We start from the raw sequence: 141,971 nt of genomic DNA, 5'->3' as shown, positions 1-141,971 counted from the left end.
CTGGAGAAAAAAGCCAGCCTCGTGTTTCTGCGGGGAAACATTAACTGGGTGACCTGGTGGCAAAGCCCTGCAGTGTGACTGCTGGAACTGCGGTGCAAGGGAATCATGTTTGTCCTTGCAAATATGAACATACCTAGGACAGTCCTAATATTGCATCTGCTTCACTAAGTGATCCTTTAGCATTTTATAATACCTGAGAAATGATAATACTGTAGTGCTACGTGTACAAGTCTTGCACAGTGTATTGGAAACTGTTTCCTGTGGAGCTTAACCAGAACTTATTCCTGGAAAGAGACCTTGATTCAGAGAAGCAATTAAAGAAATGCTCAGATTACATCAAGGAGTGCCCACGTGGACTTGTTGCACCAAAACTGACATGTAAAATGGGATTTTTAAGTGCTAGAATTAACTTCCAACATGTAGTCAAAGCAGCACTTAAAGACTGCAATGAGAATGAGAAAACACCAGCTCATAAAAGAATTTGAAGAGCGGACATACAAAAGCAAACCAAGTTTAAAGCCTATATCATCAGTGTGGGTTTTTTGGGGGGTGGTGGGGTGGGTTATGGGGTTTTTTTGTCTCTTTGTTTAGATTTGGGGTTTTTTTAACATAGAAGAGCAGATTAAACAAGTTAATGGAAAAGAAATGCACTGAGATTTAGTGAAGAGACTTGAATGACAAGCGGCATTTGTAGATCCAGAAGACAGTGCTTGTCTGTGCTGGATGCTTATTAGGATGCTCTTTCTTGGGATAGGAGTCATCTTCCTGCAGTCTGTTAGAAAGAGATGGGAAGGGGGAGGGATTTCCAAGGCTGCTCCTGTATCTGCTGGGGTTTTTCAGAGCTGTTGCAGTGCTGCTGGTGAGCAGACTAGTTTTGTCTGGCACCATGATGGTTGGTGCTTGGTTGCCCTCCTAGGCAAGGTGGAGACTGAGAAGATATAGGCAGTGCAGGTTCCTGGCTCTGGTGTTGCCTCATCTCATCCCACCCAAATCCTGGACATCCCATGCAGAGGTGGATGTTCAGAGGTAGCAGAAAACATCTTAATTTCCACTGTATTTTTTACTGTAAGTCTTTTGTTTTCAGGATTACAGGTTACATGAACATTCAGCAGAAGGTCTTACAGTTTCTGACCAAACCAGATTGATAGCAGTTTCTAAAACCGTACTTTTGCAAAGACCAACTCAATCACTGGAGACGTTTATTGTATTGTAGCTTTTACTTATATGAAGTGACTCTCTTTGTGGAAAGTCCCACTACAAGGGCTGAAATCAGACCTGGTTCTGCTCTCCCATTGCTCTGGCCCTACGTGCTTCAGTGTCTGGCTGCTTTGCCCCTTTGGAGGGGGACAAAGGAGTCTGAGCACCCGGCTGTCGGCCTCACTGCTCGGTTACCTGTGTGTGTCCATACCAGAGGCCGCCTGCCAGGGTCCTGTCTTGGGGACCCGTGAGGCTGGGTCTAGCAAACAGGCCCATGCCTGGGAGCGTCACCGCAGCCGTATTGCACAGAGCTTGCTGTTCTGCAGCCCTTCTGGCAAAGTGACCAAGCTTCACCTAGAAACAGGACTCGGAAAAGGATCAAGCTGGGCACTCTGTTTGCATCTGGCTTGGTATAAACAATTCCACAGAGTTACGAGCGTGGCCAAATAATATATGGGAGATGCTGCGCTTCAATACAGATGCCTTAATAACCAGCGAAAGGCTTTGCAAGAAGCGTGGCAGAGAAAATTGTGACTGTAAACATCTGGAGTACAGGTTGTATGGTGACTTGCCTGGAAACATCCAGTCAGGTAAAACAGAGTTGTGAGTCAATATTGCCTTAGACTAATTAAACCCAGAGTTATTGGTTTGCTCCTGATCTCTGCACCTCGGTGGTTATTGTAACTGCTGTAATATTTGGCTTGCTCCACCAATGTAAATGACAGCTGGGACTGGGTACGGTTATGAAGCTCTGTTATGGGCAAGTTGGACTTTGAGATGAACCGTAACCCTGGGCATTTTGGAGCAGAGAGATCTAAGCCTGCATCTCTCATTGGGGTCTGGGGACTGTTGGATAGGTAAGGTTTTGTTTTCATTTATTTTTGAAGCAGGGGCAGGGGGAAGCAGTGTGTCAAACAAAATTTTAATAGCAATGTTTTGGCTGCAATGGAGCTGGCCAGGCCCAGGGGAGCCAAAGGAGAGGCTGAGACCTCTGGGATTCGGAGCCTCACTGGAGGTATGGGGGTGCAAGCTCAAATCCCTGGTCTGAAGTGGGTGCGCTGGGATTCCTGATGCCCCCGATTCATGGAATAACCCAAGGACTCTTCTTATTGCCTGTGGCTCTTGGATCCAGGTTTGGAGAAGGGACAAAGAGGAAAAGAAATTGTTTTCCTTGTAATTCAGACATGCACATGAAACAAAGAAGGACTAGCTCACTTGTTCACAAGTCAGTGAGTCAGACAGTAATGTCGAGACTAGCCTGTCTTTTATTGTATTTTTGGAACTGCAGTTGATGCTGTTGGGTTTGTATGGACACCTTGTTATGGGGTCTCCCTGTGACCCTGCTGTCCCAGAGCAGGGGGTGACTTGTCCTGTGCTCACAGCTGGAGCCAGGAGAAGTGTTTTTATTTCTGTGGAATATTTTATGATATTCCTCTTGAGTTTACCTACACCTGAATTATTAGTTGCTGTTTTAATTTCCTTTCTAATAAAAGAAGAGCAAACATCTCATTTTCCTTAGACTGGCTTTAGATAAAGAGTGGGCAGTTTCATTTGTTGAGATTGTTCTGGCTACAATATGACAATTAGCATTAAAATGCTGGAATGCAGCATATTTAGAGGCTGTTCAAGTCTTCTCTATGGAGTGAGCCAACCGTGGGTTAGCTGGTGTTCTCCATCCCTGCAGTGTCACAAACCCACTTCGCTTTCAGGAGAGGGTCCGGGAGCACTGTGGCGGATGGCTGCTGCTGCACTGTTTGTGGTTCCAGCTGGCTGTGGAGGGGCTGGGGTCCAGGTGGGAGAGTCCTTTGGGATCTGCAGACAACAGCATAGGAGACCTGTCGAGAGTTTTGGGGTTCTCTGCATTGGAGCTGTCCTACAGATAGATGCCAGCCATGTCCATTTATGGGCAAATGTAAGATTGTTTTGTTTGAAAACTTTCTCGGTATAACTTGTTTTCTGTTACGAGACTGTATCTATCTGTCTGGCTCCTACCTATTGGGGCTTTGTAGTTGTTGTATAGCTGCTCCGGTTCTGCTCTAGCGCTTCATGTCGGGTGAGTGCCCTTGTTGTAATGCCCTTTCCACTTCTGTTTCTTTAGATATCTTTGATTTATTTTGTTTAGTGTGATAACCTCAGTCAATACAGTGTTGGTTTTTTTTTTTTTTCTTGTAATGAGTAATTTTCCACTAAACTGCGTCTCTTGGAAGGTTTTTTTTGTGTGCCTTGAGAGTGCAGGTTGTTTGTGCTGTATTGGCACCAAGATGCCCAGTCAGAGCTGGAGTCCCACTGTGCTGGTTGCTCCACAGGCACTGGATAAGCAGATGGTCCGTGCCCCACAGAAGGCAGTCCTGCGGTAGGTGTGACTGCAGGCGTTGCATCAGAGCAGTGAGATGACGGCTTGCATGAAAGGTGTCTGACAAACATTTGAATATACTGCTTAAATTTGAATACGTTCCTAATTTAATCAGAAGCTGGTAACTATGTAGCTATGTGCATTGATGCTCAAATGTATTTTGAGGGGATTAAAATAGGGGCAATACCAGTGTTGCCATGAGAGTACATTTTATATCTGTGTGTTCATTGTTTTTTAGTAGATTAGTTGGATATGTGAGAGGGAAGTGCCCATGACCCGCTGACGGAGGAAGCTCAGCCTGGCCAGGTGAGGGCCATAAGCCATTTGGATGAAGACAACTCAACCTGCTGGGAGAGCCTAATTTTGGGGAATCCCTGAGGGCCCCAAGGCATGCATTGCTGGACCTTTCTGCCAGGGCTGCGACAAGGGCCTGATTGGTGATGGTTCTTGGGCTGATCAGGGTTTCAAAAGCAGGGATTGGCATGTTTTTGTTGGACATTTGTAATGTCAGGTGGACGAAAAGGAGGAACTCTGTTTTGGTGTGCACCTGGGCACTGGTTGCTGCTGGACAATAAGTGTGTGCCGTTTCCCATCTCTAATTCACCACTGCAGCCCGGGTCAAGGGATAAGTCTCTCTATAATGCAGCAAATGGAAGAGGGTGACTCCTTTCCTGTTGCTGGGACTTGCTCTGTTTCTGTTTCACAGTGGTCCTTCTGTTGTTAAAGTTTAAAATAAAACACTGCTGGAGCCGTGAAGCCTGAGGATTGCAGCTGCCCCCTTCTGTGGTGCTCAGCATGTGGCAACAGTACAAGGGGTAAAACTATGCCTGGGGTGTAATGAAATGAAGGGTTTGCTAACCTCACCTGGCTTGCCTTGCAGGAAGGTGCCCTGATAGGGGACAGCTGCAGTTTTGGGCCACTTGCCACAATAAGCACTGAGGTAGAGGAGGGAGATTTTTTTTGTGGGTCTCTGGAAGTGGAGACCTCTGTGCCTGGGGTGTTCAGCAGCTGGAGTTGCTGCTCTGAGCGAAGAGTTGGGATGTAGGAGCTGCAGGAGCTGTATCGTGCTGTGCCAAGGTGAATTTCCAGCACTCTGAGCCACCTCCAGTCCCAAGATCCATCTTGGTGATGTTCCGTGCTGTGAGTTCCTGACTCATTGTCAGCTCATCTGAGTGCTGGGATACAGGTGAAATCACTGTGCAAGTCTTGCTCCCGCCGAATTCACAAGCAGGCTCTGTTAATCACCCAGCACGTTGGAGCAGAGCAGCACTGGAAGCTGACCTGATTGTTTTGACATGCAGAGATGTTTTTGGCTTTAGATATGACTTTTTTTGTTAATCCATATTTGTAAAAGGATTTCCTTTATTGAGCTGCTGTCAGCTGTGCCTGAATGACCTTGATTAAATCTTTCAAAGGAGTTTAATTCCCCAAATGATGCCATTAAAGGTCTTTTATACATATAAGGTTTGCTTGGTCAAGTCTTGACCTGCTGTTTTTTCCTCCTCCCGGTGCCTTTAGAGAGAACATCTTGATAAGCAGAGCCTCTCTTACACCCACATCTCTGCACTCTGAACCCTTTCCCCTGCGTTTTCTGAAACTAAAGAGTGAAAAGCAAGATGTTATAGAGGCACTAGAAGATGAGATCCAGGCATGCTGGCAGCTCTGCATTTAAAAAGAACAGTTAGGAACTGAACATTTAAGGGCCAAACATTCACCTGGAGTTTTGCTGATTTCGGCAGGATTAGGGAGGGTGACAGCTGGGGATGGAAGTCACCGGTGCTCCAAGCACGATAGGGCAGCCTGGCTGTAAAAGGCATGGCACCTTGAGAGCAGGACAGGTGGGGTCTGCCTGAAAAGGCTGCAGTGTTGACACCAGGGCTGTGGGGTGATGGGGGGACAGGCAGAGGGATGGCAGATCCTATGGTCTGCTGGTATGAGCTGGCAGAGCTTTGCCAGCGAGGCTGTGGTGGGCATGGTGTCGAGGAAGCAGTGTGGCTGGAGGATGGCAGCTGGCAGAGCTATGGTGGTTCATGGGGCCATCAGTCTAGGGCTGCCTACTTCATTAATAACACCTACTTCTCCAGCACTTTCTGAGCAAGGCTCAAACCTCCCTGAGCACTAAACTCCACATCTCTTGTGTGCAGCTCCTGCATCCTACAGAGGTGTGGGGGCAAATGGAGATGATGTTGCTTCTGAGTCGAGGCAGCTCTCAGCTGCTCTGCATTCCCTGCTCTGCCCTGATTGCAGGACCATATTCCCCCACATAATCCAGCTTTAAGGGCATTTCATGCAGAATCCCACCCTGAAAGTCAGAGCACCCTGAGCAGTATTCCCCCAACTTGTGGGCACTGGGAGAAGTCATCTCTGTTGAGTACAGTAACTGAACCATTACTGTTTAGCAGCGGCATGTGTTCAGATGCTCCTTTCACCGTCCTCCTTGTAGACAATAACTGAGTTCAGCACATCAGCAAGGTAGCTCGCAGGAGCGCTGGGAGACACGGCGGGAGGACAGCATACTTCCAACAGGAGACATTCAGCAAGGCGTGGGACAGTCTGCTGGCAACCTGTGTTGGAAATAGGAAATAGGCAGTCAAGGCACTTAAAAAAAATCCTCTCCTTTGATAAGCGACTCAAGTTTGCAACCTGCAGTTGTTGCTGTGTAGGGTTGGAACAAAGTTCAGCCTAGCCCAGTTTTCTAGCTCCAAAATACCAAGCAAACAACGCAGTCTGCATGGGAAAGTGGGCTGGAGAGCTGAGAGCTGGCTCAGGTACATCTGTTGAGGCTGCAGGCACTGTGGGCAATGCTCTGTGTCCAAAGGGTGAGGGCGAGCCCTGCAGTATAAATCCTGTTCTGTCTGAGCTGCTAAAGCTGAGCCATGGGGAACCAGTCTCATAGCAGCGTGTTGTACCTGCTGGCTCTGAGGGCATGTGTAACAGACAGCTTTAATGCACAATGAGTTCATTAGCACTTCTTTACAGGGTGACCCTACCATATCTCCGAAACAGGTCTGAGGGGTCTGTATGCTACAAAATGGATGCTCTCGGTGGGAGAGGGAAAGCTGGGCCGTGTCAGTGCTGGCAGCGACAGGTACTAGTGGAAGAGCAGCAGTGCTTGGGGTACTTGGATTTCTTGCTCTGGTAGTCCTTGACTCCTCAGGCTCCTCTGAGCTACTGCTGTGGAGTAGCTAGGCAGTCCTGGGAGCTTCTCCAAAGCTGGAATCTGTTCTCTGCAGCCTGCTTACCTGGCAGGTCTGACCTCCCATCTTGTGTATGCAAAAATTATGCTCCTAATTTATGTGGGTTCCTATTTATTTTCTTCCCCTAATCGTGCCCCTGATGTACAACCTATACGACAGCTTCCTTTTGATTAATTGCACTGAAATGAGTGCCAGAAATGTGTCATGAGCAGTACAGACTCAGTCACTTGGAGGGCAGGACTGATTGCATTGCTATGCAAATAGCATTCCTGGGCACATTTGGTGCCAGGTGTTCATTGACTTCTTTGGCATCCACAGATAGCTACAGTCATTTGGGACAGCTATGTCACATGAAATTTGTCAAATCCCCAGAAAATGAAAGAACATAACAATACTGTAAAAGCACTGAATATGAGATTTGGTTACCTTTATTAAGATGTCTTTTATCTAAATGATGCTTGATTCCCGCAATTAATTCTCTGCTCATAGTTTTTCTTACTTTGAAGTTTCTCAAAAACAAAACAACCCTTTTTTTTTTTTATATCTGACTTTTTTAAATAGCTGGTGATGCTCAACAAGCAAAGATGCAGTGATACTCTGTGAGACCTGTTGAGCTGTTTGAGGCAGTTAGAGAACTTGGAGAGCAGAAGAGGTTTCCTTATAGACACGAAGCAAGCAGAGCACCTCATGCCGACTCACCGCGGGTTTCCTCACTCTGGTCTATGGTTGAAATTCAACATTTTCTCTAACTAGACCTCTGTTCAACAGGTGAAGCAGATCATGGAGGAGGCAGTGACGAGGAAGTTTGTGCATGAGGACAGCAGCCACATCATCTCCTTCTGTGGTGAGTCTCTGGTGGCGACATGTTGACATGAATTGGGGGGCTGGAGCATCCTCTTCATGTTCACCCTTCCCTGCCCAGTGCAGGGACTGTGGTAGGCACGCTCCAGCTCTGGGGCTGGGGAGGTGGTTAGTGCCTGAGGATGAGTTGTTCTGGCAGCGGTCTGAGTCCCTGAGGCCTTTGCTCTGGGCTTGAAATATATTGAGGTGTGTCAAAAGAGGGAGGGATGTTGGCAGTGTATAGAGTCACTTAAGAAATACTAGAAATAATCTCTTAATTCCCTTGAGAATTGATGCAACAGAAAGTCTGTCAAGTCCAAATATTTCTTTGCTATTATGGAATAGGAATTTATGGAAGGGAGTCTTCAGTCTGCCTGAGTGCAGGAGCAGAGAGGCTGAAGGCTGCTAAAGAATTTTAAATGGAGTTTGTGGAAGATCTGCTGTGATATTGTGCTGGTTTCCAGCTTGTTTTCTGGCAGCTGTGCTTTTCACTTAACCTGCTTTTTTCACCTCTTTTTTTTCTACTGGTGTGACAATTTTGTAAACGTGGAAGTGTTTCAGAATGGACCCATCAAAATCTTGGCAAAGCTTTTTTTAAAAACCTCCCTGAAGAGCTGTTGGACTGTGTGTGCCATACATGCTGGGGCGACTCTGGGCGAGAACTGTGGAGCAGGAAAGGACGAGTGTTTGTATCTCAGAGGTAGTGTGGAGCAGGAGAGAGCAACCTTGTGACACGTGCCACCAGGAACGAGTTTGAGGTCAGGTCTCAGCACCCTGCCTGGTGCAGAGCTCGGCAGGCCAGCGCATCCCGGGAGGAGCATTCAGGGCAGCCCGCCAGCTCCCGTGGAGCAGCACGGTTTGTGGCAGCCCAAACTGTGACTGTGATGCAGTAACGTGCGGTGTGGCTGGCAGGCTTGTTTGGCAGCAGTGCCCAGGCTCCTCTCAGAAGCTGCACTGCACGAGAGAAGGTTTCTGGGGGCTGGACCAGCCCGCAGAGCGATGCTAATGGCCCAACATGTTGGCTCGCCACCTCTTCTCTGACAGATGAAAACAGAATTTTGCCCTTTAATAGGATCACTGCTGATCATCGGGGGAGACTTTGCAATCAAGGTGGTAAAATGAGATTATTTCTATTCTTTTGGCCCTTCTGTGCAGCTTTGGTCACCTGTCCAAGCTGGAGAATAAGTGTCTGCCTGGACAATGCCCGGGTAAAACAGCTTTTTCAGTAGTTTCAGCTGTCCAGTCCGCCAAGTGCTATCAGGGTCAGTGTTTGCAAAAGTACGGAGACCTGGCTGGTGGACTGGGGGGTGTTTGATGAATTTCAAACCTAGGCAGAAACCAATTACTCTTATTCTGTTGATAACGGGGCAAGCACTTCAGGCTGTCGGATCAGTGAGGTGGTTGTAGCCCTGGCTGTGGAACAGGCCCTTTGTGCTAGGTGCTGCATGGATAAGAAAATTCCTTGGCCCCTTGGGGGTGCAGGTGGGATGGAGCTGGAGCCAGATGGGGGCTTCAAGGAAACAAAGGGACAGCATTAATCAGAGATGTGAGCTGTGATTTCCGTGCCCTGGCAGCCCTGTCAGTCTCAAGTGTTTACCCACTCACCCAGAGCTCGAGAGCATGCTTTGGCAAGGCGCCTGGTGCCCTCCATCTGCCTCTATCTCCTCACTAGCAACTGTCTGAGAGTAGGATACTGGTTTGGGGAGACACCAGTGACCGCTACGGAAGAAAAGCAAGTCCCTTGCTGTCCTGCAGCTTGGTAGTAGGCTTGCACAATGGTGGTTTTCCCAGGTGCCTTAGTTTTTGAATCTGTTTATAGCCCCTTCCCTTGGCAGTGTTATATAGAGCAGCAGTCAGCTTTGCAATGGACCGTTCTGCCAGACGCAGTGATTCTCCTGCCAGGTACTGCTCTCAGGTTGATGTGGATGCAAAAGCTGTTGCTGCTGGTCACTGACAGCACTGCGCAAATGATGGAGGTAGTTTGCTGAAGGTGGCTTGCTGCGGGCTAGTGATTCTGCTGTGTCTTACCCTGTTGTGCCTCTCCTCTTGCACGTGTGAGATGAAGCTCCATCCACCAAAATCAGTGGAATTTCCCTCCTTGGGATGGTCCTTGAATTTTGCAAGAAAAGGTTCCTACACTGGACTCCTGATGGAAGTGATTGGAGTTCCCTCTGCCCACTGACACCCAGGGCAGGATGTCTTGTCCTACAGCACAGCATCTGTCCCTGCCTGGAAGGGACTTTTGGGGAGTGCGGCATGCGTGCTTGTGCCCCTGGCATGGGTAGAGGTTCCATCTGCAAGGTGGGTGCTGCCCTTTCTCCTGGCTCAGTCTGATCTCACACACTCACTGGCCGTGCACCGCTGCGGAGGAAGCTGTGCCTCCCCTGTGGTTTAGCAGGCTGCGGTGCTTGCCCGCTGCCCTCTCCGTTTCACACATTTCTACTGAGAAGACAGACGGGAGGCATCATCGTAGCTCTGCTGGAAGAAGCTGTGCTCCCTCTCTGCCCACTCACCAATTTTGCAGCCCTGGTGCCTGTGCTATCCCCCACGTGCCGGCTCTCCCTGCTCTTCGCTGCCGTGGTAGTGTCTATGGTAACATGCGGAGCGAAGGCTGAGCAGGCAGGCTGCAACGCTGGTGGCTGCAGAGCCGGAGACTGGGCCCAGCGATGCCGTGTTGTGGGCTCCCTTGGCCTGAGCCTTCCTAATAGCCACGGCCTTCCTGCTCGTCGTGGTCCTGGAGGTCTGTGTGGAATCCCTGGGGACACCGCTGTGCAGAGCTTGGCCTCTGCAACATGCCAGGCTGGTCCTGGAGCAGGTCTCGGGCACCTCCTTGTCCCTTGCTGCCATGCAGTGGTGAACCCCTGAGACCAGGGGCCTTCCCAGGCCAGCAGTTGCCTCTGCAGAGCACTTAGATGGCAGAAGCAACCTGTACTCCTTTCTGCAGGGCACAGAGCTGCTGACAAACCTTCCCTGCTTTCTACAGAGAAGCTGTGTTAAGGGGAGGAGGCTGGCTGTCCCCTGCAAGCAGTTTCTTTAAAGGGCAAACCAAGAAACTTCCCTGTCATTCTGTGGCTCAGCCGTGGGACTGAAGGTGCCAGGGAACCTCTCTGCTGCTCTGCTCTGACACCACGAGCCCTGGCTTCCAGGTAAGGGGGGTGGCAGCCTGTTCCCGTTTGCAGCCTGATCTGCTTGCTGTGCCTGTCGCTCTCAGCAGAGATGTTTGCTGAGTTACAGTCAGCTGCGCTTCCAGCATGCCCAGGCTGGGGCCATGTGGCTGCTGCTGAGCAAATGCAGCAGACAGCGTGTGGAGGGGGAGCGGTATTCCTCAATTTACAGATAGCTGAAGGGCAGCTTGCTAATTTGGAGGCTGGGAAGAAAATGACAGAAGTAGGTAAAAACTAGCTTTTGAAGAAGTTGCTCCAAGAAGGCTCGTGCAGTGCTGTCGCCACTGAATAAGGCTGTAGCATCCACAGATACAGGCACAAAAAAGAAAGAGAAGGGAGCTGTGAGGAGGTCTCCTTTTCTGCTTTGGAGAGCAAAGAGGCTGCCTTCTTCCTTTTCTCCTGGGCCCTCGTATAAAAGACATGCAGATGCTTGTTTCAGGCCTGTGTGCCTTTATACGCTGTCGACCGAATGGCATCGAAAGAGCAGAACAGACTTCAAGGTGTGACTCATTCTCTGCTTTTCTGTGCAGCACGAGGCTTCGCAGCCTGGAATTATTTATAGCCTCCTGCGACACAGAGCTGAGGCATCCAGGCACGAAGGGCTTGTTGGTTCCTTCTGTCTTCTTAATGATGCTGCTGCACTTTCACTGGCTTCTGGTGTCTACACCTTCTGGTCTGTCTGCTGTTGCGCTCTCATTTGAATGATATGAGCACCTTCCTCAGTGTTGTGACTATCCATGAGCCGGGTGAGCTCATAAATAACCTCTTTTCCTGACAAGCAGAGCATGCTGCTGCAAGCCTGGCTCTGGCTAGGCAGAGCTGCCCTTTTCTCTGGGGAGAGCTGCCTTCCTTGCAGAGCCTTCCTCATTGAGCCCTCCTCATCCTCTGCGTAGCCAGCGTACCGCAAACCCCTTCTGATGAAACCAGTGGTCTGGCAGGAAAGGGCTGCTGCTCCCAGCTGCCCTGTTTTGCCTGCAAGGGAAGGGTTTGAAGCAGACAAACGCGAGTTGGCATCTGTCACGTTCATGCTGCCCTGGGAGGCTGATGGAGAGCTGGCGGCAGGGCTGGGGGCCTGCATGAGCCAAGAGGCTTGTCCACTTCAGTGCCGAGACTGCCTTCGTTCTCAACCCCTGAGTGGTTTGAATTGTGCCAGGCCAGAGCACTCTCAGGATCTCAGAAATATCTTTAGTCTTTTGCGAGGAATCAAAACTCCCACCTTACCTGGGTGTAGCTGCACGGAGACCCTGCACCGTGTGTCTCTGCTATAGATTATATCCTTAGGGATGGGGAGAGTCTCTTTGCAGCATCTGTTTGCAGTGGTGACAGTAGGCAAGTTATGATCTGGGCTTAAAAAATCATAAGGTTAAAAAAGAAACTACCATTACCCCTGCATTTAGTGTAGACAAGGTGCTCTTAGTTTGTGTGCTCAAGCCTCTGAGCCCTTGGGAGAGCACAGGGAGAGTTTTTCCTATGGAGACTGCACATTTGGGTGTGGTTTTGCCAGCAGGAGTAGTGTTTTGGAGAGGTTCAAGCTACAGTTTTGAGGACAGATGCTGATGACTGCTCCATCTTGCTGGAGCATGCTGGGAGGCTTTTCAGCAGTCTGTGTTTTCTCCCGTGTGCTGCTCCCTAGCTGGCAGGGAGGTGTGATGCACTGGCCGTGACGTGAGCAAAGCGATCTGCTGCTCTTCTGCGCGAGCATGAGTGCTCTCACTCATCTGCTGGAAATTCAGAGTGGAACCGATGGCACATCGAGCATCTGGTGCCCAACAGAAGTTGTCTGTCGGGGTGCTGTGAGCTGCGGTGGCCCCTCAGCTGGGCTGCTTCACACAGCCCTGTGCTTGCCCGGGTGGGGTGTCATCTCCTGGCTCAGTACCGTCTGGCAGTCCAGGGCCCAGCAGAGGAAGAGGGTGCCTTGTTTGCTAAGGCGTGTTGGTGGGCAGCAGAGGCAGACCTCATCTGCCTGCCCCAGGCTTGCTTGCGTGACTTGTCTCTCTGGCGTGTGAGGGTGGGTGTGAGTCACAGAGGGGCTTTTTGGGCTCGTTGTCTTCCTGGCCTCCTGCTACCATGTGCAGGAAAACTGGGCCCTGATAAGTTGCTGTTGGCCAGCATGCATTGATTTGACAGCTGATGGCCTGGCAGAACTGGGAGTGCCACAAATCCAGCGCTGCTCTTGCACCGTGTCCAGCAGCTCCAGTGCCCAGCTGTACCAGGTGAGCGTTGGAGCCCAGCCAGGCTAGCTCTTGCTGCAACGAGCTGGAGATGGCTGCTTGAGAACAGTGAAATCCCCAAAAATACAAGTTGGAGGAGAGGGCGATGGTGCCCTGCCTAGTGCTGGCAGCAGACACTGGGGCTGAAGTCCAGCTCCATCGGTAGAGTGCTGGCATGGGCAGTGTGGTCCCACAGAGATCTCTCCCTCGGTTCAGTCTCAGTGGAGAGGGAGTACTTGTCCCCAGGTTTTGAAGGTGCTGCTGTGATTTCTTGTTCAGCTGTATGTTGGCATAACCTTACATTCCCAAAACAAAGCTGTGGCTTTTCTGCTTGCAATTCCACTCCAGCTAGCTCCTGGCCTCACTTGACTGGGGTTGACTCCACTGTGGGAGGTTAGCAGCGGAGATCTGCCTGAGCTTTTGGGATATGCCTGCTCCATGGCTGGACACTCTAAAATGGGCATGACTGGATGCAGTCTCAGGCAGGTAGGGTTGTTTGTGTCTGTCACTTGTATTTCAGCCTTGGAGCACAGAACAGATGAATGAAGGGATGTGGGGTGGGATGAGTTGAGTGTGTGAGGGAGGGGTGGGTCTTCTTGCATTTGGTCCCAAAGCCATGAAGCAGTCTGGTCTTACTTTGCAGCTGCAAATAATCCTCTGGGACAGGTAGGAAGAGCCATCGTGCATGGGCCATGCTATTTGCAGCATGTCTGGGCTTCAGGAGGGTTTGTGTAGGGCTTTGTTTAAAAACTAGGTATCCATCCAGTGGCTCTGAATGGCTGGTATTGGGTGAGCAGGACTCGGCTAGCCCAAATGTGTTGCTTTTCTGCTGTTAGCACAGGACATGTCTCGCAGCACCTCAGATGCTGCACACCCACCCTGCCTGCTTGGTGGTGAACTTGGGCATAGCACTAAGAAGGGCAGAGCTAATGAGAGTCTCTCTCAGCCCTGGGAGTTGATGTTGATGGGTCTGCACGAAATATCTTTTAAAATGTCTCCATAGAGTTGTTCAGCTGTAGGAAAAAAAATGCCTTTCCAAGCGAGAGGCGAATCAGCATCTGCTGGGCCGCTGCAGGGAAGGCTCAGCACGGCTGGCTCTGCAGCACCGGGTTCCTGGGGAAGGAGGGGTGCCAGTGTGCCAGAAAGCTTGTTGTCAGACCCAGATCAATAGCCTGCAGAACTGTGGGTCCGTGTAATTTTCCAGTGCTTTGATCAGCCTGTTTAATAAGTCTGTGTTTGACACTAGACATCCATCCTAAGCCCTCCCTCCCAGGGGACTCTGGCAAACAGATTGCCAGTGGAGCCTGTACGTGTGCACATCTTTCTGTCTCCCATCGTCAGCAGAGCTGGCTCCCCGCTTGCTGCGTGCCTGGGCAGGGAGCCTGGCAGGAGAGGGCAGGCGGCTGGTGCTTTCTGGGCACTCGCTGTGGTTTGGCGAGTGCCTGACGCTGCCTTTTGGCAGAGCCCAGTGCAGGGAGTTAGGTGAAGCCTTGCACGGGGACTTAACTGCTGAGTACCAGCTGCCAGGAGCCAACTGAGTCACCACCGAGCTGGGAGGGTCTCCGAAGCCAGACTGAGCTGCTGGCATTGCCTGTGGTTTATCCCCAGGTTCTCTGTTGCATTTAGGTTTTTCAGGAAAACGTTTGCGTGGACAGTGAGATTTTTTGTGAAAAAATTGCGCCGTTTCCTCTGCTGCTTTAGAAGTCCTCAGTGTACCTGCCTCTCACTCCTGAGCTTTCTCCTTCTCGCTTGTACCATCCCAGCACAGGGGGCCAGGGGGCAAAATCGCCTGTTCCATCCCTCAGACTGGGCCGAAGGGAAAACTTCAGGGAGTTGTTTGGTTTCTCTGTGATCTGCAAGAAACCTGCGAGGAGAATGTCAGCCTGTTTATCTGCATAGCCAAGCAATTATCCTACCTGGAGAAGATGCAGCACACTTGCTTGTTAGTTGTTGCATGTCTGATGAGGACATTTTCCTGAAGGCCAGGTGGGGATGTTCTCTGTCTTAAAATATATTGTCTGAGAAGTTTTACATCCCATCCTTCCATCTAGCCCATTGGTTAATGATGGTGGCTGGACTGATCAGCACACTGGAGAGAAAGGAGAGGGACTCGTGTGCTGAGCTTGCAGAGGGATCCCAGGTCTGGTGTGCTGTTGGCAGTGCCCTCCCCAATGACACTGCAGAAGCCTGCTCTCTGTCCCAGGCTTGTCTGGGGCTGCTGGCCCCGTAGACAGTCTGGTCACCTGAAATGGTTTCAGGCCCCTTTAACCAAGGGAGCAGAGCCAGATGCATCACTGTGCGGTGTACAGCCACACTTAGCTCCAAGCTGTTAAACTACAGATAAACTGCTTACTCCCACAGGCTTAACCTGAGTGACTCTGTATGAGCAGGCTGTTGGCAGCTCCTGATCCATACGATTACTGCCACGCCATGAGCTGGTCACTACTCTGCTGGGAAAATCACCGCTCTGCTAACAGCGATCGTGCTGGCACAGACCTGGAAGCAGGATGCAACCTCCATGCATGCTGAGATTTCCCTGCGTTAGCATCGATTTGTTTGCATTCAGGGTATCATGTAGTGGAGCTGGATCCTGGCACTTTCAGAACAAAGGGCTGTGAGCAAAGAGGTCCAAGTCCTTTCTCCCGCTCTGTTTTTATGAATGAGCAAAGCGCCCTGATAAATCCTAATCCAGGCTGCTAGCTTGGCACGTCAGCGCAGACTGCTCATTGTTGGTGGCACAGAGGTACCATCTCTGTGGTCCGAAAGCTGCATGTTCCCATTTTATCACCAGTCTAGTAATGTCTCTTTAGGCTGTCAGTTGTTCAGAGAAGTCAGTCCAAGACAATTTAGTCTCCCTGACCGGTCCCTCTCAGGTGATTTCAGGGAGACCCTGGATCTACTTAGCAGGCTCAAGTTAACTTTCCTTTGAAGTTCTTACATCTTGGCACACCCACAGTTCATGTTTACTTCCATCAAGCTAGTCGTTTTGTTCAGATTAGCTGAACTTCTAATAGACTTCACCAGCCTCAGTTTTTCTTCTGTTTTGCAAAACTAATATTGTACCTCTATACAGTCAGCAGAACTGATGACTCTGCAGTCAGAAAAGCTGTACCACTGTCTGCTGCTTTGGGTCAAAAGACATCTCTGTTCCCTAATCTCTCTGCCTAGGCAGAAGTAGAACATGGCGCTGGTTTCCTCTTGGGAAGCATTTCTGATGTGGAGTCAGGCCATGGATGCAGCAGAAGACCGTCTGTTGTGATGTGAGCTCCGAGTTCGCCTGCTGCTTCAGTAACAGCTTTGCTTTGTTGCAGCTGCTGTGGAAGCCTGTGTGTTGTACGGTTTGAAGCGGAGGGCAGCAGGATTCTTGCGCAGCAACAAGATAGCAGCTCTGTTTATGAAGGTGGGAAAGAGCTTTCCTCTGGCAGAGGAGCTTTGCAAGAAAGTGCAAGACCTGGAGCAGCTCATTGAGAATGCGTAAGGCACCAGCATTGCTATTATCTCACAGGTCACTCATGTTTTGGTGTGGGTCTGTAGTTTGGGTATGGCTGTGGATCGCAATGCCCAGCTTGAGCCTCTACAGAAGGAATTGCTTTTTCAGTGGAGCAGAGTCCTGTCCTGGGATTTTGATATCTTGACTGAACTGGTTGCTTTTCTAGGAGACTGTGAGTCGCAATTGTGGTTTAAGCTAGGATGGACAAGTTCTTACTTCCTCTGCCCCTTGTCTCATGCTTCAGGGACAGCTAAGCATGTTTGCTCCTGAACTGTCACAGTTTATGGACCAGTGCACTAAGCCGACTGGAACCAAACTTGGTCTGCCTCAATGTGCAGGGCTTGAACCTGCATTAATTCAATGCCCGTTTGAGAGTGGCTTACTCATCCTTGGAGAGGAACCAGGGAGATGGATGGAGCAGCTACCTGGGGGCAGGAATCTTTATGTTGTCCTAAGATAAGCTGCTTTGCTTGTGAACTGCTGTCCTCAGGCACCAGTGGAAAAGGTGTGTGGGTTGGAGGACTGCTGAGGCAGAGGCTTGTTTTAGGGTGCCTTTACAGTGGGAAACTGATTTAGTGAATTAATTTTTCAAATGTAAATGTGTGCCTTCTGGAGTAGGGGATGGAACACACGAAGGCAGCAGTCTCCAGAGCCCTGCCCCCATGCGGTTCCCTGTGCATTCCCCAGCCACCAGTCAGCACCACTGAAACCCTGGCCTCATGGCCCCACAAGGTGCCATGAGTGCCCTAGGCTCCTGCAGTGCTCAGTGATGAGGCAGTGATGTTGTTGTTGTCTTTTGCCTTGTACCTCTAAAGACGAAATCAAGTCCAGGGCATCCCGGAGAATGTGCGTAAGATGCCGAAGCTGCCCAACCTGTCTCCTCAAGCCATCAAGCACCTCTGGATCCGCACAGCCCTCTTTGAAAAGGTCTTGGATAAAATCGTGCATTACTTGGTAGAAAACAGCAGGTGAGTGCTGGCACAGGCCAACCATTTGCCTGTCCCAACTCACTGCCAGCATCTGCCCCTTTCGAAGGTGCTGGAGGTGTTCCTAGCTGAGCTGTGTCCAAGTGGGCCAGAGAAGTCCCTGCATGGGACAGGCCAGCTATGTCACTCTGTGCCTATCACAGGGACTCTGACTGATTCCCTGCTGCTGGTGGCCACCATACACTCCCTAAAATAAAGACAGGCCACACTTGCTCTGCTGACGGCTGGGTTGTCAGGGACTGCATTGTCCTTGCCCTTGACTTCTGGAAACCGCATGCTGAGGTGTCCTGTCCTGGTAAGGTGTCATCTACAGTCCTGGGGATGCTTTGTTAGGAGATGGTGATGCTTGCAGTGTGCTGCAGGAGGGCATCAATTCCCCAGGAATTTCACGACTAGCAGAAACAGCCTGTTAAGGGCTTCTTGCCCTTTCACCATCAAGGAGCGATAGAGAAGGGCATTACAGTGATTTAAAATACTGTCTCTATCATTTTGTAGTCCCAAGGGATTGAAATGCTACAGCATTCTGCTTTCTTTTATTTTTTTTCTAGTAAGTACTATGAGAAAGAAGCTCTCCTGATGGATCCTGTGGATGGGCCAATTCTTGCATCCTTATTGGGTAACACTTTCCTCTTACCCTACTTTGATAGCTTGCTTTCCAAACCTGTGTTCCCAGTTCTGTGATCCGGGATGTGAAGTGCAGTTGTTTCCTAGTAAGAACTTCAGAAAACTTAATAATCCTGGACAGGTAGCCCTGTGGCTGCTGAGCAGTGCATACAGGTGGACAGTTGCAAGGCTGAGCTTGAGGGTTTCCTTTCCTTGCACAGGCTTCAATAATGCTGATGGGCATAAACCAGGGCTGAAGCCAGGATCTGGGAAGCAGTGCAGTGCTGCAACGCAGGGCTCGGTATGGACGTGACCACGCAGGCAGTGTGTTATCGCTCACTGCCAGGGCCAGCTGACCCCTCTGAATTATTTGCTGCTGTTACACAATGCAGCAATACGTGGTGAGCCTGGTGCTTGCTGCCTGCTGTCCTACCACCCCTGCTCTGAGGTGCTGGGCTCTGGGGATCTGAGAGGTGACTACAGTCATTGGAACAACTCCGATGACTTCCTTGTGTTTACGATTTTCTTCTCTGCGCAGTGGGGCCCTGTGCACTAGAATACACAAAGATGAAGACTGCTGACCACTTCTGGACAGACCCCTCAGCTGACGAGCTCGTTCAGAGGCACCGGATCCACAGCTCGCACTGTCGCCAGGACTCGCCCACCAAGCGCCCGGCGCTCTGCGTGAGTAGGGGGACGACCAGGCTGGGAGTGTGACAGCCCCTCACAGTGCTCCTCCTGGGGCGCACAGGCAGCGCTCACCAGGGCTTGAGGCTCCATCTGCTTGAAAAGTGCAGTTACTTGAAGTCTTCAAGCCAGAAATGCTGGGAACAAGGGCTGGGGAGACTGCTGGACCAGTGCGGCACTGCGTCGTGGGGTCTCTGCCTTTTGAGAACTTTATGTGTGAAAGAAAAGCAAAGGCAGCTGAAGTCTGCCCTGTTTATTGCAAACAAAGCACACTCCTGGGACTTTTCTAAGTACAGAATCGAGCTTGGCCAGAGCCAGGAATCCTCTTAGAGAGCACAGGGGGAAAGATTTCTAGTAGTGACTTTCTTAAGTGTATAAGTGAGGAGGGAATGAGCTTTCAAGAGAAGCTTTTTGAAAGCAAGAGGCATCTGTGCTCACCTCACGTTTGTAGGTGGATCTCTTCCAGATTCAGAAAAGGCATTCAAGTGGGAGTATGGATGACCGGCCATCGCTGTCTGCCAGGGACTACGTGGAGTCGCTGCACCAGAATTCCAGAGCCACGCTCCTCTATGGCAAGAACAATGTCCTGGTGCAGCCAGTAAGTACCTGCTGGGGCATCTGGGCTTTAAAATGCAGCTCTGCTCCCTGCTGGGTAATTCTGTCCCAGGTTGCTCTTTGATGGAGAAAAGCACAGGCTCATTTTTAATCTGGGAAGGCAGTGACTGGTGGTATGGATCCTCCCAGTGGAATGGAAGAGCTCTGCTTCTGCCTGAGTAGAAACAGGCTCCTCTCCCTGCCCTCTCTTGACCAGAGGCCACAAAACGCCTCCTTCTGTCCCTTCCTGCTTACTGTAGTCAAATAAATGAAGCGCAAACTGCTTAGGTGGAGCTGTTAAGTTTGCCTCAGCTGGGCAGCTGCTCTCTGCCCTTCTCCAAGCTGGTGAGGTGTCCTGTTGTCTCTGCTGGGAGGTTTTGCAGGGCTACTGTGGGTTTCTCACCGTTGTTGAGTGGATGGGCTCAGGGGCAGCAGGCAGGGCTGTGTTACGGTCCGGGACTGTGCTCCAGGGCATGGCTCAGCCTCGGGTAGCCTGAGGTGGTGCTTCATGCTTCTGGTGTCTTCCAGCCTGCTCTCACCATCTCTCTCTCTCTCTGTGTTTCTCTTCTCAAGCGAGATGACATGGAGGCGATCCCGGGATATCTGTCCCTTCACCAGACTGCTGACATCATGGCACTGAAGTGGACTCCCAACCAGCTGATGAACGGCTCTGTGGGCGATCTGGACTACGAGAGGAGGTGACTGGCTCCGAGTGTGCCCTAGCATGGGGCAGAGGGGAGGCAAATGTTCCTCTTGTTCAGAGTTTGGATCTGGTGTCCAAGGCCATCAGCAAGTGACTGCAGAGCAAAACAATCATCCTGGAGTCAGTAACAGGGGAAGGGTTGGGGAAGGAGGCCTGAGGTGGTGGGAGAGGTGGGCTGCAGGAGATGGTGTGAGATGCTGTGCTATTGCCCATCTCTGCTGGGAAGTGTTCAGCAAAGGAACTGGGGGGGTGCTTGTTCTGAAAGATGCAGAGTGGTTTCATTTATTGCCCTCAGGGATTTTCTCAGGAGAATGCCCTCTCTACACCCTACACAGTGCTTTCAGGTTTATTGTGATTATTTTAATCTGGGGAACTGAGAAGCTCATAAACACGGGAAGAGTATTGGCAGAGAGGGGAAACATGAGCAGTTCCCAGATAATCATACCTGTATAACAGAGTGTGTGCCATTTTGTAGTGCTGTTTCGGTGCAGTCTGCAGCTGACCTTGCACGCAGGTATTCAAAGTCCCTTGGATTTAACAGAGTCCCTGGAGCTTGTTCCTCTAGGCGGCCTGAAGTCTGCTTAGTTTGCTTGACAAGGTGTATTGCCATGCCCTTTTGCCTGGGATTGCCTTATGGACTGCTGGCATTTCTCTTGATAGCTGCAATCCTTTTAACAAACTACAGAATCATGCCAGGTCCCAATTTGCCTGAGAAATTAAACAAAGCAAACAAAATCCTTTTCCACCAGCTAACGCTTCAGGAAAGCTGGAGTGTTTAGGACACTGATTTTTTGACCTAGGGTAAAGATCTTCTTCAGCAAAACTTGTTCTCAGTTTTGTTTATTTGCAGTTGTAGTTTTTGGGGGTTTGTTCACCTGTTTTCTTTTTATCTCCTTTCTTCTTGGCCCTTGGGCCATTCCATTATGCCTGATACCCTCCCCCTAAAATGCTATTTTCATCTCTACACTACTTTTCTGAGTTCTTGACTTGGGCATCAGCCTAAGCTCTAAAACTTCCCAGTGTCAAGATGTGACCAAGGAAGAGAGGAGTCAGATGGCAAAATAAGTATGAATCTTCAAGGAATGACTCTCACGCACCCCTTCCCGTCCTTAACTGTCTTCGTGAGCCATTTTATCAGGCCTTTATTTTAAGTGCTATTTTTGTGAAGTGGCAGATAATGCTGCTCAAAATCTGGAAATTCACTTTGTTGAAAAGAAGTAGGATGTTATTAAATGCTGACAACCTCAGAGAGCAGTGCTTTTGCTAGGCTCTCCACAGAAAGGAAACCCTGCGTGAGACCACATGTCTCCTGGAGACACCCCCTTCCCTGACTTCCTCCTGGCATCTCTCTGGCCTTCTGCCCTGCCTGGTGACCAGAAGCTCTCCAGCATTTTCTAGATTTGCTCAGTCACCTTGAGGTGCTGTTGCTAAGGGAGCACAGTTCTCAAACAGAAGCAACTGAGACTAAATCTATTTTCAGCTTTGAAAAAACCCACAAGTTACGAGGGTTTATTTCCCCCTCCCTTGGGGACAGGAGCTCGGCAGAGCAGCAGCCCAGGCTTGGACTGCACTGTGTGTTCCCTTGGAGCTCCGGGGCTGCTCCTACCAGGTTCATGGTGTTCTCCTAGCACTGCAGCAGGGCAGGGAGTCCTTTCCATGGTGCCCAGAGGCGAGTGCTCAGCTCTGCAGGGCTCCACATCCCTGGCAATTGCCAGGATCCATGGGCACATTGTCCGTATCTGGGAACAATGTGAGGACAGAGAAACAGCCCGGGGCAGGTGGGACTGGACTTGCCCTGATTGAGCTGTAGTGGCTGGGACAGTTACTGGTTCTGGAGGGATGTTGTCACTTGCTTAGGCCGGCTTCATGGCAGTTGCACTGCTGCTGGGACCTCATCCTTTCTGTAGCTTCCCCTGGTGCCAGGATAGCTGGAGGCAGGATCTGGAGCTGATGTGAATAGAAGCAGAGCCTTTTGCATCCCTGAAGCTCATGACTTCCTCTCTTTCTCTGTTCCAGTGTGTACTGGGACTATGCCATGACTATTCGCCTGGAGGAGATCGTGTATTTGCACTGTCACCAGCAAGGTAAGGCCAGAGTGGGAGGCTGCTGGAGGGTGTTATCACCCTGACGTTTGCTTCATTACATCTTTGGGGAGTGTCCCTATGGGGATGTTCTGATTCAGCTCTAGGGCAGATGTCCAGAGCTCTGGGTGGTCACTACTATGTAAGTCCTTCTAGGAAAACCTTTAAACCAACTCCTGGCTGTAGTGCTTGGCTGGGGAGTGCTCCCTGCAGAGCAATGCTCTGTGGTTTTCAAGGGTGTGATCTCCCAGGCAAACCTTCTCCAGAGCCCCAGACTTGTAATGGACTTAGAGAAGAACCCAAACAAGGAAAAAAGTTTTTTTTTTTTTTTCTATACCAGAAAGACAATTCCCTGAGTTTCCTTTCCTGCCCTCTGCATTTTTGACTGGTAATGTTTCCCACGTTCATGTCTGTGTCTTGTCTCTGTTGTCACTATTGCTAATAGTAGACAGTGGTGGAACTGTTGTCTTGGTGAGCCAGGATGGGATTCAGAGACCCCCGCTGCGGTTCCCCAGAGGAGGGCACTTACTCCAGTTCCTGTCCTGCCTGGAGAATGGCCTCCTGCCCCATGGGCAGCTGGATCCACCCCTCTGGTCTCAGCGGGGAAAGGTAAGCACCTCAAGCTTGGGCTTGTTCCTGAGCCCACAGCACTGTGGGTTCTTGCAGGTGTTCCCTTGTGGAGTATCTCAGAGCAGAGCCGATGGGGAGGACTCTTCTGCCTGACGTTAGTGGATGCTGTATTTTAAACAATCCTCCTCCCTAAACTAACAACCAAGATGGGCTTGAAACATGGCAGCTTGGTTTAGCTTGTGGCCTTGACCAGCTAAACAGACCATTCTGGCCAAATCAGGAGGGAGGTGGTATGGGAGTGCTGGCCATGAGGCAGGTTTGGTTCTCATGGACCTGGCTGTGCTGCATGGGTTATACATACCCTGTGCACAAACAGGGTTATATATTCACCACGTAATTGAAAGCTTAATCCAACGGCTGCTCCAGCACAGGGAACGTGCAAACGTCTTCTGGGCTGAGGAAGCGCCTGTTCTTGTTAGGCAGGAGTTTGGCAAGCGAGGCAGCGACCACGCTGGCCTGTGTGGTCAGGCGTGGGGTGGCTTGTGAAGAGCAGGTTTTGTTCACCTAGGGGAAGGTGTTTCCCAAGCTGAGGAAGCGAAGTCCCCAGGGCTCCTCCGAGTCTGCATCCGACAAGGAAGATGATGAAGCCACAGATTACGTTTTCAGAATAATCTACCCAGGGACGCAATCTGAATTTGGTGAGTGCGTTGGCAGAGAGTGTTTCAGGTGGGTTATCACGGGGTGTATGAGCAGCCAGGGACATAGCCTTGACAGGGATATGGCAATTCGCACCGGGAAATGGTTCCAGAGAAATGGGCTTTGCTTGTAACAGTACTGCCTTTTATTCAATGTCATGTGTGGGTTGGAGTTTTTTGTTTTGTTTAACCTTTCACTAGCTACTGAGTCCTTCATTTCTGCAGCTGCACAACAGGCCACGACTGCCTTAATGGTTGGAAAAAAAATTCTTGTGCATAATTTCAGTAGTAAGGTTCACTTTGGTCGCATTCCTTAGGGGTCACTTCTCACCATCACAAGCTTCCAGGACTGATTCTTCTCTTGCTGTCACCAGGCCAACTCAGCAAGTGCTGCATTAAATCCAGCTATGTTCCTTCAGCATTGCTTCTGCAGCACAAAGAAGAGGTTACTGCACCCTTCTTTGTGTACTGCCAGGCTTGACCCATGTGTCTTTGCTCCCTAGCTCACAGGGCAAAGGAGAGGATGCTGATGGATTCACCAAACCAGAAATCTCTCTTAATGCCTGGTTGTGAATTCTCTGAACAATGTGCTTGGCTGAAGTCACTGTATGTTTGTCCTCACTCTTCTGTGGGATACTAAGAACAATTTTTTTGACATCTGGGAACATTGTAGATGACCTGGAGTACTGTGTTTGGCTCTGGGGCCCCCAACATAAGAAAGACATGGACCTGCTCGAGCAGCTTCAGGGGAGGGCCACGAAGATGATCAGAGGGCTGGAGCACCTCTCCCGTGAAGACAGACTGAGAGAGTTGGGGTTGTTCAGCCTGGAGAAGAGAAGGCTCCGGGCAGACCTTAGAGCAGCCTTCCAGTACTTAAAGGGGGCCTACAGGAAGGCCAGAGAGGGACTTTTTATAACAGCATGTAGTGATAGGACAAGGGGTAATGGTTCTAAACTGAAAGAGGGTAGATTTCGATAAGATATTAGGAAAAAATTCCTTACTGTGAGGGTGGTGAGGCACTGGAACAGGTTGCCCAGAGAGGATGTGGATGCCCCATCCCTGGAAGTATTCAAGGCCAGGTTGGATGGGGCTTTGAGCAACCTGGTCTAGTAGAAGGTGTCCCTGCCCATGACAGGGGGGTTGGAACTAGATGATCTTTAAGGCCCCTTCCAACCCACACCATTGTATGATTCTATGATAAGGGGGAAACCCAAGGGTGTAATAGAAGACTCATGGAGTGCTTTTAAAAAGCTATGAAATTTGATCAAACTTGTTCCTATATTCTTGAGGCTAGAAGGGGGCAATCACATCTCCTGTGACTCCTTCATAACATCCGTTAAGATTATACTTAGTTCTTCCTGCCTTTAGCTGACTAACACAATTCAGTGAGTCAGATAAAAATCTGATTGAGGCTAAAACAGCAGGTAGAGATGCTCCTTTCTGTAGCTTCCTTTTGATCTACCCCTTAAAATTCCATGCTGGGGGCCAAATTTTCTGTGAAATGAATTGCTGCAATCTCCTCAGCTGGCATCATCAAAGTCTGTGCGGTTCCTGTGGACCTGCCCAGAGGGGGGCTGAACTGCGTCAGTTCTTTCTTCTCTACAGATTCTTTCTTTCTCCCTTTTCATTTGTGCCCTTGTCCTCTCTCTGTGTCTCTAGTTACCATTAACAGTAATTTTCATCCATTCCTTGTGTCTGTGATCTCCATCACTGCTATGAGAGGGAAGATCGTGAGGACTCCAGCTGCAAGCAAGATGGTGGTGATTCCTAAATGGTTTCCGAGCCTCCCCATCACGTCCCGACCTCCCCTTGCCGCTCTGGGGGCCACTCAGCATCGGTGTAATGCAGCTGTCGTTTGTGTCTGGTTCTGCTGCTTGCCTGTGTTGTCACTTGACAATTCCTGCAGAGGTGTCCCCTGTCACTGCTGACTGTCACTGACCCGTCAGCACCTGCTCAATATGAGGGAAATAGGAATATTTCAACATTTTTCTTGCTAGTATCAATATCACAAGCAGGGAGAGTCAGTGAGACCAAGGGCAAGTGAGGAAGCCTGCTCCCAGCTGGAAGCTTGAATTTCTACTACGATTTAATTTCCAGGGAGGAGCAGATAGAATTATTCTCCATTAATCTTTTTCTGTATCCCGCAGTTCACCTTCATCATCATGGCCTTTTCCTAGGGATGTCCAAGACTGAAGGGCAGGGGCCATTCCAGGCCAGGCAGCAGCCAAGCTGCTCAGCGTGGGGGCTGCTCGGCTCTCGGGGCTGCACATTCCCCTTGCACTGGCCCTGCGCCTGGCCAGTTTGCGGGGCGGCACCTGAGCAGGATCTGAGGCCGTTGCAGTAACACTTCCGAGTTTAAGCAGGGATTTAGCAAGTGACAACATGAAGAGCTACTTGCTCCTGCTGTCCCTCTCAATCTTTTCATCAGTCTTTATCTCCTGTCTTGTGATTTGGATGCTCCCTTCTTTCCCTGAATCTTGGCTGGGATCCTTATGTTGGAGAGATGGGGGCTTTTTCCTTCCGGTGATCCACTCTTCCTGGAGCAACGGTTGATTTCAGTCATGTTTTTTCTCATCTGTCTGACAGTCTGCTGCAGCCCCTTTTCTCGAGTCTCTCTGGATTGGGCTTTTGTTTTCTGCATTGGTTGGCACGCAGCAGTTGAAGATTAGCTTGCTGAAGGCACCGTAGTTAATTAGCAGATGGTTTTCTTTCACTCTCTCTCATCAATGCTCTTTTGTTTCCTTTCCTTTCTTCTGAGCTCACCAGTGCTGGTGCTGTGATTACCTGGTGTGGGTCCTCCCTGGTTGCTGGAGTCTCCTTGGGAAGAATGTGGGATGCTGCATTTGCTAATCAAAGCTCTCATCTCTGTTGAGTCCAGGGGCAGTGCCAGACAGTAGCTGATGCTCCTCTCTCTGCCCTCTTACAGTGCCCCAGGACCTGATGGACACACCGGGTGCTGGTCTGCCTCCCATGTGGCAACCCAGCACTCGCAAGTCCTCCTGCTCCTCCTGCTCTCAGAGTGGCTCCTCTGACGGTGGGCCATCCAATGGCTGCAGCCACGAAAGGTATGACGGCTCTACTGCTGCTTGCTTTGAGAAACACAGGTAAAATAAAACAAAGGTTACAAGTGAAAGTCCAGCTGAATGGTTCAGCTAGAGCAATTATGGTGCAAGTGATGTCTCCAGCCTCACACTCAGCTCGGTTGTCTAAGGACCATTTGCAGGTGCCAGTGGGATGTGTTCAGGCTGAAGTGAGGCTTGTCCCCTCATCTGGGACATCTCAGCTGCTCTGTGGCCACGTCCTGGCAGCAAGAATTGCTGCTCTTAAGCTGAGCAGAGGTCCCATGGTGCACCTCTGAAGGCAAAGCTGGCACAGTCACATCAAAGCAGGGGCTGAGGGAATGCGTTGGAGCATTTCCTCTCCTCACATCCAATATGTTTTTATTGGCAGAGCTCCGCTGAAGCTACTGTGTGACAATATGAAGTACCAAATCCTCTCCCGGGCCTTCTATGGCTGTGAGTACTTGTCACATCCGTGATGCCTTGAGATGTGTGATGGGCAAGGGATAAGGTTCTGGGCTCTGGGCTAGGAGTGGTGCTGAGGCAGTAGGGCAGTGGCCAAGGGTACTGGGACCAGTCTGTTGCATGCAGGGCCCTATTTACACGTGCTCAGGATTGGGAGCAAACATCTGAACTCTGATCCTTGGACTTCAAGCCCAGCGAGCAGCAGTGCTGGTGGTACAACAGGATGAGATACTGACCTGTCGTCCCAGTAGACTCCCTGCTTTGCTGCTTAGGCTGGATGTGGCTTCAGAGGGTCTCCTTCAGGGACCAGATTCACCAGAGCTTTCTCCCGCACTTCATCCTCATGGCTCCCTGAGTTCCTTGGCTGAATGTTTGCTTCTGCCTGATGCAGGGCTGGCCTATTGCAGACACCTCTCCACGGTGCGAACCCACCTGTCTGCACTGGTTCACCACAACATCGTGTCTCCTGATGTGCCCTGCAATGCCAGCTCAGGACTGACTGTGGACATATGGCAGAGATACCTGCAGGACAGCACGGTAGGGCCAAGACCCTTCGGTTATGCCAGTTGTGGTGGGCTTGAGATGTCCAGGGCAGCGTCACTTAAGTGGTCATAGCATGGTAAGGTAAAGCAAATTGAAAAGTTCACTGAGAAGTCACACAGCCTGCCCCAGGCTGCACATAGCCTGGGGCTCCTAATCCTTGACATGTGGAAGCTGGGGAATGAAGGCTGCTCCTTTTAGCACGCTTCTGTTCAGAGCCTGACTGCAGCAGTGTCTGTCACCCTGAGTACTGTGGTCTTGAGGGGGGTCCCAGCATGCTGTTACAGCAGAATAGCTGGAGAGCTGTGACCACTGAGTGCTGTAGTCCTGACGTGCTGCCAGGGCTCAGAGGCACAGCAGTGACCTTGAGTGACTTTGGGCCAATTTCTGGCTGTGGTGAGCCAGTGTTTCCCAAAATGTCCATCCGCAGGGGCCTCTGGCTGCGCTTAAGCCCAAGTGGAGATCTGAGAGAGCATCTGCAATGAATAGGCAGCGAGTTTGAGGGTGGTCAGCATCTGGGCAGCACTCTGGGTGCTGAAAGGCAGCATGGCTGAGCTGGGGTTGCCCTTGCATCTGCCAGCTGATGGGCTGTGGTCCTGGCTGCGTCTGTGTGCTGACTTAGAGCTATTCCCACAGAGTTACGAGGACCAGGAGCTGCTGCGGCTGATCTACTACGGTGGGATCCAGCACGAGATCAGGAAGACTGTCTGGCCCTTCCTTTTGGGCCATTATCAGTTTGGGATGACGGAGGCAGAAAGGAAGGAGGTTGGTATGGACATGCTGCCAGCTCAGCAGCCTGCTGTATTGCATTGATGTGCCCTGGATATTTCACAGCTTAAAGTGTCTATGCCAGCCGGAGTCCACCCCGTGAACCCTACTGGGTGTTGTGTCCCCTTTGTACTGCGGCTGTAGATAGGAGGTGGGAGAAAGACTCAGATAAGCAGGAATTGATAGGACCAAGCTCAATGCTCCCCTGTGCAGCTGCTGGCTGCTTATGTTCAGTGCCCTGCACACCTCTGCAAGGCAGGCAGGAGATGGATGGTCATTTTTATGTCCTAATTTTTGCAAGGTTTTGTGAGTCAGGCTCTGGCTGGCACTGTGTAGGAGATGGGTGACTTTATGTCCCATCTAGCCAGAGTTAATACGAGCATGCATTTCTCTGTGCAGGGCTGTTTGGGGGATGCAGGACGTGCTGGTTTCTGGGCTCTTCAGGGGACAGCCGTTCAAAGACCCTCTGTCTCTTAAACGCTGCAGGCTGACGACCAGATCCGCACCTGCTATGAGCACACCATGGCGGAGTGGCTGGGCTGCGAGGCCATCGTCCGGCAGCGGGAGAAGGAGTCACACGCAGCAGCTCTGGCCAAATGCTCCTCCGGGGCCAGTCTGGATTCCCACATTCAGAGAATGATGCACAGGGACTCGACGATCAGCAGTGAGGTGAGGGTGGGGGGTTTCGGGGAGGGCTATGCCCAGCTCGACTCCGTGTTGGCCTGTGCTACAGGGAGGGATGGAGACACAGCTCTTGCTCACCCTCCTTCCCTGACGTCTGCCTGCCTCTGTGCCTCGTTGCTCACTGTAATCTGTGCAAGTTAGGACTGGAGCTTTCTTACCTGTTTTCTTTTGTCTGGTCTTCCAGAATGTTTAGAAATTGGGAGCAGGCATCTCCTGCAGTACAACCCCAGTTTCCATACTGTGTGGTACTGCACTGACCGAGAGGTTTTGGTCTGCAGCCTGAGTGATGTATTGGAGGTCTAACAAACTGGCTTTGGTTCTTGCAGCCACAGTATCCGCAGTGGCACTGAACAGCTCTGCATCTCTGACCCCGGGTAGGGGTGCTGGGCACAGAGGGCCTGAAAGCTAGGGGCAGCTGGGAGAGGGCAGGGGGTCCTGGCAGAGGGCAGTGGGTCAGCCAGGATGCCAGAATTCATTTGTGGAGCTGTGTGTCCAAACCAAGGCGCTCTCACCAGTCTTGTGAAATTTTCCTTGTGGGTATTTCTGGAGAACAAGAAATATTCGCTTCCTGGTTTGCACTCAGGTACAAACTGGTGCACATCAGGATTAGCTCCATGGAAGTCAGTGTTGAAGTAGGGGGAGGGAGGAGGACCATGTTTCTGGCACTGAGGGGCTGTGAAACAGGTCAGTTGGTGGCTTGGCTCCCTCTTCCATCAGCTGCTCAGCACAGAAGCAGCCTGGGCCGCTGCCTGTGGGCAGGAGGAGCGGGGTGGCTCTAGGACTGGCTGTGAAGGAGCCTCCAGGGCTCGGGGCAGCCTCGGTACACCGTACCGTCGTGGGACAGATCTGGGACAGAGCTGGGCCCTGGCACACAGCTCCACAGGACTGGCTTTTAGCAGTGCAGTGAGGAGTTAGATCCACAGCCCAAACCAAAGGGTGTGGAGGGAAAAGCCTGGTAAAGGAAAGGCAGTCCTGGGAACAGAGTTCAGGGAGTGTTTCTGTGTGGGTTTTGTCCTTGGAGAACAGCACGGCAGAGCGAGCGGTGCTGGGTTATCTGACCTCATGCTGCCGCACCAGTGGTGAACAGAGGCCAAACCGAAAAGAGCTGGTAGGTGCAGCACTGGAGACTTCATCTGGTTTCCTCTGGGGAATTTGTGTGGGTGCTTTTGGAAAGAGATGAGCTCAGCCCCAACTATGCAGGCTACGTGTGTGTACAGAGAGGGAGAGAGGCAGGGAAGGCAAGTCTGAACCGGGGTCTGTGTGAAAGAGCTGGATGACAGAGGTCTTGCAGGGGATGAGTGGAGGTGGGCTGCATGGTCGGTGTTGCTGAAGCCCCAGGAATCATTCCACATCTTCGCTGTGGTTCTTTTGTATCCATGCCTGCCTGTTCTGGGAACATGCCCTGGGAGGGGAGCTGACAGAGTCAATACATGCAAAGGTTTACCCTTTTCCCATCTCATCCTGAAATTTCCTGTTGTAAAATGCTTCCATGGTAATGGAGGAAAACTGTCGCCCTTCCTCTATCCATCAGAGCCCTGCCCAACAAACTCCCACAATACTAGGGTGGGGACAACTCCTGCTGCTGTTCTGAAAGTGCTGTGTTTTCTTAAAACCCTATTGTTTGTGTGTGATGTCATTGCAATGCTCTGTACATCCCAACTTGGGTGCAGTGTGAGCAGCTGCAGGCTCCTGTGCTACAACAAGCCTGGCACAGGGGCGACTCAGATAACACGGAGAACTTGCTCTTTAGTGAAGACTCGTTGTTCAGAGGGAATCCACAAGGCAGAGCTCTGAACTGGTTGCTGCAAAGCCCGATGCTTCCTTCTGTGCTTGAACTGGAAGCCAGAAAAAGGTGCTGTTGACTTTTAGAGGGGCTGCCTTGACTGCATCTGGCTTGAAACATCAATATTTGTCCTTTAAGAAAAGGAAAAAAAACATTAATATGCTTGGAGGGATTGTTTTATAGCCTGTGACTTCATCGTTTATGTAAACTAAGATGGGGTGAGCTGCATTGCTGCCAAATTAGGACAGAGATTTGTAGAAATTTGCACTCCAAGGAGACAGCGTGACCTCTCTGAAGGCCAGAAGAGAGCAGTTTCTTTCAGACCCAAACATACCGTGTTTGAACAACTGGATTGGCCTGGGACTTTGTTTTTTGTCATCGTCTCCTGCAGTAAATGTCAGTGGCAGGCTGAGGCAGGGTGCTATGCTGTGTGACAAATCTGCACGACAGAGTTGATGTGATGTGAACATCTTTCATGGGTCAAATATGAGAATTTATTGGATGCCTTTTCTGCTTGTTCTTTACATGCAGATGTGTCCACCTCTGATAGTGTGGCATGAGCCTCCCCCCCACTCCAGACACCATGCTCTTTGCCTTTTCACTGGCCGTTTCCTTCTCTCTTGCAGTCTTCGCAGAGCTGCAGCTCTGGCCAACAGAATCATGCCCGGCTGCAGAGCGACTCCAGCTCCAGCACGCAGGTGAGCAGCAGCGCTTTGTCCCCTCTTGCTCGTTCAGACACCAGCCGCCCAACAGCATACGGCTCCCTGCCCTGGCTTGGGCTGATCACTAGTCAATAACCGTAATGATTTCTGGCAAACAGAAGCAGTAGCTGGAGGAGGTAAATGACTCGCAAACCTGCCTCTGGAGCCACTAAGGTCAGAACTGTGCACTGCTTGGCGGTGTTTAATATTCACCAGCCTGCTCTGCCCAGGCTCAAAGGACCAACCCCTGTGTGGCCTTCACACTTGAGGGCCCTTGGCTGCTCCGTATGTTAGTAACCATGTGTTTAACCAACCTGTTTAAATGACATTCTGCCCAATATATTATGCTATGTAAAGCGTAGTCCTTTGGAGCAGGGACTGTGGGCTCCGAGTTGCGCAAATAACTGAGCACTGACCTGCCAAATCCAGGCAGGGGAACCTAAAGGCTGAGGACTGTGCCCAGAAATTCCTCCAAGAGTCTAGTTAAAATGGGACAGAGAGCTAGATGCTCAGGCTGAAGTCGTCTCTGGCTATAACGAAGATGTGGAGCCACAGCCAGGCAGAGCACTAGTAAGTTAAAATGCCCTCAAGTCCTCTGAGCTTTCTTCCACTGGTTGCTTGTATAAGCCCTGCACATATAGACCAGATCTTCCTCCCTCCCCACTGTTGGGAACATGGGCATTATGTCCCTAAGAGCTGCAGTTAAACCGCTGAATGCAGCTCTTGGGGACATAAGGCCTGTGTTCCCAACAGTTTGCTGAATGCAGGGGGTTTGCTCGCTCTCACACGGCGCTCGTGCGTTGCAGGTGTTTGAATCTGTTGATGAAGTGGAACAGACTGAAGCAGATGCTCAGCTGGAAGATGGCAAACAAAGCAAGATCCCCAACGGGACGGTTCCCAACGGCATGTGTTCCCCTGATTCTGGCCACCCCTCTTCCCAGAACTTCTCCATCGCCTCGGGATTCTCAGAGCGCAGCTTCAGCAATGAGGACAGTGCCCTGGAAACCAACAAATCCTCAGCCAGCTCTCAGGGAAAGGTTGGTGGGTCTGACATGCCAGGTCCACAGGACCTGGATGGTGCCCAGCAGGAGGAGAAGCTGCAGGGCCAAGACAGCCTGGAAGGTGAATTTCCCACTGGTGGAAGCGTGGACTTTGTTCCTGTGGGTGAGAGCTCGGCAAGGGCCCTGCGTGATCGTGACGTTGTGGCCTTGACTGTGGTAGAGAGCTGGGCAGACAGCGAAGCTGAAAAGCAAAGCTTGGTGGAGAGTGAAGATAATCTCTCCGAGGAGCCAGAGATGGAGAGTTTGTACCCACAGCTGGATTCTCTGGCTGTAGCTGATCTGGCCAACAGTGAAGCGTCTGCTGTCTCCTCGACCGGTGTCACCTACTCTGTAAGTATGGACTTGTTCACCGAATGGGTTTCTTCCTGGGTGCCTCACTACTTACCTGCATTTGCCCTGTGCTAATCCTGCAGTTGGGTGTACAGGGGCTCTCCACCTTTCACCCAAACTCTGCCCTGTCGCTCTGTTGCCCTTGCAACTTTCTTTTTGGTTTCTATTTAAAAACAAATCGGCTTTGCTTTTGTTTTGGGCAGCCAGAGCTACTGGACATGTACACGGTGAACCTGCACCGCATTGAGAAGGACGTGCAGCGGTGTGATCGCAACTACTGGTACTTCACCCCTGCCAACCTGGAGAAACTCCGCAACATCATGTGCAGGTGGGAGCTGTGGGGGTCAGGGTGGGGGCCTGCCAGCCCTCTGTGTGATGGGAGCAGGCTCCTGACGCTGGTGGCTGGTTTTCCTGAATTCACCTCGAGGCTGCAGCCTCAAACTTTGTTCTGGTTACTGAGTTTTGCCTCCTTGATTTCCTCCCCCAAATCCCCTCATCGTCCCAGAACTGGGGCCACAGGTCCAAGGACCTCACGGTTACCAGACTGAGGAGTCCAGCCATCCTGCCTTGTGCTGCTCTGCCCCGTGACTGCCGTGTGTCTGGGTTGTTGGCCAACGCAGAGGGCTCCCTGGGGCGGCCCAGGCATGCTGCCCCGTGGTCTGAACTCAGCGCAGCCCACCTGCTCTCTGGAATATGTCTGGAAAATGTTTTAATGAGGATCAGCCTGCAGAGCTGTAGTGCTAATGAGGAAGTGCCTGAAGCGACCGAGTGGTTAATGCCTACCCAAGAACCCAGGAGACAGCAATACCTGGGTGCGTTTCTGATTCTCTTTGCTTAGTCCCTGTGACTAAGAGGTTGCTGTGTGACATTCATGGACTCAAATGAGCTCCAGCTCAGCAGCTGCGGCTGCTTCAGGGCAGCGAAGGCTAAAATATTATTACTCATCTTGCAAATATGAGGAGAAGGTGCTATTTCATTAGAGCTGTCACTTTATCTAACAGCCAGAGTTGGAGATCTCTGCTGAGATGAGACCTACAATACAGCAGATTTTGGAAAACTAGTGGGCAGGATGGAAAAGATTATTCCCTTGTGCCAGCAGTGGATCTGAGTCCTCTCTGAACACATTTTGACTCGCTACCAAATATGGGAAGATATCTCTGCAGGGCTGGTTGCTTCCTGGGAGACTGGGTCCAGTGAGGCGAAGCAGGCAATATCATGCAGAGAGCACTAAGAGGATGAATTGAGGGGGAAGGGTGAGAATGAGAGATAAATTGACAAACTCTATCAGTCTCTGCCCTTTGACCAACCACCTTCCCCTTGCTGTGCAAAAGTAAAAATTATTTCACTTTTCCTTGCACTGATTTCCATGCAATGGCCATGGCATAGCCCTGGATCAACATTGCAGGGTGTTGATCCAGGGCTGTGCCATGCATGGCTTACCTGCAAGTCACCACGGGAGCTTAATTGTTTACAGGCAGGCTGCAGAGGAATGGAGCACAGGTGTAACAGAATAAACAGGTCTGATTTGCCCTGCCTGCTGCCGAGCATTGGTGGCAGCATGTAGGAAACACTAGCATCCCAGGAACAGAGGGAGGCAGGCCAAGCGAGGTGGCAGGCTGTGGCACTCATGTGTGGCACAGGAAAGGCTCACGGGCCACCTTTCTTGCTCTCTCACGCAGCTACATCTGGCAGCACATTGAGATTGGATATGTGCAGGGGATGTGTGACCTGCTAGCCCCTCTCCTGGTCATCCTGGATGATGGTGAGTGGGTGCTCTGCTGCGCTGTCCCCACACTTTTGTGGGAGTGTATGGGGGGATCTGCTGGGCTGGTGGTAGCCCTTTGCAGTGGGAGGGTCCCGCGCTCAGAGATGCGGAGCAGCTGGTGGCAGGATCGCATTTGTACTTGATGGTCTCTGACTCCTGGGAGCTCAACCTGGGGACAGCGTGTACTTTTTCCCTGCTGTGTGCCCCTGACACTGTGTGCGGAGCAGGGAGGGATATTCCTGCTGTGGGTGGATGGCGGGGTGTGGTGATGCAGGTGCAGATGCAGCAGTGTCTGTGCAACCAAGCAGTGGCTGTCTCTATTCCCTGCACAGAGGCTCTGGCTTTCAGCTGTTTCACCGAGCTTATGAAGAGGATGAATCAGAACTTCCCCCATGGAGGAGCCATGGACACCCACTTTGCCAACATGAGATCTCTGATCCAGGTGGGGGAGTCCTGGCACAGGCTCGGCAGCCTCTCAAACCAGAAGGGTAAAGCTGTTCTTGGGATGGGTGTCTCAGAGGGGCTGAGAGGAGCTTTCAGTGGTGGGAAGCAGGAGGGAGAGCAGGGGGCTGTAAAGACAGCCTGGGAGTAACGTGTGCCAGGATTGCAAAGGAGGAAGAAGCTGGGAGGAAGATGGTGCGGTAGGAGAGCAGTGGGAATGGAGGAAGGCAGAGAGAGGAATGGCTGGTGCCTCTGGCGTGCGCTGCTGAGTTTCCTTTTGCTTTTCTTGGCAGATTCTGGACTCTGAGCTCTTTGAGCTGATGCACCAGAATGGTGATTACACTCATTTCTACTTCTGCTACCGATGGTTTCTCCTGGACTTCAAGAGAGGTATGTGCTGGGAGGGAGGCAGCTGAGACCAGAAAATGGGGAGAGAAGGCAAGGTCTGCCAAACTTCCATGCTTCTCAACACACTCTGCAACTTCAGTTGTTTGAACTTAACTTTTTATCATGTGTTCCTGTTTTGCTTTTCCCTGGTAGATTTGTGGCTGACTTTTCTGTCTCAATACAGAACCTGTTGTTCCAGAGCTGCTGGTGAGCCTCCACTGGGTTTGTGTCCTGAAGTCTCTGCCACCTGCTGCAGGCCAGAATATTTGTCTCTACTTACTTATTGCTTCCAACTGGAACAGGTTCTTGTGAGAAGAAACTACCCAGCGTGTCTTCCCAGTGCTACCGTGAACTCTGTGAGTCAGGATGATTGTAAACTCGTGGCTGGTGTAGTAACTGCTGGGCTTTTTCCTCTGTTAACAGAGCTGGTGTATGATGACGTGTTTGCCGTCTGGGAGACCATCTGGGCAGCTGCGCATGTTTCCTCTGCACACTATGTGCTCTTCATAGCCCTGGCTTTGGTGGAAATGTACCGGGACATAATCTTGGAGAACAACATGGATTTTACAGACATCATCAAGTTTTTCAATGGTACAGCTTGTGTTCTCTTGGGCTGAATTTGTGGCAGCTGCTCAGATGTAGGCAGCACATGTCTGTCTGACTAGAGAGAGTCATATCTGGGCTATACTGGTAAATGTTTAAAATAAACAGAGCAGTGTATGGTTGTGCCATGCTGATACTTGGAACGCGATGGTAGAGACCCCTTGCCCCTGAACAGTCAGGCTCTGAGGGGGTCTGGTGTGGTGCCTGGGGGAAGCCACCCTGCCACCCTGGCAACAGCCCACCTTGCTGTGCTTGAAGGGAGCTGTGAGCGTAGGTTGTGCTTCCCGCTGGCTGTAATCATCCCAAGATGAGTTGGTTAATGATGGCTCTTCAGAGTAAGGTGTCTCTGTGATGGATAGTACTTGGGAACTTGGGCAGGAGTTTGCAGCTTCAGCTCCCGCCTAGAGCTCGGCTGAGAAGCACAGAGCTGTGAGGCTGGGGTTTCTCCTCGAGATGCCAAACTGGTCGGGTCTAGCCTCTTTGTTGGGTTCCTTCTGTCTATGTTCCAGAAATGGCTGAGCGGCACAACACCAAGCAGATCCTGAAGCTGGCTCGGGACCTTGTCTATAAAGTCCAGACTCTGATCGAGAACAAATGAAGGACACGGGGAAGACGAGGCATCCAGACAAAGAGTCAGGACTCCCCTTCAATGCTTCCTCCCCTTCTCCTTTTTCTCGAAGTGCCACACCTGTGAAAATAAGGTAGTTGGACACATGCTGCTGTCTAAACTGGAAGTACCCTTAGCTCTCCAAGTGCTGTGTTCAGTGTTAGGTCCAGGGGCCCCGGCTCAGATCTTCGCAGCCTTCTTCAGTGACTTAACCAAAGATCTGTACAATTGCATTTTATTGCTAAGGACTTGCTTTGGAAGCAGGACTCAGGCAGTCGCTTCCTCACCTTGCTGCAGCAGAAGGTCAGCGAGTGTGGTTACCACCACAACTGCCGAGGCAGTTGCCAGCATCCCAGGTCAGAACTCGGGGTCTGGGAGGGCAGAGCTGCCAGCCCTCCTCGGGGCTGACTCAGGCTCAACAGCCTTTGTTGCAAGGAAATAAAGCTGCTTCCTTGGACAGCTGTTACCCTGTGGCACGGGGAAGCCAGCCAGCCCTGCAAGCCTGGGCAATACAGGGATGCTGCTAGTACTCAGTTTCTTACTAACATTATGAGGTTCTGCCAGTAACAGAGAGGGACTTTGATCACAGAAATTCCTCTTCTTTTGATCTTGTCCCTTGATGCATAGCATCCCCTTTAGTATTTTTTTAGGGCTCTGTTCTCTCCCTGGGATTTTGACATTGTTTGTTACTACAATATCTGAGCACACGAGAGTTTCAGCTCTGGATGGATTTTCAGAAGAGCTCCAAATTCAGCATTGGGTTTTTCTTTCAAAATCCATCTTCTGTAATGCTCTCTGAACACTGGAAAATCTGGTCCTAACCTCCTCTGGGAACTCTAGACTTGAGGTTTTCTTACCTGCCTTACTCTAGCTGCTTGTGTTAGGAGTCTGGTCTCCCTGTCGTTCCTCTGTTACCCTGTTAGGGGAGAGCTCCTCGGAAGGCAAGTCAGAGCTCCCGACTTCGGTGACTGTCCTGACTTTCCCTCTGAAGGTGCCTTCCTCTATTAATTAAAAGACCAGCTGCTCAAAGCTAGACAGTGCAAACAATCCCCTTGGTGCCTGCAGGTTTTCTGTGTGCTTCTGGGGCTGGCTGCAAAGCCCCCTAAGTCCACTGAAATTCTCCAGTTAGGTCTTGGTGGGCTTCTTTCACATGCCTGTGAAGAGGAAAATAACCCAAGGTCCCTGAGTGGTCTTTGCTTTTGGAAGATGCACTTCTGTGGCCACTTTTCCTGCAGTGGCTCTCCAGTGTTGCAGCCCCTGGAGCACACTGCATGAAGTGCCTCTCCAGCACTACCAGCGTGAGAGCTGAGCTGCTGTGTCATGCTAAGGCTGTGCTACAGAGGGTTTGGATTCATTTTTCAACTCAGGTAAAAACAATAAAGGAAAAGGAGAGGTATAGGTTATTGGTAGGTCTAGTTCAGCCAGGGAGGGCTTTGTCATGGCCACAGAAGGCTGCCTTGAATGTGTGCTTTCAGCAGCCAGGAAGACGCTGGCTTGTAGCTCTCTATAAGGGTACTTTCTCTCAAGTTTTGCTGCAAAAATTTGTGTTCCCCCTCCATGCAATGTGTGATGTGTGTGTGCTCTCCTCCTCCCCTCTGCAAGATAAGGCCCTGCTCTTCTCTTGCTGTCGGAGTGCTGCTCACCAGAAGGGAAAAGGGGCCCTTCCCTTCTTCTGTGGAACATCTGTCTGTGCTGACTGTGTTTTGTATTTACTTGTGGCATGTGTCAGATGTTGCTTGCAGAAAAAAGACAGATGTAAATCAGCAGAAGAGAAGACTGCTGCTTCAGAAAAGTTCTGCAGAGCATGGTGAAGTGGTTTGCAGTTTCTGAGCAAATCAGCTAGTCTTTCTGCAGTACTGGGACATGGAGGTTGCAGCTAGAAAAACAAGGGAACAGTAGTGCATCCCAAACCCTTTGGGGAAGAGGACTGCAGCAGGGGGTGAGAGCAATGGGGAGCCTTTCATTTCTCATAATCCCAACAAGCAAATGTGTACCACCAATCTAGGAAATTCTTTGAAGCAATTTTCTGTATTAAATCTCCAAAGAGTGCTTGGTCTATAGTAGCACAGGAAACAAAGGCATTTGAGCTTCAAATCTGCCAGTACTGTGTGAATCTTTCCTCTTTCCCCAAAGCAGAACGAAAAGCTTGTGCACTCCCTACCAGGCTGTTCCTGTTCCCTCTAGGTCCTAGGACAGGTAATAGTCTGCCTGCATCACATTCTCCAAAGGGGAAGTGCTCTCTCCTCCCCTTTCTGAAGGACAAGAACCAACAGGTCAACTTAAATACAGTCTTATCAAGCAATGTCGCTGACACTTTATCTTTCTTTCAAGCTTCTGTTTTTCTTTCCTTGGTTTTTAAGCAAAAACAGCCAAGAAATTCTGCACAATATTTGCTGTCTGTATTAACTGAGAGTGTCTTTGGGCCGCTCAATAGCAGTGTTTTTTGAATAACTTCTGGGGGAAAAAGGTATTTATTTATTGATTGTACATTACTGTGTGTCCTTGTATACTGAAGTATGTGAGTGTGCATTGTTATGCAAATGGAGATATATCTTTTCAATGTTCTTTACAATATCTTGTAAATGTTTACCAGAAAATTGTGTCTATATATAATATATATATATACAGTATAGAGAGAATATATGTGAATTAAGTGAGTTATTTTTTGAGAGGTGGGGAGAAGAAATCTTTTGCTTCTAAGAACTGTGTGGTTTCTATAGCACCTATTCCATGATGTGCCAATCTGTCGCTGTCCCTGTACTGTGAGAATTGTTCTGGTATGGCAACAGGAAGCTCAGAGCAGAACCACCATCATGACCTCAGCTTGGCTTGATTTTAGTTCAGCCTTTAAAACTGGAAAAGAAGAAAAAAAGGAGGAAAAAACCATAATAATAAAAAAAAGCTTTGTCCAGCTATGGCACTGAGTAGAGTCCACAGGAGCAGACCCCTGCTCGAGCTGTGTGGGGTTTTGTGCCTGCCCTGGGATTGGCTTGGGTAAGAACAGTTGCAGAGTTGAGGATCGGTGTGGGTTGCAAAGAAATGGGATAGTCCAAAGAATATGGTATGTCATTTAAATTAGGACTAAAGTCATTCTCCTTTGCAGCTGGTCGTACCGTTTTGTTAGGAAGGGAGTAGCACATGACCCGTACAGAGTACTTGCGGAGCTGATCCGCTCTCCTAACTAGTGCTCATCCAGACTAGCTCTGCTGCAAAAGCCAGGGAAGACCATCTGCTCCCAAATACTCCTGTGAGACCTCGAGTCTGAAATTGGAGGTCCAGCTTTGTGTTCCCATGCAGATCTGAGACAGGACACGTGAACAGTTTCCAGGCCCTGCGCTGGTGGACGGCGCTGTTCCCTGGCTGCCCATCCTGCCAGACCCTCGCCGTGCTGCCAGCACGGGAGCGGGCAGGACAGCAGCTGCGGGAGGTCAGGAAAAGGCTGTGTGCGATAGTCCCTGGGCTCTGCCCTTCCACAGCCCCTGTCCACATGTGGTCCCAGCTCAGTTTTGAGCATCTCATCAGAAGCTGGAGTGAGTAGCAGCCGTGCTCCTTGCTGATCCCTCCGGGGCAGCTGCTGTATGACCGGCAGGTTTATGTGCTTGTGGAGACCCAGAGCAAACCACCACCAGGAGTCTGGGGCTCAAGATCTATTTGATGGTTCAAAGCTACTAAAATTTAAGCAAAACTTTTTGTTGTGCTGTTGTTCATAGGCCTTCTCCTGCCTCAGTCTCTCCTGCCCGGTTCTGCTCCCTTTGCTAGATTGCCCTGAGATAAAAGCATTATTCTGAGTTTCCAACAGCGTGAATCCTTGTGGCCCCGCGAGATGGCACAGATCTTTCCCAGCTGTGCAGCCAGAGGATCGCCTGTTTACTGTGGAGGGAGAAGCCTGTTGCAGGGGAATGCTTGCCCATATACAGTAATCTTGTCTGGCTCCTTTGGGGAGAGGAATGTCTCATCCCAGCAGCTCTGTGCAGCTGAAATCCACCCTGTGCAATGGCATTACAAGCCAGGGACTATCTTTAGCCTGCTGCTGTTCGCTCTGGGGGTCAGGGGCTCGAGCTGCTGTGCCTTCTGACTTGAGACTGCTGCATCCTTCCTCTGGGTGCAGTGAGGTTTGCATCCCACTTGCCCCCAGATGGCTTTCCCTGCTCCCAAGTCGCTCCAGAGCTGAGCCTGAGTGAAGGACGGACTCCCTGGGCTGAGCTGTTCAACGCGTGTTGCACCCGCACTGAGCATCCGCAGAGGTGTGGGGTTTTCGCTTTATCTTTTGTTAAAGCTGCTCAGCTTGCAGATAATCTCGGTATGTTTAAATACAGTGAATGTTTGTGTCCTGGCCCCGTGTTCCCCCAAGGGAGTTACTAATGGATTCTCTTTCTGCATTTGAGCTTTCTGATTTTTTTCTTTGCTGATGCAACCTACCAAATAACACTTGGTTCCTATCCGTTTTAGTGTTACTCATGTAAACACTTTAGAAGTTGTCTTTGTTCCTAAATGTATGATTTTTATAGGAGTTTTTTTCATACTGTGTTGAGTCCCTGAATTGCTTTGCTATTAACATTTTTCAGGAAGACTGAGAGGGTTTTTTGCATGGGAGCTTCTTGTTGCCACCCTGTTCTGCGCTCATCCAGCCTCTTACATTTTGAACATCCCTTAAACTATCCAAATAAACCTTTTATTGTAACTAGAACCTGCAGTAGAAATGCAGGTATCCGCAACCGTCGTCACTGATAAGTAAAAAACAGATCAAGAGAAGTGACTAATTCGTGATGTGGTAGCTTGGAATCGTGCTTCTGCTGGGAATCCATCCATGGGCAAGCTGAGCCCATCCCTAAATCCCACCTTGGAAACACAGGCCTTCTGGCAGGCTGGTGGCAAAGAACAATTTATGGGATGAGATTCTTCTTATTCTTTCTTCTTTATTTATTTGTTTACTTATTTTAATCTGGCTGGCTAGTTTTCCTCCTTTCCCCATTCATTTTGAGTAGCTGGCTAATTCTCTGCACTGGGAGCCACTGTGGCAAACAGTCCTCAAAATAGGTATAGGACCAGTTTCAGGATTCTCATCGCATAAGGTTGCTTTTAAAAATACCTTGTACTATCTTGAATTGCTGCTCTCTACTGTGTCATTGCTGTTCAGCTAGTGGTAGCCTCTGAGCCCATTCATCTGTGGGGCCAAAATGATTGTCATTTCATCAAAACATCTGTCAAATATTTTTCACTCAGTTTGGGAATTTTCACAAGTACCAAACAGTTCTGGGCACATTTTCAGCATTTTACTCTCTCATGAGCACAAATTGATAGTGAAAGAGCACAACTTACAGATGAAGTGACAATTTTTTAGCAATATGGAAGGGTTGTAACTTTCACCAGAACCAGTTTTCAGAAATTATTACAAAAGTCTTCAGATACCCTGAAGTAGATAAAATGCCACTTACTATTGCCTACTATTTCAGGCACTCTGATGGTCTTCAGTCAAGGTCATTATCCTCGTTCCCTGCCCTGAAGTAAACACGTATTGCTGATTAAGGCACCTGAAGTCTTTGTGGTCCCCAGTCACACCACGTTTATGTTTTATGATGGCAGCGTGGGCCAAAGTTAAGGCTGTTTTGGTGCCATAGCTGTGTGTTTCTACAGCTTAGAGTGTTTGGATTTCTTCTAAACTTTGTCGGAATCCTGAATTTCCTGGAGAATGTATGTTGTTGGAATAGCCATAGCAGTCTTTTAATATGTGTCTAATTTTAGATTAGTGACAAGCATATTCAACCTTAAATTCCCATTTTGTAGTTTAATAACTTCCTTTTTTAAATTGATTTTGGACACGGAGACTGAGCACAGAGCCCAGAGATGGAGCTGCAGGTGACAGCCTCTGGTCCATGGCTGGGCACGATGGCTCCTTGAGCTGCTGGTACACGGAGGGTCTGTGGCCCTATCGGCTCTGGGGCCAGTCCAGCACACAGAGCCACGTCTGGAGCAGGCGGGTTGTGTCCCAGCCTCTGCCCCACCAGACAGGTCTGCTGCTGTCCTCAGCAGAGATTCTCAGGTCTTCTGGAGATGTCACCACTTTCCTCTGCCCAGCAAGAGCAGACGTCTCCCGTGCCCTTGGTAGGGGTGAGAGCTTCTGAGGAGCTCAGCACGCGGCAGGGGATGGGCATTAATTGCTGCTTGAAGTGGGAGATGGTTAGGAGGATGGCCACTTTTCATAAACTTTTTTGTAAGGGGTTAAAAGCACCTTTTTGTTTGTTTGGTTGTTTTTTTTTAAATCGATGGTAAAATTTAAACTATGCACAAGATCTCAAAAAGTACATGGAATTTTTAAGAATCGGTGTTGCTTCACTGATAGGGAGGTAAAGTATTGAAAAATCCCAATACTGGATACTGAGATACTAAAAATTTCATTTTCATGACTACATAAGAAGATCTACTTAAATTCTCAGAAATTCTGTCTCTTCTTGGAGAGTAATTCCCAGGAGCCAGGGAAGGAGAAAGCTGTTTTTCACAAACAGAATTAATGAAAACCTTTGTTGAAAAATCCAACTCACATGTAACCTTAGACCCACGATTGTCACTTCCTTATCCCTAGTGCTAAGGTGTGTTCTGGAGAGCTTGGCAGGGTGAGTGGGTGACGCTGGGCTGTCACCCTGCTGCAGCCGTTGTGGAGACGACAGGTACCATCCCAAACTTTGTGGGACACGGGATTACCTCTCAACAGCAGGGATATGAATGTATCTGATGTACTGGCATTAGACTTTTATGTTGCCCTACACTGAATTGCTGCTTTTCTATGTTGGATGCCGTTTTGGTCTCTGGGAGTTGCTCTATCCGAGCTTAATGAGCACTATAGCTTTTAATATATTTGTAGAAGTGCTGCTAATGTTCTTAGATTATTTGAATTCCACACTGTGGTATAATATCTGTTTTATATTATTTTATCCATGCTTTTGGTTTTTTATGTAAACTGTTCCTTATTGTTGTTCAGAAAGAAAAATTAAAGCTCTATTCTCTATGGTTAATGTATTTTCAAATCAATAAAATCCTGGTTGTTCTTTACGGCTGCAGAGTCCCTGGTAAGACAGCAAATGTGGACTACCCCAAAAAGGCAGCACTGACGCAGCTTCAGAAATGCTGCTTCCGAGAGCACTGGGGGTTATCTGTGCTGTGCCCAAAAATGCTTTTGTCTCTGGGGGAGCAGTGGGATGCTCAGGTGCTTTTACCCTTGTTTTGAGGACAGACTTCTGCTTCTCTCCTCAGAATACCCACTCCTTGTTGCTAGAAAAACTGCTACTCATTTTTAATGAGCACTCAAAGCCACAGCAAAACAACTGGGCTGGTATCAACTTTGGTCTGGAAAAAGCTTCTCTCGTTGCTGAATGCATGTCGGTAAATGCTCACTGGTGCCATTAATGAAACAGTAATTCCAATGAAGTTAATCTGCACCAAGCTATTTTTGTGCTCTCTAAGCTGCTGACAAGGAATTTTTCCAAGTAAGAATCAGTGCGTGGCCTGAGATCTTCTAGAGCAGAATCTTTTGGTTGCCCTTCTCCCACTTCCAGCACTTCTATAGTGGGGAACACACTTCTATTTTCTGAAAGTTGCGGATAGCTCTGTGCGGCGCTGCGACTCCTGGCCCGTTTATTTTGTGCTCCGTGGCAGCTTCTCTTATTTCCTCGCAGCGCTGGCGAGGGGGAAGCCTGAAATCTAATGGTACCTCTTGGGTACAAGTGAATCGGGGAGGAGATCGTCCCGGGGCGGGCAGAGGCGTGCTGGTTTCATCCCCGCTGGGTGCTGTGGAACTGCGGCGTGCGCAGCCCTGCAGGCAGCAGCTGCAGCTGGGGTACGGGCAGCTCGGCTGGAGACCTGCCTGCATTTCGGCAGAGGTCCCTCAGCACCCGGAGTCCGGGGGGAGAGAGGCGACAAGGGTCCTGCGCTGCAGGCTGGCTTGTGCAGGGGAGTCCAGGCATGGTCGCAGGGAGCGGGATGGGGAATGGCTGAGGAGAGTGTTTGAGAAGCCTGGCTGCCTGTTGCGGTTTGGCAGGGCTCTGGGTCTCTCTGTCCGTGTGGGTGATATCAGGCTCCCCATGGTGCTGGGGGTTGTGTGTGTCTTGCCCAAGCGTCTCCTTTCCAAAATAACTCCAAAGAGAATGCCACGGCTGCCGGGAGCTGCACGTCAGCAGGGCCAGATGCTCCTCAGTATCCCATTAGTCCCAGCCTCTGGCAGGGCAGATGGTCTGGGGCAGAGCTGCTGCTCCTTCAGCCCCGGGGGAATGGCCGGAGGCTCCTGGTTCTGCTTTCAGCCCCCCAGTCATGCTGGCGTGACCAGCTGCACCGTGGTCATCCGTGCTCCCATCCCAGCACACAGGGCTGCAGTCTGCTCCATTTGCTCGCCAGCCGAGTGACTTGTCTGGGGCCGGGGCAAAGTTTTACCAAGATGCTGAGAATCACAGCGCGTGGGATGGGGGAGCTGAAACGAGCTGGGCCCGAGGGGGAGGCAGGAGTGCCGTGCTAATGAATTGAAGGAGTTGGAGAAGTGCTGGGGCAGGCCCCCACCGTGGTGCTGGGCCAGCACATGTTCTGCCACAGCCCAGCCCTGCTCCGCGGCTGGGGACCTGGGGTGTGGAGCGAGCGGCAGTGTGGCCGGCCGGAGGGTGGGCAGGGGTTGCAGTGGGCAGGGGGAACTGGGGGTTGTAACCGGGCTGGGGAGATGCAACCCAGCGCTGGGAACCTGCAGCCCTCTGCATCCTACTGCCCTGAGCTCGCCGGGGTGGCTCTTCCCCACGATTGCCCTTTCTCAAACTCGGACCCCGCAGCAGCTCCGCAAGTGTCAAGTACTGTTCCCGGAGCCGGTCCTTTGCTCCGCAGGAGGTGGAGAACAGCTTAGCTCTGCAGAGCCGAGGGCTGGGTCCAGGGGTCCTGGAGGGATGGAGGCAGCCAGGTGAGAAGCACGCACTCCAGGATTCCCAGCAGCCAAAGCGATGATGTTAGAACTGCGTTTTTGAGGAGATTTGTATTTTCCCATCACTCCCAGCTTCTAGAGCCCTCCTTTGCTCTTGCCAAGTCCCTCCTCTCCCAGGGACACTGCTGTCGCCTCTCCTCCCTTTTGCACTTCTCCCCTCTTGCCCTGTCGCAGGGTTTGTTTTGATCTACGTTGTGGTCCTCGCTCTCCCCGATTGCACCTCTCGGCCTCCTCGGTCCAGCCAGTGCGTGGCTTTGCTGCCTGACCCTGTCCCTCCCCGGGCAGATGCTGTGTGCGGCCAGGCACCGACCGCAACGTCCCTGCCTCTGCTGCCCGTTGCTCTCAGCCTGCTGATACTGTCACCGCTGCCCTTCCTCTTGCTGTATCCCCCCTGGTAGTGTGGAGAATTTAAACTGATGACTGTTAAGGTGAAATAGAGCACTGAAAGACGAGGAAAAAGGCTGTCAATCACCAGGGAATGGCCAGGCTGGATCCTCAGCTGCTGGGCGAAGGGAGTGAATGGCACCAACGTACAGCTGATGGAAAGATGGCACAGGGGCCCGGCGCGAGGGCAGCTCCTCGCCATGGGGCAGCCCAGAGCTGGAACGTGGTGGTGATTTTTTATATCTGCTTGTGATCCTCTGCTAACATAGATCAGGTGTGCGGAAGGCAAGGCAGCGCTCTCTGTAATAGTGCATAAAATGACCTTGGACTTGATCTCATTAGCTTGCCTTGATATTTCTTGGATCTATCTCTAGACCTTTAAACTGGTAGCAATATGACAGGCTGCGGTGCCTTTCTCGCTGCAGATAAGCGGGTAACAGGAGTGACAGGTTTTTCATTAAAAAATGCAAGGAGGATGAGAGGAGAGCGGGAAGACAAGCCACTCATGGGTCCCTGCCTGTGCTCAGGGCCAGCATTTGTCATCCCTGCAGACTCCAGAAGGTCTTTTGGTGCTCGCAGAGGCTTCCAGTGCTCCCCGGGGAGGGTGTTGTACATGGGAGCGGGGAAGAAGTGAACCCTGACCTCGGGAGTGCTTGGTGCCATCAGCCACCCTTTAATGATGTTGTGCTTGTCCATTCCTGCGCTCACGCTGGGAAGGCAGAACAGATTTGCATCAGCCTGAATGTCATGTTTTAAACAGCAGCAACCGAGTTTAAATGCATTTCTAAAAATGGGATAGGAGTGAAAGCAAGATTGGATGCTAGCTCCAGATTCCTGCCTCTACATACTTATAAGAAGAGGCTTAATTAAATAAAACCTGGTATTTAATTAATCCTTAATATGTTTTCTTCTTGGGGCATGTTTGGTCTAATGGCACAGCACCAGTTTTTAGTGCAGGCTAATTGATTGCCAGGGAGCTCACAGTTAAAAACTTCAAAAGGGGGATGAAGGCACTCCCCAAATACGCATAGTTTGCAAAATGTCAGGGTGGGATTCAACCAGCCCTTGCAAATGTGTTAATTACCTGATATTAATTGGCAATCTAATCACTACAGGCCTGGTCCCCAACGTGCAAAAGCAGAAATGCTCTGCATTCATGGTGTGGAAAGAATGGCAAAAATCCTGCTCTTTAGATGGAGAAAAGTAAATGATCCTAGAAGTGAATTTCATTAATTTTTAACTCGGGATACTTTCTCACAAAAGCAGATATCCTGAGGTTGTGCTTTGAAGAGCACTTATGTTGGTACAGCCACTGAAATTTCCATCAGAATTGCCACCTCCATGCAGCGGAGGAGACAACAGCCTGCAAAGCAGCTCCTGAACGGGTAGCCACTTTCTATCCAGTGCAGGAAGAGGAATTGTTCCCGATGTTGTGCACCAGGCTGCAAACAAGAGCACTTCAGGAGATGCTTCATCATCAGCTGGTGTCGGAGGGTGGTAGCTGCTCTGTGGGCTGGAGGAATGGTGGCAGCCCCAGTATTTTCTGTGGTCCATTTTGATCCTCTGCTGCATGAGTCTGAGCCCTTAGGCTGCCTGTGCAAATGCAGCAACTGCAGCTGACAAACCAGTTTTACGTGGCACATGCCCAGAGCAGCCCAAGGTGGTGGCTGTGTCTGATGGGGGGTGAGGGGCAGCCGAGGGGCTGCGTTGGTAAGGCTGGCAGCGTGGCTGCCAGCGCTTGTCCTAACACACCCTCCCTGCAACGTTGCGGCACATGGCAGCTGCGCAGCACCTCAGCCGTGGCTGCAGCGGCCGGGAGGGATCGTGTGTATTTATAGCACGTTGTTAACATGCATGAATGAACACGTTAAATCTCAGCACAAAGTACTTCTAGTCTAGACACCTACTTCTGCTAAGGTCTGCTCTGTCCTGTTAACACCTCTAGATAGGTCTGACTTGTTAAGGTGTTCTAACACGTATTTCAGAGATGCCTGTTTTCTAAGGAAAATAAAGCCAGTATACAAAGGCTTACCCACAACTGGGTGTAACAATACCTGGGCAAATCCTCTGGAGAGCCCCATTTTGCACCAGTACAGCATGGTTTGCCCAGGCACCACTAACTTACCCTGATGCCAGGGTAAGGTGCACTGGCACAAACTGTGCTTGGGTCCCTACCCTGCCCAGCAGTGCCGAGAGCCAGAGGTCTGTGCAATGGGGGTGGGCTTTGCCAGCCGGGGATTTGGAGTGTCCTTTTGCTAGATTTGTGTGCGGTGGCTGTGGTGGAGCAACTCGTACTATGGTATTTCAATGAGCTGTGGATGTGGACTTTCTACAAGGACATGTAGTGATAGGACAAGGGGTAATGACTTTAAACTGAAAGAGGGTAGATTTAGATTAGATGTAAGGAAGTTCTTCACTGGAACAGGTTGCCCAGAGAGGCTGTGGATGCTCCATCCCTGGAAGTGTTCAAGGCCAGGTTGGATGGGGCTTTGAGCAACCTGGTCTAGTGGAAGGTGTCCCTGCCCATGGCAGGGAGGTCGGAACTAGATGATCTTTAAGGTCCCTGCCAACCCGAACCATTCTATGCTCTACCTCACAGCCATGAAAAACAAGCTCAGATACAGGAGACAAAAGAGCAGGGATGTGTTAAGATGTTTGTTCAGCGCAGGGAGGTAGAGTGCTTTTTCCTGGAGCATTTCTCAGAAAGTGAAAGCATTTCTGCAACACTTTTAGCAGCTGCATTAGAATGACATGTAAGTGTTCACGATACTTATCAGAAAGCTCTCAACTATGATAATGCACAAATTGAGATCATCCATGCTGGTTTAGACAGAAGCAAGTGTATTTTCTGAGTAGCTTCCAGGAGTTCAGGGAGGCTGTTTGGGAGCAAGATGCTGTCGTCACTGTGAGGGGGCTCAGGGTTCGGCACATGGTCTCTGCTTTAGTGACTGAGCTGGCCTTTGGGTGGACAAGCTTATTGGAGCTTTTATTAGTTCAGCAAATGGAACAAAGATACTTGCCTTTATCACTTTGACTAACAATGTGTTGTTGTTGGCTGAGTTACAGGAGTGAGAGCTGAAATCTGAGTCACTCTTCTGCTTGGGAAAACAAAAACAGACTCCCAGGAAATCTGCTTTCCTTTGTTCTCCCCACAAGTCCCCCCACGTCTGACCATGTGCCGTTTGCTGATAGCACAGGGCGGGCCTCTGACCGGGATGGGTGCTGTGTCCTCGCCCAAATCGGTGGAGGCAAAACCGCCAGAGATTATATAATCAGCAAAAATTCCACACCCACTGATTTTTCACTCTGATGCAATCAAACCTCCACTACAGTGCAATCTAACAACTCCTTCCTACTGAAGAGCATTATACATACAAATTTGATGCTCAATTATCCTTGTTTTTTTGACAAGGATTTCTGGCTACAGCTGCTTTCAGCAGCCTAGGTTTGACGACCTCTGCCTTGATGAATTTCTCCTTTCTGGAGGAAGAAGTATTTTGTGGATACTGAAAGTATAATGCTGAGGCACCGTGCACCTGCCGGAGGGGTGATGTCCTTTCCAGGCCTGCAGCCAGGGCCGCTCAGCACCCCGGCAGAGCTCAACCTTCGCAAGGGCACGGATGACAGTCAAAGTGATCTGACTGACATTGGACTGTGTGATTTACAGACTCTTTTCTTTAAATCAGGACTCTCTCCCGCATTCCTTGTCCCAGCCCTGCTCCCGTTTAAATCAGGGGTCAAACTTGGGGGCAGCAGAGGAAGCAATGGGGGGTCCCGTGGCCTGTGGGATTTTTATCAGGAAGGCTGTGCCAGGGCTGTGCCCTCTGCTGTGCTCTGAGCCGGGCATTTGGTGCTCTCTGTGTAGCTCTGCACTGATTTTCATGGTGAATGAACATGAAGAGGTGGGAAAGGAGCTTTTAAGGACCCCTGCCGTGGTGGTGATGGGGAGTAGGAGGATTTTCTGCTTTCCTTTTTGCAGATTATCTGTAGTCAGTAGTGGAGCACCTTCCTGCACTACTTAATGCCTGAGATGTGCAGGAAGCTCCTGGCTGGTTTCTCCTGGTGCCTTATCCTTCACCGATATTTTTGGCTTTCATGGGAGCGCTTACTTCATGGAGAGTTGCAAGACAGGACACTGAAGTGCTTCACTGCTTAGGGCCAGGGCATTTCAAACCCACGTGGGCCTGAAAAGAGCAGATGCTTGTTCCCCAAGTCCAGATGAAGTGTTTTTGCATACATCTCCACCTCTTCATAACAAGAGCAACTTGCTTAGCGGGAAGAGATGGATATTGTTAATGGCTGGAACAAAGGAGGGAATCTTGCCATTGCACCCGGTGAAGTCAGGCAGAGCCTGGCTGCCGTTACGGCAGAGGTGACGCAGGAGCAGACTTTTGTCCCCGCGGAGGCAGCAGGCCAGCTGCTGTTATGAAGCAGCAATGGTGTTAGCCTGGGATGTCCCCACTGGCTTCTGCGGCCTGACCTCAGGTTTGCAGGAGTGTAACACATGGGTTTGGCAGTAGCTCCATGTGGCATATGCAATTAACCCATTTCTCCACTATAGGGCACTGACAGACTATACGAGAGGAACCAGATCACTGGAGCAGCCCCGCTGGTGCACGCAACATTTGCTGTTATTCACTGTTTTATGCAATTCTTAGTTTAATTCTGAAAAGGTCCCACCCTGGAAGTTAATTGTATGGTAGAGAGCAGAAACAGTGGCATTACCCATCGGAAAAGCGGAGCTGCTGGTAAACTGGTGCATCAGCCTGGCAGAGCCTTCTGTTGGTTTGATAGCATGGAATGTTTGTGTTTAAAAAATGGAAACTTCTCATAGATAAGGGGCCTGTAAATTTTTTCTGAGTATAAGCACTCCTTCACTGTATATTGCTCGCATATGATCGCACTGACGGTTCTGGTGAAATCATAAACCAAAGGGTCAAAGCTCAAATGTCTGTGTGAGATGGGTCTGGCAGTGTCTGTTTGCTATTGCCATCCACACCGCAGGGTGGAATTACAGCTCTAATTTATATACATGGGGCGATAGAACAGGACTGTGCATTTAACTCTGCCCCTAGATTGCAGTTAACTCTAGTCCAACAGTTGCTGATAAATGCAGTGGGAGAAAGGTTCACATGGTCTCAGGTGGGGAGAGAGCACAGGGGAAGAAACCCTTCCTGGAGCCAGGGCTGTGCCGCGCATTGTCCTGCGCTTGCCCAAGGGAGCCACAGCGGTGAGGTGGTGGTGTGTGATGGTGGGGTGGCAGTTCTCCTACCTGGTGCCGGAGCTGGGGTGCAAGGGCCGAGCATGACGGCCGGTGGGGTACCTGGCTCCCTGCAACAGTACTGCAGGTCCCACGGTTCCCCGCTCTGTGCTGGACCCGTGCTACAGACATGCTCTTTCCCACACAGTTGGGATGTCCCCAAGGCAACAGGGGCTGAGTGAGGGTGAGGATACAGCCCCTCCAGCTTTGCACTGGAGGCTTGTCGAGACCAGGCCTGCTCTGTGCCACTGAATCTACCCTGCAGCTCTGCAATCCCGCAGGTGCAGCTGCTGCTTCTGGCCTGCCAGGGCTTGAAGCATAGACAGTTTTTGTGGCTACTTTGAAGCTCCCAGGTCTCATCTCCCCAGGCATTTGCAAAGGCACACGCTGAGGTTCCTCCTCAGACAGTGGGAAACGAGGCAGCAGCTTCTTGGGAATGCGTCTGCTCTTCCTGAAGTTGTCCATTTGAATGCAGCCTCCCAGAGGCCATGTAGCCTGCAGAGCCTGGCTTGGCCAGTTCTCTTGTCTCTGGCTGTGTCGCTGCATATAGGTGTTTTTGTGGAGGGTGCTGCCATTAGACTGGCTCCTGAATAACTGATCAGACGATTTCATTGTTTCACATTACTTGCTGAAAGCCCCATGTGCAAGAGAGCAGGGGTTCCCAAGCCATGGATGGAACAAGAACCACTTCAAAGAGGTGTAAGAAGCAGTAACACCCTCTTTGCAGAGACACTGATCCGAGCCACGGATCACACTCTCTTCTGTATGGGCACGTACCATTCACCAGCAACAGCCTGAGCTGCAGGGTGGGTGCTGGCACAGAGGTGACTCCTGCCAGGGAGGGGTGCTGGGGGGGATAGGTGGATGAGTGGATGGGTTATGTCTTGGTTTCTGGAAAAGAGAAAGGCAAATGAGTCATGGATTTGGGATCCCTTTGTGTTTGCGTGTGTGGTGAAGATAAAAGGATTGCTAAGGTGGGGAAAACACATATATTATCCTGATTTGGGAGCAAGGGGGGTCTGTGGGAAAGGGATCTTAATTTAAATGGGATGTGGGCGTATACAACAAGGGTGGAGACAGAGGAGGTGAGGCACGCTCGTTTATTCCTGCAGCTGTTGCAGAGCTGGATGCTTTTGCTGCTGAAACCCCATCCACGCACCTGCTAAGAGGCAGTGACTGTGCACCTGTATAGCTATGGCATGCCAAGAAGCATCAGTCACCTCCCTTGTGCAGTTCAGGAACGGGTCACAAAGAGATCAATCAGCTTGATTTGCTCAGGACCCCCAATGTCTGCAAAAGAGGCGAGATTTGAACTGGCTCCCTCGAGGGCTGGTTAATGGCGGATTAGCAAGTTCCCCACTGATGGCGGGGACGTGGGACCTGCTTGCTGCCTGGCCTCTCAAGGTCCTGCTAAGAGCTGGGCTGAGGATATGGAGCTGCCTTCTCCCTTGTGCCACAGCATTAGCGCTCCTGGCCCGCCGCTGCAAGCCGGGCCCTCCTTTCTCTGCTGGCCGCAACGTGGGCACTGCCCGCCGGCCATGAGTCATGAGCCTCCGCACTGGCCCTGCCTCAGAAGCTGACTTTGGACTCCTCCATCACACAAAACCACACCTTTCGTAAAGACGAAAAGCAGCATTTGGAGCACGTGAATTACTACAACCGTGGCACGGCCTTGGAGATGGCGGAGGGGCCACCGAGGTGCCCACACGCACATTCAGTGACTCAGGTGTCATTCCTCGGGCGGGGGGGGGGGTGTCAGGCTGAGGAGAAATGCTCCCTCCTTGAGGAGAACCGCTCCACAGTCTGAGGAGAAATGCTCCCCCTCTGAGGAGATGCGCTCCCTGGACTGGGCTCCTATGCCTTCCAGGCTGCCCTTTGAGCACGCTGCAAAGGCTGCGGCCGCTGCTCTGGCAGGGGTAGCGGGGAGGCTCTCACAGGGTCTGTGAGGTCCCTCACAGGGTCGCCGTGAACCAAGGTTCGTGCCTGAACCACGGTGGCAGAAAGCTCACCCGAAAGGGCCACCCCTGCCCGGGGAGCCTCTCGCCGAGCGCCTGCCCGCGGAGGGTGACAGGCCCTGGGGGCGAGCTGCGGCAGGCTGGGCGAAGGGACAGGGGGCTGCGCAGTCCTTAGGGGAGGAGGAAGGGCAGCAGCAGAGCGCTGCGAAGTGCCGAGGGGCGGCTGCCCTCATCCGGGCCCTCTCCCTCGGGGGCCGGGGCGAGGAGGGGGAAGGATTGGCGCCGCGGGCCAGGGCCAGGGCCGGGACGCGAACCCGCGTCCTCCGCCCCTCCAGCGCCGCGCCCGGAGCCACGGGGGAGCAGGTGGAGGGGGCGGAGCCACCCGTGAAGGGCCGCCGGGCTGCGCGCGCGAGGCCCCGCCCACCCCGGCGGAGCCGCGCGGTCGCCATGGCAACAGAGGCGCTTCCCGCGGGGCCGGGCCGGGCTGCGCGCGCGCCGCGGCCGGCGGCTCCTGGCGCCGGGGCGAAGGGCCGGGCCCGCCCCGCGGCGCGACGGAGCCGGCGGCGACCGCAGCCCGGGACGCGGCGGGACCGGGGCGGGGCACCCCGGCGCGACCCTCCCTCCCTCTCCCTCCCGCGGCCTTTCCGTTGCCCCCGGCAGCCCCTCGCCCCCGGGGATCGCGCGCGGGGGGGGGGCGGCCCCCGCTCCGCCCCGTCCCGCCCCGCCCCCGGGGTGGGGGTGTCCGGCCGTACCCGGCCGCCGTTTACCTCAGCTGGGCAGGCCGCTGGGTTCCGCCGCAACGGAGAAGTTGCTAACTAAGTTTTAGCACGGCCGAACCAGCTCCCGTCCCGCCTCGGCTCCCCTGAGGGACGTAGCCGGTACCTAGTCAGGGTAAGTGCCGGTGGTGGGCCCCCGGTGAGGGGCGCGGAACCGCGCTGGTGGCGGCGGGACAAAGGCGGCCCAGCCCGGTGAGGCACCGGGCGGGTCCGGTTCACTCACCCTGAGGGGAGCGCCGCCCCGGGCTGCCCTCCCCCCCGCGCCGCCTTCCCCCCCGGCCGGCTCTGAGGGCTTCGCCCTCAGAGCCGGCCGGGGGGGAAGGCGGCGCGGGGGGGGGGGGGGGGAGAGCCCGGGGCGTCTCTGCTGTGCTGCTCCGGGGTCCCCGGCACCGGGGAGGGAGGGTACGGATACCTGGGGATCCTAGGGACAAACTCGCCCAGGGCTCGGTGTCCGTGGGGGTCCGGCACAGTGGTGTCGGGATCGCCTCGCTGCTTGTTTTTCACTGCGTCAGAGCCAAGGGCGAGGGGAGAAGTTGGGTCCTCGTGTGTGTGTGTGCTCCGAGTTAGGAAAGGAAAAAAAAAAAAAAGCCCTTCGTGCTTTTAATTTAGTGTCTGTGTGCGGTTCTAGGTAGTTTTTCCTGGTGATTTGGATGGCTCGTGGGTATAAGGTTCTGCTGGCGAGCACTGCAGATTAGAGCCTTATTTTGTAATCCAAGATGACTTTTGTAAGCACTGCAATTATCTGTTCCCCTCTGGATTAGTGATGATAATGTGCTTGGCATTCTTACATGTACAAATAAAGATGCTCCCCCCCCCCCCCCCCCCCCGAAGAGTTTACAGCCATGCCGACTAGTGCTTGGGTTAACAGCAGTCTGAAGAAGGGACACGGGCGTTTCAGAAGTGTGGTATGTGACTTTTTTATGCCTTGGACTGTAGGAAGTGTATCTGCTTACTAGAGTTAGTTTTAAGTGCCAGCTTAAGGTCATCATGCTGGATCTTTTTAATTGCGGATGCACATACCTTTGCTTGTTGGCATAACAGCCTGTGCATGTGTAGATGTTTTTATTTTGGAAGCATGTCTGACGTTTGGGTGGGCAGTTTTGTATTGCTTTCTTGTGTTATGCAACTGATTTGTCCATTTTTCTTCCTAACTCCAAATGTAAGCGATTTAGGTGTGGATGGAGGGATGTGGAGTTCTGCTTATGGGTGGAAATAGCTGATCCAAAAGATCACATGGAGGTCAGTTCCCATTTCCCTGAATTTGCATGGAGTTCTGTGCTTAGATCTAGGAGGGAGCAAAATCGTGATTCTGAAGAGGTGAAGCTAATCTGCGAAACCCCTTTATTTCCTGTGTGCTGTTGCATCGAGTTGTCTTAAAAAGCTTTGCCTTCTTGAGTCTGTTTGCGGCATTGTTACTGTTCTTGCCTTTTTCTGGTCTGAAGGTAGGAGATTAATCTTGTGGATTCAGGTAGTGACTTGACTTCTATTTCTGTGGCATAATCCATGTGATTTTGATTTGTGTGTAAGGAATGGGATTAAGGGAAACCACACTTGACAGATGGCAGAGCTCTTCTATACTATTATGAGATATCGTAACCTTTTATTATACCTACAGAGTTGATTCTTCGGAGTTTAGTAATATAATTCTATTCAAGATAAAGTATTGCATGATAAAATACTGGTACTGCATTAAAGGAATTGCAGCATATAGCAATTGATATTTTGTCAAAACTGGTGCTTTATTCCATTGTGGTAATTGCAGGCAATTTTCATGGTAGGCTGAAGAGGTAAACTATGTTTCCAGGGTAACTGTGAAGTTGTTTAGCTGCTTCAGAGGTACTTTTTGCCAGAATTGAAGGTTGTTGGTATTTTCTTTTTCCTTGTCTCCCTTGCATAAATTAGAAGACTTTGCATCTTTTTAACGACCGCATGAAAAAATTATTTTTCTTTGTTTTCCTGTGCCATTTTTAGGGTGTGGTAGGGAAACAGACAATGTATGGCAGAAATGCTAATAAAGCTGCCTGGCAGCTTAATCAGGTAAAAACTTTTTCCAAAAAATTTTTCAAGAGTTTATAAACTTTTTTTTGCCCCCCCCCCCCTTTTTTTTTTTTTTGGTAGGATTTTCTTCACTGTATGCTATGCCTTTTTATGTAAAAGTTGTCAAGGATATTTATTAGCAAGTAAATCTATAAAGCCTTTCTACTTTAGAATAATTAGAGAGGTAGGAATCCTATTTAAATAGAAGACATAGCCTGTAATTCACTTTTGATAGGTGTATAGTTTGTTGAAAATACACTGATAAACTTTAGTCTGTTCTCTTTCAGATGATGCTCTGAACTAATTCTAAGCTAAATGTTTCTTTTCCAATAAATGTAAGACAGAACAAAGTGACTCTAGAGTGTCACAGTATGGAAATTCTCTAAAAGATGTAAAAATCAAGGACTGTTTTCTAATTCAAATACTCGTGTTTGTCATTTTTTACTATCTCATTTTATATATGGTAGCAAATGAGGTGAACGTCACCAATCCAAGGTTTGTGCTCATGCTGCAGTTCTAGATGCTGCCTATCTTATGGCTAAAGGAGAAAGGGCAGAGTACCCACTTATCCTCACCTGGGCTTGTAACTGACTAGATACCAATGTATTAGGAAAATTTTAATGTCTGATGATTCAACAATTTATTACCTGTCATGATTGCCTTACAGAGAGCTATGTGTAGTGATGATTGTGTTGTTTAGTGGTTGTTTTGGTTTTTTTTTAATAGTGTTTCCAAACATGTGTAGCACTGTCATCTTGGATGCTAATTGAGCCCCTTGTGTGACTGCAGGCTCCTCTGACAGTAGTAATATGCTTCCTGGATACCTCATTTCTCCCAAAGGAAAAAAAACCAAACAACAAACCAGTTATGACTTGGAAATAGATTTTATTGAAAGAAAGAATTTGAGACTCTAAGACCTATGTTTGAAAAGTTTGACAGCCCTTACTGCTCCATGGACTGGAGGTCAAATTTAGACCACATGTGAAAGAAGGAAGGTCTGATCAGCAGGTCCCAGGTGGGAGATAGATGGAGAGCTCGGGTATTCCACCTCCTGGGATTCTTTGCATGGCTTTGTGATTTTTCTTGGGTGTTGTCCTGGACTCTGCTCCATTCAGTGCTTCTGTTTCTCTGGCTACTAGATAATTTTGAAACCAGTCCTGTCACCTCCCTTCTCTTTCACACGTGCTTGGTTACTGTAAAGTAAAAAATGAGCTTGCTCTCCTTGGTGAAGAATGTGTCGCTGCGTTTGCTGCCTAGTCCTTTCCTTGGGATTAGTCTTTGTTTGATCTTTGGTCATGGAGTTTTCTCTCTTCTGGTAAGTTTTCCAAGTATCCTCAGAATCAAGATGATAGAACTCCTGGTGATTTTTCTCCTGCCCTTGAGTTTTTAAATAGTGGTGAGAAAACTTCCTGTAGTCTGGAAAATTTCAGTATAGCGGTGCTTGTGGGGAATACTCTGCAGGTCAGGGGCACAGGACTTGGGATCATACTTCAGAGGATTACTCTAAGCATGTCAGTTAGGGATATGGTACAGTTGTGGCTGCAGAAAACTCTCTCTCTCACACCTTTGGCTGCTCATATATCAAGAATTTTCTCTAAGACTTGGTATGTTTTCTCGAATTGATATTCCACAGGAATTGATAACTTGGCACTGCTCACTAGCCAGTGGAGTTTCCTTTGGCAAATGAGTTTGTCATGCTGAGTTGGGTGCTGTGTAGTAATTTAAAAATATGACTAGTAAAACGGGTGTGTGTGTGCATGCATGTCTAAATGCATGTTTTGAATGTTCTGCATCCAGTTACATGTAATGTCACTGCTCTTATTTTCAAGCTATTTCTTCTTGCAGGATGTTTTTCTGCATGAGGATACGAATAATGCTAGTTGGAAATCTTTCTTTCACAGATCGGTGAATTTACATGTTACTGTTCGTTGTAGGGAGGTATTTAATGTCTTAGCTTTTCTGCTAATTTATGTTATTAATTTATTTCTTAAGGCAGGCGCAGCCTTTTGGGGCTCCTTGCTTGATTCTTAAACAGCAGACAGCTTTTGGGAGGAAAGTACTATGTCTATTCAGTACTTTAAAGAGACTTTGATGGAATAGGAGATCATACTGTATTCAGTGGGCTGTTTGTAAAAGTGAGACTGAAGTAAACTACTTAATCCTGCAAGCCCAGGCATGAAGCTTGCAGTGATGCTGTGAGCACAATCTGTATCACTTCTTTGTGTTTGATGCACGAGGGTGACTAGAACCTGAGAATGTTGCAATGTTTTAGGTGTGTTTTTTGTTTTGTATGTAGGAAGTGCCCAAAGACAACATATGGAAAAAGCCACAAACTTTTTGCTTTTGCCTCAGAAATCTATTTAAATGAAGACTCCCTGGTTGCAGTAGTAGCCTTTGCAGTGTAAACCACTGCGTGCTTGTCTTGCGTTTGTAGCCAGAGACTGGAATAATAGCATCAGGAGAGCTGTGGAATTCCCTCTGCAGCAAACTACTCTTGAATCCTAATCGCAACCTTCTGTACGACCACAGACCTTGTAGATTTAACAGTTTAACTGAAAGGCATCATGCTTGATAAATTCTAGATGCACCTGCCCTCTGCAGCTGAACGTACAGACTTTTGCTAAAAAAGTACAGTGATTTGCTCTTGGGTTGCCCATATACATGCTTCCAGTGAGACGTGACTGTAAGGATCCGATTCTGAGGAGGTACTCTACTTGCTGGATTGAAAGAGGTGAAAAAAGTTGCTTTCTTTCCTTCATTGACTTTCAGTAAGTTTGAAGGGCATACATACACTTCTTTCTGAACTCTTAGTCCTTTCTCTTGAAACTGTGTTCTAGTAATACTTTAAAAAAAAAAAAAGTAGTAACAAATGAAAAACATAGCAAGTCAATCACTGTTTGCTTTGAGTGGCCTTCTGTGGGTGGTTTCATGCACAGTGGACTTTCCATATCTTAGGTTCTGTTAAGTGGCAGGAAAAACAAATTCTTAAGAAAACCTGGGTATTGAGTTTTGGCATAACATGCTAAATTTAGTATGATCACTATTCTATCTTTTTTGCAGCTATTGATTAAAAAAAATCAGTAATGTTTCTCTTTTCTCATGGCTGGATATCAATTTACGCTAGTATGACCTGAACATCTGATCAGAAGGGGATATGTAGGTCTACTGGATGACAATTTTCCTCAGGCCTAGGCTTAAATAATCTAGACTTTTAAGTAGACTTCCATAAACAGTTTAATCTTTAGATTCTTTTGTCAGATCAAGGTGGCTTATTTTCTTGCTTCTCACTGTCTTTGCTTTGTTCTGGAAATACGTAATGCTGGAACTTCTGCAGGCAAAAAAGCCTTCAAACAACTGTCCAAACTGTTTGGGGTTATTTTTCAATGCATCTGTATAAATAAGAGATTATTAATACATATTTTCACAGTTCCTGAATACCTTACGATTACGTTGAAACAATGGGAGATGAATTTTCTTTTTATACTCTTCATCTCTACAAAACATGCTTGAGGAGAGGAAATGAATTTTTTCTTAGGCTGGTGTGATTGTGGTGATGCAATTTGAGCAGTCTAGGACTACAGAGGGTTATTATCTGAAACATTGCTTGGTTTTGTTTTGAGTCATGTCCCATGAACATGCATTTACTCATTTGGGGGGAAAGCTAGGCTCCTTTAAAGCCGTTCATTAAAAGTTCTTATCAGAATTAAGTGCCAAAACTTTCAGGTTTGGGCTATAATAAAGCTGTTGCATGCCTGAAAGAAGACAAGTGTTGGTCTTGCAGCAGTGTGAGAACTGAAAGCTTCTTACTATTGTAGTAATTATGAGTCAGGATGGTCATTAGCCTGCTGTAACAAGTAGAAAAAGATAACCAAACCTTCAGCAATTGAATTGTTATCTACACAGTTTTCACTTGGAGGGAAAAAGCGTGCCTGTGCGTTCCAGCAGTTTCTTCAAAGAGTGTATGTATGCAGCATACGAATGGCTCTAGCTTTGGTATAATTTTTGTCTTATTTTACAGAATTAACACAAGCTTTAATGTGGGGTAGTAGGAGTTTTAAGTCTTTTTTTCCAGGTCAAAATACCCCTTTAATTTGGTTGGGGGCTGGGGAGAGAATTGCCACGAGCCGAGTGGCCTCTTAACTCCAGCTACAGGCTTGACCCAGTTACAGTTCGGCAGTGAAGTCTGCAGAGCTCTGGCATCGCTGGGAAGCGCGTGTGCTCTTTGAGCTAGGCCAGCCCAGGAACAGACAACTTTAACTTTGCTGCAGAAGCAGCGCTTGGATGCAAATAAGATGGATGGCAAAAATAGGAGAAAAAGACATTAGATGCATTTTGTTGTTTACGTCTAAAATACGTAGGTTTGGCACATTGGAGAAGAGATGAAGAAGTGAAGACGTTAATGCTTTATTTTGTTAGCTTTTCTTTAATTCTAGTAGTTAAAAACAATTTTACCCTTTGTAGTTTCTAAGGGTCAAAAGCTGCCAGTATTTTAGTGAAATGCATGAAAATATGAGTGTTTGTGTGTGCTTTTGCTGATGCAAACAGTGTTGTTGCCATACACATCAGCCCCTTCTGTTTATATTTTCATAGTGACTTTTTTCTGGTCTTGGTATTGGTTAAATACATGCTTTCTGTGCCTTTGAACAAGTAATAGTAATAAATGTCAAGTTCTAAAACTTGTTGTTCCTACTGTTGTAAAACTAAGATGATCTTTATTTTACAGCGTTGATGAGAATTTGAAAGACATAAATAGGAATGGAATTTAAATTTGTCTTTATTTTGCTCCTTTAATGAGCTCAGACTTCAGCTTGGATTAAGTCTGTCCGCTTTTTCAATTCAGCCATAGTATCAGTAAAGTCTTGCTAGGGAGCGAGTTGTGCCAAAATTTAAGAGGGATGTTTATCTGCTGCAAGTATGTTCAACCATACAAGGCTTTCAATGGACAAAGCTGTCTCATCCGTAACGAAAGCATTTGGCCCAGCAAAGCCATGATACATTTTAAACAGGGTTGGAATTTTTGGCCACCATAATTGTGTTTGATACTTCATGAGAACACTCAGAATTCTTCATTGAACAAAATGAGCACAGATGCCTTTCTAAAATGGGTATTTATGCTAAAGTTGTGCAGCTCAGCTGGCTCGTTCCTTTACTTAGAGACCTTACAAGAAATGTCATTTTTATTATTTGTTGTCAAACAGTGCTCTGACTGTATTGACACTACTAAATGTCAGATATTAGTATAATCTGCCCTTAGAATGTTTTAAGCAACATGATGGCTGCACACTTACCTAAATATCATCCTATTCTTGCAGTATGCATGTACAAATGATACAGGGTTTTTCTTTTGCGTGTTTGAGCCTGCAATAACAGTTATGTCCAAGAATATAGATAGCTTGATCTATGCAAATAATATTAAGTATTTCTAAACCATGTTTGAATTTATGTCTCTTGTAATTCTTACGAGTCATCATAATGTTCAGTTTACGTTCTTCACAAAATGAATATTAAAAAAAAAATCACTGCAGCTCTCTGGTTACTGCTTGCAAAGGAGAGATTAAATGAATTGATTTTATTACAGTAGTGTTCCTAGTACAACTTCAGATTTTTTGTTACTCTCCTAAGTACAATTTTATGTACTAGGAAAGAGATGCTCACTTTTGCCACGTGGTTGTGTGAGGCTGCAGGAGAGGTTTCCGCGTGTCTGACCTATTCTCACTAAACTTGACAGGGCAACGGATGTTTTCTTGACTTCTTCCTTAATATAGTTGAATCACAGTATATGTGGGAAAGACTCATCAATAGTTACAGATCAGCATTTCAAGAAGGTCAGGGAAACTGATTTCTGCATGGTGAGCATTATGTTAATTCAGTTGTTAAACATATTGGAATTGCGCTTCCTTTTGCTTCTGCAGTGCTTGCAGATTCCATCACAGCCTTTGCTCTGCGCTTGGAGTACAGAGGGTTAGTTTTGGACAGGGAGAAGCTTTCTTGTATGCTGTATTGTAATCACATGCAAGAAACGTGTCTGCAGATCTTAGTTTGAATTGAGTTCTTTGCGCGAAGTACTTGCTTAAATAGTGTCACTGTCATGTTGGTGCTTATGCGTGAAAATGAAATCTAAGGAGATGATACCATGATAGAAAGGTTGAAGCCTTGTTTAAGATGAAATACATATTTTCCTCTCCCGAAGGCACTTTTATATTGGGATAAAAGGCTAGGGTAGACTAGCAGCTGTAATGATTGAATTCATTGTTTATGTGCATGCAAAAATGAAATGAGAGTGTGTACCAAAGCAGATGTTTAACTTGGGCCCCATTACTGACACCTCTTACAAACAATACTAAGCCTTTTCTCTCGTATTTGGTCTTGAATACTAGGAATGTTGTATTAGTATTGTTTCCTAACCAGTATGTGTAGTATCTTTAGAGATTATTTGTGATACGTTAAAGCGTATGTGATACACGTGTAAAGTAATGATTACACAGCTTCATGTTTGTTGATATTGGACTGTTGCACACAATGTAAAAAGTAGCTAATTTTGAATCCAGTTTTTTTTTGTACTGTAGATTTATGGTTAACTGAGATGGTTTTTGCACAAGCTTGGTTCTGTAAGGAGCAGGTTAGTATGTTTTTGAAATTGTCTCAAAGTCTCGGCTCAGGTCCATTGAGTTCCTTTTTTTTTTTTTTTTTTTAAAAAATGTAACAGGTTTAATCCCAGATTAGTACACTTTCAAAATGCTGTCTTTATAGGTGCTGAAAATGGTTACTTTGAGGTTAAAGATCTTGCCATCTTTTCTGTTCCAGCTTGGTTCTAGAAGTGATTGTGCTCTTATGTCTGTTATGTCCTTTCTAAAAACACTGGAAAGTTGAACTCGCTGGTATTGCTGCTGATGAATTAAAAGCATCGTTATAGCTCGGGACAGTTGGAGCCTTCCCACAAGTTCTCGGGGTGGGGTGACTTCTGCTTTCCTGCCTACCTCCTGCTCAGGGCTGCTGTAGTCTGGATTTTTCTTACTGCTTTAAAACCTTAATAAACTATGGCCTGCTCCATTTTCTGCTTATGTTGGCTCCTTCAAATACTGTGAGCCAGCTCTGTTCTGGAGATCTGCATCTTGGCATCCTGTTAATTACACTGGTTCCACCAGGACTCAGTTGCTGATGGGAGCCTGGAAAAAGCCTGTGAATATGGGAGGGGCACCTAAACCCAGCACTTTGAGAATGTCTTCAGGAGTGTGGAGAAGGAGGTAATGAAGCAGATGGCAGGTTAGCATCTGGAGAACTTTAAAACTGCTAACAGCACATGTTGGAAGGCAAAGGAAGCCATTTGGACACTTGGCGGTGTGGCAGCTTCCTGCTCAGCTGCTCTGGCCTGGGGGTCAGTCCAAGTCCCTGGCATTGCTCTGAGTGTGATGGCCACTGGCAGTGCTTGCTGGGCTCTGGCTGTGGACCTGTCTGATGTGTTTGAGACCAGGGGTAGGAACTGCTAATGAATCAGAGAGTCAATACCTGAACTGGTCTTCAAAGGGTAACTAGAGAATGTACTGTTGGCCAGATTCAATGGCTCCGCTCTCGATTACATCTGGAGAGTGTGCAGTTTTGGTCAGGTAGATCTCTTCTCCGGTCCTGTGTATCTGTTTTTTGTTCACCCTGATTTTTATCACCTTGGCTCTTGAACCTGAAGACTTCTGGGGAGGGGAACTCACATTGATCAGTGTGATTCCTGGGCTCCAAAATATGCCTATGTCAGCTATTCGTTATTACCCTGCCTTAAAATGTAGGTGATCTCTCTGTTGCTCCATGTATTCTTTGACAGTATCTGCATTTTTTATTAAAGTGTTTTTATGTTACTCTTTTATCTTCATTTTGATGTGTTAAAGTGTTTGTGGCTTCTGTGCTTAAAACTTACCAGAAAGTTTAAAAAAACACTGTTCACTTGTCGTTAAAAATTCATTTCTATGCTAAAGCTTGTGAATGTTGTTTAAGCAGCCACTTAACACTTTCCTTCGCCTCCCCTCCATGCCCCTGCTAGCGTGGTGTGCCGGACGTGGGGGTGTGTTCCACACGAGTGTTTGTTCACAGCTAGGCACTTCCAGGTTCTCAGTGCTTCCACGGTTTGGATTTCAGTGCTGGTTTTTTTTCATGCTTCTGCTATTATTTTCTTTTTCTTCTTCCACCCCCCTCAAGAAAAATATTAACATTTTAAGTGTCTGAACTGTTGCCCTTCAATTAATAGGCAATTTTTCCCTTTCTGTGCTTTCTCAAGCATATAGGGCAATGGAGGGGATTGCTTTGTAGTCATAAAACTTCTAGATAGTGTGTTGACCAATAATGCATTATAGGCCTTGATTTTGCAGAATAACATCATGTTTCTGAAGAACAAGGTAGTAAATGGTGGCTAATGTGCATGTGCAGGCTTTGTGCTGTCAGAGGTCTCGGCTTAAACATGCTTTTGTTCAGAAATGGGAAGAAATATAGTGTCACTGCTTTGATTCGTCACAGCCATACACAAACCTCTGATGCTCTGTTCGATTTGTATCGCTTTGAAGCAAGAGGAAACACTTTTGTGGATTGCTGATAACTATAACCTGCTAGCAGGTAACAAGCTTACATACAAATTAGCAAAAACAGCCAGTGTCTCTGAAATGGGTAGTTGCATTGGTGGGGGGAAAAAAACCTTAGACTATTTCCTGCATATGTGAAAAGCTAGATGTGACCACTGAAGGAAAAATGTGAGCCTTATCATCAAGGTAGCAGCAGGAGCTCCTCTGGCACATGAAACATTCTTGACATAGCAGCTTTTTTATGGGTATGCAGCTTGGGGCAGATTATTGACGCCTGACAGGAGTCAGCACCCTGCTGCAGTAACGTATCCTGCCCAAATGAATGCTGTGTTGAGTATACAAGGAAGAGATCAAAGAGCTGTCTGAAAATTGTTAACAACCTGAGAGGCAAAAAGATTAATTTCAAAGTGCGTAATTGTTTTTCAGAGCAGGGGATGACATAAGGGATTTCGGCTCATAGAATGATAAATGCCACCAAGTATTTTGCTTTTATAACAGTATTTTATTTGACTCAAAATAGATCCACCCATCTCTTGCTAGTTTAGTAATTTTTTCAATATTTATGGGACATGGGAAATTGTAAATCTGATGGTCACGTCCATTTGAATTTGCGTGAGTTTTAATGGCTCCATCTGTATACTGAAAGGCATAACTAGAGTAAAATTAATCCAGTTTAAGTTCGTTAATAATTCGCTTGTTCAAAATTGGGTCATCTTTTATGTAAAGCATTTGAATTGCTGCTATAGGAGCAAGAGCTTGGGCAAAGGAGGATTTTATGAGATAACCTACCCTGCATCATAAAAAATGTGCTGGGTAAAATAGCTGAGACCAGTATTTTCCATCCTGTGTGGTGTTGGCCCACCAGAACTGGTGGTGAAGTTGGATTTTCAACATGGGCAGGCTGTTGTGGAGTGCACTGGAAAATTTCCCCCAGAGTTGATGCCAATGACATGTAAACTCAAATTCAATTTCAATTCTACTATTCCCTCCATCTTGCCTTAAGTATTTCTGGGTTATGGGGACCATGCATAAAAAAGGGTCAGTCATAAAAACTCCTCTGTATTCACATGTCCGAGAGAGTTGTGTTGGGATCTGCTCCTGCTGGTGCACAAAAGGAAGCTTGTCAGTGAAGCTGGGGTTTGTCTTGGCAGTGCCAGTCAGCCCTGTGCCTGCAGACCCCAGCGCTCAGGATGGAGGTGCTTCCCCCTTTCTAGGCAATTCAGTGTTGTATGTGCTGCCACCATTGTTATTGTCAGCTGTTAAGAATGTTGTTAGTCAAAATTTGCTAGATAGTGGCTACGGCTTTTTTTAATGTTTGTACCCAGCATGCTTAGTTGCATCCTGTGGTAATTCTGAGCTGAATCTTGGAGAAGCAAAGCTTGGTGCAAGGCATTGTTGTGGTGTCAGCACTTGGTGTCACTGCTGGCAGTACCTTTGAAAGCTGCTCTGTGGGACCACCTGCCTGCCTTGGCATGCGAATGGGGGGAAGCGAGAACTTGTGTTTATTAATGCTAATTCTGTCAGCCTGTTGTCGTACTGTTTGTCTTTTCCAATGGTAACAGTGAGATGTCATTATTGTCCGCTTCAGATAGGTGCTGCCATGGTGCAGCTTTGTGGCAAGCTTGTTCTTTAAGACAAAGGTGGCTACAACTTAGAGGAGCAGGCTTAGAAGTTGTTAATTTGTTCATGGAACAGAATAATCCATTCCTGGGAATCATCTGGTCCTACCTCCTGTTTAGAGCAGGGCCAGTTCAGAGTGTCTTTCTCCCATTATGCTGCAGTTCATTTCTAGGGTAGTGCTTGGGACAAGTATTTTGGGCTTGAGTATGGTTGCTTGTTGACCAAGCTAGACTACATGCTTCTGTTATGACTAACACAAATATTTGAAAGGTAGAATGGTGGACTGAATGGAGAAATTGCTGCTAGACGGTATTGGCTGTCTGTATTGAAAGAAAATGTGTAGTTAGGAGCAAAATCCAAAGCTGTTGAACACAGAGCTTCTTAGTGTATGATTTTTTTAAAGAAGCAAGTGGAAAAATCAGCCGGTGAAGACATCAAATGGTATAGCTGTAAGAGCTGGAGCAGAACATAAACATTCGTAACAAGATTAGGCAATGACAAATTTCTTTTTAGCTAGGTGAAAGCTTAGAAACAGCATAGTCTATTAGAGCATCTTTGCTCTAAGTATTTTGTCTGTAGGTGGCATGTGCTATTCGTGAATGAGTCTTTTGGCTAGCGATTGTGCAGCTTCAGAATCTGTCCTTCAAGACAAGTACAGGTATAACACTAATACAGTGTAAATCCTCTTTCTTTTTGCAGAAGCAAAGGAATCTTAATGCTTACACCTCAAATACAGTTGTTAGTCATACCCCCGCCCTTGTATGTGTGCAGAACTGGGGCTACGGTGGTTACACAGCTCTTCACCTTCTTGCGGCACTGAGCAGGTACTGGCCTGTACGTGGGTCTCTGCACCTCTGCTTCATTGCATAGAGGGATGATGTTCTCCCCGTTGCCTGGCAGGTCTGGCTCTGCTCCGCCCTACGAGCAAACTGCATTTTCCCCAAAGACATTTTCCCAGGGTCAGTTCGAAGTCGCTCTTTAATTTGTTGGCAGTGGTTGTATAGTGGCCTGAGACAGCTGGCTTTGAACCTTCATGGTGAGAACAAATCCTGAGGATTAAAACAGGAGGAAAGCTGTCTTCCTTATGGAAACTCTGCAGTTTAGCTTTGCCCAGGTGTTCTGTCTTGGAAAAGATGCACACATATATACACACACACATATTTAATGTTTACTGTGTCGTGATTCTTTTTGGTCTTCTATCACATCACTGTTTCCTTTGTCCTCCATTTTATGGGTTCAGGTTTTCTTCAGATGCTTAAACTGTTGAAGTGATCTCCTAGCATGTTGAAGGTAGTGCTCTAAGGCCAGTAGCCTCAGGTTTTCTTACAGCCTTAATGAAACGCCTTTGTTCTTTTCTCCATATGGCAATACCTTAATCCCTTTTTCAGCAATCAGATGAACATATAAAAGACACAGCATTTATAAATTAGAACTGGTGATTCCAAGTCAATCACAGAACAATGAGAGCTGGCTATACCTTCTGAAGGTGGCTTACTGGGCCAGGCTACAAATGCATTTTCCAGTGCTGGAAATCCTGTTAGAATTTGAAGAGGAAGATCAGAGGATTATGGGCTTTGTCCTTTCTTACAGTCCCTTCTGACACAAAAGCACCTGCCATGCATAAAGGCAAGCAGGAAATGTCTTCTCACATCATGCTATTTCTGTAATGTAGTGACCTTCAGAAGCTCAGTTTCTATGAAATGATCTGTTCCCTCTGATTCCTTCCTGGGTGCAGAGGGTGATGTGTCAGGTTTATTTCTGAAGGCTTCATAGCCTTTGCTTCCAAGCAGTAGTTCTGTGAAGGCACTTGCCTATTTTTGTAACCAGTAGGTGGATTTTTTTTTAATAAACCAAAGCCCACAGATCTGTTTGACTTGATACTTTGACTTGCATGCCGCTTCAGGTCAGAAGCAGACCCGTCTCTCATGAGTAATGAGAGTGTTGCACCTTTTCCAGTTCTCATTAGATTTGCTTGTTTCCGTGCTGGCTGGCAAGCTTTGCAAGGTGTTTCGCTGCAGAGATTTTCTGAGTAGTATTTTAACACTGCATTTGCTCCATGAATTAAATAGTTTCAATGTCAGTGTCCATGTAGTTTTCACCAGTGTTCTGGAAAGAAGCTGTCCCAATAATATCATTGCTGTTTATAAAGTCTGAAGGCAGCGAGCGAAACAGAAAATCCAGTGGTGATATCTGTGTCTTGTCAGCTCTGAGATCAGAGACAGTTGGCCTTTGTCTTTCCTTTCTGCCAAGAGGACAAGAAGTATGCACAATTACAGTAAATAATTCCAGGTGTGGGTGGTCTCTCAGCTCCTTTTACTGTTGAAATATGGAACGTGGTATTCTGTAGGGGAGTATCAAATGGAAGAATGCCAAGGTTGTTTTTTTTTTCAGTCCTGTATTTCTGTCTGTGCTGCAGACAGCTGGCTCATCCATCTCCTTACTCTCCTTCAGCTGCTTCCATGGTGTGCCTGCCAAATGAGAGCATTCACACTCAAAGCTGGAGCCTCTAGAGAAAATGCAGCCCTGCCTTGCCTCTGTGGGCTTCAGCTAGAAAAGGATGGTCAAAAGTGCCTCCTGCTCGAGGTCAGAGGGATCAGTAGCTACTTGATGTATTTCTGAAACGATAATGAACCAAATTTCACCTCTTGTAAAGCAAGGTCATGGAGACCATACACTCAAAGGAGATATAAATAAACTAGTATGTGATTAATTTCATTGTATTTGTGATGTACAGTGTAAGAATACAAAAGCAATAGCTGGGGATTTAACCCTGTTCCTTTAGAATCTGTGCAGAAAAACTTATTCTAATAAAAATTTATTTTAAATATAGTTAAAAGTGAAGTTAAGCTTCCTGCAAGATGACCGTGGTGTTCCTACAAATTAACCGGGAGGAAGCTTTATAATGATTCTGAAAAAGTTTGAGGAGAAATTTTGGTTTCCAATTAAAGTATCCACCCACCGTTGTGTCAGGGATGTAACCCCGCTGACCTTTGGGAACTGCCGATAGAATAGAGTTCTACCTGAAACAACTGAACATACTTGTCTAAGAGCCTTAGTTTGACTTCTTTTTCTGTTTTCAGTTCCATAGTCAATTTTCTTGCTTGTAGCCAAACCTGATCATTAATATTTCATCTGGCATGCAATGCAATTGTTTCTGGAATGTCTTTTTTTCATGCTAAACGGCATATAATGGGGGGAAGTTGTTTGCAGATCTTGTTTGTGGATGAAACGCATTTATGAGGATGAAACCTAAAAGAATATTAACAGGAGTTGAAGCTGACCGCAAAAGCAAATGTTTGATGACATAAGCAAACAAAATAGCGCTTTCTGAGGCTTGCTGGGAATACCAACCTTCTGTACAAACATGCTTTTAGCTTGACTTCAGTCTTATCCAGTAATTTTTGTTGTTCCTGCTCAATGTCATCCTCCGTTGGCAGAAATCAAGATTTTGCTTTTGTTCTCTATTTCAACTGCCAAAAGAATTGGACTTTCTGAAAATACCCACCCACTAATGAGCCGGGTGGAATCCCTCATGCTGAATGGTAGCTGGAAATAAAAGATGACTCACTCAGGAGGGTGAGGATTCACAGCATCTGCTACCAAAAAATGATGATTCACCAACATTTCAAAGCATTTTTCCTTTGGTTAGGGTTTGTTCTAGCTCGGTCTCACGAGACTTTTGAAACAAATTAGACCCTCTGTGAAACTTGGAAGGAAAAAGAGTTTACTCTGAAACTGTCAATGGGAGGGTTGTGGAGAATGAAATTATGGAAGAATGAGATGTAATGAGGTAGTTGTACAGGTCAGAGGAAATGCCTAACGTGCTCTTTCATTCTGTGTGCTCTTGATGGATCTCTCTCTTGAAGAGGACACACTGGCAATGTGTACGAAGACGAAAAACCCTAAACAAGAGTCTGGTTTTGACAAAGTTTATCTTGACAGAGGAGTAGTTGTCCTTAATTGCTTGTAGAACAGTGGTAATTGCCCCCAAAACTCAGAGTGCAGAAGTTTTTGGAGGTCTTTTCAGTGCTAAAAACCCTGAAAATGGGTAATTGATAATAAATGTGATGGCCATGCAGGGGAAAGTATGGTCGCAGTTGATGTTTGGAAGGATCTGGTTTTGCTGGGAAGTATAATAGATTCTTCCTTTAAAACCATTTGGTGAAGAGCATTTTGTTGGGCAGGAAGGGTGATGGGCACTGTGTCCATCAGCGCTGCATGATGGAAACTGGGCTGCCTGAGGGGAAAGAGCAACAGAACAAGCAGGTTGATAATCCAGAATCCAACTGGACCTTTTTAAAGGGTGAAATTCTGAAACTGTTTTCTAGAAATAACTGGAGGCAAACCTGTCTAGTTCCTGGTCTGTTCCACCCCACTGCCTTTTGTTTCTCAACAGAGTGCAGACACGTTGCTGAACAGACAAGGTCCAGGGGTGTTACTGCTCACTAGTGGTGACTGATTTTTTTAGATTAATCCTTAATAATTGCTTTTTATATGTGATGCACATTGTTATGAAAACTCTATAGGACTGACAGCTGCAGAAGTACACAATTACATATAAATTTTTCACAAGTCATTCCCTCCAGACCAATCTTTGTCTCACAAATTCAAGGAGATTTGGAGGACGACTCCACCTGCCCCACAGATGTCGCAGCGCATTCCGTCTCCGTTACGGAGAGTTGCGTTTTGCTGTTGGATCCTATTTTAACATAAGTTAATGTGTTTTCCTGAATGCTTGTCTGGACTGTCCTGCTACATCAAGAAATTAATCTTAGATTTATGTTGTCCATTATATGGACATGGAAGTGTATTTAACATCAAATTTTTGGTTTGCTATAAATGTTATTGCCTCTGTGGGGCCAGTTTGAATTACTGAAGCTACTTGCTTGTGGTGCTTTATAATTTGTTACCCTTCTAACTGCCTTACCTTTGTAACATGGATTTTAAAATATAAGGTGTAAAGTTTTCACTCTAGTACTGAGGTGGCAGCACATAATCAAAAGGATTGTTGAAAATACCTTTGTACTTTAGTGCATGTCTAGATCTCAGTGAAGCTCTAACAAGTGATGATAGTTAGCAAATGTACTGGCAATAGCAATTAGAGATTTACAAGTGCTTGTAAATGCTGCTATTTATAGGATGGGCACTTTATATAACAAAACGCTGATCTTTCTCTGCAGTGGGAGAAAATGTCAGAGTGGAGTATTTCATCTTTGTGATGGTACTGGACTATAATATCCAAAAGAACAGTACTTTGTACTTTTAAAAAAAAAAAAAGCCTGAAAGGCTTCAAATAGGCTTGCACATGGGGAATGGAGAAGGAATATTTTAAATTTTGCAATGCTTTGGAATATTAGTATTAAAGATCTATGGAGCTTTGCAGGTCATATCTGTCTTGTGAGATTTGGAATATGTATTTTTAGTTCTCAACCTGTTAATTTTATTGAGAAGCAGAACAAGCGCCTTGTTCTACTGAACTTCTCACTGTGAGTCTGGGTAAAGATCATTTAAATGCATTGTATTACCTGTTCTTACTTTGTGAATAAATTTATCCAGGGATATTTTTAAAAATTAGAGCCAGTAGGACAGTATTCGTGTTAATCTTTCCCTTTAAGAGACCCTGTATGTCCTCTTAAATACAACTGATGGATCCCATTTCAGTGAATGACGGTACTAATAATGCGAATCAGGCTTAAATCCAAGAATAGAAAAAGCCTTTTTTTTCCTGAATTAATTGCATCTACTTAGTTATGAAAGTTTCAGAAAAGGTTTTTCTTTCTCTTTGTGTTATTTTGGTTGTGCTGTAGTAAGTCTTATGTTCTTGAGAGTATTCACACACATGGTTAAGTTACTCTTTTCTTCATACGTGCACATTAAGTGATAGGATCTGCTCTGTTAATTCTTATTTAATCCAATAGGCAACTCTCCAAGTGTTGTAGGAAACAGCAGAAGGATGATTGCTTAGGATAACTGATATGAATTGCTGTAGACTGATGCCAATATGTGGTCAGTGAGGAAAGGAAGAAAAAAAAAAAGAATTTTTTTTTTTAAAGACTGAAACACTTAAGACAGTGGGGAAGTCTTTTGTAGAAGGATTGAAATAAATCTTATATTGTTTTGTGTCTGTGCAGCGTATATAGTCATTGCATTTGTTTTCAGTAGCACCTGTGGCTTGCTATAGCAATGAAAACCTGCAGGACAGATGAATATATAGTCATTGGCAAAGCTGTGTTTTCAGAAGGTGCTAATATAGGTAGTTACAAAAATCTCTTCCTGTATTTACACACTAGGAGTAATTTTTTTATACTGGTAGCAGATTTGCTGGCAAAGTTGTGTCTAAAGAAGGAAAATCTTGTGTTTATTTGGTAGTTTTCTACTGGAGTATTCTTAGTATAAACAGAAATGGATATTCACTGTTGGAGCCATGCTTTCTGGTTGTTTTCAATTTTATAAACTATTTTTGGTGTGTGGGGTTTTTTGTTTGGGTTTTTTTATAGCAGAGATATTTTTCTCTGTGGAATTCTTATGCTTTCCATCCTTACAAAAGACAGATGGACTTGTTTATCTGCTGTGAGGTTCAGGGACAGATTATAGATTATTTTGCTTTGTGTCATTTAAAACATTCTTATTTATGAGCAAGGAGGTTGGCAATAATCACGTGATTCATGGTGGGAAAATTATCTGCAGGCTGCTGCTCCTGTTGTCCTAATAGGCTTAAAGGAATTACCACTGATGTAAATAATAGTTCTGTGTGCTGCTGGTGGGCAAGGCAGGGCAGGCAAATGCTAAATATAAAGGGTGTGTTTTGGGTAAAGCCTTTCTCTTACGATTTTTGCAAAAACAACACTGAAGTGAATAATCCATTTTGATTTCTAATGAGCAATGTTAATAATCTTTGTAAAGATAGATTGTTTAATTAAAAATCCAAACAATACCTCAAGACATTAAGATTTTAAGACTCAGTTTGAGCCTGCAGTGGTGTTTGCATGTGCATCTGTAACACCCTGTAGTGGTTCAGCTTTGCCTAGGAAAAATCACAGTTGCAGTTGTTTTGAAGCTGAGGAAGAAGAGCAGCAGGCGAAGAGCCAGGCCTTTGTGTGTCATTCTTTTCATTAAAAGCAGGAAGAATTTAAAAAGATATTTCAGTGCCATTTATAATTTCATTTGTGCACGCAGAATGCACCCCAGAACAGCCGAGGGGATCATGACTGAAGCTTAGGGAGCACAAAGAAAAATAGTGCCCAGAAAAGGTGACAACGTGACTTGGGTGCTTTGCTGAATGGAGTGGGGACATGTAGAGGACGCTGTGGCAGCGTGGGACAGCGCAGCTGGTGTGGCCACGGCAGCACGTGCAACTTGGCCGGCTGTCCCTCAACTGAGGCAGGTCAGGGAAGGGAAGAACTTATTATAGCTGATGATGAGGGATTTACAATTGTAATAGTACAATTACAGTGGTAATACTAAATATTAATAGCATCTAAAATTCTCGTGCGATTTAGTTTACAGCTGATTTTTAAAATTGCCCAAAATTTTGTGCATTGCCAACTTGACTAGATTGTATTTTATTGCACATTTTATCTAAACCAAGGTGTGTATTTCAAAACTGAGATACAATGTCTAGTGGATGTTATATGTGGCATTGATAACATGATTTGCCTTTATCAATTGTACAGCTTTTTTAAATTCTAGGAGCTTTATAATTTTCAAAATTGGGTGATATTTTTTCCCCCAAATATTTTGTTTTCCTTTTTAGAAAACTTGTCTGGTTTGGGCCACATATCTGTTGTAGGGTATCTGAGCAATAAGAACTTAAAACCCGAACACTGACTTCACTAGATCATGTAGAAAAAAATGGAATCCTGTAAAGCTGAAGTGTAGTATAATAAAACTAAGGAACAAATATCATCAGAGTGGGTAAATTGTGGTTTAGGAATGTTGGCTGGAGAAACGAGTTGTACGCTGTTAGTAAGGATTATGTCCTGCATTGTATACTCGCTGCCTTGCGTTCCGTTGAGGATCAAGTTTTATTCCATTTAAGAAGCTCTGTACCCCCTCCTTCTTTTCCAAAGAAAAAGCACTACAGAATGATAGGAGCAAACATATTCTCAAATACTGCAAGACATGCTGTTTTTACAGCTTAATTTTTTTGCTTTGTGGCATTTCCTGTTAGCATTGCCCTTATTTCAGCAAGTGTCACTATTTTACTTTTAGAGCGTAACTGCTTTTCACAAAACCTTTGCGTCCTTGGAATGTGAGAGTATTTTAATCGGATTTTGATGATGTTTCTTAGAATAAGGAGTGGGAGAGGGAGGAAGATTTCATTAAGATCTGTAAGATTGTGGAAGGGACGGATTGATTCTGATAAGCTGATTGGGTTAGTGACCATTTTGGAAAGGAGAGGTCATGGACTCGAAGGGGACTAGCATAGTGTGGAAGTAGTTGAGGCAGAATTTCAAGTGGATTGAAAGATGAAAGGATACAGGCAAGGTGAACAGAGGTCATTAGCCTGCCTGAGAGAGGAAGGCCTAAATGCAAGGGACAAAAATAAATCTCTGCAATTTATGGTGCCAGTGTGGTGTTAGTCTATTCAAGGGAAGCTGAAGGTGAAATAACCATTTTTGCAGACTGCAGACTCAGGAAGGCAATATTCCGGGTTTTTTTAATATTCATATGCAGGGGGCTCCATTTTGCACACAGGCTACAAATAGGCATATTAGTAAGGTAAATATGCCCCAAAATAGATCAGGAGAGAGGAGTCCAAAGACTGCCCAAACGTAGACAAGAGGGTAGCAGCACAAAATTGAGCCTTTGAGTGAAAGACTATGAAATACAGTATGAATTTCCTAAAAATTAAGAGTATGACAGCTTTTAAAGGAAAAAAAAAAAAGTGCATCTAACCTTACATAGCCACCTGCATCTGCTACAAAGTTTAAATATACTTTTTATTAGGAAAAATTCAGGTTACTTCTTGTTGCTGGTATTCTAATTACTGCTGGTTTTCCCTCATCTCTGCAGTAAGAATATAATTAAAGCCAAAGCTAATCTCCTGCTTTTGTTGGTGAGATATTGGAAAAACTGCTTTGTCATGGTAAAAGTCATATTTTGATTGAAAGTCAGCCGTTTGAAGGTCAGCTTCTCAGGTAGCACTTCACATACTGTTGTCACAGGAGATTTACAATAGAAAGTAAATTACAGTAATTGAGATTACAGTAATACAGAGTGCTCTGTTTAACCAGTGATTGACAACACTTGAATTTGCAAACAGTTCTGTACTCATTGAAATGTGGTTTTAGGTATGTTCAAATTCGGTCTGTCTATTGCGCAGACCAAGTTATTTACCCTTCACATTTCAGTTACACCTTTCAGGCTTTAGGTGATAATTTCTTCTTGATTCTTTAATAACTGTCTGAAAAATAAACATTCTTGTGCTTTATACAGTTAAATCAGGTGACTTTATACTTCAAAATGGGAGCCAGCTTTTTTCCTTAAAATGCTCAGGATTTTTGTCTCATGTGGTATTACCTGTGTAGATCTGGGTATGTGCCACACTTGAATCTGAACGCTCTTTGTTTATTTGCAGGAGAGGTCTGATCGGTGTTGCTGAAGTGATCGCTTTCCCCTGTTCTGAATGTCATCTTGGCAACTGAGATCTTGTTTTCACTATGAGAAGTGAATCGGGTTGTACGGATTGGTTGCAGCAGAAAATGCAAATTATGGTAAGTGGTAGCAAAGCTTTTAGAGTTTTGTAGATTATGCATTTATTTCCATTGTTTAATTGTAGGCCTTAGCTAATAGATAACAGGTAACGCTTTCAGTCACACCAATCTTGATAATTTTTGATGGTTTGAAAGTACGTACTCAATGAGTCTGGCCAGCTATTTATATTATAAAAAGGAGTTGATGTTTGTATGTTAACATTGAGATGTCTGCTTCAGAAAAGACGTTAATTTCTTTATTTTTAAGTATCTGGGTTTTGTGATGTATTCTTTGGTTGTTAGGTGTAATCAATGAATAATGGTGTTTCTTGCTACTTTTTGAGAGGAGAAGGAACAGTATGTCTTTCATTATATGATAGACTCTGTAAACAGCATATCCGAAAGGCAACTTAATCTGAGTTTAGCCACCTTGTGAATTTAAATTAGAATGATGTTATTTGATGTTCATGCTGACTCTACATCAATACTTGAATTTTCTTTCTTTTTTTTCAGATTCTTTTTTCTTGTTGGATTTTTTCAGTTCTGTTGAATGCGTAATTAAAACTATGGCAACAAGAGTAGAAATAAATTCTACTTTGGCGTCTTTGACGACAGTACCTGACTTAAATGAAATCAGAAATGAGGATAAATCACAGCGTGTGTATGTAAGTGTGCTTTCAGATGCAAGTAACAAGACAAAGGAGGCTTCACCATCACTAACTCTTGAAGAGAAGAACAAGTTTGGGAGTACTTTGAGATCTGCAACAATGCCGTCGCTAGGATCAAGGCCAAGACTTTTCCCAAAGCCTTTTTCTAAAGAGAAATCTTCAGATAGTTTTGCGAATGTAAAACCACCTATTCCGGCTTTCAGATCAAGTAGTCTTATTAGAAAGGCCACTGAAGAAACATCATCTGTTAAGGTATTAAGTGGAAATGTTCCTCCATTAGTAGATCAGAAAGTAATTGAAAGTGAAAATAAGGCTGGCAGTGAAGTAGTCACAAACATGACTTTCTACACAGGTCCCAGTGCGAATACAGTCATTCTTTTTGAGACAGCAGGCACAGAGCAATCAAAGGTAAGCCTGGCCCAAGAAAAAAGGGCTGCTGATGACCACAGAGTATTTAGTACTATGCAAACAAAAGAGCTTCAGTGCAACATGAAGCTGGAGAAACCATCTCAGCCATCTGAGACATCCAGGAATCCTGAAGGTTCTCTTCATAGGCAGATATCGCTTTCCTCCAGCCTTAGACCAGTCTCTTGGAACTCCCTCAAAACTGGTGAAAAAAAAGATGCTTGTGAAGTTCATCCAGGGGAGAAAAACAATGATGATGCAAATAATATCTACAGTAAAGGTGATTTCTCTACTGATATGCAGCAAAGGCCAAAACATAGACCAGTATCTGCTATTTTTCTGGAATCATTACGAGATCAAAAACATCGTACTGTGGAAGCTTCTGAGGAAGAATCTCCAACAGAGAAATCCTGGGTTAGAAAACCAAGGCCTTTGTCCATGGACCTGACAGCTAAGTTTGAACATAAAGATCTTTCTTCTTGCAAGAAGACTTGTTCATCTCATGAAAGCAAGGAGAATGTATCAGTAATTTCTTCTACTGATGTTGGCTGTCACGATCAGTCTGAAATGGGACCAAAAACTGAAGAAACTGAGTTTAATAAAGGCAGTTCTTCTAAAACAAATTTGAAGTGCAGTAGTCAGGACATTGGCATCCTAAATAATGGAAAATACATATGGGAAACAAAGCTTAAATCTAAAAGTGAACAAATTGAGACAAAACCAGAAATAACGACTAGCTTGCACAGTTCTGAAAGAAGCCATGAAACCACTAGTGAAAGCAGAACTAATAAAGGGGGAAAAAGACCAGATCAGAAGGAGACGTATATGTTTCTAGGCTGTGAAAGCCCTGCAGCTTCCTCAGAAAAAGAGAATAATGTCGTAAGAGGTAGTGTTAAAAAACACATTAGTTTGTTTACTTCAGAAAATCCCAGTACCTCAATGGATACAGAGCTTCTCCCATCAGCTGCTGAGAAGGAAAACAGATGTGTTAACATCCAACAGAGAATCAAAGAACTGACAACAGAAAATACTGATGTTAAGCCAGGAAATCTACGCAGGTCACTTCAATCCCGACCACTTTCTGCGGACTTAACAAAGATGTAGGTTGCAGAGAAATTCTATTTAATCCTCTTAACTTCATCACATTCAGTAAAGCTTGCTCTCTCAGTACAATAACTGATCATTTTGGTTCTACTAAATGTAATTATTCTTTACACTGTTATTCTTGAGCCCCTTTCCCACCTTTTCCTACCTCAAAAAAAAAAAGAGAAGACTTAATGAAATATGCCCTGACAACAGCTGCCCCCCCCCCAAATGCTGTCAATATTGTTGCCTTTGCATTTTACTATGACTGTATAACTATTATTAAAATTTCATGCATTTTGAAATTTTGAGGTGAGCATTGTAGACTGCAAACTTATATATTTGTGAGAAAGCAAAAGAATGGTTACCTTGTCTTTGACAGTGGTATAGCATATCAGGTTTTCAGCCAGGCAGGAATCTTATTTTGCTGTCATATTAAAGCCTAAAGATCTATGATGTCTACCCTGCCTAAGCTGTGGCAATGAGCAGTGTTGTTAGAGTAATACAAGATCTGCTAATTTTTGCATGAAAAAAAAAAAAAATCTTGTCCAGTAAAAAGAGATTTAGTCCAAGGTAAAATGTATTCTCTCAGTACAAAGTTGGGTAATTGATTATTCAAAATCATAAACATTTGTTTGTGACGTGAATGAGACAGCACTTTGTGCACTTCGCAACATTATCTGAGGCCATAGTGCAGGGCCTGGTACTAGTCTGGATAGTTCATGTTCTGTATGTGATGACAAAGGAATAAGGAAAGAAGGATAATGGTTTTTGGTAGTGTAAAGGAAGTGTGCTTTGCATAATGAATGCAGCAGATGTTTGGCTAACAGGACCTGCTTTATGAACAGTGGAATAGTAGAATTTTTCAGCAAATGTTGGTCTTTTAACATTGTGATCAAAAAAAAAAAAAGGAAAGAAATTTAACCGAGGCATGAGAGTGTTAGTGTCTCTTTCACTATACCTCTATATATCTCTAAATCTTATACTATACAACAAGCTGCATAACTAACTGTTTTTTTGGGAAACAACAATCCTTTGGTCGAGATAGAATTACACCACCAAATACAGTTACTTACTATGAAATAGTGATGTTTCTCCTTTAAGAAATACAATGCATTGGATAATTTCTATCAGTCTGCCTTGGTAGGAAGTGTACCTGCTAACCAACTAACTGGACTAAAAGAAGTAATAGAAGTCTTTTGTCTTAGGTTTTCAAGTCCGACATCAAGCAGTGAAGCAAAGCCTGAGAAACCTGCTGAAACTAGAAACGACTCTATCAATGAAATGCAAGAAAATCAAAAAGTAAGAAAATGGCATCAGCTGATGTGGTCTCTAGCTGGGTTTGCATTTAGAAGGCAGAGAGCACTGCCCTGTGTCCTGTGTGTCTTTATCAATCAATGACTTTAAGATGGGTATTGAGAGTATTAAGAATTACATAATCCTAATAGGTTTACTTGTGTAAGTCTATCTTTAGGACATGCTGATAAAGTATGGGAGTATCATGTCTGTTGAGTTTTTAAAAGTTAAATATGCATGCTGTTAAATGCATGCAGTGGTATAGAGTGAAAAGTATTTTATATACTATTCTAAAGGGACTTTTAAAGCATGAAAACCCATAGTGAATCAGCTATTGCTGTTGTGGTTTTGTGCGGTGATTATCCTTTATTTTCTCTAAGCATAGCATTAGTGTAGTGTATTTCTACATATAAGTCACAACTCCTTATTAAATACAAGCTGTATGTTTCACAACAATCTCCTAAATAACATTTAACTTGGAAGTTTTGACAATAAAGTATTATACAGAAAGTTCTGATTTGTTGTAAAAGCTGTTAGGTTGTCTTTGTTTCTAAGGTACAATTTGGTGTTGCAAAACATAACTTCTCTCCTGACACTTCTTAGTATTGGTGATTTAATGTAGTTTTAAGGGTATTTCTTGTGAGTTCTCATGGCTGTGCTTTTTTCCTGTCTAGGTTTAAGATAAGAAGGTATGATAAGGAAACTAGCAGCTAGACACAAAGTTTCTGTAGTTTAATATCATTTTAAAGAAAGTCAATTTGTTTTAAAAAGAAAATCTTTCATTAATGGAAGTGCTGTTTTCAGAATCTGACAATGAATAGAATGAAAAAAATTCCTTTGAATTCCTAGAAGAATGTAGGTTATATTTTAAAATCTTTATTTATAAATGTTTTTAGTGTTAATTTTCTGACATTATTGAGCTTTTTTTAAAAGAGAATCTTAAATCAATTCCAAGTTTTAAATTTTGAAACTTGAAGATTGAACTCTTGTAGGACCGGGGAGTATTCTGTGATTCTGTTTATTATCTGCATGCTGTGTGTTTTCAACAAATGTTATTAAAAATAACAGCTTTCAGGATGCTAGGTGTATTTCCTGCAAGTAGATAATAGTAAAGAAATGGCAATAAATATTAATTCCTGCTTTCTCTTTTTACTTCAGGTCAGCCTTAACCACCTTCTTAGCTGAGCAGCTCCAGCTGTGATATTTACTCAGATCCTCATGTTCCTTACAGTTACTGACCATGTAACTATTTAGTTAGTGAACAGCTATATTTGAAAGACAGTTTTGACAAAATACAGTGGTTTTGGTGTCTCCCAGGAGTTTAGACTTCTGAAGGTGGCTACATCCCTGTGGTGCTGTTCTATGCTTTGCTTTTGAACTTTAATTTCTGTAGGGCTTGCAGCATAAATGTTTCTAAGTGTTTCTGTGGTAGCTGAGGTTATGAACCTTCTGCTGTTTTGTACTGTTTTTGCATGTGTTGCCTTCTCTGGAGTATGATGTGGGTATAAATTCACTGCAGATTAAAATGTCTTGTGAAATCTGAGCTCAGGAACTCAGAGTCATGCATCTCATGTATCAACACTTCATACATTTTTCCTTTTTTGTATTAAAAGTAAGAATGAAGCTATGAGATAATTTTGTTATAATCAAGGTTCAGGAGCTAGAGCTACACAGTTGCTTAGATTACCTTGGTCTCAGCAGATTTTGTGTTCAGAGAACATGGATGTATTTAACTTGTGCAGGCTGTGTTTCACAGAGTAGGTGCAAGTAAGTTTTAAAAGAAACTTTATTACACATTTTTAAAATAAACTATCTTAACTGTTGGATTTTCTTGTTCCAGAGTAAGGAGATCAAGCTTGCATATGGCACAGATTTCACTGAAGCACATGCTACTGCAAACACTTGGAAACCCCGGCAGATTTTAAAAATAACAAATAAATCTGATCAGGTAGAGAGGAAAGGAAGCTTCCTTGGAGATGGTCAGCATTTTTCTCAGCAAAGTGAAAATTCTGTCTCATTCACAAGCAACTTGGAAAAAAAATTAAAACCAACCGCACTTGTGGAAAAGACCTACATTAAAACTGTCCGAGCCACCATGTTTGACCATAATGTTCAGAGGCATAATGTTGCTGCTGATCACCCTGGAACTGATTCTGCACTGAAAATGAGTAATGAGCTTGAGGCAAAGCATGATGTGGTGACTTCGGGGCACAACAGACGATCATGGATGGGAGAAGTGGAGGAAACCACTAGTGTAAAGAAGGAGTATCACAAGCAGTCCAATTCATCAAAACATACAACAGATGTAGAAAAAAGTGGAAAACCAGCTTGTTCAAGTGAAGACAAGAAAATGACTCCAGGAATTCTCTTAGAAAAATCTTTGGTTGAGAAAAATGAAAAAGCCACTCCTAAAAATGTAGAAGACTCTCTAATTTACCAAAGAATAGAGCCGAGATATGAAGTCTTTCAGACATGTGGTGAAAGAGCTCTTAGTGAAGCCATTACAATGGCTCCTGAAAAAAAGGCCATGACACTCAGAACTAGAAAATCATCTGTGAAAGAGAATAAAAACGATGAGGATATTTTACACACTGGTCAGTCAGCTAGGGCAAATAGTAAAACTCTCTACTTGAAAGAAGATAACATTATTTCAGAAGCTAGAGACACAAAAGTTTTTACAAGCAAGTCTGTGTTGAGAGAACCTAATGATCTTTTCTCCAGTGAATACACTTTACCTGAACAGAAGAAAGACTCTGATAAAACTGAAACTGATCCAGTATTAATAGCTGAGAAAATACCTTATTCTACAAACAAAAGTAAATGTTTGGGAATGAATGAAAAAGTAAACAAACTACATTCTGAAATTAAAAATAAGAGTGAAATCTCTTCCATGGATAAAACAGAGAGGTCTAATATGATGAAATGCTCTTCTGAGAAAAGGGGTTTTAGATCAGGTGGGGCAGACAGCTATGAATTCAGAACCAACTTTGATAGTGAAGTTATTTCAACAAGTGTAAATAAACATGGGGCCCAGTCTGCTTCAGTGCTTTCAAGTGGACAATTTTGTAAATCTTCCAGTAGCCACCATCCAGATACAAAAGTACTAACCATTAATAAAGAGGAATCTAGGGCCTTTGGTTTAAGGAAAGGTCTAGACTTAAACTGCAAAGAACAAGACTTTAACTTAGATCGTACAGCTCATGAAAACAGTGAAAAAATCAGAGTAATAGATCCAGAAGAAAAAGTAAGGAGAACCAGAAGTAGTGTTTCTGACTTGAAGATTTCTGAAAGGTGGAGAAGGAGGACCTTGCCTCAGGATTCTATCAAGATGGAAGAAGTCGCCTGGCTCACTCCCGAAAATATCAGAAGGCTGAGTCGGACAGATTCATTGCAATTGAATGAAAGCTCAGTTAAAAAGAGAAGCAAAAAAAGCACAGAAGGGCAGGAAGGGAATGAGGCAAACCAAACTGTTCTTGGCAGTCCTGATGATTATTTGAAAAATCAGCGTTCTGCCTTTGAGCCAAAGGCAACTTACTTTGCAGTGACTTACCAGACTGCTGGTAACAAAAAAGAGAAAAGCTTTGTTGGTACTCCTAGTGCAAGTGAAACTAATAAAATTTCTAGCTCAAGTGAGGGAGCAGTAATTAATCTGGACCCTGTTTTTCCTGGAAGGTCCAAACCTTTATTGCAGCAACCAAATAAAAGTTTCATGAGTACAACTTGTAGAGAAGACTCACGGGAAGTGCATATTAACAAGGATTGGGTCAAAGAAGAAGAAAAAGATGATATCTTTTCCAAAAAAATTGCATTTGGTAATTTTCATGTATCTAGGAAAGATAACCACCAGTATCGTGAAAGAGGTCTGGATCATTCTAAAGAGAAAATTATAGATGTTGATGCTTTCCTGTTAAAACAGGATCTGGAAAATAAAGCTCAAACTGATATCAAAAGTGGCAAAAGAAAAGTCTCCTCTTACCATGAACCCAGATCCCCCCTGCATTTTGCGCAGTTACATAAAGACAGTGAACTAGTCCCCCAGAAAAGGAATGAAAATAATTTTGATTTACCTGGAAAGAAGACTGAGGATGGTTACAGATCCCAAATTCTTGATATTGATGCGCTTATGGCAGAATATAAAGAAGAATCAGTGAAGGCCAGTAATGTTCAAGACAAGCTCTCTGGAGATCACAGCTCACTTAGTAGGGAGAAATCAAAGAACAAAAGAAATGTGTCAGATAGGATGACTTCTTCCTATAGCTGGAAAGTGTGGAAGGGATCAGATCATTGTTCTGTTAATAACAAACAAGGTGACTGTGCAGAAGAGTACCACAGGCCAGAGGAATTAATTCTAAATGAAAAGAGCAAAGAGAAACTGGAATCATGTAGCCCTGAATTTGATAAACAAAAGTCCAAAGACAGAAAGTTCAGCCCTCCTTACTGGGGAAATCCTACCAGCTTGCTTTCCGATAAGTTTGTAAATTCACCTGTGGAGTTCACTAGGAAGAAAACTTTCATCATTGATGAGGATGAAGAAGTGAACTTAACTTCCAGGAATCAAAGTTCAAAATTTGTAATTGATAAGGTACAGCCTATAAATGCAGTTGGTACAGACCAAAAGTGGGAAGTTAGTTTTGCTTCCAAGTTATCCATAAAGGGAGATGATGGCCTCTTACAGAAGAAGTTGGTCACAAAAGAACAGTTCTTGGAGGTGTCTCCAGAAGGTGATTGGAGCAAAAATGTAGCAAGGAGCTGTATAACAAGGAACAAAGACAATGCAGATAAGATGACAAGTGAGAATGACTCTTCCAATGTGAAAAGTAAAACTGATTGGAAGAGCTATACATCTGGTTTAGGAAGTGCACCCACAGATTTAAGACGATCCTATTCAGAAAAGAGCCACCAAGGAAAAGACAATCTACCACTTATGCAAGAAGTAAGGGGAAGAAAGGATCCATACCGATCCAGGCAAAGCTTCCTGTTGGAAAGTGTGGATAATGGGTGGAAACACAAGATGTCATCTCAGTCAGAATCATTCTTCCATGAGGATAAAAAGGTATTACCAAATGGTATCTAAGTGTTTCCTATAACTAAAATTGAAAATAAACAGAAGCTTTTATTATGTCTCTCTACCGCTTTTCAGTGATAGCTGTGACTTTGCAGCAAGTGAGCAGATACATACTTTTCAATAGAGTTCATTTCCTTTTGGGTTGTATTTTCTCGAGGAATTTGTATTGTACTAGCTGACTAGATTTTTGTTTCAAGTGTATAAATATTTATTGATGTTTCCATGGAGAGCTTGAAAAAGCTTTAAAATGTGGGCATGTTCTTTTATTACTACTACGAACCTAGGATGTTAAATTGTTAACTCTGCAATTTTATAATTATTTGAAAAGAAGTAGTTTGGGTTTATTTTATGAGTCGTCAACAGTGCTCTTTTTGGAGTTTGAGGGGTTTTTGTTGTTTTTTTTTTTCTGAAGGAAGCAAATTTATTTTTTTTGCCACTGGGTGAATGGCCCTCATTTGTATGTGAAACTTCACTGCTGGTAGTGACTTTGGTGAAATGCAGGTGATTTCCCTTAACACCATGACAGTTAATGCATTAATGCATAGCCAGTTGGACATTGTTGGCTATAATGTTTTTCCATTTTGTGTATTCAGCTTTGGACTTCCTCTGTTTTTTGGTGTTTGTTTTTTTTTTTCAAAAGGGCATTTCATATACATATGTATGTGTATGCATGTATATCTAACAACACACATAACTTTATTTTAACAGGCTTCTAGGAAAGAGTGGACCAAGCAGAGTTCAGACAAAGCAGACGGAACAGACTTCTCATTGGTTTCTACTCAGAGAAGCCGCCACAGTTTTTATAAGGACAGAAGGACAGATAACGGGATGGTATGTTATTTTGGAGGAGGTTCTTGGGCAGGGGCTAGGGGAGAGATATGAGAGATGCAGTTTGGCTTACTCCATTCAGCACTGTTTTCATTTTTGCAAATAGCTGTGAAAGAAAGGATGTGTGTGCCTAGCAGAAGGAGCAGATGCACTTTCTGTGGAGTTTAACTGCCAGAGAACACTTCTCCCTGGGATTCTACCACACTGGTCTATGCCAAATTTGCATACACAAAGCATTAGCCATGCAGTGTGTTCATTTTTTTCTTTCTAAGCAAAGAATTTTCATCCTGAACTCTTAAGATGGGTCTAGATCATTATGCTTTTTGGTTTTTTTTCTCAGCTTAGGTAATGAAAATTGGTTAGATTCCAGAAAATCTTTTACAGAAAATCGTGCAGACAAATAGAACTGTATCATAGCCTGAAAAATGACTTTAATCTTATTTCTGTAGGTAACACACAGAGAACTATTTATGTGAAGAATCACAGCTGACATTTTTGGTAGTCTGATTTGTCTCTAATATGCATACTTTTGGGGTAATTTCCCACTTAAAATTGTTGGGTGATGTTCTCCTAAGTTGCAGAAGGCTGTTCTGACTTTAGCCCATAGATGAATTTTATGTTGGGAAGTAGCATCCTATGTCCAGATGCTGTTCTGAAATACAAAGCAAAGATCTGGATCTTCCCAAAGGTATATAATAAATGAAATATCAAAATTTTCTGTGGAAAATAAAGGATTTGAAAACCACACCAACAGCACAGAACTCTACACTTCTAAGAGACATTGCTGCTGCCACTCAAATGCTTCCTTACTGGAAGAACTTGTTTTGAACCACTGCAATGCTGTGGTTTTTGTGTTTTGTTCTGTGGGTTGTTTTTTTTGGTTTTGTTGTTGTTTTTTTTTTTTTAACCTTGTGCATGGAAACAGGTTTTATACACTGGAATAATATTGTAGTCACATCAGAGTATGCTCTTTTATAACTCTATGCATACATATTTGAAGTTTTTGAAAATCTGGATGTCCCACATCCTTTCAAAACTCTTCCACTTGTATGGAAAAGGGGTGACTGAAAGATGTTGCCATACTAACTGTCCAAAGGGCAAATCTCATTTGTCCTCGTAGTCTGCTAGCACACTCATGTGGTGACTGAATGTACTGCCCTCTGCATACATCCTGGTTTTGTAATTGCTCATACTGCTATTTACAGCCCTTTAATAGAGAATAGACAAAAAAAGAGAAGGAACTGATTTTTTTTTTCTCTTCTAGTGAAGAAAAAGAAAACAGCCAAAGCTATAAGGATTTTGTAAACAAGTTTCCTAATAGGAGTTTTGGAAACAGGCTCACGTTGTTCCAATTCTAGTTTTAAAACTTCATGGAAGTTATCCAAGGGCTGATATCCCTTGTCTTTCCCATTTGTAGCATGGACTTCAGGTTGAATGCTCATCTTAGGGGAAGTCTGGGTTATTTACAGAATTGGCAGTTATCATTCAATCCCTAGAAGTTGGTTTGTGCCATCAGTTTACAGTGTAAATATGTAAAGGTGTCATTGACAAGGTAGAATACGTGGGAGAAAAGTGCTTTCAGAAATAGTGCTGGGATAATTGAACTCTTCAGGTAGCATACTCAGATAAATACGACTGTTATTCTCCAACTGGGTTGTTAAGTGTGAGGTTACTCAGAATAAACCTTTGACTTCAAGTGTAGCCTGAGACGGGAAAGGAAGGCTGTCAACCCCACTAGAAGAGAAAACTTGCATGTTGAGCATCCACTGGAATTCAGTAGGATCCGAGCGCTTTAGTCCTTTGTATTGCCTTGAAAAGCTTAATCATGGTGTATTTGTTGTTCTGCAGTGCCATGGTAGCAAAAAGGGCAGTCTGGCCTTCGTGCATATAAATTGTGAGTGAGCAGGTGCAGAGAAGTAATTTTTACATGCTTTTGGGAGGTGGAAAACTCGCCATACTCTCATGTTTTCCAAAGCCCCACATAGATATTGCAGAAGATTATGTAAAACTGAACCATTTCTTCTGGCACCAAGGTTAATACCTTTGTTTTTATTTGGAGAAAATACAAAGACTTTTGCTGTGCAGTTGCTGTTCTCATCAGTATGTTTCAATACTTCCCTCTGGTGGAGAGACACATTGTAGTTGAGTTCAAGGGATGCGAGAGGTCAAGAGAGATTCAGAGGAGAATCACAGTTAAGTGACATATTTCCTCTGAATTTGAATGCAGTCTGTATTTTGCTTAGTACACCTTTAAAAGAGGATTAGAAAAAAACAAAACTGCTGCTGTTTTGTTTAAACGATTTCTAGTCTGTCTGTTTAGTTGTGAAGTTATTTGCTTTTTCTTGTGGCATAGTGACAAAAAAATATGCTACAGTACATATTGCCGGTCACTCAAGATATTCTTACCTTTCTAATGAGACCGTAGTGCTCAAAGTGATAAGCTGCAAATTTTAATGTAGAATAAAAGATCCACTTTCATTCACATTCACTACTAAAGTAGTGTAATGAGCTGTCCTGTATTATTTTGATATTTAACAAGCCAACTTAAATTAATATGCATTTGTTGCATTATTTCCCATCTGCCTATGATAATAAACAACTACGTGAATGAAATTTTCCAGGACAGCTAATGAACTAGATTCTTAGGGAAGAACACAATTGTAAATGGATGCAAGGTGCATTAGTATAATTTTAGTTCTGGAGAAGTAATTTCTTTGTGATTATATTCTAGGGAATCTACTTCCAATGATGTTGTTTTTCAAAACATTATTTAGGACTTTTTTGAAATCAAGCCATTACAATATACAATTGATAATATGGGATTGGTGGTTGAAATTGTGAAGGATGATACTCTTGAGATTTCACACTCATCTAGACTGCATTTTTTAGCTATTTTGAGTTTGTATTGCTTAAAAACAGAGTAAGGCTTTTTATAAAGATTCCAGTGTCGTTGGTAGACTATCATTGTCTGTGTTTTTACTATGGGTGGTACTTTGTCTTTTACAAAGAAAATCTTCAGTGCTTTAAGTATTACAAGGCTGGTAAAGCATCACAGCATTCAAAGAGGTGTTGTTCCTGGTGGAAAGGAAAGGTGTTCTGTACTTACAGCAGCAGCTTCCTGACTTCACCACCTTCGAAGACTGTGGTGAATTAATGACTGTGAATGTATTGGACTGTGGTGAATTAATGACTGTGAACGTATCATACTACCAGTGGTTTATATGCCGGAGTTTGAGGAAGAATTGGGCTACAACATCTCTATGTACTTCAAAAAAAATAATAATGTCTTCTACAACCTGAAAAGGTGGTTTCTCTCCCCATGAATAACAGAAATACCACAGTTTGGAACTGCTCCCTTATTTATTTGGGCTGTTCCAGAATAGAGGATAATGAAGTCTGGATTTTAATGTGATGGTCTTTGTGACTGTGAAGGTGTCATGCTTTAAAACCTTCAAACTGAGAAGATCTTTGAAGACTGACAGATTTCTTGGAATATATTTTTCTCTGAGGTCAGTAGCACTATACATCTTGTGTACTGGAGAACGTGTTATGATCTGTAAAACTATTCCTGCTACTTTGTAGTTAGATGTTTCAGTATTCTCTTGGCTGACTTTTGTGGAGATGTTCAGAAAGTGACTTGCGCAGCAGGAGTCAGCCAGATAGCTGTGTCTTTGGCGTTAGGATGGGAGATGGACTTCTGCTTTCTGGGGTGCATGAGTGACAAAGACACAAATTCATCTCTAAGGCAAATTCTTCTAATTTATGATTTCTGTGTGAATATTTTGGCCTTTCTTTCTGATTCTTGGAGGTTAGAATAAGTTTATGATGGTAAACTTTGTTGTTAGTGTTTTTTTAACAAGTGACTGACTGTGTTGTAAATATTACTGCTAATTGTAGCTTAGTGCTTAAAGGTTCTATTCCAACATAAGATTTTTTTGCTTTCCCTTTTCACTCTTTGATGTAGCCTGATTCTAGTAAAGAAGGAAATAGTTTCAGATTTAAAGGCATTCACCTAACAGAGAATTAAGGAAAAGAATAGAATTTATGTGAATAAGTAACTTCCTGTTTGCTTTGCTAGAGCTAACAGTATCAAGAAGACAGAACTTTTCCCTGCCCATTTAAAAATATTTACTCCTTCATTAAGTAGAATACTATGTCTGTTGTGGTTTAGCCCTGCCTGCATCATAGTATAGGTATAAAAATAAAGTTGTTCTTATGTTTGCTCTGGACAACTGGGATTATAGCTCACAGAATTAGCTGCAAATCTCCTGGACTCTCTAGCAGGCAGAGAGCTCATCTGCATGGCTTAGTGCCTTAGACTGTTGTAGGGGTCTTTTCCTTTAGACCTTGAATGCAACACTCGCAGAGGGACTGTGAGCCTCTGTTGTAGCTATCTGTAAACTAAAAATGCTCTCTGGTTTTATAGCTTGTTGTGAGACTTCGGGTTATTATGCACCCTGTGCTCCCTTAGAAGGTACTATAATTGCAGCGTGCTGTAGTAAACCACTTGAATTTCAGAAGATGTTTTCAAGTATTGTCTTTCATAAATTGTAATGATTCCACCACAGCTGACACAAGTCTTTAATTCTCTGACGTTTGGTCACAAACCTCAATTCCTGATTAAGTCATCGGGACTGATAGGAGTCTTATGAATTAAAAACTGTAGAATGTGTGATGCAACTCATTCCCCAAATAGAAGTAACTGCGCTTGCTCTGTTGGGCTGAAGGGATTGCGCCTTCATTTGGAAACAGAGCAGCTTTAATGCAACTATGGTTTATAACCAAAATTGCTGCTTTGTGTAGTTAAAACGGAGCACTCTGGTACTAGAACTGGTTTAGGCATGAATTATTTTGAAGCCTCTGGTTATACATTTTATTATTTTATATTAAACTTTGGGGTTTTGTCCTTTGGTGAGGAAAATCTGGTATCCATAATGCTGTCCACATAAAGATGCACTTATTTGAAACTGTGGTGTGTGGGTGGAGAAGGATTTGTTTAAGAAAATCATGAGCTGTCTCTTAAAAATATTTTGGAAATGAACTGCAGGGGAGAGAGGATAAATATTTTATAAACATGTGCAGATGAATTTATAGTTTGGCATGTCACAGTTCACCAGTGTTTCCAGTTCTGCCCATCACAGGTCTCTCTCGTACCCATTGGAAAGTAAGCCTTCTCATCTTCTGATTTTGTAAAGCCTCTAATATTGCAACTTCACTCCTTCCCAGATGGAAACAGATGTACTAAAAAAACCATCATGTGTGAATTGTTCTGTTAGCGTAAAAACTGAATCTGCCTGGAAGAAAATCAAAAGAATTTGTCAGCTCTACGAGATCTTATAGGTAACCATTAGAAAAGTGGGGGTATTTTTCTTAAAGATCCAGAAGCAAAATTGCGAGCAAAGGAATTGTGGAGTCCTGGAAGCTGTTTTGTGTCACCTCTGTGTTGTCCCTGCCCAGGAAAGGTGAGAGCCTGAGTGCTGCATCAGGGGGAAAGGCAGTCGGGGTCCTCCCTTGACTAGCTCCTGTCACTTGTCTTTCCTTTTCCCATCAAAAAAAGGACATAGGTCAAAAAAGAAGGAACAGATGGAAATGTTACAATTCCAGTTTTTGCTCTTCACAAAATACCTACCACTCTTTGGTCGTTCAGCTCTGCTTCCGATTTCTAACAGCCCAGAGGAGGATGACCCAGTGTTGGTTAATAACTCGGTTTGCCCAGGCTTCCTTCCTTTTTTGGTAGTATTCGTTTGCTGGGAACATTCCAGTGGTATATAAAAAGACACTTTGTTGTGTCTATTTCTTCTCGTTCACAAAAGATGTTTTTATATTAAAAGCAGGAGCTTTTCTTTCGTGTGCGGTTTTTTCTTTTTCTTGTATGTTACTGAAAAATAAGGTCAGCTAGCAACCCCGACAACTCTGGTGGCATTAATAGCGTTTCATAATCCAGCCTGCAAAACCGAGTGGGTTTAGAAGCTTCTCTTTCCTTCCAGATGAAGGGCTTTTTAGTGTGAAACCCCAAGTACTATTATTAATTCTAGACTAACACGTTACGGATTACCGAGATGGGAGAATTCTGAGCAGTTAGATGCTAAATAACAAGTGGTTAAGTCACATGGTGCCGGTAGCTCAGCTACTGCTTATAAGTAGCCACAGCATCTGTTAAAGGCACAGAGCTCAGCATGGTGACGTGGAGCTGTGTAAACAGACACTGTACATTATTCATGTTGCTTTTAATTGCTCCGGTCTGCTTTTAACTTCTGCTGGAGGCGGGGGAGAGTGGGGAGGCTGACTCTAACGAAGATGGTTTTGTGTTAACTTTGTGCTTTGGAAAATGGAGTATTATTACTGTCCACGTTTGCTGAAGTTCCTGCAATATTTGTGGGTAAGTGTACTCTTTAATGTAATTGCGCTTACCAAGTTGGATGTTTTTAACTGTTTTCAGAAATCCTGAGAATGTTCATGTGTAGCAATGGTTTTACTTTGCAGTTTCTTTCTGATCTTTCTGAATAGTAACTTTAAACTTGGGATTTATTTAGGGTGAGAAAGGCTATTTTATCTTTAATCCTCATTTAAAATGAAGAGACTGCAGATTACTTGAGTGTGCCTCAGAAAACCCTCTTATTAATTGGAATTTCTTCCTTGTTTATGTCTAACCATAGGAGTTGTAGTTTTGCATACTGCATATTGGAAATATTCTTCCCCATTTGTTTAAAAGCTATCCTTGGACTCCAGAGACTGCTGCTTCCAGAAGTACTCCTCCTCCTGCTGCTAGCTAGAGCTGCTGCCTGCTATTTAAGTAAAATGACCAGTACTAATGGCTTTAGAAGTGTGTATTTTTACAATCCCTTACTTTTTTTTAATTTGACTCTGTTAATAGGTTTCACTTGTCTCAATGAGCACTTCCTCTTCAAACAATCCTTAGGGCCCTCTTCAGTGAAAAGCTCTTTTTAACAGTCTTCCTTTACTGTGCTAGTCTGCCAGCTTTGAAGGGTTACTTTTGCACAGTGATTGGTATTTGTCTGATATTTTCACATTTATAAAAGATGAATTTGATTTTTAAAGCCTTTACAAATAGATGCTGTATTACTTTGAACCTAATTACTTAATGTTTTAATGTCTTCTGTACTAATCAAGTACCAGTTTGCATTTGTTTGTGGTATTGTCTGCATGAATCTAGCAATTTTTTTCAGCTGTAAATTCAGCATGTAATCAGCAATGACACTTTAAATCTTTTAATGTTAGCTGTTTGCTAGGCACGTTTTGAAACCATAGCAAAGAGTTGGCTTCCCTCATTTAACATTTAATTGTACAATCCTAGCCTTGTATGTGCTTTGATCAGTAGTGAGATGAGATTGCCTACTGTAATTTTTTTGCAGCAGGGAGAGAAAATACTACTTGAAGAACTGGGCATTTTCTTAAAAATCTTTTCCTGTTAGAGACTAGTATTGTAAAACATGGAAGTCTTTGGACATTTCTTAATTTTTTTTTTTTAATTTGATTAGCTAGATTTTTAAGCAAGCTTTCTTTAAATTGTACATTAAAAAATTAGCACGATGCATCAGATTTTAGTATGATGAGGGTGCGAATGTTCTTCATGTAAAGAGAAGTCTGAAAGAGAGCTCTGAATGCTTTTGCTTTCACATCTATCTGGTGATTTTCCATAAGGCAAGGAAAAAAAACTAAAACAAAACAAACTTTTTGCTCAGTCCAGAAGATCACTGGGATGGTATCTACAATTTGCAGTTTTAGTCTGTAACAGAACAGGTATGTTATATTTTCTGTGTGTATATGTTCTTTTAGAGGCCTTGAAGTATTTCTTAGGCATTTTAATTAGTGTATACTCTCCTGCTGTGTTGCAAGAAAATATTGGAAGGACAATTGTGATATTCATATTAAGTATATATATAAAAAAGAAATTTTAAGGGAAAAGCACAGCTGTGCCTTTTGACACTTTCTGTGTTGATGTTACAGCTGAAGGCTACTAAGGAGATATTTATCAGTTCTGTCTATTTATAATCAGGAGTAACCAGAGATGTTGGGGTTAGTTGACAAGCTTTGTGTTATTTAATCTGTCTTGGGGAGCTAAGATGCTTAATTCATTAAGTAGACATACTTGAAGAAGCTGTAACTCTTAATTAAAAAATATTATAAAGAAAATCCATTTTTAAAGCTACTATTTTGAGTTATTGATAGGTTGTATCTCTTCTGCTGTGTATTTGTTTTACTCCTATGCAGTGGTGGAGTTTGACATCAGTGGACCCACTCAGTGCCAGCTATCTGCAAATTACTTGCTGATTCCTCTTCTGATCTTTGAATAGGATATGTATTATTGTGATATGTAGGAAAGGTGTCAAAAGAAATCCTCATAGTATTTTCTGAGCACAGCATAGTTTGTGGTCTGCCTGAGTATGTGAAATGATAGCTGGCCACCAAGGGATCTGTGTCCTGTGGTCATGGGTGTTGAGTGACAGCTCTAAGTTTCTGAAAAGTGGTCTTTGTATCTGGCAAAATGTTTTGTTCAGTAGGTTGTATTAGATGCAGGCAGAGTTCTGTCTAGTAATGCAACCATGAGCTCCCTTTTCAATTTGAGTTGTAATAATGAGAAGAGCAAGTTTATCAAACCTGGATCATTTGCACTCTTAATGAGGCATGCCGCAGGACTCTGAAATACTGCAGCTTGCTCTTGGTTGGTGTTTTCTTTAGTGTGATGCATAACACTGAAAGAGGGATTCCTGAGCAGCAGGTTCCTAGGGAAGACTGAGCATTGAACTTTTTGATGACAGAAGATGGACTAATGAGAGCTACTGAGAGCTATAGCTGCAACTGTACCAACCAGCAAAAAAGAAGAGAAAAATAAAAGAGGAAAGCCAAGAGGGCTGATTGAGCCTTGCAGATGGCTACATAAGGCTTTTATGAGTCTTTTGGATGGCTGTTCAAGAATCCAGAAGTTCCTAGCTGGTTGTGATAACACAGTCTGGTTTTGGTCAAATTAGTTGATGTTTCTTTGACGGGGGAAGAGCAGGACTCTTAAACACCTGTCTGTGTTTGGTTCACTCTCCGTAAATTGTCTCTTTGTACTATAAATGTGCTCATTGTTGGGAGAAATTTCTCAGAAGCTTGTGGTTTTGTGACTCCAGCAATGTATCAGTCCTTTGATTCTAACCATTCAGGTTATAGGTGGTGTGAGATAACCTGTATGGCATACAACTGAGCTTTTGCTGGTGGTAGGGGAAAAAGGGTCCAGGCTGCCTTTTAGGTCTGTCTGCAGCTCTTGCTAGGACTGTCTGTGGTTTTCCTGCCTTAGCCTGTGTTTTACAGTAGGCTGCTGGTGGTGCTCCTCTTCCTGGTGTTTTCAGGGCTGGCTCTTCACCATCAAGCTGATGTGAGCACTGATTCCTCTTGCTGCCTTTTCCATCAACCTGGAATCCAAACTTACTGAGTTGCTTTCAGTCATATTTTCAGTTACAAACTGTACTTGTTATTTGGTCCCCTTCAGTCAAACGCTCAGATAAGCATAAAGCAGAGCACTGTGCACTAATCACCAAATGCGTTGTGGTCATCTGTAGCTGAGCGGCTGAAATTCAGAGACTGAATCATTGCTCTCTGTATTCTGTATCATCACTTCCTTCTCTGCTCTGCCATGTACCTTCCTCCTAGCTGTGGTCTTTTCATCATCTTTAATTGGTTAATTTTTGTAATTTTGTATTCAAGTGCCAGTCTTTCAGTGACCATGTGCTATATTTATTATATTTGAATATTTTCCAGGGTACATGGGGTATTCATCATCCCTTTTCCAGCTGGTGAGGAGCTTTGCTGCAGCTGATACAAGACATCTTTAGGTCTGACTTGCATAAGAAGTCATTTAAGTGCAGCTCAGTAGTCTTGTTGTCCAGCTGCTTGCATCAGTCACACTGTCAAGCTGGTCAGCATCCCAGGTATGCAGCCACAGTAATGAGGTTTCCTGTTACTTTGTAATGCCCTTTGTCCAATAACCAGCTTTTTTGGCTTGCTTGTGGTCACAGCTACTAGTGGAGCGCTCTCAGTTCTGTTCCTGTCCTTAGCCATCTCAAAGTTGTGAGCAATTGTTGCTCTGCCCCAGGGCATTTTGTGGGATGCTGCAATTTTGATGATGTAATATCTTTTTTGATGTATCCGAGGCTACTGTAGGAGCACACTGATAAACAATGATCCGTGTCACAAGTATGACCAGGTAACATAAGCCAGCTTGGTGAGTGGAGGCCAGACTTCTTGCAGTGTGGGCAGAGCTGGCAAGAGATAGGAAAGCTCTGGATCTATTCCAGAATAGGTGCTGAAGGGAAAGAATAGGAGCTCTGACTGATTCTGAACAGGCGCTGCAGTGCTTGTGGGGAGAGAAGGGTTGGTGTCAGGATGTGAACTGTGCAATTTTTAGTACCTTGGTCAGGAACTAGCTGCGACTTTGGTGGTTGCTTCTGCTGAGCCACCTTCAAAATGGTCCTGGCTGTTTTGATGGTTAGTGAGGGACCCGGCTCAGAGTGCTGGCTGGGCCTCCACCTGTGCTGCTCTGGTATCAGAGACAATCAACAATCAAAATCCTGGGGCTTGATGGAGAGCTATGTGATTGCTGTTCAATGCAGGTAAGACAGATAAAGTCAGTAGATGAGAGAGGACAGCTGGAAAAGCTGAGAGCAGCCACCAGTGCACCCCCTTGTATGAGAGCGCACTGTGATCTCTAGTGAAGATGTGGTCTTTCTCTTGACAGCCAGATGTTGGCTTGGTCTGGATCCCCCCACAGCGCATGTGGTAGATGCACAAATCCTGATGCCTCATAAAATGGATAGTTTCATTAGTTTCAACTCAGTGTGACAGGAATAGCATCTGGGGCAGGTGAGTGGCTGAAGATGCCTTGAAAACATGAAAACATTATAGGTATGGTCTAAGAGTGGTCTTGGCTTCGCTTTAACAAAATGAAGGTCTGAAAAGCCTGTGGGAGCCCAGTGTCCTTTTAGGAGCAGAGAATCTCTCATAAATCTTGTAGCTGTGTTATACATACGTAATACTGTGATACACAGTTGAAACGCAAATGGGTTCCATATTCATTGCTCAGTTTTGGCCTTCTGGTGTGGATGATGATGGTGAGTCTCCGCAGCATGCTAGGTACCATTCTTGAGCTGTTTCTTCTCAGTCTGGCACTTGTCTTTGTTCAAATAGTAAACAAATGCTACATCCTGAAAGCATCCAAAAGAAAATGGCATATTTTAAATAAAGTGTTACCCTGCAGCCCTATGATGGTTTAAAAAGACCTTATTCTTTATCAACAGTCATTAAACAATAATTACAAAATCCAAAGAAAATTGAGGTATTTAAGAAGTAAGATCTAAAGTTTGTTTTGACAGGATTTTAGTTGCTGCCTTTTAAAAGTGGTTTTGATACCTCTTTATCAGGTGACTCCAAAGGAAGTGGCAGCTCGTTAATAACCATGCTGTCGTGGCATGTCACTGCAATAGCATTTTGATGGGCGATGGAAGGAAACCTTAATCATCGGTCTGTGTGCCACGGGTAATGGTTATTGCTGCTTTAAGGGAGGGAAGGCATTCTGTGTTGGTGTTGTGTGGCTCCCCTTTGTGCGTGCTGCCTGGGGGTTTCCTGTCGACAGTGCTGCTATTCTGTTATGGCGTTTACTTTTGATGATGGGGCAATCGCATTTCAGGCATACATTTTTTTCCAAAGGCTTAAAAATCCCTCACACCCAGGTAGTGTCTGAGGTGTATCTGCTGTGCTGATGTCAGCAGCTAAATCTTCCTTTCAAATAATCTGAGTACACGAAGCCCTGTTGCAGGGCATTTTCCTAATTCCTGAATGCTGCTGTAGAAGAGGAATTCTAACTTTTGTGTCATTGCTAAGAGCAAGCGGACAAAATAAACCCAGCCAAGGAAGCCCGTTCCCCGCAGGAACGCGAGAGAGTGCTGTTCAGCCGTGGGAGGCCGGCGTGCTGGCCGGAGGCCACTCGTCCTTGCACAGCTTCAGAGCTCACACAAGGAAACAGAGCAGAATCCAAGATAGTTTGTTTTAAGTAGGTGTGGTATTAAGTTTAATTTACCATAAAATGCTTTTATGAAATAGTGCATTCTAGGTTAACTCAGTGCAATAAGGTTTGCATTCAGTAAGATGTAACCATTTGTAGACCTGGTAATTTTTTTTGTAATGACTGTGTCATTCCGGGCTCAGAGCAGCTGGAGCTGGGGGTCTGTCTGCCCCTGCCCCCTTCCCCTTTAATTTGAGTCTGAAGTAGCGAGTATGCTTCTGATACAAGGCTAAAGTGGATTGTTAAACCTCATTTATACATACAAAGCAGAGGTAACTTCACTGCCTCCCTACTAATATTTTGATCTAAAGTTGTTTTGACTCAGTTCCTGCTTTCCCATGCTGTTGTCCATGTCACTAATGCTGGGAGACAGCCAAGTTCCCACTATTGTTCCTGTTCTTTCAGCAGTTGTGAGTTGTTCATACAGCCAGTGCGTGTTTACTGTACTGAAAGGAAACGGCATTTTAGAGAGCAACTTGAGCATGGTGAAAGTAGTCCTTTGTAGTGGACTTTCCTCAAGATATGACAGGACTCTGTACTGCAGTGCAAAGCTGCTCTTTACAAGTAACTTAAGGTAAATCTTAAGCCTGAATGAAGCTTGGAAAAAATGTACTATTTGGTTTAGTGATTCACGGTTGAGGCTAATAAATACCTGCCACATTAAGGAAGGCAGTATAGATTATTTGCTAACCACAGTGCATATTTGGCAAGTTTTGATTGCTGGGGTTGGAGATTGCAGATGTTGGATGAGACTGGATTTACTTCTGGATTTGTTCCATAATTCAGCAGTATGTCACAGTTCAGGGCAGGAAATACAGCAAATCTAGTTGAGAATGCAGAAGGAATTTTAGCAAATCATTGTTTTAGCTCCACAAAGATCCAGACCTAGCAGGAAATAACACACTTAATCTAAAAAATGTAAATGAAGGCCACACCTGTAACAATGACCCTGATAAGCAATTTAAGATGTAGTCTTCTGCAGTGTTCTGGGAGTATTCTTGTACCAAGCCACTGCTCTGGGCTCCAGAAAAGCGTCTTGGCTGGCTGTAGCTTGGTGCAAGCATGGAGTCGGCTGGCTTGTGGTCCCCCATCAGTGCACTGACCATGTCCCGGGGGACATGGGAGCATCGCACTGTTGTGTGGCTGGGCTGTGCAGCCCCCTCCTGTCAGGTGACGTGGGGCTGACGTGCTGTGCATGGGAAGAGGACGAGGCAGTAAGAGCAAAGAGTCCAAGAAGTAATGGAATCACGTATGCATGCAGTGTTACACAGCAATGGCAAATAAAAATAAAAATGCCATGTTGCAAGATGAAATGGATGAAGGACATATTGTATAAACTTACACCTGCTATTTGTTCTACTTACTGCGATCAAGAAGTGGCTAATGTAAATGAAAGATGCATGGAATAGTGTTTTGTAGGAAGAAAATGGAAAGAACAATCAGGCACTCAGTGCTTCCCAGCTGTGCAGTGGGAAGGTGGTTTAGACAGTTGTTAGGCAGTATGTGATTAAGCTGAGAACAGCTGAAATGATTTAAGATGCAGTTTTACCTTCCAGCTTCTTCTTACTACTCTTTGAAGAAGGAAATCCCTTGCACAAAAAAGCATGCTCTTCCTTTGGAATGCTCTCTGAATTCTGAAAGTCAGATTTGAACCTTCAGTAGTTGGAGATTACCTGAGCACCCTCTGTGAGAAAGAGAAATACTACCAAATTTCTGCAGCCAGATGGTAATGACAAGTTCTGTATTTTATCTCTTTGAAAAGGATGACAGAAATGCACTATTTAAGAAATAGTAAACTTGGCATTTACTGACTGATTTAAGAGAGTAGTGTGTTTTGGACCAAATTTAGATTGGATATTAGGAAAAATTTCATTACTGAAGGGGTTGTCAGGCATTGGAACAGGCTGCCCAGGGAAGTGGATGAGTCACCATCCCTGGAGGTATTCAAAAAGTGCGTAGACAAGGCACTTCAGGACATGGTTTAGTGGGCATGGTTGGTGGTTGGACTTGATGATCTTAAAGGTCCTTTCCAACCTAAATGATTCTATGATTCTATGAAATCTGTTCAGAGAACATATCATTCCCCAGTATAGCATGCAGTCTGTCTGTCTGTCACTTCTTGAAATTGGCTTGCCTATGTTTGTGTGTTGTGAATTGTCCATGCTCCCTGACGCTCGGGAGCACGCTGAAACGGACCCTGACTTTAGGTATAGTGTTACCAAGCAACACCTAAAAATTGTGAGATTTGAGGAGACATTTTCTGACTGCTAGACCCTGCTTAATAAATGTAATGTGTGTGGGCCAAATCCTGCTTCCTCAAAAGCTCTGCTGTGCACAAGAAAAGAACTCTTCTTGCACAAGGGGATTCCTGCTGTTACAGGGTGGGGATGACAAACCCCATCCAGCCTACGTACCAGGGCTGACTGCCTCTGAAAAGTGAGATGCTGGCTGAGCTGTAATGCTACAAAACTGCTCAGACAGCATTTAGTGAGATGAATCAGAATTTTGTGGTGAAATTTTAAGGAGATGGAATGAAATTGGTGAATCTGGCATTATGCCTGAAGTTGGATTTTGATGCCTTTGCAGAAGGGTGTTGGTAAGGAGGGGTTTGGATGACTGCTCATATGCAGGTCTGAATTGATGGTAAAACTTTATATCAAAGAGAAGAAAACACTTTGAATGTCTCTTCATATCGGATTGTCCTTTCTCATTTGCACGTAATTTGACTCACTCTTATGGGAACAAGAGATTTCCCAACCTTTCTTCCTGTTACCATTTTGAGCAGAAGTAGCATGTTCCCATGCTTGTTTTCTTCCACTTCACTTACCTTCTTTGCCCTGAGAGAAAAGTTTAGTAGTTGGAGGTATTTTAGGCCACATTCTGACCTCAGGAAGTCTCTGTTAAAGGTGTTTGGCATTTACCTGTGCTTAACGTGTGAGTGTCCGTTGGATCAAGTGATGGAGAAATAACCATTCCTTTGTTGGACTTAATATAAGAGCCCTGGCTATGGTACAGCTTTGTTTTGCCTCCCTGGTGCAAGGAGATCCTTTGCAGGCTGAGGCTTTTGCCCTGTGGCTGCCTGGCATGCTGGGGAGATTCCCTAACTGAAGATTGGGACCTTGGGGAAAAATGAATCAGCCGCGTGTTGAGATTGTGTATTTGATCAAAACAACAGAACTGCTCCTGAGAACGCTTGGGCACATTTGCAGGGAGCATGTGGTGTTCAGCCTACTTTGTATCTGTTTACATGCTCATATTTTCATTTCACTGTGCAAATAGCTTCCTTTTCTTATGGATAAGTTTCACGTTGTGTTTCTTGTTGCCATTAGGTATCTCCCCTACTGTAAGATAGCTCCTGGTTTTCCATAGCATCATTCTTGGGTGATACAAAGGCTAATGCTTAGCTTATTGCTAAGCTTGTAGCTAATTTGTTTGTAGTTTTCAGCCCACATTGGAGGGAATGTCTAGTGTCTGTATGGTAATGTTTATCAACAAAAAACTTTCATCATCTGGATTTTTATTTGTATAAATGGAAAAAAACTATAACTATCCATCTTTTGCTTGGCTTGATCCTTTTGATGTAAACAAATGTAAAGAAAATGTTTTTAGTACTTTCCAGAATATTTGTGCTGTAGGAATTTCCTGTTTCTGTTTTGTTTTTCAGTTTTTCCTCCTCCATTGAGATGGAGGGGAAGTGCTGAATGATTATGTACGTGGGCTTTCAAACAACACAGTATATTTTTAGCTTGTTTCCTCAGGTTTAACGTTGATAGCTTTGTTTTATACTGAAACAATTCAAGGTACAAAAGCTATGCATGTTCAGGATGTTTAACTGGGCCTTTCTCAAGTTCAAGAGGAACATAGTTTGGGGGACAAAAGAATTAATATTTTCCGAAAAACTGTTTTGGCACTCTAGTTGTTGCAATTATTACTAGTAATTGTATTTAAACTTAAATTGTTTCAAAACTTAGATTAAAAGTTCTATTTCACAATTGCCTTTATTTACAGATTTTTATTGATCTTGGAATAATTACATGCTACTGTAAAAGTGCGCAGAATTTTGTACAGAGGAAAGGATGACTGGCTTTCTACTTTGATTACAAATGGAATGGGAAACTGCAGTTTTTCACTGATCCCATCAAGGATGACCATGGTAGTAGGATGGTAAAATTATTTTGGCAGGTACAAAGAAGTATCTGGAGTGTTCAGTTATGGAAATTATTAATGTGTTTTCTTCTATCACAAGTGTAGTTCTGGAAGGAAAACAAGGAATGCAATTTTTATTTTTCCCTTCTTACCTGGTTTCTCTAATATTGGTTAGTTTGGATGAAAGCACAGCTTTCAAGTGCATTTGGAACTTAAGACTTACTCTGTGCCTCTGCTTCCCCCTGTTCTTGCCCCTTCTGTTATCATTTTTTGATTCAAATCTGTAAGAAGTATTATACTTAAATGTGATTTTTCTTAAATAAGAACGTAAGGTACAGAATTTTATCTTACTGAGGTGATAGTGCTGTGAATTTTTTTTTGTTTTATTGTTACAATGTACATGAGTGTTACATACCTTTTACAGAAACAGTAAGACAAATGTACCCTCAAAGATTCATAATCTGAAGAATGGATGTAAGCCACATGATATGATGAAACATGTTGGGAACGGTGGTGGTAGCAGAGGCGGGGGATGTGGATGAGAGCTTATGAAAGTGGGTAGAGAGTGCATGGCAGCTGGGGACCAAGTGTTCCTAGTGAGAAGAGTCAGGCTATGGGGTGGACTTGCAGGCAGATTAGATGCGTTTGGTATCTGACCTTCTTTAGCAAACATTGCAAAATGTTTCTCTGTGATAAAAAGCTTCACTTCATATGCGCTAAGATGCTTCTTGTGTGAGAGGGAAAAAAGATGATGTCCCAGCAAAATTTCTAATTTTTTTCTTGTCTTGTTTGAAGTGTGTGGATGTCTAACTGTGTGTTTCAAATTAATTGTTCAGACTGGGTCACTCTATTTTTTCAAAAAGATTGAAGAAGAAAAGATGTTAGAAGTGGTAGCTCTTTGTATGTAAAAATGGTTTGGAACCTTGCACACGGAAGTTTAATCAGCTGCACACATAACACTTCAACAGCTTTTTGCTGTTTTCACAGTGTTATGTTGGACAATTCTCATTGTGTGCTGCGGAGAATGTTTTATTTGTCAGAAGATGTGGGTGAGATGGGAATCCATGTTCAGGCATAAGCTTCAGCTTTAATAAATTACTACTAGGTAGGTATGAGACGTTTACCCCTTTAATGTTCCTGCCACCTTGTTGGGGTTATAGAACGTCAAGGACGTCCCTCATACTTGCTTCCAAGTCCTCTAATTCTCTTTAGAGCTAGCCATTTTAACCTTTACTTCCTGAGCACCAGATGCATTTTTCTGCTTGTTTTCATGCTTCTGACTCCAAGTCACTCTTACCACAGATGAATGTATACAGAGTGAGAAGGTTGGAATACCAACTATCAAGACAAATGATACAAAATAGGGTGAGAAAAATTTTCTTTCTGCTCCCCAGACAGGCAACACGCTGCTTGCAGAGATCTTTGGAAACAAACCTCACGTTCTGCAGTGGGGGAGAGGGGAGAGAGGAGTTGAACTGCAGGCAAGGAAGGGAGGCCCTGTCCAATGTAAGCTCCATTTTTATCAACCCTGAGCGTTGGATCCTCTTGGCAGCAGTGTTCAACCCATGCCAAGCCTAAGGAACAGTGTGTCTGCTTTCCCTATGTACATTGCTCTGGGAACAGTTCATACCTGTTCCTTCGCCTGCCAGGAATGTTCCACTGATGCTGCAAGGTGACAGTTGTACGTGGGGAATGTGGGTGTTTTGTTACACTTTTTTTTTTTTTTTTTTTTTTTTTAAATTCAACGCCATTTTGTCCTCCCTGTAGTCTAACCAGGTCTCTTTCTGTGCGAGACCTGGAGAAAGGAAATATTTTTCTTGTTTTTTCTTTCCTTGTTCCTTTTTATTGTCCTCTCTTAGCGGATATTCAAGAAGATATATGCAGTGACTATGAGCTATTTGGTTGTTCATGAAACCTTGGCAGAGTGTATTCATTTATATTGGAGAAGTGGCAAAACCTGTGCCCTAGGTCTGCAGGGAGGTTGCTAGTTTCCTCCCTGAAGTCACTCTCTGTGGCAGGGAATGTTCTTATTGCTTTTCTGCCTCCGCGTGAGGGGACTCTCTTGGGCTTGCTGTAAAACATGATTATTTTTATAATGCTGTTTGTGCTTTGAGAGGATTGTCAGGTTAGCACACAGCAAGGCAGAGAATAAAGCCTTCCTGTACCTCCTGTGCCTGGAGTTGGGCTGTTCTGGATCATTGTTTTCTCCTCACCCTGGACCTTTCAGCTGGAGTAGGCAGGATAGCATGATGGCTGTCAAGTGAGTCGAGCTCTGTTATTTACCAAATAAAAGTATAATACCGCAGGTGAACTTCAAGAATGATGTAGTTGTGGAATAAGGATGTGCAGCATGTGGGTGCTATCATTTCTGTTTGCAATGGATGGCTGTCAAAGTGATTCAGTCTTCTAGAGCTTGCACTGCCACCGTTCTGTTACACTGCAGGGTAGGAGATGAGACCATGATGAGTATTTGTCCTAATGTGACATGGACTGTGTGGATGCTTGTGTACTAGGGAATGTGATGTCTTCAAAGGAACACAAATTAGTTTCTTAGCAGAAGTTGTCCTGAAGCAAATTTGACTGGATGATAAATAAAGAATTCTTGTGTCCTATTACAGATCAGATGAGGCTCAGATTTCAGAGGCAAATTGCCGAGACAGTTTTATTACATAGGCCTTTTTGCAGTTATGGTGCGTAAGTATCAAGAAATTTCATTTTGCTCTTCAATCTGGAGGAATAAATTAAAGTATTTGTCTGCAAAGCCACTGGCACTGAATTTCAAAATGTAATTGTTTTGCCACAATTGAAATGCATTACTTTAAGAAATTAGTATTACTTTGAGGTTACCACCACCTCTGTTTAAAATAAAGATTTTAAAAATAGCCATGGGCTACGTTAATGAGATACTTTATGAAGTACTTTAGCACCTTTCTTTAAAAACCTCCTGTATTAATGTGTGCTTGTGTAAACTTTCCAAACGTTGATCCAGAAGCTGTTGCTACTGCAGTCTATCTTGCCCACTAGTTTGTGAGGCCTCTGTGAGCTTTTAAAATAAACTAATATAAGAAAAAAAGCCTGAAAATGGAACTTTAGTCTCTTTTGTAGTTGGCTATGCGTATGAGGTGAATGCCTTTAATGTCAAGTTCTATGCAACTTATCTTAAATTCTGAATAAGCATAAATTAAAACTGTATATGTGAGCTTAATTTGCTCAGTTTCAGTAGGAAACAAAAGTAGGAGTAGAAAACAAATACGTAGTGTAAATATTGAGATATCCAGTGTTTCAGGTGACAAAAGAGATTTCACTCTATATAGACACTGTACAAAGTCCTTGTGCTGAAACACTCCATCCATTCAACTATTGTTTCTCCTTTTTTTTTTTCTTTCTTTCTTCTGACTGTAGACTGCTTACACTACTGTGGCAGGTGAAACAGTCTAGGCATCTGAATGAATTGTATTTGTCGTACTGCCATGAAAAAGAAAAAAACAAACCAGATAAACCCACGAAGCCCTTTCATCTTTGGCTGTGTTAAGTTTCATGGGGAATCTTGGATTTGAGGAATCGGAAAGATAGGTACTGCAAATGGGAAAAAGGATGGAATAAGAAGCAAACTTACCTTAATGATTGGCTTAATGATGAGTCCAGGTCATGTCAGTTGTTACTTTGTGAGGGTATCCGTGATACTGTGTAAAAATCAGAGGGGAAGCGAGGTTTTTGTTGTGTTCAGAGTACCTGTGCAGCAGTGTTTGGTTTTGTTGGGGCCCGTGTCATAAATTTGTTCCAGTATGGGCATACTAGGTACCTGCGTCACAGCTGATGATGCCCAGTGTGTTGGAAACATATGGGGAAGGTGTGAGTCTGAAGGTTGTTAAGCTGTAGACAAGGTGCCTAGCCTGCTGCAAATTGTTGTCTGGGCTGCTGGCTTCGAGATAGACGGATGCTGTGGTGTGAATCGTATTACCTCTTTCTCCTCTCTCAGAACTGACCTTGATTGGACCAAGGGATTTATTTCTATTTCCCCTAGGCGATGCGTGTCACAGCAATCTTCTGCACCCATGCACCAAGCAGCTTGTTATGGTTTTGAAATTATGGTAGGTTTTGAACTCTGTCAAGTGTAAACAGATACAGGAGCCTGAGCAATTCCAGTCTTTTGTTCATGGAACTAAATGTAAATCTTTTGTTTAACTCAAGTTCTGTGTTAATTTTATTTTCATTTTTTTTTAAGCTTGAATGAAGAAGATTGCTATGTGCTATGAATAAAGATCAAAATTAAAGACTTTGTGCAGTAAGACTGCTCTATGAACAGTTGTGACAGCTCACTGACAGTAGCAGAGGAAGTGCCTTTAATTCTGTAAGTCTGACTTATTGCCAGCGAAGTGAGATTTAACCTGGCAGACAAACTTAGACAGTTTTTACCCATAAATCTGATAACCTGATTGAAACTTGCCTGTTTTTCAGATTTCCCCAAATCCAGATATTCTGCAAAATGTACCCAGGGGATCTGTCTTTTTTCTCTGTGTAATAGCAAATCATTTTGAAGATAAAGGGGGACGTGAGAACTGGCAAGTAGATAGGAGCATTTTAAAGAAACCAGCTTGATAAACAGTTTTGGTTTTTGTATGTGGAAAGCAAAACATACTATATCTGCGCAGGCTCTTACCAAATTATGTGTTTTCCCAAGACTGTTTTAAAGCAGTTCAGTTGGTCTTGGTTTGGAATGAAAGAAAAAAACCAAAAACCTTTGTTCCAGCTGTTAGGCTTTCGTGTCTCTGCCAGATGTGCAGCTAGGGCCCTGCTGATGGGCCAGGGTGATGGGGTGACTAGACAACGGTTTGTAGGGGGAGCAGGACTGTTGTGAACTGGCAGGTCATTGGGAAGCCTTGAGAATATTACTTGGCATTTCAGATAATATTACTGGCATTTCAGATGACTGAGTACTAAAGTGTTTCTTTATTACTTTAAATGAGAATTTGAAGGTGATGTAGTAAAAGCTTTTATTATGGGATGCTACATGTAAGAAATTCAGCCTGTAGTTAGGAATGCTTGCTAGTCCCTCTTTGAACATGACAATTCAGATGGCAAAATAGAGAATACAGAGGCAAAAATAAGGAGCATATAAAAAAAAAAAAGTTTTGTAGCGTCTGAGGAACCCAAGGAGTAATTGAGTGTGGAGCTGTGCAACTAAGCTCAGCACAGTGTTGCGTCTTTAAATAGTCCATAATGTCAAACACAACAGGTTAAATTAAGTTCTCTTACTAATGAAACAGAGAGTCAGTGTGGAATGCAAGACCAGAACAGCCTTACAAGGGCAGGCTTTGCTCCTCAATGGTTGCTGAAGACTGAGCGTAATTGAGATGGACAGACTAAGATGCCCGAGGTGGAATTGCAACTGTCGTGATCTTTGCAAGTACTTGGTCATGATATTTGTTTGTATGTGGAATGATGACTTGCAGAAAACACTTAAATTCATAGATTATTAATAATTGCTAACAAGTGGAGCGATGGGGTGTGAGGCAGGTAAGCATCAGGAGAATGGGTTTCTGACTGGGGGTCCCACAAGGGAAAAGCAGAGACTTTGTTTTTGCAGTTAGTTTAAACTAATGTTGCCCATCCTTCTCTGTCACATCTGCTTTGCTGATGAAGGATCATTCAGGGATCCAGTCTAGGTGAAAACTAATCCCCAATATCCTTTGGATAGGTCTTCAGCTGGATTGCTTCCCCAATTCCATGCACGCTAGTGCTGCCAGAAGGGAGGTGGTGGTGGTGGTGGGACTCAGCCATTGCTAAAGACCCTGTGGACTTGAATGGCTCACACTCATTATGAGGCTGTGCTGCAAGTTCCACCTGCCTCTCATGGTGTGTGTATTATGTGCTGCGCTACATGCAGGCCTGTTTTTAATTTGACTTTCCAATCCTATATAGTCATTAGCATAATTATATGTATTTGAGAACAGGTAAAGCTCAAAATGAGCTGAAAGAAGCTTTTGGAAAGTATAATGTAACCATAAAATTTTGTTTTCTACTGAATAAGGGGAAAAAATAGGAATTGTTACTTCTTTGTGCAGGATTGTATTTTTGAGTTGTAGGTGGAGTAGATGTTAACAATAAAAGTATCCAGCAATGTTTGAATAACGAGGTCCCATTTGTTACTGTGGTAATTAGTCATGCAGTACTGGTTAGCAATGTGTGTTCTCTGTTTTCTAAAACTGCAGACCCTTGACGGATCCAGGGTGGCTGAAGTGTGAGATAATCACTAGTATTTTTCAAGGGCAGAAGATCATCTTGTGCTGTTCTTGTTCAGAAACAAACCCTTAGTCAGCCAGAAAGACTGCTGGACTGACGTGGCTGGGAGACAATTATAGAACATCTGTATGGTTTGAGCTATGTTCTGTAGGCTGATGGTTATAAAAAGATACATGAATTCACTAGAAAAGAAGTAAATAGAGCCCATGTGTAACCCACATGCTGTTATTTAATTAAAATACAGTTGTGAGCTTTTGCCAGCTGGGAAGTTTGTGTGGAGTGCTATAGAGCATGATATTCTGGGGAGCCTTAGAAAAGAAATACAGAGAACAAGTTGGTGTGCTCCCTGGGGAGCCCAGGCTTTCTTAGTCCGTTGTGTGCACGCCCACAGGCAGGATATCTTGTCTGTGGCAGCGTGCTCTTTGAAATCGGTACTCTTCTATGGCTAGTGTAGTCCTTAATGTATTGTGAAGTTCATTTATGTCTTTCAAAATTATTTTTAATAGTGGCTTATGTTTTTCATACAGGTGAAATCTCACTTGAATCAGAAAAGCCCCCAAACATGATTTGCTACTCAGTTTCTTACAGCTTTTGAAAACTCTAAAAGAAAGACTTTTCATGTGTTTTCCAGCTTTGGTTGACTGATGTAACAGGGTCCTCTGAGTTTTTGGTGGATTATTTTACTTAGCAGAATAGAAGAGAGAGAAGCAGTCCATTTTAATAAAGTAGGATAATAACCCTCCTCACACACACACTCTGCGCAGATCAAGGCAGAGGTCAGCGTGTTATGCTTTTGATGGGGAGGGGTGAAAATGAAAAAATGTGAACTAATCTATTCAGTCCTTGGAGTGTCCAGTGAGGGGTATTTCTGAAGACGTTTCTTCTATGTAATTGCTATGCAGATGCATTTTAAAGCAATATTCCTACAAATTTTCTTAACAATTAATTCATTTTTTTCAGACCTCAGTTATTTTTAGGGATTTTCTAAGGAAACTAAGTTTGACCACATAGTCTGTCAAGACTCCTGGCAGCTGCTGCTGAACTTGGCCAGTTTTGGTATGGAGCTCAAGCAGGACAACATGTAGTCACTTACTGCATTTCAGCTGAAAGGGTGGAAAAATCTTCAACCATTTGAATTTGATGGTGAAAGTGCATCTGATTATCTTCTAAAATGTTTTGCCATGATATTAATCGAAGTGTAAATCTAAGCAACAATTTAGATGCTGAGTATACTTAAATACCTAGCAGTATGTTCATGTGGTAGCCAGAAGATACTAAATTTAGTATTGCAGAAAGATTCAAATCAGCAGTTTTACAATCTTCTAAGGATGAAAATGGTAAATTGGGCATAACATCTCACTCTTTTCAGGGGAGGTCTAATAAAAAAGTGGAATATATTCTCTAGTGAATTTTCAGATCCTTCAAGTCACATACATGTGTGAGAAGTTCTTGCAGCAAGCTGTAAGAAAGCCACCTTCTGTGAATCTTGGGTTGCATGTGATTGTGCATCTCCTCCCGTTTTGTGACAGGTGATATACCAGAAGGCTGGTTAAATTTGAGTTTTGCTCTGCCCATCCTGTCTAGGTGAAGGGACTGCTGACTAACTTGCATGGCAGCTACAGTCCAGAGCTCTCTGATTGCTGTTTTGAGGGGCTACTGAATCAGTCAGAGCCTGAAACCATCTAAAATAGCAAAGTGCCTTGTGAAGAATCCGCAAGCACAGAGCTGCACTTGTAAATGCATGGATGTTTGAAATATAGAGCTTAGATTACACAGCATAAAAATGTGTAGTAAGTCTTAAATTTCAACCTTGGATGCAGGATCTCTATCGTTCATGAAGCATTATCCATAACTGTGTCAGAATGAATAGAATTTTTTTTTCTATTTCTTTAAAAGTTTAAGAAACACCCAGCTCTTGGGGCATCTAATGAAAGTATCTCTTTCCATTTCTGTACAAAAAGAACTGTGAGGAAAAAAGGTTTTTCTCTGTTGGTTGGATTCCCTTTTAACCCTGAGGATTTTTATTAGACTGCTAATTTGGGAATGTTCAAAACAAATATAATGTATTCAGAAATGAAGAATAGGATACGGAATGCTACATTTTGTCACCGAAATTTTTCTTGGAGATAAGTTACAGGTTGGTGGAGTTCAACTCTTAAAAACAGTGCTTAAAAGGCAAGACACCCCATTTCTTCAGAGCATCTTATGCCTGTGTGGGTGTTTGTAAGTAACATTTCTGATATAATAAAACTTTGTGAGAATCATTTCATAAAATTATCTAGAAATTATTCATTCCATTAAATCTCTTCCTGAATGGTTTAGAGGAGGAGAGGATGATGCAAGACCATGGTACTTTGTATGGCAAATTAAGCAACAGCACCCCCCCCCCCTTGAACAAACAAGAAGGCAAGCAGCTTTCAACATGCCTTTCTTACCTTCGTACCTGTATATCTCTTTCCTCTCAGTTCTGAACTAGTCACGTCTTGACGTTGGACACCTACTTATGTTTGTTGATTTAGAACCTTAGCTTTTATTTCTGTTGCCCTCCCAAATGGGCTGTTTCCAGAAATTGCGTTGCCGGTGACATGGGACTGCTCAGTGGTACCTGTGTTTATCTGTTACCCCCCACCCATTTCAGGCTTTGCAGTGGCGGTACCGACCCTGTGGTCTCCCAGCTGCTGGGGAGGGAGCAGAGCTGGGGAATGACAGTGAGCTCTTGCTTACAAAAGTTATCAGTGTATGAAAGTGGAAACCCCCCCCCCTGCTTCAAATGGTCAGACCTGTTCAGCTTTGTTTTGAGCTTCTGGCTTAATCATTAGCTTGCACTGATATCATAGTCACTGACTTGAAAGTACCTTGTTTGAGTTTGTAGATCGCCTAATGAAACAGTTATATGCCCGAGTACACCATCAAAGAACAGGCATGGGGTGCGGGGTTTGTCCTAACCTGCCCCGACCGAATAGGAAGCCTTTTGGTGTCCGTGTAAAACATTCCCTGGCAGAGCTGTTGCTCTTGTTTCCCCAAGGAAGGGTTAAAATCAGTAAGTACACGTGACATATGCAAACTATGAATCATTCCAATAGATCTGTGCGACTCCTGCCTGCTTAGGCAGCAAGCAGATGCTGTTCCCTCGGTTGCCGTGGCAACCCTGCCTGTACTATAATAAAGCCCAGCCCAGATCCTTCCTTAGGCAGACCTCTGCGGCTGTTGCACCTAGCTCATTGTTTCCTCCCCGGAGCAGAGGCAAGGCAGGGACAGAGAGGAGGGAAGGGGATACCGGAGGCGGCTTTCGCCTGCCTCTAACCTCTTGCGCCTCGTTCAGGGAGCGCTCGGAGCACGGCAGACCTTGCTGGTGAGACGGAGACGGGCTTGCGAGCAGCTGTGATGGCCAGCAGCTTCTTCAGAGCGCGTCTCCAGATTGTGTAAGGAGAGGAGCTGGCGTGTGCAGCGGCTGTAACAGGCAGGGGGAAAGTCTCCGCTGGCGACTGGTACAGCGGTTTACCATTCCCAGCTCCATTCCTCTGTTATGAAGCCCCCCTTGAAGCAGGGAAGCTGATGTCATTCAGAAGATCTTTTGGCAGGCTCTGAGCAGCCAGCAAGTCCGGTCTTGAAGGCAGCAGGCTTGACACGGTTCCCCTTCAGTTCCGCTGTGCCTCGTGAGCTTGTGAGCTGCGTTTCTGGAAGGGGAAATCTTGAGGATGGTTCTGAAGACGGGAAGACCCGTGAGGAGGGGATTCTGCCAATGCTGATGCCTTCCTGCGGAGTTTTTTGGGAAGAAAATAATCTGGGTTTATTGTTCAGAAGATCTAATCGTTTTGCTTCTAGATGGATTGTATAGGAGCATCAGAACTTTGTTTAATGTACTGTTACCTGAAAAGCTGCCGAGCCAGAAGAATACGATTTTTTTTATCCTTCTGATATTTACAGCAAAACAAAAAACTTGGCTTAAAAAGGGAGTTGCTTTTCTGGCTCTGAAATGAGACAGTAAGAGACTAATTCTGTGCTTGTAAATGGACTAATTTCAAATGACTGTTAGGATTTAAACCTTGATTTCTCTCTTTAACATGGCTGAATTAAACATATTTTGATGGAACTCTGGAAATCTGATTGTAAGCAGGAAAAGTCTTCTATTTTTTCCTACTTGACAAATACCAGCCTCCAACCTCACATGTCTTTTAAGTACAGGAATATGCTGATCTAGTGTAGTGCTCTTTACCTTAGCTGAAAATAATTTATAAGTGGAATCTTTTTTGCAAAATAAAATCAGGGTTAAGTTGAATATATTTTACAGTAATTGCTGCTGAATATTGATTTCTCATTTCTGCTGGAAAAATGGATTACCTTGGAGACAAGCTGACAGTGGCACAAACTCACATGACCCAGTGGATGGGTACAGTGCGGAGATCCTTACAGGAAGCACTAAATTTAGTCACTACTGCGGTTGCTCATGAGCGGACTAGTGGGGAAGGTGGAAGCAGGACTCCCTTCAAGCGAACCTCCTCCTTCAGGCACTTTGCATCCCGGAGCAGAGAGTCCTTCCGAAGGTTTTCAGTGCGGAGTCAGCAGAGGTTTTCCTCTTTGAGGAAGAGGCAGACCAGTTCAGAGCCACCTGAGCTTGTAAGCTATACACCTTTTTGAGACTCTTGAGGTAGATAATGCAATGCAAAAAACTTGGTTTTGTTGCAGCATTTTATCCAATGACGAAACCTCTATCGTGTCTGCTTTTCAATGTAAAAATAGCCCCCAAAACAATTCCCGGTAGTGGTGTGTGTCTGTCTGTCTGCTCCTAGCTGATTTCTTTCTCCAGCACGGGTAGATATTTTCATTTGCCAGGAAACACAGTTAATCAAGGTTTGGAAGTGGGGAAAAATGTTGTTGAGCTTTTTTAAAGCAACACAGTAAGGTAGGACAAATATTTGTCTAAAATTAGAAAAAAAAAAAGTCTGAAACTGCACTTGTGTTGGTCATTTCAACGCCACAGGTCAGCATGACTTTGAATGTACATCAATATTGGTAATTTTTCAGTAAAAAATGCCTGAAGCTAAATTTGTAAAAATAGTTAAGCGCTGTCACTCTGCAGTCAATGGTAAATTATCATTATTCTCTCCTTTTATTGAAAAAGAGGAGTTTTTTCCTCAGTATAATTGCTACTTTGTCATGAAATAGTTACATGACCAGCGTGACTTGTGAGGGTTGTAGTGGGGCAGAGGCAGGGTGTAATTTCATGGGAGCGAAGGAAAGGTGAAGAGCCCTCAGTTCAGCACACTGGGTGCCACGCAGAGCCACCCACCCCTCCCTCTTCCATCAAATACTTTTCCTAGTCTCTGGGTTATTTTCGGGAAGGATGGTCTGCATTAAATGGCATGGCAAAGCGGTGGAGGAAGCACCGGTTGTGTAAAGAGGAGCCCCTTCCCGGGTGGAAGGGGTGCAGGCTCTTGCAGCTGGGCCAGGGTCTGACATGCTCCTTGCAGCCATTATTCGACACCCCCTGTTTCTAGTTCCAACAAATACTGCAAAGCAGCAATGTTTTTAGGTTATAGTGTGTTGAAAGGTAAATGAATCCGGTTTCTTCTATTCTGTTTCATGGAGAGGAACCTGAACTGGTGATTTGAGTTGTACCTGAAGCTGATAATTTAAGACTGACATTTGAACTATGGGAAGTGGGTGTACTGTGATTGACTTGCACGGAATCGGGACCAAAGCCTTAACCAGTATGTGGGTAAATCCTGAACAGCTTGCTCTCTGAAGTGGCTAAAATGTTGGGGTTTTTGTTTTTTGAGTTGGTTTGGTTGGTTGTTGTTTTTAAAAAAATAAAATAGTTATTTGTTGTAAAGTATAAATACATAAAGTTCTGATGTGGCCTCAGAGGTTTGTTCACTGAAGGATTGAAGGTAAAGTTGCATTCCTTGGGCAGGTGTGGTGTTTGTGTACGGGCTATTTCCAGTACTTTTTATCAGTTATGGTTATAGCATTTTTGTCCTAGCTTGCTATTCATCTCCTGTTTGGCTGTACTGGAAAAGAAAATATCGTCAAGTGAGCACAAAAGAATGAAGAGGAAAATATTTGGTAGCCACTGTTACGATGTTAGCATGGTGAAGTTTTGTTGGTTTCTTTTTTAAGCTGATATTTTAGATTTATTAGAATAATCTGAATAAAAACTTGTTTAAAAGAAGTGAAGACTGAAAAATGGAAATGTGGAACCTGCAGAGGACAACTGTACTACTTTCCTTACACTACACTGCTTACAGAGCAGAAATTGTGAGACACGGGATGACCTTGTCACTTAATTCACTGGTGACAGCCACTGGAGCTGCTGTTCCTCTGTTTCAGCAGTAATTTTGCATGTGCTTGGCTTTATGCATGAATTTGGTTTAACTTGTGCTCAACTCCTGTGCTCAAACTTCAGGTCTTGGCGCTTGTGAAAGTTCGTAGTTTGTGCCATTGCATCTTCCATGGACCAACTTGTGAACACGGACCTTGAGCTATTATTTTTTTATCTGGCTGGAACAGGGTCCTGGTTTTACTTAGTCCTTGGAGCTACTGACATTTTTCTACAGAACAACTATGGAATTAGCATAAAGCACATAATTCCTAACAAACTGACTTCTTTATTGTTTTAGGGATGTACTGTAGAATAGTCACTCGGTGCTGATAGTTCAGCAATGCGGTTTTTAAACAAGGAGCAGCCAGGTTCGCTGGCTTGTGAGCCAGTTGCTGCTGTGTGCCTGACACAGCGAGGGCTGGTCACATTCAGCTCCCATCTCTGCTGTCACTGGTGGCTGCTGGCTGAGAACTTAGCATTGGACAAGACCAAGAAACTTGTCAAAACTCAAGTCAATTTAAAATAGTGTGCGTAAACTTGCTGCTGAGCTTGAAGATAGTGGAGGTGTGAGAGTGCATTCAGCTGCATCGATGCAGCTGTCCGTTTGTCCCCTCTCATGACTTTGGCGGACTTTCAGATTAAATAACCAAGGGAAATAATAGGTTACAGTTTGTATGGATCTCCTGTCACTGCTTCAGGTTTCTTCTAGAAGAATGAAGAGTATTGTATTTAAAGTATTCATCCATTTATTTGGATATCTGTGACTTTAAAAAAAATGCTTAGGCTCACAAATTGTCTTAATTAAGTTGCAATCCTATGTTTGTAGCAGCTTTTATGGCAAAGGGCTGATGCTGTGCATGCTGTCTGCTGGATCCCACAGTGGGAAAACTCGGGGCTGTTCCACAGGTCTGACATAGGTGCAGTTCTCAATTTTTTTAAATGTGGGGAAACCTAGCAGGCTGGCACCTTATTAGTAACATATCTTAGCTGGGAATTACTGCAGGCTATGTAGCTGGGAAAGGACTCACGGATATTGCATTTTTTTAGGGGTTGTAAGCGAGATTTTTGTCCACTACAGAGGAGCTTTAGGATTGGAGTGAAAGGGATTTGACGTAACTGGTTACTTCCTTGCGGGAGGTCATAAAAGTAGGAATCAGGCTGCAAGAGAGAGGAAATAATTTTCTTTTCAAACACTTCTCTTTAACAGCTCAAGGATTGCATATTTGCTTTGTTTTTCTGTTCGTACCTTGTCATGTTTTCCTATTCAATGTCTGGTAGGGCTGACCCAACTCGGTCTCTGATGCTCGGTGTTTCTCTCTAGCGCCGCAGAGAGGAGGTTCTGCAGCAGATTCTTCAGGAAGGGAGGCTGGGTGGATATACCTTTTTTAAAATGTAATCCTCTAGCTTTTATAGGGGAACCAGACTTTGTACACAGGACATTGTGAATTTAATTTGTGCCTTATAAAATCTCTTCTATCTTCTGCTTTTTCTTTTTTTTTTTTTTTTTAAATTTAAATCCATATGCCTTAAATTCCACCTAGATAAATAAATGTCTAACACAGGGCAATCTGATTCTGAATCTAGAGAAAGTACAGCCATGTTTTTAGGAATTGCTTAAAAGCTAGGACAATCAAGGGATAAAATGAACCTGAGAGCTAAAACTAATTTATCTTGTGGTTCTCAAAGCAGCAGCTGATCAATCAGGATTTAATATATGCAAATCTGCAAATCATAAACAAGAGTGCAGGAAGAGTTTTTATTTTAAATAGCTTTTCTGGTATATTCAACAGCAACTGTTTGGAAAAAGATAATTTTTTTTTCTTTTTAATTATTATTTTTCCCTGTAGTACTCCTATTAATTTCTCGTTGAAACGGAATACTCTGTCAATTGTCCTGTGTTCATTCATAGCACAAACCCCTGAGCACACTGTTTTTCTCATTGATTGCTGTTTCCCAGCAAGCTTTTCCTTCCTCTCTTTCACCTTGTCGTAGTCTGTTCATATAGCCCTATCTTCAAAGCTAGTTATCTGTCCTTTTTGTTTCCGCTGAAACTGAATGCAACTGGTCTGAGATTATTTTCTACAAATAGATGTAATACAGTGTTCTCTAATTTAAGGAAAAAAGGTGTCACCATGGGCTGAAGAAACTTACTGGTTGCTGAACCCAAGGATGTCTGGGCCTTGCTATTGCAGGTCACGTGTACTGGAAACTGTCTGCACATAACGACACAGGACCAATTTTAATTGCATCATTATTCTGGCATATAAATATCAGATCTGGGAATCTGTAGTTGAGCTCGCAGAAGTTATAACTTTATAGTGAAACCTTTTAAATGGAAGCTGATTTTTCTCCCAGACATTTTTATTTGAGGCTTTTTTCCATTTTTCATCTTGCATCATCAGCTTAGTGTCTTTGTTGTAATAGGAGCAGACATACTTTCATTAAACATTGCCTCTGTTTTAATCATGGTAATATCATGGTAATATAATTTGTTTCTATTATAGGTATGATATCTGGTTTCATGGCCAATGCCATTAGTTCTAGATCTCTTAAGTTTCTCGCCATACAATAAAAACAGGGTGGGTGTTTAATACCCTTAGTTCCTTAGCTATCCCCTTACACCGCTAAAGAAGTGTGGCATTTTGTTTCTTTGTAAGATGTTTAACTACCCTCCAGACTGCTAGCATGAACAACAAAGCTGTGGAAAACCTCAGAGGTGTTTCAGATTCTTTGGGAGAAGATTTTGAAATAAACCAGAAATGATTAATTCTGTGGCTGCATTTAATTGTGTTTTGCTTTCTGCTGTAATGGTCAGTTGATGAAAATGGTCTTTTTTCATTCAAGCTTGATCTGACAGCATCAGTTACTTCGTTTGGATTCAGTTTTAATTTAGTTCCAAAACAAAGATGGAAATTGAGTGTTTTGTTTGACTGCACGAGTCCCAGATGTGCTGGGAGGGTGCTTAGTCCTTCAGAGGGTTTTTGTTGCATCCTGCATTCCTTTCACTATCATCCTCTCTGCTAGAGGTTGAAATTCCCATCTTGGTTTTTTTTTTTTAATCTTCACAGATGTTTCTTTTTAAGCCAATATAAGCCTGGGCGGTCAGCTTGTTTCTTGGAAAAGTTGGTGGGCTATGACTTTTTCCATTTGAGTAGGATCTGTCTCTGGCACTGAAGAGCAGGTGAGGGATCAAGAGGAGCGCTGTTAAAACCTGGTTTGAATTATACATATGCCATTCACCTGCACATTGCCTGAGATTGTATCTCTGCTTTTAAAAGAGCATTGATTGGTACGATCTGTTTTGATTTTACCCAAGGTCTGTCTGCAAATAATTGTCCTTGATGGTGAGCATCCTTCAACAAACTGTAAAAAGAAATTAATACAAGTTGGCAGTTTTATTCAGAGCTTGGCTATTTTGATACAGAACCTACAACAAATAGTTGCTGAACTATTTTGCTCTAATATTTACCGAAAGCACAATGAATTGCTCTCAAAAATATTTGTTTTGTACCGTCAGTGAATGGAATTTTATCTTTAAATTTCCAGAGACCTGTTATGGTGGCGTGAAGCATGTTTACAGAAAGCCCGCTTTTAAAAATGGGTTGTTTGTCTTGTTTCAGGGTGGGGGAGAGGAGTGAAGCTGTTCAGTTTAATTAACGAAGATACAAGGGCCAATGCTGAAACAGTTCATGCTTTTTCATTCTTAATAACTTTTCTTTGGTTTAACAGGCCATGAACATAGCTGGCAGCATAAATCTGGGCCATGAAACTCTAGTGATGGGTATTTAGTAGACTGCTTTTGTTGTTCCCTTGTTATTTTGACAGGAATAATCACTTAGATGACTTTACTCTGTGATTTTACTTAGGCTGGCTGCAAGGAGTTGATTTTTACCATGTTCTTAAAGCAGAAGAAAAGAACAAATATATTTAGATCTGGTCACTTTGTGCTCATTCACCTTGCTTGCTTGGTTTTTTGTGTGTTTTTGTTTGGTTTTTTTCTAAAGCACTAAGTGATAGGAATTTTCAGAGGGAAAGAAATTTATGTTTAAACAAAACCTTCACTGAACACAACTGTTAACAGTGGCAATCCATTTTACTGAAATTTTGTAACATTGTGATAGTTTCAGGAAATACTAGTGGTGTTTCATTAGTTTGTGTGTGTGTGTGTGTGTGTGTGTGTATTTTGACCGCTCTCTTCTAAAACATCTTCTAAGTTGTCTGAGATTTTTGTTTAAACAAGCAATGCACAGTTTCCAAAGTCTGTGTGTTTGTTATTCACTTGTTGTCAAGAAATCCTATCACTTTCTATACATCTTTAAATCTAGACTTTAAACTAAAGAGTACTTTTCCCCAGGAATGTTTGTTTGAAGTTTAACTTGTGTCTTATGTGGAAAAACATTAACTGGGCAGAAGAGCTGTGAAATAAAGTATTTCAAGTAGGAGGTGTTGATTTCAAGTATATAGCTTTTCAAAAAAAGCAAATATATTCACTTCCTAGCATAACAGAATAAAATTGTCTTGTTCTGGCTTGTGTCTTTTGCAACATTGAAGATGAGGGATCCTGTTCAACTCTTAGTGCCAACTTTCATTAATGCTGATGAGAGCTGCATATGCCCTCTGGGAGAGAGTGAATTCCTCAGTCTCTGAGGTAGGACAGCACTATTCTGCTCAAAATGGTCCTGATGGACAGGCTGGCATGCCTTTGGCTCTGATCCTACTTTGTTTGGTTTCTTGGGGTTTAATTTCTTTTTAGCTTGACTGCCTAAGGCTGAAAAGAAAATTTAATACGTTGATATAGGAGGGATTTTAAAAATGTTTCCAACTATCTCCTCTAGTCTGCTTTGGTTTTCTACTTTCCCACTTCTCAGAGGAAGCACTGTCATGGCTCACTCAGCCCTAGCAAGGTATATATTTAGAATTTGGTTCTTGTCTGCTTTTTGCACATCAAGTCAACCTCTGCTCTGTCTTCAGCCTTGCGCTGAAACCACATGATAAGTGCGTGGTGAGTGTTCACGCAAGTTATAGCAGCTCTATTTTCAGGGTATAAAAAATGACACACTCTAAAACGTCTTTGAATCCTCAATGGACCGAGGAGGTTAACTTCACTGAGAGTCACTGCAAAAGCAGTGTGTAGATTTTGTTGCACAATGGTAGTCAGATTCCTGGCAAAATGAACTTCATCTGGATTAATTTGGCCACATTCTCTGTTGTGGCCAGAGTCAGCTCCAGGTAGACTCTGGGTCTCTCTTTGGTGCTGCTGCCTTTCAAATTGCGAGTCTCTCAGCTGGACCTGGCTCCCGGGAGGCATGGCAGAGCTGGGGCTTATGAGAGAAAGATCCATTAATGGAGGAGAAGCAATTAGCTAAAGACCGGCAAGCCGGGGAAGTCATTTTCTATGTCTAAAAGGTGTGGAAAATGCAGGGGTTTGGGGAGCTGTGATGGTATTCAGCCTCTTGGGAGTTCCAAGTTTAGGCTGAAAAGGTGTTGCTGGGAACATGCTTTTTGAACTCGAGTAAATCTTGCTGGCTGTGATTTCCTCTGGCTCCTTTGTCGCTGTGTGCAGAGAATGTTTTTGTGCTGGTGTGGCGAGGAGGATCCCTGTCAGCTCTGTGCTAAGTTGCTTTTCAAATAATTTGTAGTGTTTAGGTCTGTTGCACAGTTTGGGTGTTTTGATTAAGGTGGAAATATTTTTACTGTAGCATGAAGTTATGGTAAAAATACACATTTCAAAGGGATATACATTAAATACAATGGATTTAGTTTTGTTTCAATTCAACTCAAATACAGTACGGAAGCAAAGAGTTTTGCTTCCAAGATTAAGGGTGGCTTTCCTATCAGCAAGGCCGTAGGACTAGTGGTGAGAACTGTTGTGGGTGTAGTATAAAGCTTTTTAAGGGAGAGCAAGCGTGCTAACAGTGTACATGGGCTTATAGCAGCTTGGTATGTTCTCTGCCCTCTCCACCCAGTTACTCTCAGGTACCAGCTGTTCACAACTTACTCTTGGCATTTGCTCCCTTGGGTTAGGGGCTGGAAGGGTCGACTGCCCTTCCCCTTATTTCTGCAGACATAGGTCTGCTTTTTTGCAATACGTGCTGTGCCTTTCCAGGGAGAAGGGGTTGGGATTCAGGCCTGTGCATCAAGCTGGGAAGCTATGAAAAGGTGGAGAATTAAACCAGTCACCCCCCAAAACCAACCCATGTTTCGTAAGGTAAATGCTGTCAGCTTTCAACATTAGAGATATAACTGGTGGTTGCTTGTCATATCCCAGTGGAAGAGGTAGAGAAAACACATATGGCTGAGACAGCCCTGGGTTGCATAGCAACAGTGAGGAGGTAATGGCTGATATCATTTATGAGAATGTTTTATACTGTGGGACTCCACTGCACTTGGAAATATTAAATATTTTACAACTGAAAGGGATTTTGAGTAGAGGGCGTGGATCCTTAGGATGTAACAGTGCTAAATATGTCGTGTGAGTGCTTTCGGACACAGGCTGGGGCAGTTGGAGCACACTTGTGTCTCCCTGCGTGTGTGCTGGTGCACCCCTGCAGCAGCAGTGGCTGCGGTCTTGCCACGTTAAACCTCTCCAACCCAGGAGGTCGCTGGATGTTCATCGGCGGGATGTTCCTAGTGAGCAGACACCAAGGCTGCTCACTGCAGTCTCCTTACCTGCTGGCAGCAGTGAGGATGACCTATATAATAATGTAAAGACCTTGAGGTTTTGAGATTGATTAATTCAATTAGTTTTGTCACTGCTCTTAGGCTTGGGCTCCAGCGTTTGTAAAGTGCTTCCTTGGTTTGAAGATACTGTGCTGAATACCGTATTTGAGAGGGCTGAGGAAGTTGTCCTCATATATTGATCCCCGTGGGTGGAGCCTGCGCTGGAGGTCTCTTAACTTTCCTCATCAGTGAGGTCAGAAAGAAAATGTGCAATTCCTGGAACTGTTTATCTGTCACTGCAGCATGGAGGGTGGGGTGGGAGGCAGAAGGTGCTGCCTTCTGCCTGGGACATTACACTAGGGCAGTTACTGCTTTCAACAATATATTTAAACACTGAGTTGGAAAATCTTCTCGCCTGATTGCTAGGACCTAACTGGAGCATTGGTCTTGAACCATGACTTACTCCTTGTGGGCAGCACTAATTCGCCGGATAGTAAGTATATATGGAAATCCTAGGATGTGATTCCACAAAGTTAGACTTTCCACTTGCTGTATTGGCATTCGGATACTTACAAAGAAAAAAATATATGGGTTGTGAGATCTTGTATAGTTTCTAAGGTCCTCTTATTATGGTGGGGGATTTTTTGTTTGTTTTGTTTTGGTTGGTTGGTTTTGATATGGTGTTATGTTCTTGATAATTCTGTTAGTGGTCCAAAATATATACTTTGCCTTTTAGTAATAATCCTTAGAATCATTAGAATAACTGGAGAATAATTCAGGTTAGAAAGGACCTCTGGAGGTCATCTAGTCCAGTATCCTGTTCAAAGCAGAGTCAACTCTAAAATAATAGAATAAAATTTTAATAGAATAATGTGTATTGCTGTCTTCCTCGTGTATTGCAGGGGAACAATTGGGACGGTTTTCTGGATTTTGAAGGACTTGTAAACTCTCCTTAAGTGTGGTGTCACACTTAAGGGGTAGGGGAGTTCTGAATATGGGCAATTTGACCAAACTTCTGACTTCTTTTAATTAAAAAAAGGAGAGAGAGAAAGAAAAAAAAAAAAGAAAAAGCTTTTCAAGAAATTAGCAAAAAATCTTCTCTTTGAGTTTTGTACTAACAAGGCAGATGGTCAAAATTTCATTCCATTGTGCAATTGCCTGTTCATATTCAATTTATGCCAGTAGATTTTAACTTCTAATTTTTTGCACTTCAAGCTGTGGGGTGTCATTTTGGCTGTCTGATGTCTTGGTCTCTTTTGCAAACAAAGATATTTTTGAAACTGTCTGTGCAGATTCTGACTCATGAGGTCTCTTTCAACTGGTATTCCTCATATGCCAGGTCTTTATTTCACATCAGTGCAAAAGAGTTTTTCACATAAATGTATGCATTCATTCTTAGTTACGGTTAATTTTTGTGCTGGTAGGACCAATATTGTGTGTGCATCATTTTCAGGAACTGGAAATTGCAGGAGTAATCAGCCCTGGACTATTGCCAAACCCAGCTTAATTCCAAGGGAGTACTGAAAGAGGCATAATCATAATGTCTCGTTTTAGAAGAACTAGAGGCAAATCACTATACAACTCAGCTGTTTTATTTCATGTGAAAATTAAATTGATTTTTTCCTGGCTACGGGTATAAGAATTATGAAGTTAAAGATCAAAGCATGGAGAATTATGGCATTTGACTACTGTATCAAGAGTAGTATTTATTTGATTGGGGAGATTTTTCTGTGATTATAAATAAACCTAAATTAGGAATTTTCTTATCTTGTGCACTAAGATGACACCAGACTCCTCTTTTACTGACTTTTCCTTTACTGTTTCATGAATATTCTGTTTATCGAGGAAATGGCTGTATCTGGCCTAGCCTCACGTGTTGTGTGCCACCTCCTTCAACTTCCGTTTCTTCTTCCAAGGAATGAATAGAGAGAATGGATCACACATATCAGCACAAGTTTGTTGAGCTAATAATGTGTAGTTGTCTCTTACAGAAAAAAAGGTTTCTGTTCAGAGCAGATCTGTTCTTAAGAGCAACAAAAGTCAAAGCCGGATGCGTCCATTCTTTATCTTGCAGGATCTCTTGTTCTGTGGATTAGACATTTAAAAAAAGAAAAGAAAATATTATTTTCATCCATCTGAAGAAATAAGCTTTAAATCAGGATTTAGGCTAGGGAACAAAGTATGAAGCAGAAACTGGTCATGTTTGGGAGCAGTACGTCACAAAGTATTTCCTTCTTTCTCCTCCCATTACTGGGTAAAAACTGGCTTTAGTGCACCTTACTGTGCCACTGGATGTGTTGCAAGCACTGCTAGGCAATATGTAGGGTGCTTCGATCTGTCTGCTATGGTTTTATGTAAATTAACGTGATATAGGGCACTGTGGGATGTGTGATATAATGGGCTTGTGACAGACCTGAAAATTGTCACTCTAGTACATTCAGTGAGTCTTATATTATTTTCCCAATCTGTCATATGTTTCAAAGCTTTTGATTTGTAATCCCGGTTTGTTCTTCATTCATGCTCTTTGTCTGTAACACAAGGTTGTTCCAAGTAAAATGTTAGTGCCAGAAAATGCAAATGTATCTGTATGATCTAATTTGAGTTGCTGTCTAAAAGGATCTCAGTCATAAAACTTAATGTTATATATGTATAGTTCTCAGAATTTGTGTTATTTTGACTGATATTTAAAAACCCAGAAGTTTTTAATAGCAACTACTAAGTGCTATCCAGAGAGCATGAAGGCTGAAAGAGGATGCAAGTAGAGAAAATTATCCTTTTTTGTGATTTTTGTTTTTTTTTTAAACTAGCTTCTACTGTTTTTTAAAAATAAGCTTACAGTTAACTGAGAGTAAGCATTTTGAAAACAAAGGGAATGAATTTTTCCAGGCACCTCCAAGGTCCCGATGCCCAGTGCTTCTGTATTACCAGATTGCCTTGAGTCTTTCTGGAGTGTGGTAAAGATGATGCAAAAGAGATCTTCAAAAGAATGGCTAAAACTCATCATTCTTCTGCTTGTCAATAGTCACATACTGGAAAGAATAATCTTTATGGTTTGTTGTCGCTTCCTTCTTCAACACACGCCATCTCCTCCAAGCTGCACGGGCTATAAATTGCTTTTCTGCATCACCCTCGGTCCCCCCAGCTGACACCTCCCCCACAAGCTGGGGAGAGGATTGGCTCCTCTTACCTCTCCCTGTTTTGGCCATAGCTGGTACCTTTTTTCTCTCAGCTAGCTGACCAGGTTATTGTACCTCAATAAATTCTCTGCGGTTCTTCTCAGCTGGTAGAAGCCAGAGCCTTTAAATAGATTAGGCCTAAGGAGTGAATTGTAAGCTTGAAAGAATGTTTATTTTTTCCAACTTAATCATTTGGCCTATCAAAAAGTATCGGTTGAAAGGAATAATCACGGAAAGATGTACAGTCTTCTTCAGAAACAAGTAGCTTCCTCCAGAAAGAAGCAAAATGCAATAACATTACTCAATATAACAAAGTAATCTCTTATAATTTGGAGTGGTTTATTCCTTACATTTAGACTTTTCAGTTTGTTTTATTGAATTTAAGTTCACAATGTCTACAGAAGTAGTCATGCTACTTCTTTTTCAGGCTTGTTTTGGTTGTAGCATAGAGAATTGCTATCTTGAGTGTTAATTTTGTCATTTTGTTTATAAAACCGCATCTCAAAGTTCAAATATATATAATATCAAGTAAAATGTTGCCCTAAACTGAGGAATATGAGCTGATCAGTTTGTCAGCAGTGTAAAATTTTATTAAGAATTACTGAGTCTTCAGATGAGCGATATATTTGCATCTAAATTTCTTTGCTGTCACTGCCAAAATGGTATTATCTGGGTTGTGCATGCTTTCTCCTTAAAACCATCACATTTGTGATAACACAACACTTTTTATAAACAATGTCTCCTACATGCAATAAAACGAAGTTGCTTTTCTGCTGCTCCCATTCCTGTTTCTAAGCTTTTTGGACTACGTTTCTAGCTAGAAACAATGTGAGTAATACAGTAATACAGTAATACAGCAAGTAATACAGGCTATACCATGCATAGAGATAATGTGCTTTAGTCGTAGCTGCTGGAAAATACTGGCTTCCAAAAAAAAAAAGGTAATGTGCTCGTGCCTGGTCATCTGTTTGTGGCAGCAAGCGTTACCCTGGGGTATCAGGCAAGGGCTGTAGAGGTGAATGTGCTGCCACTAAGGCTGCCAGATGCTGCAGTTACAGTGCTTAATAGAGATCAACTTTTTCTATGCAAGATGTGGCAAAAGCTAATAAATACTCTGTACATATTGATTACAAAAATGCGGTAACTTGTAATGTGAGATTGAGGTTGGAAAAAAATTCTTAACAAGCATCAAGTTGGAAAAAACCCTGAACTAGCATGCACAGTAGGGAGGAAAACGAGAATAATGATTTGCATTTGTTAGTGCCTTTCCTAGAAGTGAATCAACTTGCCAAAGGTTTTGTGGCCACCAAGTGACAGCAGAAGGCTGAGCCCAGGAGTGTTAGCTTAGCCCCCGGTGCAAAGCATGAAATCATGAAGTTACAGAGGGAATTTGTGGAAAGCAGAACATATGCCCAAGCCAAGTGGGAGGAAATGCCCTGTGGTTTCTAAGAAATACAAGCCTACATCCCCTGCCACTCACCTAGCTGTTAGAAGAAGTGTATGCCTTACAGTTGAAAGCTTGTACCTGGAATGGACTGAAAAATATAAGAACTCAGCTTGCCTCTGGGAGTACATGTATATGTCTATATATAAAGTGTAAGAATTACTACCAGTGAATTATTAGGCTGTGGGATCATCTGAAAGATGAAAAGCAGGAAACTTCTGTTTCTTGTAACTCTCAAACTGAGCCCCTCTTTTACTTGAGTATTACAAACTGAGAATTTTACTTTGTCTGGTAATGGTGCATTTTAATAGTTGGAATAAATGATGGAGCCTTTTTTTGTTTTATTTCACTCAGCATTAAAATAGATTACTTTGTCAGCAGCAAAGAATATGATAGAACTAAAGAATGGCAATGGCCAGTAGTACGTTTGGGGAAATAAGCAACTTGTTTACAAAAGATGCGAGCATTGTAGGACTTCTTCAGTAGCCAAGTATCAGTACTGCTGAATTACCCTTAATGTCAATATTTTTATAGTCTTAAGGCAGCATTCTTTAGGTTTACAAAATTAAGGATACAAGAAAACATGCAACCTCTTATTTTCTGATAAAATTAAGAAACCCCATTTCATTGAATATGGTTGTTACTTTGTGCGTGCTGCCTAAAGTGAAATAGATGCATTGGTAGTTTCCACCAGCGTGTTCTGCTAGGTGGGTTTGAGCGGGTGGGTGGGTGTTGTTTCTTTTTTTTTTTTTTTTACAGAGGGAAAAAGCTTAGGACAGGTGGAAAACGATGTAATCTGCTGTCAGATGAGATCTTCATAAGCAAAGTTGACGTGGCGCTGAAAGCCATACTTGCATTTGTTCTGGATAACGAATGCGAAAGGGGCCAACATTTAATTGTCTATGCACAATGTATTAATTTCAGTAACTACCTAACTTCAGTGTGTAACTCAATACCACTGCAAAACAAAAGGTTCCACAGTGCTATATTCTGAAGCGTATTAACGTTGGTCTGCTGCAAATCTAGGGTGCCAGCAGCAGCAGCTGACCCACTTCTCTCCCCTGAAAGGGAAGGGGCTTAGATGCACTGTTTCCCTCTTATGAGAGCAGTAGATCTATGAAATAAAGATACTTAGGAAATGGGAGGTCAGAGTAGAACACATCAAAAACACCGTGGTCTGTCCTACGTTGTACGTTGTGTTTGAACTTCGCATTAACACACATCAATTTGTCAAAGGCTTTCTAGTGTCTGGCATTATGCTTGCTTATTTATTTATTTATTTATTTATGCATTTTATTTTGAATGTCTTCCAAAGAAAGAGCTGAAAAAAAGAAAAAAAAAAAAAAGGGTCTTATATTAAACCCAGGAAAAGAGCAGTAGAGTTGATGTTTCCCTTGTACGCTTGGGGAGATTAAATGCAGTCCCCAGCAGAATTCTTTGTGTTTGTATAGCTGCTTCTAAAAATTTTGTGCAACCTGAGATAAGAATAATGTTAAAGCAATATGATGTTACTAAAATCAGGGAGTCAGTTCTGGCCCCTAGAACTAGTTATTTGCCCAGGAAAACAGTGATTATTTTATAGAGAATCGTTGTTCCGAGTTCATAGCTGTTTTCTATGTTTAAATTTATTCCCAGTTTTGTGTTGACCAAATTGGATTGGTAGATTCAAAAACACCATTGCAGATAAAATCTGTTAATCATTTGGCCAAGGGCTAAAGGAATGCTGAAATGTTTCCATTGTCTCATTGCAGGATCAGCTGAAGCAGTGCTTCTCCAGACAGCCCCCAGGAGCAAAGGACACAGACACGCTCGTGCAGGAGCCCGACAGCCAGTATGGCACCTGGAATGAGCAGAGGCACAGTGGGGACAGGTAAGGGTGAGCAAGGTCCCCTCTACCATGCGTGCAAGCTTTTTCTTAGCTGAATAAGAGAAGAAACCATTGGTTTGGTTGTGTATATGTGCACATGTGTGTACATGTATGCTTTTTCTGAAGTTGCATGCTCAGTTTCAGTGACTATACAGTTTCTTTAGTCTATAGGTGAAGAAATATTTCTTTAACACCTGCAAGTTGCAATAAGGTTTGAAATTTAAACCCCATCCTTCAGTGAGAATGCAGTATCGCCACTTTTATAAGCAATGACAAAACCCGCTTGGACTGGAATAGATTTAACAAGTCTGCTAGTGAGTGAAACCCAAGTTAGATGTTATTTTTTAGTGCTAAAATGATAGAAAGAAGATATGGGAAAAACAGGCTTTCTCAATAAATACACCAAATGGCTTTGACTAGATTAATGTAGGTAGTAAAACTTCTTTTATGCTTTGTATTTATGTGTTTCTATTATAATTAGAAATGTACATTTTCACATTTATAAACTGATTACCTGCTTGTGTGATACATGCCTCTGATGGGTAAAACTAGGGTTCTGGGAAGATTTTGCTGAAAGTGTGTGATTTCCTCCTTCTCAGGTAGGTAAGGAAGTATCTGATTATGGTTAGACAGGGTACACTAACAGTTTGGGGGTTTGTTTTATTTCTTTCGTAAATTTGGTCTCTCCCATACCAATTACCATTGCCTTAAAAGCTGTGCTACCAGGTAGGCTGAACGGCAAAATCCATTTTAAACTGGTGCTCTGAACACCAGGCACCTGCTCCAACAGCAGGATGACGTGCGGTGCACCTCTTAATGTGCCCTGATAAACCTTGGGGTACAATCTCCACATCTCACTAACTCTGAAGCATTTTAGTGAGGTGAAGCGGAGGATGAAATGGAATATCAGTTGAATGAAAGCTGGTATTACTGCTGCTTTTCTGTTATTAAAATGATTTGATGAAATAAACCTAGAGCATTAAAGTGTGAGGTTTTTTATAATTTACACCTGTTGTGTAAATTATAGCTTGATCTACACTGTTTGAGCCAATATCCTATCTGCTCAGTGTAGTATGAAAATAGCATTTTGTCTGGTTCTTTTTAATGCTATACTTGTTGAGATCTTATAGTAGACATTAATGTCTATTATATTTGGTGTGTGCTACACTTGAGAACTGTGTGTTATAAATATTTTATTGCTTATGAAATCAGGGTAGCTTTCAGCTTGAGGTTCAGTGAGCTAAGCAACATGTCAACGGTGACATCCAAGTCTTCGGTAAAATTAACTTTGATTTCAGTATGTTATACGCATTTTCTGAAATCAGTTTCTTAATAAAGGTGCTTGTCTTGGCTCCAAAACAGACAGCATCTGAATGTTATTTCAAACCTGGAGGGTTCTTCTGATTAGAAAAGCTCCACCTAAAAATCCTGGTTTATTGAAGTATTGAACTCAATCCCCATGTCCTGGAATTTTGTTTCCACTGTAAGAAATGTTTAGTTTTTTCTTTTTTTACAGGGTAACGATAACTCTGTAGTGACTTTTCAGCATTTTGCCATGCCCTTGCTCTGCTTTAGCCTGACTTATGGTTGGTTCATCGTGGGAGTATTACTGGTGTATTAATTCAAGCACTTGGAGAGGAATGAGAGTAATGTACTTTTAAATATTACATTAATAATGGAAATCTTCCTGGAATATACTGAAACTGCATTTTGTTTGCAGTTTATTTTTTATGAAGTAGAAGGCCTCTGCCAGGACAAGTGCAAACGTTCTCCTCCTCTTGCCATTGGTGATTGGAGCATGTCTCTGCATCCAGCCCTTGCCTTGTCATCTCCTCCCCTGCTTGGCCCAGAGGCAGGAACTTACAGGGGACTTTGATAATTCAGCTTTCCTGTTTTGCCTGGCTCACTTCCCTTAGACTTTATATCTTGCCAGCTGTACGGCCCGTGGTGTTGCATTCCTCACGCACCCCGATATGCTCTCCCGGCTGGCATTCGGCCATAAGCCAAACCCACAGCTGAGAGAGCACCGGGGGAATGGGTACCGTGACCTGAGTCCTGGGAGAGCATCCAGGGAACAAACAGGGAACACCGTGACAGCAGGGACAAAACAATATCACCCACCTGCTGCTGCTGTGTTGGAGGAACTTCCAGTTTCTGGCATTTTCCAGTATTTGAGTTGTGGAGTGATTATTTTAGCCTCTTTAGGAGTGTTTCATTAATGTAATGCATCTGTGAATGAACTCATTTTCTCTGAGAAGGGAAGTGAATTTAAAATAAAAAGCTGTGACTACATGGCAACGGGGTAAACATGGTCCTTTGACTAGATAAGCTTTCAGGAAGGTGGAGGAAGGATCATTTTCAACTAGAACTTAGTCACTGCTGGAATAAGCGTAAGGGGCTGCTCTTGGCTGGTTGCAATGGGCTTTGGCAAATAACTTCTTAGAATGGAAGGAGATGGTTTAATTTGGAGATGTTACTGGATTTTTCTTAGCTTATCTAAAAGATTTTATTTTTATTTTTTCTCAAGTGCTTTAGTAATCTTTTCCAGGTTGGCATCGCAGAAAAATCCTACTTTTAGATCAGAACAGTCTTCATAAAGAAAAATTATTCCCTTTTACAGAAAAGGAACCCTGTTTTTAGGTGATGGATCTATACAGCTCTGACTTCATAAGATTTTAGCTATTTGTTTCTTCAAATCTTTGAAGCTAGGCTACAATGAAGTTTGAGAAAAGAAAACTCACTACAGGGTATCAGCTACCTGTAATAGATGGGAATCTGCAGTTAAAGAATATAAAAGGGCATTTTTAAATGGACATAATTTCTTCTTGATGCCCTAGGCAAATAGTCAGAGCTGCCTTTTGATTCTAACTCTTCAGCAGTGCAGTATTCCTTTACTTTTTGACTCCTCATTTCACATGATGAAGCAACACATTCTTTATGGCCTCTTAGCACTGTCGTGCTAAAACTGATTAAATTTAATTGCAATTGAAAGTGAAGATTGATCTTAGTTTATTGCATATTTGTGATAACCATTCTGCTGATATTTGTGTGCACTACACGAGGGATAATTTTTCAGAGAAGCAAGTCTCTGTATATGGTACCTGTTGAACATCATTGGTAGCTTATGGATATGCTTGTAAAACTTGAAATCTTAATGAAGTAATAGAAAAAGATGCATAATGCATCTCAGTAATGAGAACTGAAAACATTTTAAATTTCAATATTTGACCATTATTCTGAAGGGAATTTTCCCCCTAGTTTGCAGCTCAGATGGAAAGAATCCACTGTGCATAAGAGTGTTTGTACTCAAGTCATCCTTGCCGCGTTTGGTGATTAGCTGTGCCACAGTGTTTATTGTGTAAGGATGCTATAATTGCGCAAGAACTCTGAAGGAGAATCCATTAGAAAGGTTTGTGAATTAGAAACCACTAATCAGTGTAAATTCATCTGTGTTTCCGCCATTGCTTACTCTCAGATATTTCAGTTTGAAAAACTGCACTGAGTTGTATTAGCTGTAGCCCTAGGAGGCAGAAGGGAAGAGGCTTTCTGGAGATGTGCAAATCAGACAGGATCCTTTTAATATACATTTTAATTTCCATGAAAGGTGGTAAGTCTGCAGATTGTCTTCCATCTCCACGTTTTTCCATATTCTAGTGGATCTAAAGCCTAACGCTGCAGATACCAAATATCATTTGAAGCAAAAATACTAGACAAAAACTTCCCCCTGGAGCTCATTAATACCATTTCTTAATTATCCTGGGGCCCACTGCTGAAGGAGGGAAGAAGCATTCACTCTGCTCGTGTGCTGGAAATCCTCTGTGCAGTGTTCACTCTGCCAGACTGGAAATTATATCATGTACTGCTGCTTGATAGAAAGTTGTTATTCAACACTAGACTCCTGAGTGTTTTCCTCCCAAGATGGCTATCACTGTAGACTTTACCAAATACTTAGGTCTATTGTTTAAAAAATGAGCATATATTCTTACACATGTGTTCAGATTTTTTTGGTTGAGCTAGATGCTTGCTCAAGAAAAGGTGCTTAGTGACAAAAGACTCTTGTTAAGCAGAGGAAAAAAACCTGAACTCCTTCAATACTTCAGGTTTTGGTTTTTAAACTAGAAACTCCTAAAATTAGAAGCAAGACAGTCCTATTTTTACTGAGAGTAAAGTCTTGCTGTGTTTCTTACAAGCTCCTGCTGCTTAAAGGAGTACTCCAACCTGTGTGACAAAGGGAGACACATAACTGTATAGAGCTTTCAGGCCTGACACTACAACTCATTTCTGTTAGTCTAGGCAAAGGGAAGATTTCTAGGAATACACTGGGAGGATCACACCGCTGGGGTGCAGGTCCTGCTGCCCTTGGTGCACTCCCCGTGGCACCCCAAAAACCGCTGCTCGTAGAGCCCTGCCTGAGGGTGCCACCTGCTGCCCACCGCTCCCTTCAGCGCTCGCTAGCGTCCATGGAAGAGAAAAACCTCTGGCTGGCTGGATGGGCAGCTCTCTCCGAAATATATCCTGAAATAAGAGAGAAGCTTTTTAGGAGAATGGTTGGTTCAGAGAACCACTTCTGCAGTTGGGTGGGCATCTCACAGGTTAGTTTCCATGCTACGAATGTGCATAGTGAGGAGCATAGGATGTTTGTCCCTGCTGCTGTCCCCAGTCCAGAGGCACTGGCTCAGCCTCTCCCCTGCAGAGCTTTCTGGAGTGATTTCCAGCCCTCTTCTTGCCCCTTTCCAGTCCCCTTCCCTGCCAGTTCACTCTTTGCATGTTTTAACGTCACCCACTCTGAAGCCAGCAGACCTCCTGCCTGGCAGGAGTGAATCGATGAGCCTGTAGCACTTCTGTGTGATCACGTTGTTGCTTAAAAACTGCTAAACTTTCCAATAGGATCCAATCCACCTAAACTAGCAATGTCCTCTCTCCTCTTTCACATCTTGGCAATTAGCGTTCACTGGGTTACTGTTGTTTGTGTTCCTTGTCTCTTACAGACCAAAACTAGAGGCAATAAGAGAAACAAGATCTAATACAGGTCAAGTGGAGGAGCTGTTATCTCAGGATAGCACCAAGAGACCCTTCTTTCTGTCAGAACATAAGGGATGCAATTTTTTAAAATCCAATATCTATTAGCATGTAAAAATTGCATCCCAAAAATGTTTAAGTCCTCTGGGCTGCTAAAGATGCTTCAGTTTCCTTGGAGTTATGTGAAATGGAAATGACTCACACCTGCTGCTGGGTGTGCATGGAGCACAAACTGTGTTGTAGGAGCTGCCATGGTGGCTGAGGCCTTTCCCAGTACACTCACATTTTCTTCAGGTCCAGACGTGTATACACAGCCTTCTTGTGATTTCAGAAAGTGTGCATACAGCTTATATATCTATGGTAGATATATATAATTATATAATATATAATACTATATTAATAATAGATGAATATGAATTAAATTAAAATAAATATGCTTTTGAGATACCTATATATATAAGAAAACCAGTGCCCTCCTAGGGAAAAGATGGGACCATGAACAACGGATGTGCTTGTAAGGTGTGTTCTTGAAAGTGCTGCAAGTAATTTGTAGTGTCCTGCGGGAATCCCCTTGCAGTAAAAAAGTATTTATTGTTTTGTATTTATAAGCATTTATATGTATTTAAGATAGTTTTGGATGAACAAGAAAAATCTTTTAACAGTTGCTCTTTGCCTGTGGCCTGTAAACAGGGTATTACTCTTCACAATGTTTTAAAATGTATACAGTGCCAAAGCGTAAGGTCTGCTGCTGTTATATATCAAATGGGCAAATTTAAGCAGTTTTTAAGCAGCTCGCTATTTCCCTCATCTCATTTGCCTGTATTTATTTGAAGGGGCCTTTGTGCTGGGGAAAAGAAACCCCAAGCAATAAAACCATGTTACAATCAAATTATTACCATTTATCTGCATACTCGCATTATTCAATACACTGTAAATCCAAATGGGTAAAAAGCTGCGATAACACAAGTGATTCACACCCTTGCGGCTGGTACCTGCTGCCTCCAAAGATGCCTTTGTTACTTCTAGCTACAGTTTCAGTTCTACCTTTATTTATCATCTGCTGAATATGTGTGATCCAAGCAATGCTTGCATGCATTTGTTTACCCTGAAGTCTCATATATTTCATTTTAATTTGCAGCTTTGTGCCTGAATCTCCTTCCTCGGAAAACGATGTCATTTCAACGAGAAAGCAACCTCCAAATAGCCACCCGTCTTCACTGTCCTCTCAAACAGAACCTGCCTCCCTGGTTGATCACCATGACTTCTCAAAAGACCAAAGGAGCACAAGTTTGGACCGTTCCAGCACTGACATGGACTCTACTGATGGGACTGACTTACCTCCTCCGGGAGACACCTACCCTGATGAAAAGACCACTGATTTCTCTTTCATTGATGTAAGTTACCATAATGAGAAATAGAAGTTCTCCTTCTACGTTAACTATATTGTTACCCGCGTTAATCACTGCAAAGCAGTATTTTCTGGACGCTTTGCACTCCATCTTCTTCTGCATTTTCTTTATCACATTGAATTTTCCCAGCTGATTTCCTGCCTGAAAAGTTTAAGATCAAAGCTACAAAGTCCTTCTAGTTCCTGTAACGCTTAGGTTCTGAGAGATTCCAAAAAGCTATTGGCCTCAGATAATGTCTGCCAGTGGCTTAATAAAGTTGCTGTTTCTCTTTCTGCTCCTCAGTGAGCTGTAACAGAAGAGTTCGATGGCTCTGTGAACTTTGGAAACATAATTAACACAAATAGCTAGTGACTGCTATGCTATAAGCCATGCAGATTTAAGGCTATAGAGACATTTACTAATATTTTTCCTATTTACAATTGATCTCTTTCTGTAGGAGCTTGCAATTGCATTTTTAAGGATTTTTTTCATACTTAAGAATCTTGCAGCTAGTATAAGAACAGTAATTTCTGGCCATACACAGTTAGATGAGGTTTAGTGTTCTTTGAAAGCACTAACACAACTGTAGTTTTTCACTATAGGATCTAGGAAGTACTACTTTTTCTTTAGTAGAATTGGTGTGCCTTTTTTTAATTATATCTAATGGCAGATATATTGGTAAAATTCCCAACTTAAATGGATCATGCAGCTGCTAGGAAGGTCTCAGATACACCGCCTTGCCTGTCGAAGTGCCATAACGCCTTCTGAATTGAGGAGTAGACTGCTCTGCAAAACGTAGGAAGGATCCAAGCAGGTTTGTGGCGGAGGCAGTTTGGTCTGGTGCACCAAAATTGACTGTTAAAATCACAGCTGCTTCCTGCGTAGGCTGTTCGAAAGTGCCTCCAGCCAGCTCCGTTCTCCTCTGGTGTTGCTGTCTATGAGGAACTGCAGAAACCTATGTTTTGCCAAAGTGGGTGCTGCTCTCATTTTCCAGCCCACTCCAGCTCTGAAGCAGAGGCCATGTTTGGTGGTCTGTTGCTTTGAGATCCCTAACTGTATGTACCTTGGCCATAGTATCAGTTAATAATCCTTTGGCAGGATATCCCAAGTGCATTTTTTTTGCTCTGTAAAGGAAGTGTTAGTAGCCCAGAGCAGGGCAGACAGCACTTTGTCTGTCAGTGGTTCTGCAGGTAGTGGAGATGGTCCTGTATTGTGCCGTTCCCTAGACAGCTAAAGGTGTCTCTTTAAAACATTAATAGCTTCAAGTACAGCTGACAATATGCTGTTTTAATGAGTAGTTTATTCCTGACCTGAAATCTCTTGAAAAGACATAAAAACACATCTTCCAAAGGACAATAGGAGGCTTAGTGATGTTTGCTGATTACAGGCAAGTCTCTAACAACAAATTGCTTTGAATAAATAAATAAATAAATTACACCACCTTCTTTTGCTCTGTAAATGTTATTGCCTAACCGTCATGCACAGAGATGGTTGTATTTGAAATGACTGATCACAGAAACTTTCTGAATGCCGTGACACTTAACTTACAGTCTCCTGGTTGCTGGTGAGTGGCTTGAAATTTCTGGGGATGGCAACCTGTCAGAACAATGAAATTGCAGCGCTCTACTACAAGAGAATTCTGTGTAGTTGCTCGTTTTAGATCCCAGTCTTATTGGCCTTCAGCTGTTACCAGCTAGCAAGGCCTGTATTCTTAAAACAGTCTAGGCACCAAAATCCTATTTATTGCAGTTATTTCTCTATTAATTTAGTGAAAATAATTCATGTAGATCAGACATCCACAGCCAAGAGAGATCAAAGAACCAGCATTGCACCCAGTTAGCCACAGTGTAGCATATCCTCATTGTAAATTCTTTTTAATATAGTTTTAAGTAACTACAAGAATAATAATCAGACAAATACATATAGTTTAATTAAACTGAATGGGTTAATGCATTAAACGAGGTTGGGAAATCGTTATGGAGGGGATGACTTTTATTTTCCGGCTGGTTGAAAGTAAAGGCTTTGTTTCTTTTTATAGCAAACCACTATTCTGGACTCCAGTGCGCTGAAAACTCGTGTACAGCTCAGCAAAAAGAGACGCCGTCGGGCTCCTATTTCACACTCTCTTAGAAGAAGCAGAGGGCTGGAGTTTGAAAATAGATTTTCTTTGATGGAAGAACCAGATAATACCTGGATGTTTAAAGATTCCACAGGTATCCCTCAACTATCTGAAATAATTAGTCATAATCAACTATGGTGGGTTGACCCTGGCTGGATGCCAGGTGCCCACCGAAGCTGCTCTATCACTCTTCTCCTCAGCTGGACAAGGGAGAGAAATAAACAAAAGGCTTGTGGGTTGAGATAAGGACAGGGAGAGACCACTCACCAATTACCGTCACGGGCAAAACAGACTTGACTTGGGGAAATTAGTTTTATTTATTACCAATGCAATCAGAGTAGGGTAATGAGAAATAAACCAAAATCTTAAAATACCTTCCCCCCCTCCCCCTCCTTCCTGGGCACAACTTCACTCTCTAATTCTCCACCTCCTCCCCTCCAGCAGTGCGGGGGGACAGGGAATGGGGGGTTGTGGTCAGTTTGTCACACGTTGTCTCTGCCACTCCTTCCTCCTCAGGGGGAGGACTCCTCACTCTTCCCCTGCTCCGGCGTGGGGTCCCTCCCATGGGAGAATGTGTGATCAAACTGATCTCTTCTGTAGCCTCCCAATCAGTGGAAAGACTGTTATCTGTGTGGTGGTTGCTTTGGTGCAGGTCTAACAGACCTAAAATATTTTGAAGGCTTACCTTGATAAGAAATGCTGTACTGGAAGCTGGAGTGTAAGGATCAACTAAGGATCCAGTGCGTGTAAAGGTGACCACACCACTGCATCTTTCCCTGTAGTATGCAGACTTCTGCTACTCAGCCTCTTTGTATCAAAGCCCTGCTTTGAGCAGGGGGTGGACGAGATAACTTTCAGATGTCTCTTCCAATCTAAATTAATCTCATGTTCTGTGATCAACTGAGATGTTTAGAAGCAGCAACATTCATTAAATTAGGAGTACCTTCTGCTCCCTCATCTCTGTCAGCAAGAAATCTTTCTATTGCTGAGTACTTTCTCTATTGAAGCACTGAATTCAGTCTTGTGGTGTGTTAATACCACTCTTAATACATTTTTGAATGGAAGGAGAGATCTAGAACAAGGTATAGATGAAAAGTGTGCTGACTAATGGGGTTTCCCCCCCCGCTTTTTTTTTTTTTTTTTTTTAACAATTAATTAGAAGAGAAGAAAACTATGCAACAGGAAGATTCTGATGAGGAAGACAAGATACAGCATACTGCGAGATCGTCTTCTGTACAAGCTCAGAGACTTCCCATATTTCCAGGAATGGACCACTCTGTTCTCAAGGTGAACATAGGCAGAACACATGAGATGAGAGTTAAACCGGTTCAGTAGCTGCAGATGCTCTCTAGGAAGAGAGCTAGGAAATTTTGCTGAAGATGACAATGTTGTTTGGGTGTGGGGTGGGGTGTGTGATGTGTAGAAAAACCACGCAGTTATTTTTCTCACTTTTAACTGTTGGCTAGAACTATTAAGTGATTTGGAAAAAAATTAGCTTCGCAATAGCAAACACGCTTTCAAAACTGCATAGGTTTATAAGGAATCCCTTCACTAATTTCAGGTGTGGATTTTTTAGTTTTTATAAATCTTGAGTGATTTGTTTTGTATTCCAAGAAAAGTCTGAATGCTGGCTTAAAAAGGAGCCCTTTTCTTTATTTTTATATTTAGGCCCAGCTGCGGAAAAGACAAGAGTCTGAGAGTCCTGGTGAAATAAATTCTGCTCAGCTGTTCAAATCCCCTAAACCACAACTGCCGCTTGGAACTCCTGGTAGCAGACTGCTGCCCTCCAGTGTAGAGAAGGAGGACAGGTGAGAGACTTCCACCAGTGTCAGAAAAATGCTAACACTCATTTTGGTGGGAGAAAAAAATAATGCAAGTAGGCTTCTCAAGGCTGTAGGGGAAATTGTATATTTCCTTTTTTTGGTTTTGTAATGAGATTTCATAATTAAAGACTAAAGAGTACTTTTTTTATATCTTAGGTCAGAAGAAAAGTCTCCTCAGTGGCTGAAGGAGCTGAAATCAAAGAAGAGACAGAGCCATTATGAGAATCAGGTTTGAAAAGGTACCTTCCGACAGAAAGAGGGGCTTTTCTAAGTGGAAGTATGCAGTGATAAAAACACACACGGAAAATGTTTCCTTAATGAGTCAGTATAACAGCTCTGTGAGCATAAACATTGAAGCAGACTTACCGTGAAGCGTGCACCCGGGAATGTAAAGTGATTCTGTGTTGAGGCAGGGCAGTTTTCGTAGAAGTGAAGTTTTCATCCACAGGTGATAGTTTCACTGATTCTTTGCACATAATTTTATTTTAACAACGCTCGGTCTGTTTGTGCTGTGATTTCATAGTGGTTCCATCAAGCAAGAATGAGTCTGTCACTGAATAACTGAGGCTTGCACACATTTTCAAAACCTTGGGGTGTGTTGTTTCAGCAGTATTGTGGGCAGCCCTTGAGCATTTAGTGCATTAAATAGGACGAGAACAAGATGACGCTACAACAGTAATATGCATTTGTGGGAGGTTTCCTGTTACAAACGTTGAGAGGGGTCTGACTGCTTTCTTGACCATGTCATACCATTCCTTCAATTGCTTCTGTTTTTTCTTTCCAGATAGTGATTCTAACTAGAAGAAGATAAAGAAGTTTAACAGAAGCCTTAACTCATCTGAACCTAAAATTCACTTGTCATGTTGCTGCTGTTTGCTTCCTGCCTCAACTGCTATGTGCATGGTGCCTTCCTGTTTTGTGGAGAAAGCTGCTTAATATTCATAGTCAAATACAAAGCTGTATCTTTTCAGATATGGGAGGAGGGTCACTTTAGACCTGCCTGGAAGAAGAACCGGTGGTTCATAGTTAGCACTTCAGAAAGTCTTGAAAGATTGTAATATTTGATCTAGGAGTGCTGTGCACCAGAAAAGTCCCCTCACTGTTGAACAAAGACTACATTTCTACGTAGGTGTTCAGCAACTCAAAAGTATGACTTTTGGTAGACATGTCAGGTGTAAGGCTGGGCTTTGTGTTTGTTTATGAAAATAACAATTTTAATCAAATTTATCTTTTTTTTGTGAAAAAATAGTAAGCTCCTATTTAGAATGAAGTTTGTGGAAGGTGAGAGTGAAAGAACAAATTATGTTTACTGCCATATTGAAAAAGGAAACTTGATTATTTTTTGTAAAATGTATTTTTGATTGGCTTATATTTACACGTGATCTGCTGACCTAGCAGATAAATATAATTTTTAGATGAACAAAATGTTAACTTTTGTCACTCTTGAAATGGTATATTCTGTGTTTTGTCAGCATGTGGAATAATTGCTTCATTGGAACGTCTTTCCTAAAAAGGATCAAGCAATAATGTCAACCAGTTCTCTTTAAAAAAAAAAAAAAAAAAAAAAAAAAAAAAAAAAGTAAATACTGTTTTTATAACAAAAAAGGAAGGGAAGAGGGAGGATGTTACACTCATATCAGGGTTCCAGTTAATTGTTGAATGTCACTTTAATAGCAGTTTGGATAGTCCCACTTCATATTTTTATTTGTTAATCTGTAAATACCAGGTTTAAGTTTTTATTTTTATGCTGATTTTGTGGGATAACCTAAATGTGATCTTCAGTTTCTCAGTTGATTTACTTTTCTTCTTTTGGTAAGACCAATGTTATAATAGTGGTATAGATATCTCATAACACGGGTGTGATGAATATCACTAATATCTCAAATATGTTAATATCTTTGAATACAGATTCTGAAATATGAACCGAGATGTCCATTTAAGACATACTTTATTCTTTCCCCAAATAAGTGCTCTTTTCAGTAAACCTTTAAAAATGTAGCCCAACGAGGGAGGTTATTCTGCCATGTCGGTATGCCTCACAACTTGACTAAGAAAGCAGCAATGTGGGAAAACGAAGCGAGATGGGAGCGTTCTCCTCCCCTGGTGCCCTCCTGTAGCGTGGGGCTGGGCAGAGCCTGCCACGGCAGAAGCGCCAGCGGCCCTTGCGCCGGGTGGGTCGGCGTGGCAGCAGTGGGGCTGGAGCAGGAGCAGATGCTGCTCCTCGCATTGCACTTCCCGTGTCCTGCTGATGGGCTTCTCTCGATATTAAAGCACCAGCACTTGAACTCATTTCACTTTTTTTTTGTTGGTTTTTTTGTTTTTTGTTTTTTTTTTTTGTTTTATGATCAGTGTTTCGGAAAGCTTGATTTACGTGGGGTTACCACAATGGTGCATCTGCTAGCCAGAGTGGCATGCCTGGTCTGCTGTCTATCAAGCTTGTAGCTGCCAAAACCATGTGCCAACTCTTCTCATGGAGGAGTCACAGATGAGGTGATTTTTAGTCCCAGTCTGCTCGTAGGAAATAACAGCAGTATGTCAGGAGACAAGTCCCATATGCGCATCTCTCTCCCAGATTTAGTTCCGATAGCAGCTCCCTGTGCTTAATGGAGATGCAACGAATACTTTTATGTGAAAAATCTTTACTTGCTGCTTTGCCCTATTTCACATCAGAGCTGTTGCTGCCGTTACAGTTTTACAGCCTCTTCTGCTACCAATCAAGAAATGATCACCCAAGATCTCTGCCAAGCATTTCATTCTGTGTGGCTTTTAACCCTGGGCGATGGGAGATGGACTTCCACTTGAATGCAGTTGACCAGACTGTTAAAGAGCTCCTCTTAGCTAATTTGAAAATGTTGCACATATTTTCTTCTTCCCTTTTCTTTAGATGATGGTGGAAAAGGTGACTCTTTAAGATAAGCTTTGCATATGTGTCTTTTGGGATATTTTTTTTTTATGGCAGCACTCAAGGGTGCCATCAGTTGTACACCATGTGCGACACACACACTTCAGCCAGCCCTGAGCAGCAGCGTTTGCAGGTGTGAGAGAAGAATGACGATTGCTTTTCTTACTGTTACTCAGATGAAGTGGGGCTTACCTTAAACAGTATCTAGAAATCGGTAAATTCCCCCTGCTTACAAGAATATTTACACAGGCATGATTTTTGAATTCAGCAGGTTGACAGTGTTGCATTACCAATAGTTGGAGGATATACTGGTTTTTTGGTCTAACAAATGAAGGCCAGAAATTTTTAAATGCAGTGTTTGCTCTGTGTTTGAGGAAACTGAGGGGATTAATACTAGGTTTCCACAAAGCCCTTTGAATGTGTATGCATTTCCACATCTGCTTGGACAATGCACTGAAACTTACTGTATTTAGTAGTTTAACCTACTACTGAGAAATGTTTAATGCTTAAATGTCTAATTAAAAAGCATCTTTAGAATGTTGTTGAATGGCAAAGTGTTTTTTCTGCTTTATCATTTCTTTATATTGTACATGGATTAAATATCTACTTCCTTCTCTTCAGGTTACCACTATGTAATAAAAGATACATAAATATGTTATTACTTCTTAAATGATAGACCATACTGTAATACACTTTATATAATTCTATATTTTTAATTCTATATTTTAATTCCAAATAATGCTGCTTGAATTTCTTAAGCTTTTACTTTTGTTGCCACATACTGATTTTTTGCTGTTAATACGAGATGGGAGTGAGCTCTTAGCTTCAGCACTTTCTTCAGGTATGCTTTTTCATTAAATACTGGAACCTGCCTTGGAGCACGTTTCAACTCTTGTCCTAACAGTGTCTGAGTAATAACAAATGTGATGGAGATGCTGGCACTCCCCATGGAGTGCAGAGCCCTCGTCCCTTCCATTACAGCTTCTCAGCTTTTTTTGTTTGCTTAAAAAGCTGCATTAGTAGAGTAGTTTGGTTTTTTAAAAAAAGTGGAAGTACATGGTTTGTGGAATTTAGAAATACTTCTTTTCTGATTGCACTTCTCTCGTTATTACCAGGAATCCTCCCTTCATTTCAGTTTGTCAGTTGGGGATTTACACAGCCATTCTGTTTCTTTTTATTGGAATCCCCAGTTGTGGATTCCCTCTTATTGTTCTGTTTGCAATTTCACCTTTTTAAGATCTGTGTAGCTTTAATTTGAGGCCTTAGCTGTTCAGAGTCTTGCTGCTTTGGTTTTACTTCCTGTAGAGAAAGAGGCAACGTTTCTGTTCTTCAGCCTTTGAAGTCTGGAACCTTTATAAAAAGTGGCCCTGTAGGAATTCACCCCCACACACCTTTTTGCTTGCAAAAAGGTTTGTTTCACTCTGTTACTTGTTTGCAAACAGTTATTGGCAAACTGTTAAATGCACCCTGGGTCACATTTATAAAAGCGAAGTGTTAATGGGCCATTTCGTCTGGCACACTAGCATCAGTTAGTTTATAACCTTTAATACGTGTGCAAACACACTGAAATATGCCTCCTGTCCTAGGTATTAAACTGATGTGGTTTGATATTAAGGTGATAAAAGGAGAGGTGATACACCAAAACAGCTTAGTG

At 44.0% G+C, this 141,971-nt stretch overlaps 2 protein-coding genes across 7 annotated transcripts in view; both read left to right on the top strand.

Moving 5' to 3' along the window:
* SGSM1 (small G protein signaling modulator 1) overlaps positions 1 to 43,595 on the top strand; it is a 49,609-nt gene extending 6,014 nt beyond the window's left edge. The window contains exons 3-26 of the mRNA XM_075041146.1: positions 7,516 to 7,591; positions 16,273 to 16,435; positions 17,267 to 17,419; positions 17,986 to 18,053; positions 18,579 to 18,724; positions 19,194 to 19,325; positions 19,895 to 20,019; positions 22,041 to 22,108; positions 22,551 to 22,714; positions 23,244 to 23,373; positions 25,030 to 25,209; positions 26,297 to 26,435; positions 26,821 to 26,885; positions 27,286 to 27,431; positions 28,071 to 28,199; positions 28,689 to 28,871; positions 31,296 to 31,367; positions 32,177 to 32,761; positions 32,965 to 33,089; positions 34,441 to 34,523; positions 34,859 to 34,968; positions 35,261 to 35,357; positions 35,778 to 35,945; positions 36,467 to 43,595. Of these exons, the coding sequence (XP_074897247.1) occupies positions 7,516 to 7,591; positions 16,273 to 16,435; positions 17,267 to 17,419; positions 17,986 to 18,053; positions 18,579 to 18,724; positions 19,194 to 19,325; positions 19,895 to 20,019; positions 22,041 to 22,108; positions 22,551 to 22,714; positions 23,244 to 23,373; positions 25,030 to 25,209; positions 26,297 to 26,435; positions 26,821 to 26,885; positions 27,286 to 27,431; positions 28,071 to 28,199; positions 28,689 to 28,871; positions 31,296 to 31,367; positions 32,177 to 32,761; positions 32,965 to 33,089; positions 34,441 to 34,523; positions 34,859 to 34,968; positions 35,261 to 35,357; positions 35,778 to 35,945; positions 36,467 to 36,555 (3,396 nt within the window). The 3' untranslated portion in view covers positions 36,556 to 43,595. The remainder of the gene's footprint in view (positions 1 to 7,515; positions 7,592 to 16,272; positions 16,436 to 17,266; positions 17,420 to 17,985; positions 18,054 to 18,578; positions 18,725 to 19,193; positions 19,326 to 19,894; positions 20,020 to 22,040; positions 22,109 to 22,550; positions 22,715 to 23,243; positions 23,374 to 25,029; positions 25,210 to 26,296; positions 26,436 to 26,820; positions 26,886 to 27,285; positions 27,432 to 28,070; positions 28,200 to 28,688; positions 28,872 to 31,295; positions 31,368 to 32,176; positions 32,762 to 32,964; positions 33,090 to 34,440; positions 34,524 to 34,858; positions 34,969 to 35,260; positions 35,358 to 35,777; positions 35,946 to 36,466) is intronic.
* A 10,236-nt stretch (positions 43,596 to 53,831) lies between these two features.
* On the top strand, positions 53,832 to 140,871 carry KIAA1671 (KIAA1671 ortholog). Of its 6 annotated transcripts, XM_075041141.1 has the most exons (13): positions 53,832 to 54,004; positions 75,688 to 75,823; positions 76,316 to 77,975; positions 79,167 to 79,260; positions 81,095 to 84,307; positions 85,028 to 85,150; positions 126,951 to 127,069; positions 133,224 to 133,479; positions 135,512 to 135,686; positions 136,752 to 136,879; positions 137,261 to 137,400; positions 137,572 to 137,654; positions 138,200 to 140,871. In XM_075041141.1, the coding sequence occupies exons 3-12, from the start codon at positions 76,369 to 76,371 to the stop codon at positions 137,648 to 137,650; spliced, it is 5,934 nt and encodes a 1,977-aa protein (XP_074897242.1). In that variant the 5' UTR covers positions 53,832 to 54,004; positions 75,688 to 75,823; positions 76,316 to 76,368; the 3' UTR covers positions 137,651 to 137,654; positions 138,200 to 140,871. The 6 variants fall into 6 exon arrangements, with proteins under 6 accessions (XP_074897242.1, XP_074897241.1, XP_074897245.1 ...); XM_075041140.1 differs by lacking the exons at positions 53,832 to 54,004; positions 75,688 to 75,823 and having other exon boundaries at positions 76,110 to 77,975; XM_075041144.1 differs by lacking the exons at positions 53,832 to 54,004; positions 75,688 to 75,823; positions 76,316 to 77,975; ... (1 more) ...; positions 81,095 to 84,307; positions 85,028 to 85,150 and adding an exon at positions 91,378 to 91,526.
* Positions 140,872 to 141,971: the final 1,100 nt, after the last annotated feature.

The sequence above is a fragment of the Buteo buteo genome, chromosome 11 (genome assembly GCF_964188355.1).
Source record: "Buteo buteo chromosome 11, bButBut1.hap1.1, whole genome shotgun sequence".
Classification (NCBI taxonomy): domain Eukaryota; kingdom Metazoa; phylum Chordata; class Aves; order Accipitriformes; family Accipitridae; genus Buteo; species Buteo buteo.
Note: the sequence above shows the minus strand (reverse complement) of the source record. Positions and strands in the feature narration are given on the sequence as shown.

What these genes read in the sequence shown, in the direction of transcription:
- KIAA1671 (XM_075041140.1), top strand. Translation starts at nt 76,264, where the DNA reads ATGTTCATGCTGACTCTACATCAATACTTGAATTTTCTTTCTTTTTTT. An exon ending in TCTTCCATGAGGATAAAAAG is followed by an intron (nt 84,308 to 85,027) that starts GTATTACCAAAT and finishes TTATTTTAACAG; the next exon opens with GCTTCTAGGAAAGAGTGGAC. An exon ending in GATGTTTAAAGATTCCACAG is followed by an intron (nt 135,687 to 136,751) that starts GTATCCCTCAAC and finishes ACAATTAATTAG; the next exon opens with AAGAGAAGAAAACTATGCAA.